Source organism: Lontra canadensis, unplaced genomic scaffold (assembly GCF_010015895.1).
Source record: "Lontra canadensis isolate GAN:19392208 unplaced genomic scaffold, GSC_riverotter_1.0 scaffold13, whole genome shotgun sequence".
Classification (NCBI taxonomy): domain Eukaryota; kingdom Metazoa; phylum Chordata; class Mammalia; order Carnivora; family Mustelidae; genus Lontra; species Lontra canadensis.
The window spans coordinates 12,553,510-12,697,688 of NW_022631007.1; the positions used below are offsets into that span (position 1 = coordinate 12,553,510).

The window sequence follows — 144,179 nt, forward strand, 5'->3', positions numbered from 1 at the left end:
CACGTGAGACGTTAACCTCCGTTCCCTAAGCTGGTGGCACGGCTGGGACACTGGTCCACGGCTGCCTTCCGTCTCCTAGCACGTGAGCACCATCTCGGCGCCGGCGGGCAGCGAGTGCGATAGGCCTGCACAGCAAGAGCTGCCACAGAGCCTCCTCTGAGGTAAGAAAGTGAAATTTGTTCCCTCCCCAGGAAGCCCGCTTCCGACCCAGCCGGAGTGTGAGGGCGTGAGGCCTCCCCATGTGCCCGTGTCCCATCGGCTGGTCTGTACCAGAGGCGGGTCCGTCATAAATGCTGACGAAGTCTTTCAAATCCGACCGCGAGCCGTGCTTCGCGAAGAGTACAGTCTCGGTTTTACGTCCTGTCCCCTCTGTTGAGGCCGCTCCGCGCTGCCGCCTCGGCACTCCCAGGCTCGTGTGCCTCAACCAGGCTTGCAGCCCCAGAGAGGTTCTGGCGGCCAGAAGGTTCGGATCGCCGCCCCCCGCACAGCTACGCCTGAGGCCTCCTCTTTCCTTTGGCTGGAAAGCAAGCTGAGGCTTCAGAATCTGTTTTAACTCAGAGCGCAGGGGGCGCGTGGGCCGTGGGGACCAGAAAACAGCGGCGGCCTGAGCCGGGCCGGCCCATCGTGTGAGCGGAGCTGTCCGAGCCTTTGTCGGCTCAGGGGCCGATACCCTCACGTGAACAGTGGAATAAGGCGGGGAAGACGGACCGTGCAGACTTCCAATGGCAGGTCGGTCCAAGGTTGGCAACGTGCCGTCGTACCCATGCCGGCGGTTCATGCAAAACCGGGGAGTGTTCTTCTACGAATGGTGGCTGGAGTCAGGTGTGGCATGAGGACAGCATGTCACCGGCTGCTGGAGGACACCGCCAGGTTTGGGCCATCCCCCGGCGCGGTGTGCAGTGCAGCGTGGCCACGTGTAAGGTGCACTTGCCCGGCCCAAGGCAGGACATCCCTGTGCTTGTAACGAGGTGGAGGATTTGGAGCGTCTGTCTGCAGAAGGCCAAAAACCGCCCCACCTGGCGAGCCGCTGCAGGAATGCGGAGGCCCCGGGGACGTTGGCGGCAGCCAGTGCTATCTGAAACTCCCGACATGGATGGAAAGAGAAGCTTCTGGTGCGCGGGACCGGCCGGGTGTCTTGGCACCGGAGAAAAGGTCACTGCTTGGCACACGAAGGGCTTCTTGGCTGCAGGAGACACAAGAGGCTGTCACTAACTCAGCCATGGACACCGGAGGCCTCACCAGGTCGAGGGATTTGGGGTGACTCCCCTCCAGTTAGAACAGGCCCCAGCAATGTGCGTGTGGACCTCTGGCAGGTATTTCCAGACTGTTCAGCTGGAGGACCTCAACTCATGCAGCCCCCTTCCACCCTGGGACAGGAGAGTGGGTTCCCACACCCTGTCCACACAGGGAGTCAGACGTTCCCAGTCCGCTGGGTCAAAATGTCTCACAGCAAAATACACCTTTACCTTGAGAGAGCGTGAGGATGGGACAGGGTCAGGGACGGGGAGAGAGAATCTCTGGCAGACTGTCCGCTGAGTGCAGAGCCCAACATGGGGCTCCATCTCCTGACCCTGAGACTATAACCTGAGCCAAAACCAAGAGGCAGATGCTCGACTGAGCCACTCAGGTGCCCCGTACCTTTTGAATCGAAATGTAGCATTCACAGAGGCACACATCTGAAACGTCCAGCCCCACGCATCAGTACAGCTGTGCTTGCCCGAGTGACACTCCCTCCCCCTCGGCCCGTTCTCGTGTGCGCTTTCCTCTGGCCCCACTGGACACTGAGGCAGCCGAGAGTGTGCGGAGGCAAGGAGGAGCCCTGTGCCCGCATCAGAAGCTGACTAAGGACCAAGATTTCAGGAGACTGGAGGCAGGGAGCAGGTAAGGAGGACGGGGCACCCCTGGAGTGGCCGGCATGGGGTAACGTGGATATAGGGGTGAAAGCCAGGTCCAGACACATGACTAGTCCAATTCAAAGGAGTGACAGAGGTAGAATGTTCTGGCAGATTCTGGGAGGTGTATGTGGCCCGCGGCCAGGGGAGACAGCTGGGCTATGTGCCGAAAAGGAAGGAGGGAGCAGAAGGATGGGGCATGAGGGGGGTGCAGAGTCCATGTGCTGAGCAGGGCAGTGGCCTGTGGAGGACCCCTGGCTGGACGAGGGCAGACAGAGGAGGGAGCGGCTGGAGCACGAGTCATCTCGAGTGCTCATTTGTTCAGGTGATGGAGGGGGCGAGGGGCTGAGAGGGTAGCAGGGAGGAAGCGGACCAGCAGGGCGAGTTCCTGAGACCGGGGTTGGGGGGTGCTTCACCCTGTGTTCTGCCCAGGTTCCCAGAAAGCCCGGTTAGGGGATGATGTAAAGAATAGGTCTGGGCAGCAGACAAGAAGCCCCCAGGCTGCATGTCTTTCCAGCGCAGTCTGGAAAGCAGCGCTCCAAGCCCCATCAAGGGCGCTCCGGTGGGGAGAGCTGGCGTCTGGGGGCCGCCAGCGGAAGCTGCCGCGGGCATGGGGGCCGGGATGGTACCTTTTCTTTCCCAGAGCGAGCTGCTTCTGTGTTTCCTTTCCCAGGTCATCTCTCACTGTACTGAAATCTTCGTCATCCTCAACCAGGAGATTCTGCATTTCAAAATAATTAATGAACAACGTTTTCAGACTCTTGAGGTGTACGTAAAAAAGACCTTAACATAAGGCCATCCGAATTCACCTAAACAGCAGACACCAAGCATCTCAGGGCTGGGGACTAGCTCAGCAAATGGCACAAAGAGCTGGCATGGGGACTGTTGTGCCAGCCCTCGGACCTCTGCCTCTGGCCACCAAAGCTCCATGGAGACCCAGCACAGGGACACGCCGGTTGGATCATGTGCACTCCAGCCCGCTAGGAGTACAGCTGCTCTTCTAGAAATACTGTCACCACGTCCCCCCACATATCTCCACAGCTGCCCTGTGAGCCTGGTCTGCTAACCCCCAGCCTCCGCAGACACGGGCTGCCCCCCACGGTCTCCTGAGGGGCTGCGGTCAGTTTCCTATACACATGTCCTTCCCCAGGAACACTGGCCACCCCCAGGCCGGCCTCATCGAGCGGCACTCTAGGAAGGACTCTGGGGCTGGCCGTCCCGGTGTGATTCAGCTTCCTGGCTCCTGACCGCCTCCCTCGGGTGCATCCGGCAGAGGTAACCCGCTCCCGCGCCATCGAACTTCCAGGCCAACAGTAGGAGTGGGTGCCATCTGGGGATGAGGAAGTCCCGTACCTGGCGTGTCTGGACCCCCGGGCCACATGCCTGCGCCGCTCTGAGGACCTGGGTGTCTGTCTCGCTACTGCTGTGCCTTTTCATACTTTGTAGTGTTTCACGGTTCTCAAAAAGCACAGCACACACAGCTACTGGAATACGAATGTACTGTCTTAGTCACCGAGCGACCGTGGGAGCATCCTGCTGCGTCCGCGTGCAGCTCTCAGGTGAGGAAAACAGAGCAGACGCAGGGACCTCTGCTCCAGTACATGGTGCTCGGGACGCATGTATCTGAATCAGCCGCTGGTCCTCCACCGCCCCTGGAGGTGAGCACTGCTGCTCCCGTCCTTGCCTGGACTTGAGCACTACCTGGGGGCATGACCCTCTGTGACCCTTAGCATTGCACAGGGTTTTCCAGTCCCTGGAAGTGACCCTGTGACTTTGTTTCAACATTTAATGATGGGCTGTCTCTCTGCGCTGACACATGGGGCTCTGATGTATTGATGTCAACCGCTGGCTTCCGTGCCACCACATCCACACTTTCGTTTTCTCTGTCCCCTTCCTGGGGGTCACTCTTCTTTCCAGTCGATGCTATTATAGCTAGTGTATATTATATTATAGTGTATATTATAGCTATTATAGCTAGTGCGCGTCCCCTCACTGCATGTGCCAGGGCTGCCCGGCTGATGGATGTGGGTACCGTCCCCGCAGCACTCCCTGCGGTCTCTGCAGAAGAACAGTCTAGGAAGGATGGCTTTAGGCCTTCCTTTCAGAATTCCCCTTATTTCTCTCTCAGTGTGTGTTCACTTCTCTTTGGCGGGGAGGAGGCACAACGCTGGACGAAGTGGGGCTTACGGGAATGCTTATTCCTTGATGTGAAAGTTATCGATTTAGCAACTTAATCCTTAAGTTAAATTAATTCTTAAGGATTAAAGTTATTAATTCTTAATACAAAAATATCACTATGTGACAAAGGAGGTTGGTTCACAGCAGGCGAGAAAGGCTCTGTCCTCTTCTGTAACAGACACCAGATTAAAGACGGGAAGCCAGCGAGCTAATTCAACAGGTGCAGAAACAGTGGGAATTTAATATGCCAACGCTCGCTCAGGATGGAAAAAAAAAAAAAAACTCAGAGCAAACTAGGCATGGAAAGAAATGTCTTACCCTGGTGTCGGGACCGACCAAACCTACAGCAACGCACTTCATGTTAAAACTTGCGCAAAAGCATTTTCATGCAAGGCCAACCCAAAATTAAGATTTTGATACTGAGGTTCTACTGGCCTCACGAAAGGAGTGGTCGGTCTGGCTTGTCCTCTTATTTCTGTTCTCTGAAACAATGTAGGGAAAAGGCACTATCTGAGCCTTGAAGATTTGATACAACTTCTCTCTCAAGTCACTGATGGGGCGCCTGGGTGGCTCAGTGGGTTAAGCCTCTGCCTTCGGCTCAGGTCATGATCTCAAGGTCCTGGGATCAAGCCCTGCATCAGGCTCTCTGTTCAGCGGGGAGCCTGCTTTCCCCCCCGCCTCTGCCTACTTGTGATCTCTGTCAAATAAATAAAATTTAAAAAAAAATCACCGATCCTGGTGTTTTACTGAAATGGCAAATTTGCTGTTAAATAACTTGCCTTAATACCAATCGTGTCTCCATCTTTCAAATAATAAGGCGCCCCCTGCAAATTATCTTGCTTTTTCTTCTTTTTCCTCTTGGTAAGTTGCTGGTTCTATAGAAAAAGCAAGCATCTTGAATAAGGAAAATTCACATTCTTACCAAAATCCCCGTCTGTGAGAAACGGCAGTTAACCTATTCACTACGCCAGGAAGGCCCAGCCTCCCGAGAAAGCCTGCAACTTTACCCAGCTTGATATCGGAAGCCACTCAAACTTTTCCGGGAAGTACTTGGCAATTTCAATTTTCTCCACGGGCAGAGAGCAGAAGTAGGCGACCCGCTGCCGCAGGGAGCTGGCCGTCCAGCCTCGGGCGGTGTCCCACACCAGGTCCGCGCATGGGGTGTAGGCCCTCTCGCCAGGGAGGCGCATCTGCGTCCTCAGCACCACGTCGTGGGGACTGCAGCAGAAGAGAAGCGGAAGGACAAGGTCGCAGGAACCATGGGGCAGGGGCAGTGACGGGCGAAGCTTCCCCTTGACCCTCTGGTTTTCAGAAGGACAGATCTTCTTTCCTCAAACCCTCTAACCCTTTCTCTGCTTTGCTTTCCTTTCACCCTGACCCTGCCTGAGCTGGGGGAAGCTCCCATCGTGGGCACCCACGGCGGTGGCGTCTTCTGGGAGGTGGCAGGGAAGGAGCCCACAATGAGGGCCGCAGCTGTGCCCCAGAAGAGGCCGATTTCTGAACCAGAAGTTGGCAGAAAAAAGCTCCATTAGCTGCAGTGGGGGGAGGGCAGCAAGGAGTGAGCGAGGGCTTAGCGATTGTGGGGGGCCCAGGGAGCGGGTCACAGGACGGGAGGCTCTGGCTGGAAGGTGGGGAGGGAGAAGGGAAAGCGTGTATGCGCGTCTAGGCGGGGGACACCGTGTGTGATTTTACATGCTGGGTTTCAGTTCTATTTTGGTTGTGGGGTGCTTTTACCAAAAGATAAAAGGAACCGCCAGAGGCAAGGGCCTGGGGAGAGAGCAGGCCTGGCGGGGCCAGGGTGGCAGAGGGCTTCCTAAGAAGGGGAGAGAGGGAGAGGAGAGAGCTCCGGAGGCTGGGCAAGGATGGGGGCGCCCCAAGCAGGTCTTCACTGCCTTCAACAAATGTGCCAGAGGGTCAATGCTGTTATTTCAGAAGGCTTCACAGATTAGACTTTTTCCTAAGACCCCTTTACAAAAACATGCAAAATACATGAACTCACACACTCACGAAACACAAATGGCTTACAGATGATAAGCCTTTGAGAAAAATGCCCGCTTTGGCAAGCGGTCAGAGCACTGAAGCAAATGAGACACGACAACCATTTCTCACTGATGAATTTAGCAAACATTTACATGAAGAAAACATTCAGTGCTGGCTTGAGGCTGAAGGGAGCCATACTCATGACCACTGCCTGTGGGAACGTACATGGGAAGGACTTACCTGGAAAGGAACTGAACGGTTTTAAGAAGTTTAAGATGTTCATACCAGTGTGATCCAGAAATCTCCCTCCAGGACACTACTCTTGGTCAATACAGTTGGCAGTGAGAATGCACTTTCATAAAAGCCACGGGGCTAAGTGAAGGTGAGACACGCTGAAGCAGAGTCCCCGCTACTATGCAGCGGCGGGAACGGTATTCCTGTCACATCACGCAGAACCACCTTGCCCTGCAGTGATGCCGACAGAAGGTCTTAAAAAAGATTTTCTTATCGTGATAAAAGAAATAGGAAAGTTTGATTCCAGACCCCGTTGGGGTATTTCTTTAGTCAATAATTAATCATTGGCTCTGACACAGGCACGGTTGTGGGTTCTGCGGGTAGAGCAGTGACCGCAAAGCTCACATCACAGTGGTGGGAGCCAAGTCACACATGAGGGTCTCCTATGTCAGGGCGTGATGATGATGAAGGAGGGCAAGGGGGTGGTGATAGGTGCTGACAAAAGACTGTCCTAGGGCACGGATGAGGGCTGGGAAGGAGCATCCTGCTCGCACTCGGAGATCACTATGGAGTCAACATGCATTTGTGACTCGCTGTTTTCATGGGAAGACGAGTTCCCAGTTCCAGACACCAGACACACAAACGCATTTGTAGAACACAGTCTGGTTTAAGTTGCCAGGCTGCTCAGCAGTGGGGAAAAACCCTTTACTATTGAACACGCTATTAAGGTTTTCAAGAAACTACCCACCATGACAAGTCAAACACGCAGAATTGGATGACTTACCCCAAATTTTCTTCTTTCTCAAGGGGCTCTAAGCAGATCTCAGTTTTCCTTCCCAGTTTGTATTCCCTGATAAAAGAAATGAAACAAAAGAAGAGTGAGTGACATACTTAATATTTTAGATTTTTTGGGGAAAAACACTAAGCTTTCTTTTTAAGCAAAAGATTACAGTGAATAAGGACATTCAAAATCTGAGAGACGACTATGAATGAGTAGATGTCGACAAGCTGGGGGAGATGGACAGACCTCGGCGTGTGCTGAGTCACAAAGAGAAAATCTGAACAGAGAGTTACAGTAAGAGAACGGAGTAAGTTACTAAGTAAGTAACCGAGTAAGTGATAAAACACCTTGAACAAAGGAAAGTCCAGGACCAGATGGCTTCACTGGTGAATTCTAACAAACATTTCAAGAATTACTACCCGTCCTTCCCCAGCTCTTCCAGAAAGCTGAAGAGCTATTATAAGGCCAGCACTACCCTGATACCAAAACCAGACAAGAATATCCTAAGAAAAGTTACAGACCAATACCCTGCTGAATACAGATGTAAAAATGCTCAACAAAATATCCGCAAACCAAATCCCAACTCCTACACCTCAATCAAGTGGGATTTGTTCCAGGGACACAAGGGTGGTTCAGTGTCTGCAAATCAACCCATGTGATACAGCAAAGTGAAGGGTAAAAACAAGTCATTATCTCAACAGATGAAGGAAAAGCATTTGACAAAATTCTACATTCTTTCATGACAACTTCACTTGACAAACCGGTAGGAGAAGAAACCTAACCGGACACCGTAAAGGCCAGACGCGAGAATCGCTGGCAGCTCATCCACCGACGGCTGCGCGTCCGCACGCCTGTCTCCGCCGCAGGGAGAAGGTGCCCGCTTGTGCCACCCTGACCCGACGCTCCACTGGAAGTCCTGGCCAGAGCCATTAGATAAGGAAAAGAAAGAAAAGGCATAAAATCAGAAAGGCAACAGTACAGCTGCCTCCTCTTACAGATGTCACGCTATCCCATGTAGAAAACCCTAAACACCAAAGGACTAAATAAATTCAGTGAAGTTGCAGGATACAAGGTCAAGATACGAGAACCACTTAGCAGTTTATACACTAATAGTGAACCACCAGAAAGACAAGAAAACAGTTCCATTTACAAGAGCATCAAAAAGAATAAAATATGCAGAAATAAATTTAACCTAGGAAGTGAAAGACCTGTATGCCGTAGGACGTTGACGAACGACACTGAAGACATACGGAAATGGAAAGATATGCCATGTTGCTGAGCTGGAATGTTGCTAAAATGTCCCCATTATCCAGAGTGATCTGCAGATTCAATGCAATCTCTATCAAAATTCCAATGGCATTCTTCACTGAAATAGGAAACCACTCTGAAAGTTTGTATGGAACCACAAGAGATCCCAAAGATCTGAAGCAATCTTGAGAAAGAAGAATAAAGCTGGAGGTATCATCTTTCTTGATTTCAGACTACAGTAATCAAAACAGTATGGCACTCGCAAAAATCAGACACAAAGATCAGTGGAAAAGAAGAGAGAGCTCAGAAATAAACCCACGCACATACGGCAAATGAATTTACAACAAAGGTGCCAAGAGGACACAACAGGGAAAGGACAGTCTTGGTCTCTTCAGTAGATGGTGCTGGATAACTGGTCAGCCATGTGCGACAGAACGCAGCTGGATGGCCATCTCACGTCATATCCCAAAATCGACTCAAATGGATTAAAAGACTAGACTGTAAGGGCCAAGCCACAAAACTCCTAGAAGAAAACACAGGAGGTAAGCTCCTTCACACTGGCCCTGGCAATGATTTTTTCATTTGAAACCAAAGGAAAAGACAAGAAAAGCAAAAATAAGCAAGTGGGACTGCATCAAATTAAAAAGCTTTTGCACAGCAAAGGAAACCATCAACAAAATGAAAATGTGACCTAGGAAATGGGTGAAGAAATTAGCAAATCATGTATGTCATAGAGGGTTAATAAAGAACCCATACAGCTCAAGAATAAAAAAAAACCCAAACCCGTAAATACTATTAAAAAATGGGCAGAGGAACTGACATTTTTCTCCAGAAGATCCACAGATGGCCCCCAGTACATGAAAAGGTGCTGACCGTCACTCATCCTCAAAGAAGTGTCTCACAAGCACAGGGAGAGACGTCCTCCCACTCGTCGCAACGGCTAGCACCGAAAAGGCGAGAACAGTGTTGGCGGGGTTGTGGAGGAAACGGGAACCCTTGTGCACTGCTGGTGGGAATGTGAACTGGTAAAGCCAATTTTTTGGAAGTTCCTCAAAAAATTAAAAATAGAACAAGCCATATGATCTGGCACTTCTGGGCTTGTATCCGAAGGAAATGAAAACAATCTCGGAAGTGATATCCTTGCTCCCACGTTCACAGCCGCACTATTCACAGCAGCCAAGATACGGAAACCACCCAAGCGTCCGTCAACGGAAGGGTGGACGGGCAGGGAGGTGGTGTACACGTGTATGCAACAGAGTATCAGGAGGACATCCTGTCACTTGTGACAACACGGATGACCTTGAGGGCATTAGGCTAATAGTGAAGTTAAGTGTGACAGTTAAGTGTGGTATCACATACATGTGGATTCTAAAAAGGCCAAACGCATAGGAACTGTACATGGCGGTTTCTAAGGGCTGCGAGGGGCTGGGGGGAAGAGATGTTGGTCAGAGATGCCCAACCTCTAGTTCAAGATCCGTAAGTTCAGACAGAGCCTCTCATGTCCAGCACCGTGCTTACAGTTCACTGTATCACAGACTGGAAAGTTCTTTAGAGCGTAGATCCTGAATGTTCTTACCACAAAAAAGAAATGCTAATTATGTGACACCTGCAGGGTTGGCTAACGCCAGGGCGACAATCATTTTCAACGTATGCAGTGCCGTGTATCAATGATATCCCAATAAAGCCTGAAAAACTCAACATTCTGTTCATGGTACCTGAAGCACAGTAAACATACAGGGAGCTACATTTATGCCTAATATGGAAAAATAAAGCCCCAGAGTGTCGATGGAAAGTGTCACCCAGCTGCCAGCAGGAAGCCTGAACCCCCAACCCCCTCGGCCCTCAGTGCGGTGGCGAGGGAAGACGGTGAGTCCACTGAGGAACCTACTTGAGCTGCTGCTGGTTGGCACGTAAAAGCCTGCTGGGGCGCTGGCCTTCCATGGTCCAGGCTCTGAGGAAGTCTGGGGAGGGGATGACCAACTCCGAGGAGGGGGACAAGGTCATGGCCTAGAAAGAAAACAGACATTTCTCCAATGGTTTGAAAAAGCGCTCCAAACAGATACATTGCTTTAGGAAGACACAGACACTACACAGTGACATCTGAGGGAAGAGTGCCTCAAGGAATGATAAACTCTATTAAAAAAAAAAAAAAATCACGGGGTATCTCTAAAATGAAATCCATCCAGTCACTTCTGTCTTCCTCTTGTGGGAAGCCAGCTTGAGGGATGAGTGAATTTTCCAATGAGCCAAAAGCTCCTTTTAAATATTTCAGGAAGTGAAACTTTGAAATTCATTTCAATGTGAGTATAACTCGCAAAAGCTCTAATGAAAGCCAGTTCTTCAAGGTTGTGAGTTCTTCAAGGTTGGCTGTCAGTGGAATGTTCCAGAATCTTTGGATGCAGCTGCTAGGCCTAAACTTCTGTACTCATTTAGCAGGCTGACAGCTATTTATAGATTGAGACCGTAATATATAAAACAGCCAGTACTCAATTTTTATCTAAAAACAGCAACTCTGTATTTCTTTCGAGAAAAAAAAGTCTCTCTTGTTCTCATGGCAGTAAGAGGAAGGTTACTTCAGATGCTGCGTGCACACAGGAAAATCCAGGACGGACGGCGGATACTCGTGTTGTGGGCCCGACAACAGCAGGAATTTCCAAAGCGTTCTGTGTTGTGCTCAGCCCAGCCTTTCCATCCGGACCCAACACTCTGTCTACAGAGTGTGAGTGTGTAAGAAAAGGATGCAGTATCTACTTACACATTCTAAGACACATGTTGTAATGGACATTTAACACAGGGACCACAATGATACAAGAACAATGTAAATAAAGGGGTAAAGTGAATGCTTCACAGATGATCCAACACATGTTTCCCTAAGAAACCAAAATGAACATAAGCCGCAAGTCACTGAGGAGAAATTCAAATGAAAGCGCACAGCATGCCCGTCCGAGTGGGGACACATGACAGCCACATGGCGAGTGGCAGAAACACACACCAGGGCCGTGTGAGCCGAGCGCGGGAGTGCCTGCTGGGTACTTACCACTGAACGTGGCCTACAACACATGCCCTATCAGAAAGACTGTAAGTGAGGGAAAAGGAAATAGAAGAAGGTATTAATATCTCACTGGAAGAAGCCGGGCCACCACTCCCGCACCACAGGAAGAAGCCTGACCTGGGACTTGAGCTCTGCCACAGTGGTGTCTTCGGAGATCTCCAGGTCCCCCAGGAAGCGGAGGGAAACCTCCCCGTGCGGGTCGCCGGGAGCACCTACAGAGGACAGAGCCAGATGTCAGAAGGGAGCCTGGACTGTGTCTACTTCCTATTTCTGAAACACACACCATGTTTTGGTATCATAGATAGCTTTAGTACAGCTCCCTTCGAGAAACGGGATGTGAGTTCCATGAATTGGGTCCCTGGTGACTTTGGAGGGGAGGAAGCCATGCCTGGGGCATCAGCCGGCAGGGAGCATGCCATGGGCACCATGTCCTGGTTTTCTTACTGTAATGGGCTCGAGGAATTTCACATTTGTGCTGTCTGCCTACATTCTTCTTCTCCACATGTTCTCCTTCCTCAGAGAGGCCTTTGCTGGTAGGATTTTCCGGCCTTGCCCTTTATTTTACCCTCCTGCTTCTTTCTCTCATACACTTATCCCAGCATGTTAGTCTTTTATCATTTTCTTGTGTGCTGTGTGTGTAGTATTCCCAATCCGTCTCCCCAAAAGAACGTCATTCTCCAGAGAGGGCAGGCTGTCTATCCTTCTTGTCTGTCCAGTGCCCGGGTGGCTGCCACACAGTGAACGGCCACTAGAGGTTTACTGACTAAAAGAATCTTTGACAGTAAGAAGGACTTTCTACATGTATTTTTAAAAAGGTGAAAACAAAATGTTCTCTTATCTGAAGTTCTAGATATAAATGGTGGTAACTCAATTTAAAATCTGGAATAACTTCCCTCGTATCTGCTCTGTTGATTGCCAGGCACACTGCTAATGCGCACTAAGACGTCGGATTAAGTAGGTCAAATGAAAGAGCTCTCTTCCTGCGTTGTTCTTCTGTCTTAAGGACACCGTGAGCCGGCATCACTAGGAAGATACTTTTAGGAAGCTCAGGAATGAAAAACTATTTCCCAGATGTTGTGATCTAGAAGGACTGTCAAAAAATGAACTGTTTCCTTTACTTTCATGGAGAAAGACACAGCTTTTTAAAGTTGTATCCAGTTCTATATGTAATTATTATTCTATTACCAAAACATTTTCAGAGTTAGTACCTACCTAATGTAACCCAAACAAAAAAACTTAATGCCGATTTCATAGGTAATTTCGGTATGAAGTATTTTATTGCTCTATACATATAACCCTAACTTCGCAGTAAGGAGATAAAAATGTGACTCACTTACGTTGATTTCAGTACTGAGGCTTAAAAGGTAAAAAGAAATATTAAGTGTGTAATACTTCAAGGCACTAAAGAAGGCTAAATAAGTAAAACCTAATAAACAGAAAAAACATATAAAGAGTTGTTCCTACCATATTCTCTTTAGTTACAAAGGAAATTAATTTGTGTGTGTGTTTTTTTTTTAAAGATTTTATTAGAGTGAGTGAGCACAAGCAGGGGGAATGGCAGGCAGAGAGAGAGAGAGGGAGAAGCAGGCTCCCTGCTGAGCAGAGAGCCCAATGTGGGGTTTGATCCCAGGACCCTGAGACTATGACCTGAGCTAAAGGCAGAGGCTTAACTGATTGAGCCACCCGGGCGCCCTGTGTTTTCTTTATAATGAAGCACAAATCTACTTTTTACAAATGGCAACTGAGACTCACTGCTAGTGACTTCTTGTTCATCCTGATGTGTGTGCGGAATTCTGTCTGTGGAGAAGCAACTAAGACTAAAACAGCACGTTTGAATCCTGTGTGTCTCCTCAGAAGTCAGAGACGAGGCGAAGCACCCCGGCAGCTGCCCCTGGGGTGTGGCAGTGGAAAGAAGCAGGGGCGGGGTGTGGACTGTGCACAGCCCCCGCCAGGGACCTGCGTCTACTATCAGGCTCAGTACCCGAGTCTGTGATGGGGGGGTGGGGGAGGGTACGCCGCGGCAGGATCTTGCAAGATGATGTGGACAAATTCGAATGTGTTGCCAGAATAATGAAGACAGTAACAGACGGCACTTGACAGGCTGCAGAGCACTGGATAAACACAGGATGGGGTTCTTCTACAGAATCAATAGGTTTTGATTTGTCAACCTTACATTTAAGATACAAACTCCATCTGCCTCCCAGAGCAGAAGCAGTCACTGTACTCTCGGGAGGACAAGCTGGTGGCTACAGTTCTATTCTCACCGTGGGTGGAAGCAGGTCTGCAGACCCCACCTGGGGAAGGGGTGCTGTTCATCCGGAACGGACTCTTCCAGTGACGCGTGGGCCCCCCAGGCTGGTACAACCAGACGGGAACCCTCAGGAAACCCTGAAGAATGGAGCATTGCCAACCGCGGTGAGGTACACGGATTAACTATGTTTCTACTTCCACACACAAAGAGAAGTATCTTGAGAACAACAAATGTTCCTGAGTTTATTATTTTTCCTTTTGGGTGTATTAACTGCCATATACTATACCTGTTAATTGTTTTTACAATCAAAAGTTTCAGATCATAAAAATTAGTCTTTGGGACGATGGGGACTCAGTGTTCTTTGCAAATACACTTACTTGTAGGATCTTACTACAATCAAAGAAAAGTCCAAATACCAAAGCACTGGACACAACAAACAATACGAGTATTTTCAGGCCTGCTAAGGGCACCACCAGCACGACGCTCCACTTAGAAGCAGTTTTCAGTCTTTAAAATTCCTACAGGAACTTTCTAAAGAAGCAAGAACCTACTGCTCCCAGTTGGATTCCTGTAAAGAAACTTCATGAAATAAACCTGATCTACTAGCTGCCCCCCCCCATAGATACACACCATTTCCGGTAGCAAAAACCATGAACCAGCTTCCAGGTCTCTCTAGACCAGTTATATTAGGGGAGGCTGGGACTTGTGACAAACTGATTTCAGCTCTAGAACTTATCCTAGAGATATATACATGCCAAATGGCATATATATGATATTTTGGGCATCGTTATTTGTATCAAGACTGGAAGCCACCTAAATCCTTGAAGACACTGGCTGAATAAATTATGGTACCTACGTACAATGGAATATTCCACAGCCACCGAACAGAGGGAAACAGCTGGATGTGTATGAACGCAACATACACATGGACATAAAATATTAATGAAAAAAAGCGAGGTACAAAGTAGGTTGTCTAGCAAATAATCTTCTGTGTAAGAAAAAAACATGCATGTGTGCAAACACGTGTGCTGTGTACACACACACACACACACACACACACACAAACACGTGTGCATTACCAAGTACAGACTTCAGAAAGGATCCAGTGGAAACGGGCTGCCTACAGAGGGAGGACCTGAGTGGCCAAGGGAGACTTACTTCTCCTGGCCCAGGCTTTCATACACTTCAAATCTTGTATTATGAATGTTACCAACTAAAAAGTTAACTTTAAAGATCACAGAATAAAATATAATTCACGAAGTGATGCAGAAACGTCCGTGTGTGTGCGGGTATGAGGAGATCCTCGAGATATAGGAAGTGAATAAAAACAAACAAAGATGTTTGTCAAACAAGGTATAGAATACGATTCCCTTTGGGTGAACTTTAAAAGGGATACGCACATATTTACATTCTGCACACAAACAGGCATAACTGTTTTCTGGGAAGGATATGCAAGGGAAAGTAAGTTAATTGTGACTCTTTCTGGAGAGGAAAAAATGGGAAAAGCTCTCTTCATTTTATAGCCTGCCACGTCTTTTGAATTTCCTAATCATAAGCCAGTGGTTATCTAAGTGCTAGAATCTGGGGTCATTTTTTAACTTCCATCTTTACATGTGTCCACCTTAAAAAGAACCTAATAAAGAATGGTCTTAGGTAGCAGCAATCCACGGTGTTTATTTCAGAGCAGTGAAATGAGTGTTCTTGTCCGTAGCTCATGGGGCTACCAGTTTGGTGCGGCTTTCTGGGAAAACAATGTGGCAACACAGAGCGAGCATCCAGTCTTAAAAAAGTTCATACCTTATGACCTGTTCATTTTGACTTTGGAACAATCCTGAGGACGGTTTCTATTTAAGTATTAGGTATAAAAATAAGACATTTACAACAAGCTAAATTTCTCACGGGGGGTGTGTGAATTAAACTGGTAAGTCACATCCTGGATACAATGACTGGTTTTGGATTCTGCATTCGGGTTAAGGACTGAAATATGAAAAGCAGGAAATAAACTGGTTTATACGACTGATTTTGCAAGAGGGAACTCTATGAAGACGTAAAACACAGCAGCTGTCTGATGAGAGAACTTACCTCAAATCCCAGCATTCTCTTCATGCCTGGCTGTGTCTCCCCACAATGAGAAACATCATCTCAGTTACCAGAAAGCAGTAACTGTTCTTACAAAATGTCAATTCAGAAGCAAGACCTTACCGGAGGAGGAAGTTTTCCTTCAATTAAAAGCAAAGTATCTCCAGAACGTATCGTAACTTCTCTCAGGGCTGCATCCTAGGGAAACAGAAATTCCTTTATGACTTCTGACAGGAGCAAACAAGACCTCTGGATCTTTTCTTGGAATCCTATGACTCTATAACCCTTTCACGAAAGAAAGAAACAATAAAGCAGGCATCGAGGAGGCAGGAAAGACACTAAGACTATAAGCAGTATCTCCTTCTGCATAAAATCATAGGGGATGGACTGGAAGCATCATAAAGGCTGTGGGGAGAGGGGACGGATGGGATGAGACACGGAAGACTGAGCTGCAGAGGATGAAATACCAGTTAGGCCCGAAGGCTGGGCTGGATATGGAAAGCTAGAGGAAATGAGAAGGAATTCTCATGAAAAGAAGAGCAGGGTTAAGGTCAAGTCCAGAATAAGGGGAAGAGCTTAGGAGACGAGACAGACTAGAGCACCAGCTAGAGAGTAACAGGACAGGAAGCTGGATTGGAAGGTCACAGATGGAAGGGCTGTGAACTAGATGTCAAGGAATTTTTAGCTGCTTTGAAAAAAAGCTGCTCAAATTTTCTGAGTTTTTTTTTTTTTTTTTTAAGATTTTATTTATTTGACAGAGAGAGAGAGACACAGCGAGAGAGGGAACACAAGCAGTGGGAGAGGGAGAAGCAGGCTTCCTGCTGAGCAGGGAGCTCGATGAGGGGCTCGACCCCAGGACCTGAGCCAAAGACAGCCGCTTAATGACTGAGCCACCCAGGCATGAGAAGGGGTTTTTTAAAGACCAGTCCAGCTGCTACATGCACGATACACTGGAGTGGGGAACACCTGACTTGGGGCAGCCACTTGGTGTAATTTAGGGAAGAGTACAAAAAAGAAAAGACGAAAACAGCTTGGCCCAACGGCCAGGCGTGGGAAGGGCCAGGGAGGAGTGGAAAAGCCGAGAGCAAAGATGAAGGACCGCAGGGCCAGCAGCATTGTGGGCCAAAAACACAAGGCCGGGAAACACAGCATCTCTGCAAAGAGGTGCAATAAGTTTGCTTTTAGGTGAATTATTTGATACTGATTTGGGAATTAAGAGAGAAGAAAATGCAGAAACCACACAACTAGACACACTCTCTGACCCCCAAACCGCATGTCCTGTGGATGGTCTGAGGTCCGCGTCTGGGCAGTCAGCTTCCCGGCCGAGCCTCAGAGGCCCCTCTCTGCACTCACTCCCTCGGCCCCAGGCAGCAGAGCGCCCCGGGGGAAGGCCCAGGCCACCTGCCTCATCACCCTTCTGCTGACGCACGAGGCCACCAGCTGTCACTGTACGGCAGGCACAGCAGGACTTGGGGGAGCACGGCTGATCCCAAGTACCCAAGCTTGCTTCTCCCTGAGATTCCTCTTGGGACTACCTCTAAGGCCACGGGTTTGACCGGCAGGTGCGACGCTCTCTAGGTCAGTAATAAGATGGTTAACCAGAGTCTGACTATCTTGTAATAAAATTGTTCCCAAGACTACCCAGAGAGTTTGGCTGGATCTAGAGATGCAGCTTCGATCAGAGCCTGAGTGACTGGCTGGTAAGATGAATTCTGCCATCATTAACTTACAGAGAAACAGAGATTAAAATATTCAGGTTTCAAAATTCAGACTGTATCTTCACATTGTTTCACAAATGTCTTCTGTTCTTGGAAGTCCTCTGCTTTCTCACGAGGACCTACTATTTCTAGGGACATACTCTCTTAAGTAAAAAGAGCACTCAGCACAGATGTTAGAAATGTTCCCACTAGGCTGAGACCTTCCCTCTGACTTTAGCAAAGACCTATACATACAGTAAGGAAGTAGACGGAGACCAGGTACAGATTTTTGTAGCCTAAAATAATGAAAGTTTTCTCTAGAATGTATACGCCAGTGGGGTGAGGGTGAGTATCCTGTACGGAACACAAACACAATCATTTCTAAGAATAAAACGTGTAACAATAATCTTACTTCTTCACATAAAGGCTCGCCAGCTTCATAACACCAATCCATTTTTCGTAAATGCCATGTGTCTCCTGTGAAGGAATCAAAATCAGCATAAAAAAACTAAGAGTATATTTTAAGAGTTTGTCAGTAATGACCCTCTGGATAAGCAAGTATCAAATGGGATTTGAGCAAATAACGGACTTCTAAATTCTCTCTTCCAGGCAGGAGAAAAATAAAGCAATTCCTTCCGTTCAGTTAATTTCCTCTCTATTCCACCAAGATCTGCATACTTGCAAACAGATTAACCCTTGCTACCGTCACACGGCACCGATGTCCTACTTTCATCAGTTACTCGTGCACTCATCACACACGAATACAGATACTGTCCATCTAGGTACAGACTCTCTTCTAAAATCATTATGAAGTTGTTTTATTTCATGGTTTTGGTTGAGAGTATAGGCCACTATCTCTTACCAACTGATAATGGGTACGACCAAACTGTTATCATCCATTTACCGGTTGATCTAACAAAAACCAATGTTTCTGAAATAGCATTTTAATGAAGTTGGTATAAACGAGAATTTATTAATGTTAAATAGTTTTTAATTAGATTTCTCTCAATATGCTTGCTGTACTGATGAAATGGGAAATTTTTTGAGGCAGAGAGGGAAGATGAATAGAGTAAAAGTTGGAAATTCTGATTAAAAAAAAAAAAGCAATGTTTTAGAAACAGTCAGCCATCCCACCCACCAGAAGCTACAGCCAAAGGAGTAAACACAGATCTAATACTGAACCTCCAGATGCCACAGGTCTTTAATTCTTACCATACTGTTCTTTGCAGATCCTCTCCTACCATTAGTTTTAGTTTTAAATATAGTAAGAATTGTACTTAATCTAAGTGTGTTTTTTTTTCAAGATTTTATTTATTTGAGAGGGAGCAGCACAAGTGGGGGAGAAGCAGTGGGAGAAGGAGGAGCAGACTCCCTGCTGAGCAGGGAGCCCAACTTGAGGCTTGATCCCAGGACCCTGAGATCACAACCTGAGCTGACGGCAGACGCTTTAGCCAACTGAGCCACCCAGGCACCCCTCTGTGTTTAAAAAACCAAACAAACCCAATAGGTTAAAAGTGAACACCATTCCTTCTTTGCACCATAATGTGGAAGGAAGAACGTGGGTTCTGAAAGCAGAGAGTCCTAGCTACTTGCCGTATGACTTTGGGTAAACCCTTAACCATTCTCAGCCTCCGTCTTGTCATCTGTGAGATGGGATGGGTGCTGGTCCCTGCACGGAGGCCCGTCAGCTCCTAGAAGGGGGCTGCAGGGCCCAGAACCTCCCTTCTGGTTAGGGTGCCAGAGGTTTCTCCTCAGCAGGTCTGAGGATGGCCAATGCCCTAACAAGAGCAACGGGATGCCCCGGGAGCCCTCTTGCATGACTCCCCCGGGGAGCTACTTCAAAGATACCCTGGATTTATTTTTTTCATTCATATTACATTCCCTAATGTACACCAAAAATACTGGCACGAAACACAAGGCACTGAAACTCTGAATCAATGAGGTTAAAAAGAAAAAAAATCAGTGAAGGGTCTGGGTGATTCCAGAGGGCATAAATCCTGGCTTTGCTCTTCTGGGCCTGTGCTGGAGCCTGTCAAGCTTCTCTGTCCTCGCAGCGGCTAAGCCACAGCTGGCTTTCTGTTAGCTTGAACAGCGGAGCCAGGAGAAGGCACTACGTGCATGACAAAGCTGGAGGAAAGCATATCTGAGGGGCTGTCATCAGGCTTACAGGTGACTTACTATGAGGACACAGATAAGTGACTTTGTCATGGTCTGAAACTTACCTGGCAGGCCAGACTTCTCCAGCATGAGCTTTAAACACTGTTCAAAAAGAGAGAAAAACCACATTCAGTTCTCTGTTTCTGAGATACAGCACTGGGAAAGACGCCCCTGTTGGACCCTGGGCATGTCTGTTTTATTATATTTAGTAATTCCTGGAGGGATGAGGATATGTACAGCTTAGATGACTTAAGGGAGCTCTGCTTCCTAAGAGCTAGGTGGGGCCAGCCAGGAGGGGAAAAAGTTGCTGGTGTCTGTAGCTGAGGCTTAGACTCTGCTCACCCCCGAGCAGGCCCGCAGCATGAGCGCCTGCTCTTGAGGACCAGCGCTGGGGTCTGGGCCGGATATGACTGATTAGGCCGATTTCATAAATACACATTGAACCCTGAATCCTATAAAAGATCAGCCTTTACAGAGCACCCAAGAGATACAACTGGTCATCTATGAACTCAAAGGAAGAGATCCGTGCAGACGGTGTGACATGATTAACAGAAGTTTAAATAACAGTAATAAAAATCAGAAACTCCCAACTTCCTTGGGCGAAAAACCTACTCTTTTGCCTACCTATAAATTCACAGCGAGAGTAAATAAAACTTGAATTATACTATGCTAGCAGAGAAGGAAGCAAGAATAAGGAGAATTACTACTGTACTGCTTGGAATAAGAAAAAGAGCAAAGGATCAAAATGTCCACGAACAGGAACTCTTAAATAAAGTACAAGAGGTCTTAAAAAAAAGGATAAAACAGATTTACACACTGGTTTTAAAAGACCTTCACAAATTCGAAGGGAAACAAAGTTCTAGTGTCATACATGCAGCGTGATCTCATTTATGATTTAAAAGAAACCGTATGAACAAGTCCAGCCCATCTGTCCCTGTGCCGGTGTGAGCCATCAACGGTCTGGAAGGACTCGCACTCGCTGGGGTGGTCAGGTCACGCCGTGCCAAGACCACGGAGACGTCTGGCTGGGCGCTAGGGTAGGCTGTGGCCAAGGAGGATTTTTATCCATACGCTACCCCCAGTGGGGTTTAAAGAATAAGCCCAGGATTACTTGTATGATTAAGAGTAAAAGAGACTTTAAAATATGCCCAAAGATTATTTAGAGAAGGACAGCAGTAAGAGCACAATCCAGTAAGACACAGGGACTGGGAGCACAGCGGCAGCCGCACCCAACTTCCGCAACTTAAGAAAAGCGAACGTTCACCTCAGCTGTGCTCTGGGACCAGAGCGCAGAGGCCGACGTGGCCCAGCGGGGCAAGGACTCAGGGCCTCTGAGAGACACAGGGAAGCACGGGAGGCCTGGGAGCACAGGGAAGGGACCGCTCAACGTCTCTGTAAGGATAGACCCTGGGGAAATGCAGGCTGGAAAGAAAAAGATCATCGGGAAGCTGCTAGAATAACCCGGAGGAGAGGTGCCCAGGCTGTAGCAGTGGAGGGAATGAGATGTGGTCAGATCCTAGACAAGTCATGACGGGAGAACCGAAAGGATTTCTTGAAAAGCTGGATGCGAAACACAAAAGCACCGAGGGTGACCCCCAGGTGTTCTGGCCTGAGCAAGCAGAGGAATGGAGGTGCCACCACCGACTGACAAGGAGGGAAACGGAGGTGCGTGTGAGAGAGGACAGGGGTCACACAGCAGGGGGATGGCTATCAGACAACCAAGTAGGTCCCACAAGCAGAGCGCCAGGCCGAGGTCCAGTCTACGGGAGAGAAGAGTGCAGAGCAAACTGTGGGAGGGCGGGCTCTGCGGCGGGGGGAGACCGGGAGGAGCTGTGGTCCTCCTAAGCCAAGAGACAGAAGCGTTTCTAGGCTCAGAGAGGCACCGATCGCCTCAGAGGCCACAGAGAGCGGGAAGAGGACAACTGAGAACTGCTCATGAGACCCAGCCACATGGAGGGGAGTGAGTGTGCCCACATTGGCTTCAGAGCAGACAGACAGACACATCACTCCTCTGAAAAGTTCTGCGGCCTCCTTTCTCTGACATGAATAGCACCAAAAAGTTAAAAGCTAAATGAAAAACTAAAAATATTTATGGCAGGTAACAAGTAAAAAACAATACTTAAAAAATGTTTTGCCGTGGACAATTGCAAACACGTGCAGAGAGGGCGGTAAATGTGAGCCGTCGGCGCCCATCACCCAACCTCCATGACCGCCGCAGCCTCACCCATTTCCTGTCCCGCCCCCTGCCCTCCAGGGCCTCTGAGGCAAGAATGTCAGCTATCACATAATTTATTAATAGTTAATACTCATCTCTAAAAGATGAACATTTTTTTAAAAAACATAAGCCTCAAACAATTATGAAAAACTCAAGAAATCCTTAATAACAAATACCCAGTTGGTGGTCACATTCCTTTTTTTCTTTTAAAGTAATCTCCATGCCGGACATGGGGCTTGAACTCACAACTCCATATCAAGTCACACGCCCTACCGACTGAACCAGCTGGGCCCCCGCAGTCCCTTAGTTCTCTTACACTGTAACTAAGGTTTTCCTGGTTTGTAACAAGAGCCGAATAAGTGCACGCACCGCACCCGCTCCTCCTGTCTCCTGAGTCCCTTCAGGACCATGCAGACGGTGGCCTGAGCTGTGATGACACGTCCCCTCTGTCCCCTATGCTTCCTAGAAACTGATCCTCAGACCTGGGAGCTCAGGTCCACTGAGCCTTGTTTTGTGTTGGCAATGGTTACTCTTTTCGGATAGTTAGCAGTCTTTCAGGATCATTGTTCAGACCCATTAATTCATTAGGAGTTAAAATAGCTGACAGCCTAAAACTCTCTCATTTATCAGCTGATATGTATCTATAAAAACACCTTCTCATTACCTATACCTGCAATATAGCTTCCAAAAGAAAGACAGGATAAATGCTTGACCGTCTCCTTTCAGTTCCCCAGCATTCACTCTGTGTAACCAATGACGATGATCTTTTTAGGATCATTTATGAACTCGTGCAAAAGCCTCTTCAAGTTGGTTCCTGGCTTTCTCTGTGGACCCCCGCAATCTTTGCTGGCTTTACTGCTTCTGTCAGGGCAAAATGTTCCAGGCTCACTGACCTGTTCCTGACCTAGATACAGACCCAGCCGCCACTCCAAGAAGCCCTGATTCCTTCCAGTAGGAAACGGTATTTAACAACCACAACCACAATCTGGGTGCTGGGGTGCTTGCTCCCACCAGGTTGGTCACTGTGTCTGAGCTGTTTCAGGGGGCAGAGCTAGAAAAAATTTTAAAAGCAAACAACCAAGTTCATTCTGCCTCTTCTGATTCAAATTCAGGAGTACAGGCTCTACTCAACTATACCACTGTGTCTCTCCATTTTCCAACACTGAAAGTCGCAGTTATCTGTGACACTAACATAACTGTTACCCCATACGCACATGTGCTCACAGACACACACACACATTTGTGCCCAGGTGTGTGATTATGCACTTATATAACCTAAAAACACCAGTAGGAGATACGCCAAAATGTTAATATTAGCAGGATACAGGATAATGAGAAGTTTTCATTTTTCCTTTTAATCCATTTCTACAGAACCCAAATTTCTGTATTACCGATAACCAGAAAGAAAAAGATAATAATCTTATTTTAAAAATTTGGGTTTGTTCAAGTTCTCCAAACTACTTTTAGTGAATGGACAGAATTCTCTAAAGTATATTGTGGGAACCCTAGCCTTAGGACCTCAAAATCCGAACAGGGTTACCATGGCTCCCCATACCAAATGCCCACAGATCTCTCCCCACACCAGGAAAGAGTAAAATTACTTACATCTCCCACAGACATTGTTTCTTCTACTATGATCTCCATCTCTGTACCAGGCTGAACATCACTTCCCACAGTGAAAAACAGGAACAGCTAAGATCAATGAATGCAATTTAATCTAAATTCTTAAAATTCTACAAATGTATTACCTGCTTCCAAAAAAGAAATGCCAATGGTCCATGAAATTTTAATAAACATCTCCTACCATAAAAAAACAAAGACGCTGGTTAATTTAATGTTGCAATTTAAACAACAATTCTGATGACCCAGAAATGTAAGATGCTTCACGCCAGTGTTCTCACTCGCACAGGTGTTACATCATTGTTCTTCTCTCACAGATATTATTTATTCCACTGTGATCTTTGCTTCTTTCTTGGTCATTCCTCAAAGGGATCTGCTACAGGCTGTGAGCACAACCTGGGTTTTTGCTCTGGGTCATCTGGCTGTGATCTTATTTTCTGTCCAGCGAATCTGATCGCTTGTGAGCTCAGCTCCCGATAGCCCTCCCTTTCCTTTCGAACTCCATCTCACCTGTTGCGTTTTCCTACCAGCTTGTCATGCACTCCTACGTGGTCAAGTTCAGGGGAAGAATAGATTAGAGAGGAGGTAGCTGGGAAACTAATGAAGCGGATCCAGGAACCACAGGGATCCTGACAGGAGTCCAGCTTCCCTTGAAACAGAGTCTTACCAGGAAGGACACCGTGACTTTTGGATGGTAACGAAACTTTATTAAATAGGCAGGGCTTGGGCTTCTGGCAGAGGTTGACCTAATACTTTATACAGAAAACGAGGACTGATTAAAAACAAAGGCAGAGAGTAATTCAGTCCAGAATCAGTATACTCTATTTCACTAACTTTAAGATGCCGCTGGTTGTTTCTCATCACTTTCCGTGCCACTGAGAGAGAGAAACCGTGCCAGCTGCAGTCACAGATGCCACAGATGAAGAGGGACACCAGCCTTGCAGACGGCAAAATGCGGGGAAAAGGGGTGCTTTTAATTTATGAAACAGGGTGGTTTAAACAGGGTGGCCACTCAACTTTAAAGGTCCCCCTTAACCACAAAATTCTCACAGGAAAAGAACCTTTTGAGTATGCTCTGACACTAGTATTTTTGATTTAAACACAAAGGACTAGATGGTTCTTTGTATGCCTAACATACAAGGTGTCATTTAAGAAAGAAAAAAAAACTTCTAAGGAAAATGATTACTGGTGCAGTAGTTAAGGTGAGAATTATGAGATTAAGGACTTCTGATTCTGGGAAGGTTGGTTTCACTTTGTCAGGTGACCCCCCATTACCTGAGATGAGGTTGGTGCTTTTCCAGGACACAGTCCCAGGGAACTCCCCATCTTCAGTTCCGCTTCCTTCAAAGTGTAACTGTCTGGCACTACAAAGAATTTGGAGAACAGGATGAATGTTATTAATTCCTACCTCCAGGAATATACTGAAAACGTACACAAAATAATCCACTGAAGTCAGCCTTCCTTTCAAAATCAAGAACGTCGAGAAAGAAAGAACAGGAGACGCGCTCCATGCAAAATGATGACCTGCATTACGGCTCTGTTTGATTTTCCATTTCCACACTCTAGAATATATTCTTCCTCTCTGTACAACAAGGCTAAGGACTAAGAGGCGGCTACGAAGGTTCGAGATTCATACTTAATAAACATCAAAGAGCCACTGTTTGCATGGATTAAAAGCTAGATATTCCGAATTGATTCATGAGCGGTGGACCCGCCTCCTGCAACCTCAAAGCTGCTGTGGTGACCATCAGTTAACTAAATCTAATGATAGGAGGCGTCACAGAGGTGAGGACAGAGTCTATTCTGCAGCTGCTATCACAATAACATAAGCAGCGCAAACACTCTGACAGTGAACCTAGAAAGACGTAACTCAATCGAAATAACTGCCTAAAATGAGAATCGGCTCATCAGAAAAGGTGTTTTCCTTTCAAACAGAAGGGTTTGAATTTCTGGTTACGATTTTCCGTAATATGTGAAGGCTGCCCTGGGATGACAGTAAGTCCAGTAAGTTAGTTTCTAAAAGGAGATTGAAGGATATTAGGTGCCGGAAGCCATCTTTGAATAAGAAAGATTGATGGTGTGAGAGTATCCGTTTTTGAAGGCTACCATGAAGATTTACCTGGACAAAGAAGCTTCCCATTTCTGCCGATAGGTCTCAAACAGCTGTTCTCAGCTACAAATAAAAAGAAGCTGGTTAGTGCACTGGAACAACTAAAGAGAGATGCTCTACCGTGTTCATTAGGAAAGCTACAATGAACGACAAAACAAAAAACCCCCAAGTACTGGCAGTCTTCAGCTCGCACAGGAGCTCAGGGCCGCGAGAAGGCCGGGGAGTCCCTGTGAGGACATTGCCGCTGTCCGCGGACCTCTCGACATTGTTGTCACAACAGTTAAATCTCCCCAGTTATACATGTACAGTGAAATTTAAAAAATAGTAAAATTAATATTTACACTGCAAGTTAAAGCACTAGAAACATTGAGAATTTTTTTTTTCTTTTGGTAAAAAACATCAAGACTCGTTTACACAGGGCTTGCTTCTTGGTGCGGAGCTCACAATTCGGAGTGAGCATCTTTTCTATCCCTGAGTGAACTGTCATCCTCTAGGTTGGCTCTGCTTCCAGAATTTCCTATTTTGTGCTTTCAATCTCATGAAGGGTCTGCAGGGGGCTCCTTCGATGGGAAGGCTCCTGGCAGCATCACTTCTTCGCAGATACCATCATCCTTTCTGTCACAACCGCTTTCCTCACATCCCTTCATGTCCTCTGGCTGCGTATGTTGTCTCTCGAGTGACAGCAGTGCCAACGTTCCCACAGCCAGTGATTTCCTCTAGCCCTCTGTAGACTTTCTTTGCTGCGCCTTCATCTTCAGGAAGCGATTCGCTTAGCCGTGACAGCGAGACATCACATGGGCTTACCATGGGAGAAAGGGGACAGACCATTCCTTCTGCTGTGCTTAAACGAATACCAGACACTTCAGAGGGTGGTAATCGGTCCCTGATCCTGATGCACACCTGCTGTTTAAGTAGTGACATGCAGAACGGAGAGCCAGTAGCAAAGTTTGCACTTCTGCAATGACTCCGTTCGCGTCCAGTGTAGTGGACATTAGAACCATTCTGTTGGCTGGCTGACGTTATGTAATGAGCCCTGGTAACTGAAATTCGTGCAGACTGCCTCTGTGTGAAATAGGTCAGGTGATTTTTATGCTTATTAAATGGATTAGGGGCAGTGGGCGCTATTCTTGCAGGTGTGAAGATGCTGGCTTTTTGGGAAGGAGCACTCTGGGTTTTGAGTCACTTGCCAAAAGGAGAATGGTTTGGAGGGGGGCAAGAGTGAAAGAAGGGAGACCCGTTCCACAGGAAGATGATAAACTGTTCATTTTAATAAACTATACGCTTTTAATCAATTTGAGGTATAAGTTGCAATACAACACATCCTAAGTGTATGGAGTCTGATCTAAACACTGAGCAACCACCAGCAAATCCGAGATGGGATTTGCATCACCCCCCAAAATTCCCTCATGCTGCTCTGCAGGCAACCTCCCCCTGCTATCCAGTCTTCCATCCCCGTAACCAAAGCACGGGTTTTCTGTTCCAAAAATTTCACATAAATGGAGTCATGAGAGTATGTGCTCCTTTGTGTCCAGCTTCTGCTCTGCGCTCTGTTTGAGTCACCTGGGTTTTGCAGGGGGCGGCAGTTCGAAGCTCGTGTTGAGGACCGGCATCCTGTTAGGATGCAACACGATTTGCTCACCCATCCACTGGCATGTGGACTTTTGGACTGTAGCCACCTTTTCATTATGAATATTTACGGAAAGTATTTGTAAGGATGTGCTTTCATTTTTCTTGGGTAAGCACCGGGATGGGTAAGTGAATGTTTAAATTCCTAACAAGCAAGCTAGCTCTTCACCAAAGCGACTGGCATCTTGCACTCACAGCGGCAGCGCATGGGGGCTGCTGTGCGTCTTCGGTAAAGCTTGGTTTTGTGGGTCCTTTAACGCTAAGCGTCCCACTAGGTATGCAGCAGTTTCAGTGGGACAGCTAATCAGTTTCATAGCTAATGACACTAAGCATCTTTCCTGTGCTTATGGGTCACCCATAGGTAGGTGTTCTTCTGTAAAGTGTCTTCCCCATTTGGGCTGGGTTGTCTTCTTACAAGTATTTCTTTTATTATTATTATTTTTTATATAATCTGGATGCACATCTGTGTCAGACATGCCGTAAATTTTTTTTTCTCCCAGTTTGAGGCTCGCCTTTTTAAATACCCTTTGAAGTACAGAAGCTTTAAATTTTGATATTGCCCAATTTATTAGTTTTTTCCTTTTATGGTTTGTGCTGGAGTCCTAACTTAAAAAAAAAATCTCTTCCTTATGATAAAAGTATCAAAGATTTTTCTCATAAGTTCTCTCTTAGAAATTTTACAGAAATGGTTTTAACACTGATGTCTATGATCCATTCTGAATTAGTATTTTACATGATGTAAAGCAAAGTGAGAGGTTCATCTTTGCCTCTATGGAGAGCTAATTGGTCCTGCACCTTATGCTGGAAATACACTACTTTTCCCCATGGGACTACCTTGGCACTTCTGTTGAAAGTCAAGGGACTTGACTGCACCTATTTATTTATCTGCACCTATTTTGGGATTCCCAATGTAGTGCCACTGTCAGTATTTTAGGTTCAAAAACCATGTATAATCTCTATTGCGGAAAAGGAGCCGTTGAAAGTGTGAAAATGGTTCTCAGCTCAGCGACGGCACAGAAACATGTTACAGGCCTAGGGAGCTTGCTTGACCCTGCTCTATGTCTGCTCCTGTGCCAGGACCCACTGTCTGATCCTACAGCTTTAGAGTAAGTCTTGAAATCAAATAGTGTAACTCTTCCCACTTTATTTTCCTCTCCCCTCAAACAGTTAGGATACTCTAGGTTCTTTGCATTTCCTTGTGAGTCAGCTTGTCAGTCTCTCTCTGACACACACACATATACACACACACACACACACATATCCCTCTAGGATTCTGAGTGAGGGTGCTCTGAATCTACAAATGGATTTTGGGAGAATTTACCTCTTAACAATGTTGTGCTTTCTGATCCAAGAGCATGGTGCATCGTTCCACTTATTTACATGTTCTCTGACTTTTCACAGGGATATTTTCTTGTTGTCAGTGTATAGGTCCTGCACATAGGTCATTAAACTTATCCCCAAGTACTTCATGATATCTTATGCTATTATAAATGTTTTCCTAATTTCATTTCCCATTTTTTTTTGTTCCTAGTAAACATACAATGGATTTCTGTGTATTAATTTTGACTTCTTGTTAAACTCCCTAGTTCTGACAGTAAACACATCAACAGTATGCACCACCACTGCATTAGGAAAATCCATTAAACACACAATGAGAGTAATTCATACCCACTAGCATGGCTATAATCAACAGGACGGATACAAACACTGCAAGGATGTGGAGGAACTGCAATGCCAGCACGCTGCGAGTGGGGATGTAAATGGTTCAGCCACTCAGCAAAGTACAATGGCAGTTTCTTATAAAGGTAAACACAAATGTGCCATGTGATCCAGCAATTACAATCCTGCAGATCTATCCGAGAGAACTGAATACATGTCCACAAATGTGTATAAGCGTTATTCATAAAATCCCCAAACCAGAAACAATTCAAATGTCGATCAAGCGATGCATGAATAAACAAACTGTGACACATCCATACAGTGGAACATGGCCAGTGATAAAAAGGAACACATTTCTAAGTCATGGACGAACCTCAAAACTGGTACTCTAAGTGAAAGGTGTCAGACAAGAGGGAGAGCATATTACATGGTTTCCATTTACTTAACATGTCCAGAAACGTCTAGAGAGACAGAAAGTAGATAAGTGGCTATCGGGGCTTGGAACGCAAAAGGGGCACAAGGAATCTTTTTGGAGAAATGGAATGTTCTGGATTGTGCTCATGGCTGTACAACTCTGTATGTTTACTAATATCACTGACTCATACTCTGAATGGGTGTGTGATGGTCTATAAATTATACCTTAATAAAGCTGTTAAGAAAACCTAAAGCTGAGGGAAGAGTGGGTTTCAGATGTTGTATTCAGTATGACAGGAATTAAATGTGAAAACAATATACAAATAGATGTACCCCGATATATGGAAACACAGTATCAACAGAACAATGTGAATGCACAGGGAAGACACTCGAATCCGATATACTGGTTCCATCTGGGGAGGGAGAGAGCATAGGTCCCAGGAGGAAAACAGAGAGAATTTTAACTTTATTTCCAATGTTTCAAACAACAACAAAATGACAAAATGTTAACACTTATCCATGTGGGGTGGTAGGTACATGAATTTTCCCTAAATTATTTTTTTGTACTCTCATAATTTTTTGAGAGGTTTTTTTTTACTTATTTGAGAGAGTGAGTGAGAGAGTGGGAGGGAACAAAAGCCAGGGGAGAGGCAGAGGAGAAGCAGACTCCCCACTGAGCAGGGAGCCCAACGTGGGGCTCGATCCCAGGACCCAGAGATTATGACCTGAGTCGAAGGCAGACACTTAACCGACTGAGCCACCCAGGCGTCCCCATACTCCCACATTTTTTCAACCAGAAATCAAACAAAACTGAATTAAACCAGAAAAACCAGAAAGCAAATGTAAATGATTACCTAGTTCCTTCATTAATTTTAATTCCTTTATGGCTTTGATTCGAATATCAAACACCACCTAAAACAGAGAAAGCAACTAGTGACTCTGTATGCGTGAGAACAACGGGAGGGGAGGGTGCGGAGGCCGCCAGTGTATGCGTACACAGCTCAGCTGACTTACCAGTTACTGGACAGAAGTTTCTGCCTACTGGAAAAAGATTTTTTTTCCATCTTGGATATTCATTTCCTCTCCTCTACCAAGTTAAAAGCAAATACTGGGACCTTAATAGTGAAGGCTTTACCAAACCGATGGTAACCAGAACAGAAAGACGGAAAGTTAAAGAAACCAGTCTAGCTAACAAAGGCAAAAAGCTGAAAACCCATATTAACCTTTCTTACAAGAGCAAACAAAAGAAAATACAGTTAATCATATTTCTTTAGGTTAAAAATGATAAAATTAAAAAAAAAAGATAAATTCAGGGCCAACGAACTTAAAAAAAAAATCAAAATGGACAATACTAATCCAAGGGAACTATTTAAAATTTTTGTTTAAATTACTTTTGGATTGCTTTCTTCCTTTTCTTTTTAGTTTAGGCTAACTGCCTCTAGGGATTGAAGCAGGAAATTTAGGGATGAAAGTGATGTCGGCCATCATGACCTAGACCCTCCCAGCAGTTCCCCACAGCACCCCAAGAAGGAACGAGGACTGGAGTAACCAGGACTTCACCAAAACCTCCCACTTAGGGTCGGGGGTGGGGGGCAAGTCTGCCAAGCTCCAGAGTGCTGGCTTTATACTGTCCCCTCTCCTGTGCCAACAGATACTAATGCACCTTAAGAAATTATAATATTTATAGAAAACATTCTAAAAGGTTTCTTTTGATCTTCTAGGAAAAAAACCCAAACTTTATGAATTGACACCACATGAATATAAAGAGACGTTTGCAGGAATGATGTTTAAGGAAACCAGGGTCAATGTCTTCAAGTGGAAAATGGAAGGACTCTATTTTTAAGAGCAGGTGGCTTTAGATAATAGTACAGAGTATGATGTAGAACAATTTCAGGTAAGCTTAAAAAAACAAGCACCAAAAAACAACACAACACAAAAACAAAACATATATGCCTGGTTTAAAAAATAAGAGACAAGACTGTGGGAAAATAGCGTTTTATATTTTTCAAAGCTAGGGGATTCCATGAACTAATTAAATAGGTAAATCCTACATTCTAATGTAGCTTTGGATGGAAAAAAGGCACATATTTTCTTGAAACATGTCAAGGGCTAATATAGGTAAATGAGTGGTAATCAAATATTAATAAAATATTGATTTCCTCCCCCAACATATTTTTTTTTTTTAAAGTTAAACTCTACGCCCAACGTGGGGCCTGAACTTATGACACTGAGATCAAGAGCTGTGTGCTCTACTGACTGAGCCAGCCAGGTGCCCCCAAAAGTTGATTTCTTAAGCTCTAGAAACCCACTGAGACAAGCGTTCTGGAAGATTTCAGGTACTGCCTTTTAAATCAAACACTGTTAAACTAGAAAACTGTCCACCAGACTTGGAACTATAATCTACTCACTGTGTTCATAGTTGCTGATATTTTTACTTGCTTCTCTTCGGATTCTAATTCGCATAGATTTTGAACCTGGAGCCAACTGATCTCACTCACACCAGTGAGCCACTTCCCTTGTGTGAGGAGCGCACTGTGGGAACAAAGACATTTAAGACACGTGTCTTTACACAGCGCTTCTACGGATCAGAAAATTAATACCGTTCCTTTGCTTCCAAAATTCTGCATGTGTCCTTTGATGTGATGAATGAAAGGTGACCAAGGTCTACGAAGCTGGCTTTAAGAAAGTTACCTCTTTAGGGCAGTGCTAGGCAGCTGGGCATGGAGTCTATTTCTATTCCAAGTATGCTCTGACTTATACAAATAATCTGTTACCATGTTTTTTTGTCTTGTTTTTTGTGTTGCCACATTTTTCAAAGAGAAGTGTTGTCGCGGAATAGTCTGCTGCTAACTTCGGCCTGCCCAGTGGACTCACGAGGCGAGCTTGCAGAGTACTGATGCCAGAAGCCTGCCCAGAGGATTTAGATCCAGCGTCATACTAACAGGACAGCCATGCAGGTGTACAGACAGACACTGCATAAAGGCCACCTTTAAGGGGTATATCATTCCCATCATACGTGCTGTATATTTTTATGTTTATTATAGTTTTATTTTATGACAGCAGATGGCCTACGAGAACAAGTAGTTCTAACAAGTCTTGTTCTAACAAAATTTTCCTACACATAGTAGGTAAAGGCTCTCGAGGAAGGCATGGCTTTCTAATTCACACGGAGGTGCTGAATCGTGGGCAGAAGTCCTCCTGGGAGTGCGTATCGGAAACACAATTCTACTCTTTATCTCAGCTGTCCCACGCTGGGGCTGCCCCTTGAGCTGGCAGTCCTAAGGTCAGCAAAGTTTTAAGCACAAAGATGTTCCCTGAAGACTACCCTGATTGTGGCGAAGGACTGGATGAGGACAGTGACAACTACACCCCACCTTTAACTATGTGCGAATGCTCCATAGGCACTGAACTCCCAACCCTCAGGCTCTGGGAAGCTAGCACTGGTTTTTACCCTCATTTTGCAGAAGAAGAAACTGAGCAGAAGGAGAGGAGGTGACTTGCACACAATCACACTGTCAGGACACGACAAAGCTGGCAACAAGTCCAGGTGGCCCAGTCCTCACCCCTGCACACACTGCCTCGTGCATCTGGAAAGCTACAATGTCAACACTGACAGCGGCACAGCCGCACAGCGAGGCTCGTGTAGAGTCTGTAGACACGGGGCGGGGGAAGCAGGCTCTAACTGCCCGTGAAATAACCATTAGTAAGCTTAAAAAGAAAAAAACCTTCAGAACAAAAAAACCAATTACTTGAGCTCAGGGCAACAGGAAGGCGGATGGTGAATGCCAGGCACGGACGTTGCTTCGGGCCTCCTGTCTTCACTTCTGTACTTCCCAAGTCCTAATACATGCGGTGCGACTTTTTTTTTTTTTTTTTTTTAATTTAATTTCGGGGGGAGCAGAGGGAGAAAGCAGAGAGAATCTTAAGCAGGCTCCAAGCCCAGCACAGAGCCTGATGTGAGGCTTGATCCCACAACTCTGAGATCACAACTGAGCCAAAATCAAGGGTCAGATGCTTAACTGAGCCATGTGGGCACCCTGTGTATTACTTCTTATAAAGGGACGTATAATAAACTTTTAAATTAAAGAGACCAAGTGCAGAAATATATGCCTGGAAAACAATCTGCCTCTGTGTCACAGCCACCGTCAGTGACAATATGGAGACTGACTGATCGAGCAGGGAACGAATTGTTATTCGCAAACTCAAGTCTTCAACATATGGAAACCGGGGGTTTACAGGGCAGTGCACACTGACTACAGAAATGCAGCATAACAGACGTGGACAACAAAACGGAGACGGGCGGCACTTCTGGGCTTCCAGTGGGACTCACAGGAACCAAGAGAGCGTGCGTCCCCACGCACCTGCCCTCTCTGGGAAGCTGGGAGGGTCTCAAGACTCAGAAAAAGGATTACAATGAAAACCTGAATTGCCTTATGGGAGTCTTGTGACAAAACAGACACACTTAGCTGGATCTTAATATCCTCCTCATGAAAAGATTCAGGAACTTTCTTTGTGAGAATGTGCCTTCAGTTTTGTAGTAAGTGCTAACTGGAATTCATTTGACAAGACCTTGCTTTACAAACAACTCATCTAGATTATATCTCATCTATATCTACGTCATTTGGTCATCTTATTTACCAACAAATAAAAATTTTGAAAAATCAACATTATAATATCACCTTCCTCCAAGCTGCCTAACTCAGAACACTCCTGTAAACAAACATATCCAGGACACAATGTTTAGAAACAAGAGGAAACTACTGAACTATTATCAGTATTAAGATAAAGCTTTCAAGTTCCAAGAGACAGAACTATCATTTAAATAACTTAAAAAGGAATTCTCTTATGTTTCAGCAGGGTACCTGTTATCATCTCTAGAATCCTGAATGAGAAGCGAGCTGTGGTTCCCGAGGCCCAGCTCTCTGAAAGTCTTCTTCAGGTCCGCCCTGGGAATGGCGACCCAGTTCTCTTCCTCGGCAGGGTCAGTGGCGTTGATGAAGAGGACACCCATGGGCACTGCCAGGGTGGTGAGCACCTCGCCCATTTGTGCATTGGACGGAAAGACATGTGGAGACTCTATCAACTGCTGACACTTGTCCCCCTCACTGCCTGTTGCTAGATGAAGAACATTTATGAGCAGAGGTTCACAGTCGTTCCCGGTTGAAATCTGGATGCCACCAACCTACAATAATACCAAGACAACCATTAGTACAGTTTCTATTTGTCAAAATCAAGTCAACATAATCACACAGTAAGACTACTCTCTCTCTCTCTTTTTTTTTTAAGATTTTATTTGTCAGAGAGAAGGAGCACGCACAAACAGGCAGAGTAGCAGGCAGAGAGAGAAACAGGCTCCCTGCTGAGCAAGGAGCCCAATGCGGGACTCCATCCCAGAACCCTGGGATCATGACCTGAGCTGAAGGCAGGCGCCTAATGACTGAGCCACCCAGGCGTCCCTAAAAGGCTACTCTTAAAAGGTGCCTGGGTGTTTGGTGGGTTAAAGTGACTGCCTTCGGCTCAGGTCATGATCCTGGAGTCCTGGGATCAAATCCCACAGCAGGCTCCCTGCTCATCAGGGAGTCTGGTTCTGCCTCTGACTGCCCCCCACCACCAATGCTCTCTCTTAATAAATAAATAAAATCTTAAAAGAAATACTCCTCTTAGAGAATTTTTTTTTTTTTTAAGTGAAAGGTCTTGTACTTTAGATTTTCCTTTGAAAGTTTCTCTTAGCCATCTTTTATTTTCTAGGAGAGCAAGGTGCAGTGGAGACAGAGACGCAGGAGTCCTCAGCAATAATAATAAAGACTTGGCGGGGGGGGGTGGGCGGAGCAGAAAGAAAAATGCTTTGGAAATATAGAGATGGACCAATGACAGACCACAGAGTGGGTAAGATGCTGCTCACTCCTTTCCTGACTTGGAGAAGCCCCTCTGCTCCTGCAGGTCACATCCCTAACTCAGGGCAGCTACCTGCCCCCTCCTGAACGCCCTCAGGGAGCAAGCACAGAACCCACTGCTGCCCGTGTTAGTGGGATTATTTACAACAGGACAGCCTGAAGGACTGACTGATTATGTGCCTTCATATGAGCACCTGGCATTGCAGAAGCGCTTGGCAAATATCTCCTTAGCAAACGACTAACACTGACTGTACCTAAAACTTGTCAGACATTTCAGATATCTTCTAGCATCTAGTTACCTTTGTAGATGCTGAAGGAAGTTTTCTTACAAGACACTTAAAAAAATCGAAAACCATCAAAGTAGCTCTTCAATCCGTGCTTACCTCCACCCCATTCCATACAAAGAGGTCTTCCCCGTCCACAATCTCCATTTCCCACAGTGTCAGGTCATCTCCTAAAACATGAGCTCATCAGTGAGACCATTTGTCACAATCACCAAAAACAATTTAAAGAAAGAGCTGAGACACTTAAATATTTGTTTGAAAAAGCATTTTCACCAAGGAAACTTAAGAAAAAGGCGGTAATTACATTTATTATCTTGGCATTATTTAGGATTATTTTTATCTTTATGCTTTTCACCATAGTCTTTAGGGTTTTTTTCCACCTTGTGTAAGCATCTCCCTATGTTGTTACAGAAGCTCTGCGAGCACGAGAGCAGTGGAGACGCTGACCGAACCCGACACTGTGTGCGGGAGGGAGGCTCGGCCAGCATGTGGCCCCAGACCCAGCACCAATCTGCTGTCTGTCCTGTGTACTGCGTCCCCATGCTTCAGTTTTCTTGTTTAGGAAATGTAGGTAAAGAATTTTGTGAAAATCAAAAGAGATAATTTATATAAAACTTATCTCTGGATTTGGTACAGTGAAGTCCCAAATATACATCACTACAGCTGCTATTATTATTGTTTTGTTCTTAATCACGGGTAGTAAATATTTTTAAAAGCTCTCCAAGAACTTCTATTTGTTTTACTACAAAATCTGAAGCTGTTGGGGCACCTGGGTGGCTCAGTTGTTAAGCGTCTGCCTTTGGCTCAGGTCGTAATCCCAGGGTCCTGGGATCGAGCCCCACATCGGGCTCCCTGCTCAGTGGGAAGCCTGCATCTCCCTCTCCCACTCCCCTGGCTTGTGTTCCCACTCTTGCTGTGTCTCTCTCTGTCAAATAGATAAATAAAATCTTAAAAAGAAACAACACAAAAACAACAACAAAAAACAAAATCTGGGGGCGCCTGGGTGGCTCAGTGGCTTAAAGCCTCTGCCTTTGGCTCAGGTCATGATCCCAGAGTCCTGGGATCAAGCCCTGCATCGGGCTCTCTGCGCGGCAGGGAGCCTGCTTCTTCCTCTCTCTCTGCCTGCCTCTCTGCCTGCTTGTAATCTCTGTCTGTTAAATAAATAAATAAATAAATAAATAATCTTAAAAAACAAAATCTGAAGCTGAGATTGGGAGAAAAAAAAAATTAAGCCATATAAACACAATGTTAATGGTTTGAACCATTTTGCTAAAAAAAAAAAAAAATCTGTGGTAATACAAACACAATTTCATAGCCTTTTATTATTTTTTATTTTTTACAAGATTTATTTGTTTGAGAGAAAAAGAGAGTTGGGGGGGGCAGGGGAGAGTCTTAAGCAGACTCCCTATTGAGCATGGAGCCTGACATGGGGCTCGATCTCACCCTCTTGAGATTATGACCAGGGCTGAAACCCAGAGTTGGATGCTTCAACCAACTGCACCACTCAGGCGATCCCACAGCCTTTTAAAAAGATTGTTTTGTTGGAGAGGTAGCCTTAATTTCAAAAAACAGAAAATATTTCTGTGTTAGCAAAATTCACACATTATAGAAATCAAATAAATTATCTGAAGACTGACCATGTGATGACAGCCTAGGTAAGAAAGTAGTAGGGAGGGGGAGAGACTGGCCAAGAGCAGAAGAGCACGGATGAGCCCACGAAATACAAATATAGGAAATGAGTCGCAGTGTTTTAATATTTATCTTACCGTCAAGCGTCTGGTAAACGTGAAGTCCTGCTGGTACAAACTTTGCCACACTAAGAACCATATCACCTTCCCAAAATTCTAACAGCTACAGAATATTAAGAAAAGAGAACAATGAGAAGGAACATAAATATCACATTTCTAGGTAAAAGAACACCACCGAACTATTTTTCATATGTTTGGATGACACGGGGAGCTAGCAAATGAGTATGCCCACCCCACCCCACACCAAAGAAGACATCACTGGTTGCTAAGATCGCCAAATCCAGAAACGGTCGATCTTAGCCACCAGTGACTGGAGAGCGCTGGTGTGCACGATGAGCAGTGAGCACTAGAACAGCTGTACTGAACTGACGGGAAGATCACTTTCATCAGAAGGCAAACTGAGCAGCACGCCAGCCCAGAGATCTTTGTCCAAAAGAGCAAAAAGCATTTGTTTAATTAGCATCGTTCAGGGAAAAGCAGCACGGATGCTAGCACACATCAAAATTTTTGCTATCTGAAAGGAATGTTTTCCACCATAAATTCAAAAAAGAGGCGTTACCGGTTTCCATATGATCATGGATTGTTTTTTTAAATTTCTAGATTAAAGACTCCGGGGACCAGTCATCTTACCAGAGGAACATCACCCATAAATTCAGTCCCATTTCGTCTCTCTCCACAACAGCACATGGTAGTTCTCTTAAAAAGGAATCTCCTGGGGCGCCTGGGTGGCTCAGCCACTCTGGGTCCTGCGATCGAGCCCCATGTGGGGCTCCCTGCTCAGCGGGGAGTCTGCTTCTCTCTCTGCCCCTACCCCTGCTCAAGTGTTCCCTCTATCTCAAATAAATAAATAAAATCTTAAAAAATAATTCCTCTTTACAAATGATTAGTTAACTGCATCAATCTTGTAGCCTCCCACCAGGCACCTACTTCTAGGATAACAGAGATGTACACTTCAAACACCAGAAAGCAGACTGGAGTGAATCTAAAACCTATGAAAATGAGTAGGTAGGTCTTTTCCATTTTAAAGGTCCCCTAGACAAGGCAGCTCCCCAAGACCACATATACTAACACTGCCGGACTGGCTCAGGGATGAACTTTTTTTTTTTTTTTTTAATTATTTATTTATTTATTTGACAGAGAGAGAGAGAGAGAGAGAGATCACAAGTAGGCAGAGAGGCAGGCAGAGGTGGCGGGGGGGAAGCAGGCTCCCTGCTTAGCAGAGAGCCCGATGCGGGGCTCGATCCCAGGACCCTAGGATCATGACCTGAGCTGAAGGCAGAGGCTTTAACCCACTGAGCCACCCAGGCGCCCCAGGGATGAACTTTTAATGCAAAAGTTCAGAAACATTAGGAAATTTCAGAAATCCTATTACCAATCCAACCCTGAAATATCATTCAAGTGAACTAAAGTTAACAAAGAAACTAGCCTGCTTTGCTTTTACAAGAGAAAAATTAAAGAAAGCTAATAATTTGGGGGCTTGATAAGTTTTCCAGAAAATTCATTTATTTCTGCAAAAATAAAAGCACCCCCCCCTTTAAAGATTTATTTTAGAGAGAAAGCCTGAGCAAACGAGCACACACTAGAGGAAGGGGTAGAGGGAGAGGGAGAGAGAAAATCTCAAGCAGATGCCCCGTTAAGCATGGAGCTTGACTCACGGCTCGATCTCACAACCCTGAGATCATGACCTGAGCTGAAATCAAGAGCCAGATGCTTAACTGAATGTGCCCCCCAAGTGCCCCTAAGACTACATTTTCTATTTCCCTTTTCCTTGATCAGGAAGTAGTGAGAAGTGAAAAAGTGTGATGAAAAGGAAGGAAAGAGTAAGGAAACCAGGGCTGAGGCCTAGTTCTACCACAACCAGAAGGCTGACTGTGGGCAAGCCACTAGATCTCTCTAAATCACAAGTTTCTCACCTTTAAAATGGGGTTAGCTTACCTTCAGGTTACCCTGAGATTAAAGAACCAAAGGACATAACTTATAGGAAGGCACTATAAGTAAAATGAATAGCACTGCTGTCCTAAAAACACAACTGGATCAATTACTTGGGAGATAAGGATTTATAACAATCCTTGTTTCACTGCACAACAGAAGGTGTTTTCCTTCCCTGAAAAATTTTAGTAATAAATGCTATCCTATACTTAGGAAAGGGAGAAACATTAGTTGCTTTTGTTTAGTTCTTGGTTTTAGGCAACATGCCTTTTTTTTTTTTTTTTTAAGATGATTTTATTTATTTGAGAGAGAGAGAAAGAGAGAGGGAAACCGTGCATGAGTGGAGGGAAGGGCAGAGGGAGAAGCAGACTCCCTGCTGAGCTGGGAGCCCGATGTGTGGCTCAATCCTGGGACCCTGGGATCATGACCTGAGCTGAAGGCAGATGCTTAAGTGACAGTGCCACCCAGTACCCCAACAACATGCTTATCTTTATCTTTTTACTCCTTTCCAAAAAAAAAAAAAAAAAAAAAGAAACAGCTTTTTACTTTTTCTCTCCCACAAATAAAATGTACCAGGCTTGATTCTCCCCTGAAAGCCTGCTGGCTGGACAGTGCGGGCCTCGCCTGTGCAGAAGGAAAAGACGTACAAGTACAGAGAGAACATCTGGCTCGACCCTCGGAAAGTGGGAGATGTAGAATTTTCTTAAGTGCTTTGCAAAATAAATAGTTGAATCCTAAATGGGATTTTTGAAAAGGAGAAACCAGCTTGAGATGGACCTTAATGTCTAAATTAAGAGGAATCAAGGCTAAATTACCTGAAATATTGACTGTCGAAGATCTCCTAAAGTTTTTCTTTTATCAAAGGTTAAATCCCACACACTTTCTGCTTGAGAGACGACTGGGTGCAGAGCCCCACTGAAGAAATGATAATGAGGGCCCAGGTGGAGATGTAACTCTAAATTATTGCTTGTAGAATCCCATTCTGCCCTTTAAAGAGGCATAAAAAAAATACATAAATGCTCTGTTTTTGTAACACAGTTTCATCCCAAACCAACTATACTTGATTTACAATAAATTCTCTGTTCTAAGTAACTATTATTAATGTCCTTTTCTTCCATGTGCCAAAATTTACACATTTTAGTTTCTCAGTGAATAGCAAAATTTCAGCTCTGCCAGCATGAATTCCAAGGAAAATAAATTTTAGTATACACCATACAGTATTACTCTAAGTATTGAAACTCGAACTCTTCTAACGCTGAGAATATAGTTCTAAATATGCTAAGAGCCTTTTCCTGTAATTGTGGCAAATGGTCTTCCGTAGGCTCTCCTGGAAAATATTCCAAGTGGGTCTCATGACCCTCCAGCCCACTGTCCCCGGTCGAGTAGACCGCAAGTGGCAGCTCGCCTCTGAATCTTCCGGGCGGCCTTGGAGCCGGTGCCCGACCCTTCTGCCCCAGGCAGTCTGGCCCAGGGAGAGCTGGATGAGGCCACCGCCTCTGCTCCAAAACTCCCGACACAATCCTGTTCGTGTGGTCAAAGACAGCACTAGCTCTTCTGAGGCCGCATTAGAAAGCTTAGTGCTGGCTGGCAGAACCCCTGCGGCTGTGGTTGTGAACACCCACTGCCGGTCCGCACCCACTCACGAAGGTTATTTTTCCTGTTTAAGATATTTTACCCTACTTCTTATATTTTTAATGTCTTAATTTCCTTTGATAGTGGTTTGCCATTCAATCTACCTGCTGCTTCTTTGGCCCAGTTTTAAGCCAATGATTAAAATACTGAACACATCCTAGCTACATAATCAGCCAGCCACATGGGTCCACAAGGAGGACTCGAGAACATGCACTTCCCTAACCGAGCACCCCCACCGACCGCGGCAGAGAGCAAATGAGGACACAGTTCTTCAGGGGCCAAGATGAGACCGCAAAAGAGAAGATGAAATCAGCGAGTCCTCACAAACCAGGCCCGTGATAACCCATTACAGGTGTCTGCTCGGACGGACACGAAGCCTGGTAGTTTGCAGAATCCATATTTCCTCCTCTCACCCGCCTCTGGTCTTCTGTCACTGAGTGCTGGGTCCCCACAACTACTTAATTTACGAGGGGTGACTTTCACTCAGGCTCTCTCTACACCTCGGGAATCACCTGACGGGCCAGGATACAATTCACTTAATGTCCTGCGTGTTCACCGATTTCTCCAGACTTCTGAGGCTTCACCCCTACTCAGCAATGGCCATTTATGTGACATCGTTTCATTCACTCTTACAGATAAAGATGATTTCAAAGTAAGATAAGTAAGATACTCTGCCTACAAAAATTCGGCAGCTACACAGACACAGGCATTGATTAGTTGGCTTTGTTTCCTTTTTAATTTTCCTGATGAAGACTTAAGACCTAAATGAGATCCTCATTCTCTAGGAAAAAACCATTCAAACTCTAAAAGTAAATTAAGATTACCTTTTTATTTGCAGTTCAATGTTGGCTGTGTCCATTTCACTCAGCAAATGACATGGAACCCTGTATCTTGGATTAGCTTGAGCTGTGAACAGAACGCTTCATTAACATGGGCTGATTAAATGGAATCTGGCGGCTGGGACTCTGGCAAGGATGCGTGGGGAGCTGGAAAGCCTCTACTAACTACCTTTGTGAATGCTAACTTCCTGTGGACCTGTCTTCTCATGTGAAACATGAAAACACTGGAACAAATGGAAGATAAACAGCTTTTTATGCCATGCTAAAAGGATTCCATTTCTTCAATTCTCTTCAAGCATACTTTTTAAAAAGAACACCCACTATTTTCTTCCAGATAACAAATGTAGTAATTGCCACCATAAAAATTCTGGAAATTACTTTTACAATATAGAAGATATCTTATAGCTATTACTGTAATCCCATTCCCAAGAGATACTGCTAAGACCTATTGTATGTACTTGTGGTCTTCCTTATAAACCTACACAATGTGTCTGTACACACACATGTACCTACACACACGTGCACACACTTAATTTAAAGTGACTGGGATCGTATTTGACAAATCTGTAACACGCTTTTCACTTCAGATTTGTGTTTCTCCAAAGTTTTAAATGATTGCATAGTAGTTCATTCTACAAATACCATAATTAATCTAGCCAATCTTTTTCTGGTAGGTATTTAAGGTGATTTCTAGTCCTTATTATAAAATAATGGGAGTAACAAACACCTTTGAACATGAATATCTATATACAGCTCTGATTATTTCAAGACAGATTTGCAGAAGAATTACTGGTTTAAGGTTTTCAAATACATATGATCAACTGGTTATAGGACTGTATGCCTACCAGCTGTAGAGGAAGTGCCAACTGATAAGAACAAGTAACAAAAAACTTTTAACTTGGTAGGGAAAAAGTGGCATCTCATTGCTGTTTCAATTCCTACATTTTAAAATTATTTTTTATTTATTTAGCTTTTTTATTAACATTTAATGTATTATTTGCCCCAGGGGTACAGGTCTGTGAATCATTAGGCTTACACGTTTCACAGCACTCACCATAGCACATACCCTCCCCAATGTCAATTCCTATTTTTTTAAATTATGATTTGGGTTGATTCTATTTATTTATTTATTTATTTATTTTGGAGAGAGAGAAACCATGAGCAGGGACTGGGAGAAGAGAAAGAGGGACAGGCAGATTCCCCACTGAGCAGGGAGCCACATGCAGGGCTCCATCCCGACCCCGGGATCATGACCTGAGCCAAAAGCAGATGTTTAGCCAGACTGAGCCACCCAGGTGCCCGATTCTTTTTTTTTCCTCCAGTTTATTGGTTGTTCCTATTTCTTCCTTTGTACATTGCTTATTTATATCATTTTCCCAATTTTCTACTAAGCACAATGGAATATATGTAAAAGCACTTGGCAGATGGGAAATAAATTTGTCATTTATTTAGCTGTTTTCCATTAGGCCTGTCATTTGCCTTTTTTATTGTTTAAGGTTTATAACACTTTTCCTTAATTTTTCTTTCTTTGCTTTTAAGCTTAGAAAGGTCTTCTCTACCTTAATATTGGAAAATATATTTTATACATTTTAAGGTTTCCTTTTAACATACACATTAAAGGAACTCAAATTTCATTCAAGCGATGATTATAGTCACTTGATTACACTGACTCCTAATTCAAGTGACTGGCTGTTAACCAGCTTCCCCTCTCTGTATCTTGAGTAATTCCCTCTCCTCCTGTTCATCTGAAAAGTCACCTTACCACAGATTAAAATCTTCGAAAGACCTGGGCGGATTTCTGGGCTGGCTCTACACCAGCGCTGTGTCCCTTTCTGTGTGAGCACTGCACTCTCTTAGCTGCTGAAGCTCTACAAGCAGGTTTTACTGATGGAGTCAATGCCCTTCAGCAGGCCCTTCTTCAGTCTTGGTGACGTTCACCTCTCTAGATGGATTTTAGAATCACTTTGCCAAGTTCTGTCCCTTTATCCCCAGGAACAGTCCATCAAGATTTCTGCCAGACCTTGATTCAATTCCTAAGCTAACTGGAAAACTACCATTCAGTGCATAGCCAAAACATAACTCATACTAAAATCCAATTCATTCTTTTTGTGTTAATATATATTTCTGTAACTGTGGATTCTGCTTTAGAATATTTTTACCAGAGCCACAACTACATTCTTCCCCTGTCAGAAAAATAAAGCCTAGAATTTCTCGTTAAACAGAATAATTATGTAACTGTTTTAGAACCAGAAAGTTAATTTCCTTTGACTCACATGCAAATTAGTAACTTCTCTCTTCTTACTTTTTATAAAAATGATTACTATTCTCATTTTCTAAGAACAATGTCCTAATTTGTAACTACAGAGATCCCTCTATCTAAGGAACTTCCCTTCTTAGGATTTTCTACTTCTGAGTAGACTTTGGGAAGTGACCAAAGTCTTACATACTGATTCATCTCAGTGGTTTCAATAAAAAAATTTATCATTGAGGGTCTCAGTGTCTAGCCTCCCTGCTATGAGCTGTGTTAGAAGGTTTAACAAAGAACGCTTTGAATTTATTTCAACTGCTCATAAAACACATTAGTTACCTTGAAGGAAAGGAAAAAAGAGTGCAATAAAAGGCCACTTACAACTTGAAGGCGACAGACACACGGCCAAATGACAGAGCCAAAACTAAGCATAGGGCAATTGTACGCAGGTTGGTCCACCCAACAAGACACCATCATGCAGTTCGAGAAAAACCAATTCTGAACACTAACTATGGTCTCATATCATTAGAGGGGGAAAAATAAAATAGAAATATATAATTATAAAATGACAGATTGTTGGATTTCTTTTGGCATAATGTATTTCTTACTATTAGCCTGAAAATATTTAAAAATGTTCCAAGAGCACATTTTCTCTTTAAAAAGGTAAAAATTAAAATAGCATTCAATATTTATCTTCTAACATCAACAACTTGAACAAATAGGAACATTTCTCTTTCCATACCTTCTGGGGGCCTCTGCAACTGGGATTTCCGATAAAACAACATGTAGGCACTTTCTTTACCCTGAAACTGCCGTTCAATATCTTTTTCCTTGATTGGTTGGACTTTGGAATCATTTATATCAAACCAGTGGGGACAGGAGGTTTTATCATTTAATCCTGGGGATTCTGAAGTAAATGTCTTGAAAATGTGTTGATCATTTCTTTGGAAATCAGACTCAGCCTGGAGAGAACCATTCTTCAATAGACTGACTGTACTTTCATCTGAACTGAGTAGAAATATCTGGGAATGAAGCTGTAAGAACTATACAGAGACAAAAAACAAATACTAGGTTAATAAAAAAATTTTTTTTTAATTGGACACAATAAAAAAACTACATCTTCCTTTCTGTGACTAGATTTTGAACTTTATTTTTGCCCTAGCCAGCTGGAAGGGAAAAAAAAATCCATCTGAGTCATGATTAAAACATTTAATAAAAATCAGGGTCCTCTCTGTTAAACAGTCACATCAAGGGAGGAAGCTGCCATGCCACAATCTAAAACATAGGTTACTTCTGCCTAGTAACACCATTCTTAAAAAGTACTTTACTAAAGCAGATTAGGTAGAACAAACACTTTTGAGATGTTTAAAGCAATCTAAACGAAGCACAAAGGCAATCCCACAGTGAAGCACTCCAGAAGAGAATTTTAAAACTAGTGACTCAGACAATCTGTTGGAATGAAGTCATAATTATAAGCCTGCATTGTCACGTAACATTAACTAAACCAAATGCTGTCTGTCCAAGGAAGTGGACAGGTTAGCTCAGGAAACCAAAGCGCAGAAAGCTTAGGTCTTAATCCAAAAGACTATTTCTCAAGTTCTAGCCAAAGGATTAGGAAGAAAAAAGCATCTTTCCTCATTGCCTACCCCCACTTTCCATCTCTACTCTTCTCTCACTCCCTGACCCCTGTGGCCTTACATCTCCTCTTCTCTCAGCATGAACTCACTTTATACAGGAAACCACTTGGGAGGCATGTGCAACATCTGCTTAGCCCATCAATCAATATGGAAAGGTGACTTTCTGATTTTCCACTTGGATGGAAATAATGTATAGTAGTACCAACACTCTAATCAAAGTATTGTTTTACCACAGACAGATGGAAACAGGTCTATGACCAAAAGAATATATTGCTAATACTGTGTATAGAAGATGGTAAAACAGTGTTGCAGCTAATTTTTTAGGTACAATCAAATAGTGATAATCAGAGAGTAGCCATTTTTTCCCTTTGTTTGAGAAGTGACAGTTAATTCTTTTTAGCCTCAAGCTTCAGCAGAGTCTGGTCCCAATAATGTCAGAGAACTTTTACTGGTCTACCTTTTCTGATAAGAAATTATAAACTCCAGACAAAATAATGAAAACAAGTGTTTGGAGAATAACCAGAAACAGGCTTAAGCAGAGGGGACATAATCCTTCAAGAGTAGACATAATCCTTCAAAACTAGGTGAGTTTTACATGAAGCCACTGGTTCCCACTTTATAGCAGTGCATGGTAGGAGAGTTCAAGCAAAGGGCAGGAGTCTTACTGAGCTGAGGAAACAGAATTTGAAAATGCCAGAGAGGCTAGAAAGCGAAAGACAAAGAGTTGCATTAAAGAGCCTAGAATCTATACCAAATCCCCCTCAAATCCTTGGCTGACTCCTGACTGGAACATGGATGGCCCAAGACACAAGAAACCCCACAGAAAGCAACAGCTGGTGGAGTCACGATTGGAACAGAGATTTTAGCAGAGATTTCTGGGTAGACAGAACACGGAATGGAAGTTCTGATGAGATAGAGACATCTGACAAATACCTGAGGCTTTCTGTTGAAATCCTAGAAGGGCCGTGCCTTAGGCCAAGAGCTGGTACGCTTGTAAAGCGCCAGATAAAAGGCAAACTTTTGAGGACCTTATGTAGGGACATATATAACTTTAAAAAAATAACCACTTAAAAGTGTGAAGCTAGTTCTCAGCTCAGGGGCAGCAGGTCATATTTGCCCTCAGGCCACCGTTTGCTAAACTCTGCCTTCAAAGGAAGAACCATGCATTTCCCACGGGACTAAGAGCTAAACTGCAGTAGATTCACCCTACAAAGCCCAAAATGAAGCTTCCACTGGATCAAGGTTTCAATAACCTGTTAGAGCATAATGCAAAACTCTTTAAAGAAAACCATTAAAAAAAAAAAAAAAAAAAAAAAAGAACCACCATATAATCCACTGTGTCCGGTAGGCAATGTAAGATTAAATGACACACAAACAGGACAGTGTGATTCAATATTCAAGAGAGGATACAGTCAATTCATAAGGGAAATAAAGTTAACAGAAAGAGCCCCAGAAATAATCCAGATATTATGACAGTGAACAGCTATTAAAAATATTTAATTTTATGACTTAATAAAGCTAATAGTATCTTCAAAAATTAATCTATAGGAAAGGATGAACAGAGTGGGTTCAGATAGGGAATTTCAGCGGAGAAATGGGATACTCTCAATTAGAGCTAAGTGGAAATTCCAAAGCTGGCAACCACAATATCTAAATGAAAAGTTCACTAGCTGGGCTTAATGGAAGACTGGATATCGCCAAAGAAAGAACCAATGAACTTGAAGATGGCGCAATGTAAACTAACCAAGCTGAAGGAGAGGTAAAAATTAGAAAAAGAAAAAAATCTCAGTTACTTAAGATCTGTGAGGAAATCCTGAATGGTCTAATTTTTTTTTTTTTAAGATTTTATTTATTTGACAGATCACAAGTAGGCAGAGAGGCAGACAGAGAGAGAAGGGGGGGAAGCAGGCTCACTGCTGAGCAGAGAGCCCGATGTGGGGCTCGATCCCAGGACCCCGGGATCATGACCTGAGCCAAAGGCAGAGGCTTAACACGCTGAGCCACCCAGGCGCCCCTGAATGGTTTAATTTACATGTAACTGTAGTCCTGGAAGGAGAAGAAATAAAGGGCAGAAAACCAAATTGGAAATATAATGGTCAAAACTGAAGAAAGACGTCAAGCTATAGACAAAAAACTTAGCAAATATAAAGCAAATAAACATAAAGAGTACCACACTGAGACACAATATTGTTAAGCTGCTAAAAAACAAAGAAAAAAGAAAAAGAATCTTAAAAGCAGGCAGAGAAAAAGATACATCATGTTCAAGTGACACTAGCCTTCTGAGCCAAAATAATGGAAGCCAAAACATAATGGAATGACATCTTTAAGGTGCTGAAAGGAAAAAATGGAAACTATTACACTAGAATTTAATATCCAGCAAAAACAACCTCTAAAAAACTGAAGGCAAAATAAAGATTTCAATCAAAATCAAAATGATACTAGATGCACAGCCGAATGTGCAAAAAGCAGCAACAAATACCAGAATGGATAAATATAAAACACTATTTTTTCACTAATTTCTTTAAAAGTTGCCTAAGTGTTTGAAGCAAAAAATAGTATTAATAAAAATAAGTAACATAGAGTAGAATTTACATGTAATGGTACAATAAAAGGCAACAGCAGACAGGACGGGAGTGGGGAAACGTAGTTATACGACTGTAAGCATCTTACACTGTTCAGGAAATGGTATACTATTAATTTGTAGTTGGTAATATTGATTTATGTACAGTATAATCCCTAGAATAAAAATATTAAAGAAATAAAGCAATATATTAGCCAACGGAGGAGATAAAGTAGAAAGACTGAAAACCACTTGAGTAACCTAAAGGGTGAGGAAGAATGAAAGAGCAAAAAACAGAAGGGGCAAATAAAAAACAAATACCTCAATGGTAAGTTTAAACTCAACCATATTCATTACTGCATTAAAACCAAATGGATTGAACATTCTCATTAAAAGAAACTATCAGACTGTCATCTGATAGAAAACAGATGAACAAACAGAGAGGGTAGAGAAGATCAACAAATACAAAGCTGCTTTTTTGAAGAGTTTAACAGATAAACCCTTAGGCAAGACTGATGGAAAAGAAAGCTAAAACGCAGAAATGATCAATAGCAGAAATGAAACAGGGAACATAAAATCTGCTCCAATGGACCTTATAAGGATAATACGGTGGTATTTCCAACAAATTTATACTATTTTTTAAAAAAGATGTTATTTATTTAGAGAGAGAGAAAGAGAGAGAGGAGAGAGTACGAGCCAGGGGACGGGCAGAGAAACAGACTCCCAGCTGAGCAGGGAGACTGATGCAGGGCTCGATCCCAGGACCCTGGGATCATGAGTGGAGCTGAAGGTAGACACTTAACCAACTGAGCCACCCAGGTGCCCCAACAAATTTTACTTTATTTTATTTTTTTTTAAGATTTTATTTGTTTATTCGACAGACAGACAGAGATCACAAGTAGGAGAGAGGCAGGCAGAGAGAGAGAGAGAGAGAGAGAGGAGGAAGCAGGCTCCCTGCTGAGCAGAGAGCCTGATGTGGGGCTCAATCCCAGGACCCTGGGATCATGACCCGAGCAGAAGGCAGAGGCTTTAACCCACTGAGCCACCCAGGCGCCCCAAATTTTACTTTAAATAAAAGAACAAATTACTTAAAAATCACAACCATGCAAAATAAATAGGAACCAACTTCATACTGTTTGCAAGAAACACACTTGTATAAAATGGCTTGCAGGGTTACACTAATACCAGATGAGGTAAATTTTAAGGCAAGGAATACTAGCAGAGATAAAGGAAGGGCAATGTACATCAGGAGGCCATAAAAATCCAAAATGTGTGTGTATCTAATAATGTAACTTCATGGTACATGATGTGAATCTTTCCAAAGTAAAAGGGGGAAGGGACAAATCCACAATTAAGGTTAGAGATTTAAACCACTCAGTAACTGATAAAACCCCAAAACAGAAAAATTAGTAAGGACAGAAAAGAAATGCTATTAACCAATTTGACATAATTGACATTTATAACACAATATACCCAATAAGTGCAGAAAATAACTTTTCTGGTGAATACAGAACTTTTAGCAACACAGAGCATATTCTAAAGTGTGAACCAAGTCTCAATAAATTCAAAAGAACTAAAATCATGGAGAGTATGTTCTCAGGGTACAATGGAATTAACTAGGAATCAACTTACAGATAAAACAAAAAGATAGAAAGAAATCCCAAATATGTGGAAATTAAGCAACACAGTTCCCCAAAAAATCATGAGGGAAATTACAAAATATTTTGAATGGAATGATAATGAAAACAGGTCAGATTTGTTTGCAGTTAAATTAGCCCTTAAAAAGAAATTTATAGCTTTAAAAGCTTGTATTAAAGGAAGGTTTAAAAACAACTGAGATACCATGCTGGAAAAAAGTTGATCTAATGAGATCCCAGAAGAAAAAGGAAGGAAATAATTAAAAATAAGATCAGAAATCAATGAGATAGAAAACAGATGAGCAGTAGAGAAAATCAACAGAGGCAAAAATTCATTTTTTAAGAAGTTTAATAAACTTGATAAACCCCAAGCAAGACTGATTAAAAAAAAAGTGAGAAAATACAGATTACTAATATTATGAATGAAAAAGAAGAAATAACTTCAGGTACTACAGACACTACAGAGAATGTGGGATACTGTGAATAACTTTATGCCAATAAATCTGATATTATGGATAATGTCAGAGAACAAATTCCTTAAAAAACACAATTTTCCAAAATAATGCAAGAACAGAATATCTAAATAACACTACAAGCAAAGAAATTTAAACTATAATTACAAAACCTTACTGAAAAAAAAAAAAAAGTCAGGTCTCAATGCAATAGGAAGCCCAGAAATAAATCCACAATTACGTGGTCAACTAATCTTTGAAAAAGGAGGCAAGAATATGCAATGGGAGAAAGTCTCTAAAACAAATAAGTTCTGGGAAAACTGGGCAGTGACATGCAAAAGAATGAAACTGGACTGCTTTCTTAGACCATACACAAAAATAAGCTCAAAATGGATTAAGGACCTGATTGTGAGACCTAAAATCATAAAAATCCTAGCAGACAGCACAAGCACAGTAATTTCTCTGACACCGATCGCAGCAACATCCTTCTAGATAGGTCTCCTGAGGGAAGGGAAACAACCAAAAATAAACTATTGGGACTACCTCGAAATAAAAAGCCAACAAAACTAAAAGGCAACCTACTGAATGGGAGAAGATATTTGCAAATGACATATCTGATAAAGGTTCAGTATCCAAAATATACAAAAAACTATACAATGCAACACCAAAAAAATCAAATAATCCAATCATAAAATGGACAGAAGACATGAACGGACATTTCCCCAAAGAAGACATTCGGATGGCCAACAGACACATGAAAAGATGCTCACCGTCACTCATCACCAGGGAAATGCAAATCAAAAGTACGATGAGACATCACCGCACACCTGTCAGAATGGCTAAAATCAAAACCACAAGAAACAACAGGTGCTGGCAAGAACGTGGAGGAAAAGGCACCCTGCTGCACTGCTGATGGGAATGCACACTGATACAGCCACTGTGGAAACGATATGGAGGGTCCTCAGAAAGTTAAAAACAGAACTACCCTATGATCCAGTAATCGCACTACAATATTTACCTAAAGAACACAAAATCACTTATGAGAAGGGATACATGCACCCCTATGTTTACTGCAGCATTACTTACAATGGCCAAGATATGGAAGCAGCCCACGTGTCCATCGACACATGAATGGATAAAGGTGTGGTATTTACATACAATGGATATTATTCAGCCAATTAAAAAAAAAACAGAAACGAAATCTTATCATTTGCAACAATATGGATGGAGTTGCTGTGTATTATGGTAAGAGAGATAAGCCACCAGAGAAGGACAAATACCATGATTTCACTCGTATGTGGAACTTAAGAAACTAAACAAACGAACAAAGGGAAAAAAAAGACAAACCAAGAAGCAGACTCTTAACTAGAGAGAACAAACTAATGGTTACTAGAGGGGAGGTGGGTAGGGGGATGGAGAAAATCGGTGAAGGGGTGAAGGGGATTAGGACACTCACCATGATGAACGCTGTGGAACATATGGTACTGCTGAGTCCCTATCCTGTACAACTGAAACTAGTAACACTATGTTAACTACACTGGCATCAAAATAAAAAAATTTTCAGGTCTCAATAGCTTCACCAAACATTTAAGAAAAAAAAAATCAGTCTTAGAGAATTCTTTCCAAGAATATAAAGGAGTGTTTCCCGACATGTGAGTCCTATCTAACCCTAACACTAAAATCTGACACTACAAAAAAAGAAAATCAAAGACTAACATCTCTCATAAATGGTGAAGCAAAAATCCTATATGAATGAGCCAAATGAATGCAGCAATACATGAAAAGCTCATGACCAAGAGGGATTTATCTCAGAAATATAAGCTTTGCTCAACATTAAAAAGGTCAGTGGAATTCACCACATTAACAGAATAAATGGTATATAATAAAAGTCAGCATTTTATAAAATCCAACCTCTATTCAAGATGAAACTATCAGTCAATGATTGAAAAAAAAGCTAACTCCCTCAAACTTATAAAGGGTATTTGCATTTTTAAAGAACCTGCACAGCTAATATCACACTTAAGAGTAAAATACCGAGACAGTGACCCAAGCATTTTATTTATTTACTTGAGAGAGAAAAAGAGAGAGAATGAGAGGGGATAGGGTCAGAGGGAGAAGCAGGCTCCCTGTTGAGCAGGGAGCCCGATGTGGGACTCGATCCCAGCATTCATTGATCCAGGACCATGACCTGAGCTGAAGGCAGTCACTTAACCAACTGAGCCATCCCAGGTGCCCGACCCAATCATTTTAAATGAAAACCTTAAAACCTATGCTATGGACTCAGTCATTAAGCCAACATCCACTTCCATAGTGTGGTCTAATTAAAAGGCGCACTTAAACACTTACTGAAGTATGGAAGCCCCTTGCTTCTATAAGGAATAGCTCCAAAATGTTTACTAAGTGTTGCTGTGTGTTTTTTCAGTCGAGTGGTTTCACTTGTGTTCAGTTTTTGCATCTAATCTCATAGTCTAGGAAAACTGATCACCAAGATTAACAGGATTATGTGTAAAAGAAAGATCAAGGGAAAACTGTGGGAACACCCTAAGACATTTCTGTAAATAAATGATGAGCTGCAGGGTATGAACTTCATGATATTTCTTGCTGTTGTATTAAAAGGCTTTCCCCTCTTCTTTTTCTGCTTACTTCTTGATTCTATAATAAATTACTTAGTAACTTGACATTTAATAAAGAACTCAACTGACCTTTAACCATTAAATAAAAATACTGATTTCATCTTCACCTAAAGTTTCGTTACAAAGGGATCATAATATAATTTCCTGGTATGGGACCTCCCATATGGATGTCATCTATTACCTTTCGCAGTGGTCCATACTGTCTTCTGTACTTCTTGTTCCAAGACATTCCTGTCTTTTTCAAGAGTTTCTGGCCCAGCTGATCAACAGGAATTACATTATTCTCCTCCTTTTGAAAGAAACAATCATTTAAGAAAATGTGATGAGATGTAACTATAACATTTATGAGTTCAAAGGCACCAACAGAATTCTATCTAATTACATGTGCCTAAGACAGCAAACATGTAAGTGGATTAACCATAACTGTTGCAAAATAAAAAAATTTTTTAAGAAGCAGACTAAGCTTCAGTTTAGAAAACTTGAATTGTGCTTTCCTACACCAAAGTTTACACATTTACTTATTTTTAAAGATTTACTTATTTATTTTAGAGAAAGAGAGAGAGAGAGTGAGAGTGCGCATGCACACACAGGAGTGGGACGAGGGGCAGAGGGAGAGAGAGAATCCTAAGGAGACTCCCTGCTGAGGGAAGAGCCTGATGTGGGGCTTGATCTCACAACCCTAAGATCATGGCCTGACCTGAACACTCAACTGAGTCGCCCAGGCGCCTCAAATTTAAACACTTAAAGAGCATCCAAAGAGTATTCTAAGATTGAGTAAATTCCTGCTATTTTGTGGGATTTTTAAAGAAATATTTAAGTGCAAAAAAGGATTATCAAGATCTCTTCTGAATGTTTCCCCAAAAAAACAAGTTCTAAAAGCTAGTAAGAAGTGACTGTTTTGGGCTGAAATGTGTCCAACCCCCCCACCACCCCAGCCAATTCATATGTTGACTCCTTAACATTCAAGATTTCAACTCTGACTTTATTTGGATAGGGTCTTTAAAGAAAAATAAGGTCATTAAGGTGGGTCCTAGGCCAATCTGCCTGGTGTCCTTATATGAAGAAGAAATATGGACTCACAGAGATCTTCAGGGTGCCCAGGCACAGAGGAAAGGCCATGTGGACCCACAAGGAGGTGGCCATGTGCCAGCCATGGAGGCCTTAGGAGAGCACAAACCTGCTGGCCCCCTGATCTTGGACTCCTGGGATCCATGACCGGGAGAAGATAAATTACTGTTGTTTAAGCCCTCCAGTCTGTGGTCCTTTGTTATGGCATCCCCAGCAGACTGATACAGTGGCCGCAGAACAAGGTGGTTAAAGGACGCAGCGTAGTCCGTGGTAAAGAGTTAAGAAAAACTCTTTGTAAGAATGGATAAACACATGCAAGGAACTTACCACCTTTACAACACAGTGCTAAGCAAACGTTAAAAAGCCATATAGCGGAGACATTATTGGTAATATCAATATTAGGAATGAAAAGGGGGACATAACCTCAGGAACTACAGAGAGTAGAAGGCTAACACAGGAAGATGGCAAATTCCAAAACAATACATACGGTAAATCCCAATTCTATTTAAAAGGACAGTAATACCCAAAACCCTATAACCCAATGCCAATATATGTATATAAACACAGAGAAGACAGAACGTAAAGAATACACACCAAAGTGTTACAATTACTGGGTACTTGGTTTAACTATACTTGTATATATTTTATACTTTTCACATATTTCCTAGGTTTTTTCCCTCAAATTTTCTACCACAAATATGAAATTTTTTATAACCAGAAAGTCTCTAAGAAATAAACTGTAACAACAGACACAGAGGAAGCCCCAAAGGAGTAAGACTCTGACTAGTACCAGTAGCAGTTCTAGCAATGAGCACATATGTGTGCATATCGGAAATACACACACACACGCAACTTAAAATCTCTCTCTACCTGTAATAAGATTGCTTTCAGAATTATCAGTGGATCATCATCAATCTCTTCTTCATTCTGGAGATCTTTTAAATTCACAACTGGTTTGCTCTCTTCCTCCTAGAAAGGAAAGTAATAAAAATTTGTTGCTTAAGAGGTAATTAACAAAATAGAAATGTTTGTGCTGTGGAAGTTTCAAGATGGAGAAATGATGATAAAAATATTGGAATAACTTATGTAGACCTTGGAATCCAGCAGACCGGGCTTTGATTTCCAGCTCTGGTTGGCTAAACCCGGCCATGTTATTTAACCTCTCTGGCATTATCTGTGAATGGGACTGCAGATAAACTCCCAGCACAACACACATGTGGCAGATCCCGACAGGTTCTCAGGAAACATCACTTCAGCTGCACCTTACGAATCCTGACATGTTGTGTGTCACTGGCTAGCACTTGCTTCTATTTCCTGATCGTCCAAACTTTGCACCCCACTCTATGAAGCTTTTCGAGAACATGTCAAAACAAGGTATTTTTCTCCATTGATTTTTTTAATACATGCCATCTTGCCCAAGTATTTTCATTTGACTTAAAACCATAAATACGAAGAGACCTAATGACACGAGACAAAAATAATAAAGAAATAGCAAAATAAAAACGGTAGACAAAATATAACCATCCTACTGAATGATTACTAAAAATGCTGGATAAGCAAACACAACAAAACAAAGGCATCTTTTTAAAACACACACTGAATTAGCAAGAGTATCAGGGAAATCCTCAGAGAACAAGTGAAATGGGAACCGGGAGGAAATCCAGAGTTGAGGCCTCCAGCTGTCCCACCTTGCTGACGCAAGTCTGGGAGACAAAGCCTAAGGACCCTCCAAAGTACGAAGCCGAATGATTAGTGTTCCAAACAACCAGTTCTCCCGTCCTCTGACACCATCTAGGGGTCACAATTCAGGTCAGTTCTGATACTAACTTCACGCAGTCCTGCAAGACTGCCCCCACTTCAGACAACAGCCACAAGTGCGGTCCCAGGCCACCTGCACTTCTGCTGGGCTGATTACAAATTCTAGGGTTCCTACAATCCCCACTTCAGGTTTGATAATTTCCTGGAACGGCTCACAGACCCAGGACCTTATACACAGGACTACAGTTTAGTACAAAGGATACAATGAACAGCCAGATGGAGAAGTGCATAGGGCAGGAAGGGTCCTGAGGGCCTCTGTTCCTCTAAGGGGTAGGGGCGGCCACCCCCCTGTGGATATGTCAACCAGTCCAGAAGCTCCCTTACTGTCCTGGCTTCAGAGTTGTTGTCGTGGGTTTTAAAAAAGATTTTATTTGTTTATTTGATAGAGAGGGAACTCAAACAGAGGGAGGAGAGGCAGAGGGAGAAGCAGACTCCCTCACTAAGCAGGGAGCCCGACATGGGGCTCAATCCTAGGACCCTGAGAACGTGACCTGAGCTGAAGGCAGATGCTTAACTGACTGAGCCACCGAGGCACCCCTTGCTTTAGAGTTTTAATCAAAGTTTCAACATGCAGGCATGACTGATTGACAGAACTCAATCATCAGCCCATCTTCCCTCCACAGGTCAGGAGCTGGGGCTAAAAACACAAACGCTCTATTCATGTGGTTGTTTGCTCTGGTGATGAGCCTTCAGTCTGAAGATGTCTAGACCCCACCAAGAGTCATTCCATTAGCATGAACTCAAGTGTGGTTGAAAGGGGTTCATTATGAACAACAAAACACATGCCTATCGCTCATGCAATTTCAAGGACTTCTATTCCAGGAACCTGGGACAAAGACCAAATATATGCTTTTCCTTCCTCCCTCCCTTCCTCCCTCCTTTCTCCCCCTCTCTCTTTCTTTCTTTTAAATATTTATTTATTTGAGACACAGAGAGAGAGAGAGTGAGAGTACACATGAGCAGGTAGAGAGGGGCAGAGGGAGATGGGGAGAGACAATCTCAAGCAGATTCCCCGCTGAGCACAGAGCCTGACTCTCAATCTCATAACCCATGACATCACGACCTGAGCTGAAATCATGAGTCGGACACTTAACCAACTTAGTAACCCAGGCACCCCAAGTATATACTTTTAAATTATACCACAAAGATAAACTTCAGCAGACAGCTAGAAAAAAAGAGCTACCTACTTTCTCAGTACAAACACGACCTAGAAAAATTTCACCCCACAATAAAGGACAACAAGGAACTGGCTTGGTTTGACCTTGATACTAGAGATGAAGGTAGAAAAATATCTGTAATGATTTGTACTCACAAGTAGGTCCCCACAGGGGTTTGTGGTCCAAATTCACACTAGCTGTATGGCTCTAAAACCACTAAGTCAGGATGTGATTTTAAAGTTAAGGGTTGGAGTGACCCCAGGCATGTGGAAGAGACAAACACTTTTTCAGAGGAAGGTGCTTTCCACTCAGCCCTCAAATTACTCCAGTAAATCACATTCTTAAAAAACCAACCACCCCAGGCTACAGTCTAAAATAATAAAATCACAAGGAAGAAGACTCAGGAGATATCTAAATCAGACTGCAATTAGCAGACCAATGAAATAGCATGTTAAATAAGTTTAAAGACATCATTAAGGAAAAAAAGATGTAAAAATGGCAGAAGGGGAGAGGCAGGCCAGCATTGCCCCCTATTTGACACACTACTGCAGGTGACAAACAGGCAAGGCCCAGTCCTCCTCCGCTTTGCCGGTGTCCAACCCTGGCCTTGTTGGGACAGTAGGACGAGTTCAGGGCTGCCTCCTGGGAGCTGTTGTGAAGCCTTCTCTGATCCACTCCCTCAAAAGTGCAAGATAATGTCAGTCAACCATCGATGAAGCAAAAGGTCTCTAAAGAAGCAGAAAGCAAAGATCAGGCTCCTTTTCGCAGCCAGATCTCGAGTCACATTTTGAATAGGAAATGGTGTCCATACTAGAAGAAAGGGAGCATCTTCTAGACAGACTAAGGGAGACAGAAATGTTGCATTTAAAAAAAACATTTTTTTTTTTTAAAGTAAACTCTACACCCAACATGAGGCTCAAACTTACGACCCCGAGATGAGGAGTCGTATGTTCTACTGCTTGAGCCAGCCAGGTGCCCCTGAAATGTTGCCTTAAAACCAGGGAAAATTACGTCTGATGGGTCATGAAAGTTATTTCTTTGCAGACGGTACCTGCTAAAGAACTCCATGAATGCAGGGAACAGCTCCTTGAAAGGAAAGAAGAAACTGCCAAACTGTAAGCAGAAAGAACAATACCAGGCTGTGATTAGAATATATGGAATTCTATGTCTCTGGGCACAAGCAATCTCCCAGGATAATGGTAACAGAAAGACAAGCAGGGCCTAGCAGGTATACATACTGAAGTTGAAATTATTTTTTTTTTTTAAGATTTTATATATTTATTTGACAGACAGAGATCACAAGTAGGCAGAGAGGCAGGCAGAGAGAAAAGGGGGGAAGCAGACTCACTACTGAGCAGAGAGCCCGATGTGGGGCTAGATCGCAGGACTCTGAGATCATGACCTGAGCCAAAGGCAGAGGCTTAATCCAATGAGCCACCCAGGCACCCCTGAAGTTGAAATTCTTAAAGCACTACTCATTATTTGAGCACCATAGAGCTCTGGATGAAAAAGCAGTGATCCTGGAAGAACGGAATAGGGAAAAAAACTGGACAAATGGGATGCTTCACAGGAGGCATGAAGAAGGAAATATACTAAGCGCAAATGGAAAGCAATCTTCTGACTGCTCTAATGTAACAAAGCTTCAGGAACAGCGGAGCAGCGTGGAGAGCAAAACCAAATGACAGAGAACCTGTCTGCCCTCTCGAGTCACACTGCAGACCCAGAAGGGGAGCCTGACGATGCCAGAAAAGAGCAGAGTGATTCTGAGGAAGTGAACACGTGCAGATCCGTCCAAGGAAGCACAACCCAGAATGGAGACATGAAGAGAGAATCACCGCTTGAGACAGGAGACCTCACCACTGTACGAGGCTACCTCTGTGCGTGATCTCCACCACAGACTTGAAAGTGAAACTGCAAACAAATATTTAAGTGTTAAAGATTGACACTAAATCTCAGCACCTCTAAAAGTGGTGCAAAGCAGCGAAGACAGGCGGCATGATGGGAATCTGCTCGACCTAAGCACAGAGACCTCAAGAGCTGAATTAGACCAGACGAGGGAGGAGACCTTCCCTTTGTCTGACTGGGAATGTGTCCCAGAAACCAGCGTCTTGGCCCAACCGTGGCACAAGCATTTGGGAGAGATGCTTGTATGATGTTCTCGGCCAAACAAAATGGAAGGTAAAGGGCTGGAAAGGGTGAAACAAAGCAGCATTTCTCCAAAGATGTCTGAAACTAAGATGGTTTAGCAAGATGGCTGGTTTATAAAGTCAACAAACCAATGGTAACTGCATTTCAAACACTACTACACAGAGTCTAGAAAATACAAAGTTGAGACACGGCCCCACAGAACACCTTCCTGGTAAATATCAAGCAAAAAGTTTGACTTTTTAAACATCCAAATACTTTTTAATATCCAAGTACAACAGATGGAGCACAAGAAATGCAGACGGATGTTCTGAAAAGCCAACAACGCCATCAAAGAGAACGTGCACCCAGAACACTGTTGTCACCCCAAGAAGCTGTATTATTTTATGGGCTACAACTGCTGGTTAACACCACCACCTATCTGATAATCGGGAAGATGTTGTAAGCATTCTACATCCTACCATGATGGTCTGTAACTTATGGACATTTCACTGTGTTTTAGGTACTTGTTAGAAAACTGGTTGCGAGTTCAGGCTTGGTGTGTAACACACTTTGATTCTTCCCATTGCAAATAATCGGAACTAGACTTCCAGGAGGCACTTTCCCTCAGGACATCTGCAAATTCTTAAGAAAATTACAAAACTTTTTAAAGAAGCTCTAAAATATGAAAAGATATATCTGACTTATACATGCTGGTTCAAAACTCTACTACTGCTGAGAATGGGTGTTGTGTATGTGTAGATACTGACAAGCTGATCCTAGAAACGGTCACAGAAGAATAAAAGGCCAAGACACTACTGAAGAATGACATGACACAGGGAAATCTGCCCTACCAGATACCACAACTCATTATAATGCTACCGAAATTAACAGTGTTACTATTGGCCTAGGAATAGAAAAAAGAACAATGGAAGAGAACAGAGGGGCCCAAAAAGACTCATACATAAATAAACAATTGATATAACACAACTGGCACTGTTGATTGGTGGGGAAAGAATGCATTATTCAATAAATGGTAATGGGCAACTGGGTAAAAAAAAAAAAAATCACACACCATTCATAGGAAACCATTCCAGAAGGACTAAGAAGTTTTAAATGTAAAAGGCAAAACTATAAAACTTTTGGAAGATATTATAGGAGGAAAATCTTTATCATCTTTGGCTGGTGTCATGAGAGGCAGAGGAGCCTGGAACAGCTGTTGATTATAGGAGACCTAAGAGATATATTAACTAAATATAATGCAGGACTCTGAATTTGACACTACATTGGGGAAGAAAATGCTGTAAAGGATCTGGATGAGACAACTGGTGGAATCTGAATGTGAACTCTTCATTAGAGAGCACTATCATTTCAATGCGCAAGCTTCTGATTCTGATCTAGGCTTATGTAAGGGAACACCCTTGTTCTCAGGAGACAAACACGGAGTATTTAGGGGTAAAGGCACCTAATTTCAGATGGGTCAGCACTCATAATGTTAACTGTGTGTGTTTGCACAAATCTGGCAAATTGTTAACAACTGAAGGACGCAGGTGAAGAGGATCTATAGGTGTTTCTATGATGCTGGTTATTTTTCTCTAAGTATGAAACTATTTATAAATAAAAATTTAAAACTTCTAACTATATTAACTTCCCAAGCCTATAAACATTTCCTAGGGCAAATATATATAAGTGGCAAAAGATGATCCTCACCAAAACAGTAGGACTAGAACTAATTTCTATGCTTACTTGAAATTGCCAGTTTCCCAGATGATCAACATCTTTAATATAGACGTGGTAATGTCCTCCATAGCAACCACCTTTATGTATAATAACTGAGAAGAGGTCATAGACATACTCCAAGTCATCCGAGTCACTCTATGAGAAACAGAGCATAAACAGTATTAGTTTGCATAAAATGGGAAGACACATGACCAAAGAGAAGAATTTCTTTCTATTAAAATAAGAAACCTGTTTATTATTGTTATTTAGGGGTAAATTATGTAAATTTGAGTAATTGGCTTTAAATTTAAATATTTTTAATTCTGAGACTGAAAACTGTCATTCATCTAATACCACATAACAACCAAGCAAATTCTGCCTCTTACAGAGGAAAACGCACAAAATGTTACTTTAAGGAACTTTGGCTAAGATCATGTACTCTAAAGTGCTAATAAAACATGCTCCCCAATGCGTCTGCAATAGTTTTAGCAAGAGAAAACCATCTTTGTGTTATACCTATTATTACACTGCTTTAGAAATGTATTCTTTAGCTGTTGAATTTGTCCTGTTTTCCAACTATATGGTCATGGGTCTCAGAGTCAGAGCCATATCCACTATCACCCTCCTGACACTCAGTGCTCTGCATCACAAGAATTAAGCAGTTATGAATACTATCTGTTTGTTTAGAGACAGTTTAGTGGGATGAACAGGTTCTTTCTTCTATGATCAATCTTTTCTATAATTAATGTGCTCTGTAATTATGACTGACCCAACTGATGAAGGCTTATATCGGTGTTAAAAAAAAAAACAAAACCTACTTTAGGTTAAGAGATACTTTGCATGTGAATACACCACTTCAAGGGTGCCAATTATTAAGAAACTTATTTCCCTGAAACACTGTACTTCTAAAGTAGAATTTTTTAAATGTCTGGTTCAGGCAAAAGATGAGAGAGATAAACATAGAGGCAATGTGACAATTTTTTTCGTGAATACCGTAATCAAAAAGTGAAACTACGGTCAATTTCTTAGCTAGTGCTCAATGGTTCACCTATTTCAATTTTGTTATTTCAAAGTATGTTAAAATAATGTGACAAACTACTTTGAGAAGAGCTAAAATTTTTCTGTATGAGATGATACACATGAACTAAATCTAGAGTGGTCATTTCGTAAGATATGTAAATCAGACGAACATCCTGTACACCTTAAATGTACATAGTGATGTCTGTCAATTATTTCTCAACAAAACTGGAAAATTATAGAAGAATAACTCAGTTATGCTGAAAAAAAATTATTGTTGTTGTTGCTGTTTTTAAGTAGGTTTCACGCCCAGCAGGGAGCCCAGTGCAAGGCTTGAAGTCACAACCCTGAGATCAAGACCTGGGCTAAGATCAAGAGTTGGATGCTTAAACGACTGAGCCACCCAGGCGCCCCCAAGAACTGTTTTATTCAGGCAATAAATGGGGGAGTGTATTGACTTACTCTGGAAAAACTGTTCATTCTGTATGTGCCACACAAACAAAACCCAAAAAGTTCAGCTACCAGGCTTGAAGTAGAGGAAGGCCCATCCAAATTGAAGAATAAAGAAAATATAATTTTTATACAAAAAAACTTAATAGCTACTTAATAAATGCTCTTTCTGGTCTCAATAAACATACAAATGACTTGTAAGAAGAAATGCAGCAGTCTCATGGCTCTGATCTTGGCACGTACAGCAATTATCAAGAAAATATTTTGAAACGGCTTATGAAGTACATTGTATAATTAATGTTTTCAAAACTTTCCTTCCTGTATCTCAAAGATTATAAATTCTAGTGAAATTCCAATTATCTATTCACTTTCTAGATGTGTAATTCATTATTCCATCTCATGTAAACTAAATCCAAATCAAATAACAAAATACTAATTAATAGTCATCAATTAGTCATGTAGGGTCATTTCTCATTCTGTTCTTAAGTTTTCTTCGCAAAGATTTTTCAAGGAGAGTTTACTAAAAAGAACTGGGGACAAATCCATACTTTGGAAATCAAAAGGACTATAAGAAACCAGTAGTCCTTGGCTGGGACTGATTTCATCCACACTCTCCCCCAGGAGACACAGGACACTTGGTAAGATCTGGATATTTTGTCACTACTGGGGGTGGGATGCTACTGTCCCAGAGCAGACAGAGGCCAGGGATGTGGCTTAAAATCCTATAATACGTGGGATACAGCCCACAACAAAGAATTACCCAACTCAAAAATATTAACTGTGCCAGGCTGAAAGATTCTGCAATAAGTCAACCGAAAATCAGGCCAAAAAAAGATTCAGTCTTGAGAGGAGGAAAGAAAGAATTTCACAATAAAACAGTCCAAACCTGTTCACAAAAAGGCTTGAGATTGATCCGGAGAGGAAACGTGTAACAGCTAGTTTCCTTGTATCGTTCACGCTTCACAAAATCAAAATTAAATCTTAATAATGAAACAGTAAGAAAGGGAGGCAGCTTACGTAATTTGGCTGACTGTTGAAAGAAAAAAAATTTACAGTTGTTTTAACAGCAGAGTTATAGAAAAGAATACATAATGTTTCTTAAGATATAAAAAAGCAACCCATGATGCAGTTTAAAGAGAAATGCATCCTTCAAGCACATTAATTCATCAACCTGGATTTAAGTCAGTACTTGATGTGAATTCATTTCTTTTATGGGACCAAAGGTGATGTGACTCATTTATGTTAACAACTAAAAGTTTACAACCCAAGTTTATGTTTTTAGTGTTGATATCCTATAATCAAAGCTATCTGATGAGCGTGTTGTAACTAGTGTTCCCCCTTCTAACACTGCTCCTTCCCTGTGTGAATCCTGGCCTCCTTGGTGCCTCCACTTTGTCTGGCATGCACACGGTCCTTTTATTTCTGAAGGACTGGAGCTCCTCACCTGACCTACGGACCTATTTCAGTGGATCTGAATTGTTGAAATTACATGGTCTGCGTACTTGAATTTTTATGGGGAGAAGATTCACAGTTTTCATTAGACTTTCAAAACATGCTCACTCCCCTAATGTTAAGACCCACTGATTGGAGTTTTACAATGACTGTCCTTGAAAGCAAGTAAAAAGGCATTTTAAATTTCCTTGCTTTAAAACAAAACACTAGATGAAGCTGCTTTTTATTTAAAAGTCATCAGCTTTCCCCAACCCCTTAGTACTAATGGTATGTTGGGTAGGGGGTGGCAAAAAAATCCTTTCCATCTATAAAATCATCCTTAATTATAATATTTTCCTTACATATAAGTATCTAACATTCCTAAAGAGAAATTTAAAACAATTCCACAAATTGGGGATTAAAAAACAGCAATGTAACTCCAACACGTTAAAAAAAATACATCTAAAAAACCTGAGCTCATCTATACTATAGCTGAGAAAAGTCTGCTCAGAATAAGAAAACCTACTTTAGGTGTCACAACCAAATGGAAATTAAGGATGCAATTTTAAAGGTATTGAGATGAAAAAATTTCCACTGAAACAGAATTAAACCAGTAACCTAAAAAGTACATGCCAAAAACTGCTTTTGTTGAGCTAATGGTTCTTATTTTACTAAAGTGCAAATTAAGTTCAACCAAAATTAAGAATGTGTTTAAGTATCCTTCTAATACTTTTCATCTCCTGAATTTCATGTTTATTAGATTGTAGTTTTAACACCAAACGTGAAATACAAAATAGATAAGCAGAAGATAAACGTCTCCATTTGCGTGTCACAACAAGGCAAAGCCTGGATGGAGATACACATTAAACAATGTAAAATTACCCTGGTTTCCCAATCCTACTGTGAAAGCTACAGGCATGGAGTTTTTTGTTTGTCTGTTTTTTACTACATTCTCACTTACAACCTCCAGGATCTAAATCAACACTGTATGTTATGTGAATCGGCCCTCATTCTGTTTCACGGAAAATTCCGTAACTGTCAGCTCTAGGAATGGTGCTCTGTTACAGATGATTGCAAAGACCCATCTTTTGTGGTAGCTCTATAAGTGGGTGCTCACTATCCACGGACTGGAGAGCCCATCACATCATCTGGCAGCAGTGGAATAGTTTCTAACAGTTGTCCCCCTCGCATCCTTTAGTAAGAAACCCAGTGGTACCCTGTCAAGCCCTTTAACTGGCAAGATGAGTATTTCCCACTGAGGGAGGCAGAAGGGGCATACTAGACTAGCTAGTTGGGAAGCGTGTATCTATCCAGTCAAGTAACTCCGTGTACAGAAAACAAAGCTGTCTGTTTTCATGGTAGTAAGCAAAGAAAGCAAAGCTCGATGAGCTCCTTGGCAGCAATAAAAACCCTATCACCTTCTTCCTAATGTTACTCTGCAAAAAGCCAGGATACAGGGGGTTTATTTAAAAAAGATATATTTAAGAAACACTGAGGTAAAAAACAAAACAAAACACTGAGGTACACATAAATTTTTTCCTGGGACAAAAAGAAATTGAGAGAACTGTTGGGTTGAAACCTTAAAAAAAATTCTTGATCGCAAAAAATAAAAATACAGATTTATGCAGAATATAAATGTCTTTTCAATCCTTAGTTCCAATGAAGAGGTTCACGTGTATCTTCCAGACTTTCTCATACAAGCGGACTTCACTTGGCAAACCTTCATGCTACCAGGTACTAAGTGGCCCCCTAGGAGAAGGCAGGTAGCTGTCTTACCTTTGTGGCTTTAACCAGTCTGTCACAAGTCCCACAGTGGTATAAGTTGTCACAGTCAAACACTTCCTCTTCTACAAACATGGTCCAGAGGGCATCTTCCAAACCTGACACGTTTTTGACTGCTACTGTTAAATCTAAGAAGTCTTCCTGAAATATACACGAACATAATATGAAAAAACAATTTTGCAGTGGTTCGCGAACACATCACCAACTCCTACATAGACTGGGAATAACATAACTTTTCCCTAAAACACTGTATTGTATGAAGATACAGACCTCCCGATAAGATACGGTGAAATTCACCACACAAAATTATCCTAAATCAAATTATAATTTGGCTTAAAATACGTCCAGGTTTCCTTAAGTTCGGTGTAGCTATAATAAAACCTATTTTAGCAGGAACTAAAACCACTGAACACACATCTGAACCGAGAAGTGTGCAGTGTTTATCAGTTCTGTCTTAGCCGTGGACAGGGCTAGCGTCCCTAGTGTAAACCCCACTTCCTCCTCCTCTTTTGCTGCAGCTGATGTACCAAGAAGTCGTAAGAAAAAAATTTTTTGAGCCAGGATAAAAAGGTATTTTTTTTTTAAAGATTTTATTTATTTATTTATAGATAGAGATCACAAGTAGGCAGAGAGGCAGGCAGAGAGAGAGGGGGAAGCAGGCTCCCTGCTGAGCAGAGAGCCTGATATGGGGCTCTATCCCAGGACCCTGAGATCATGACCTGAGCCGAAGGCAGCGGCTTAACCCACTGAGCCACCCAGGTGCCCCTAAAGAGGTATTTTTATGAAAATTAAGAGGACAGTATTTTGCAAACAGGAGTCCATCGAATCTACTACAACTGCAATTGAATTGTAATTTACTTATAGTAATAAACACTTAAAATCTGGAATGCTTAAATCATTCAGTTTTGTGTGTGTGTGTGCACTAGCATTACTGTAAGGGGTTATTACAGGGACTGGAAACTAATGAGTTCTAACTGATTCATGGTGGAAATCTAAAGTAATACAAACAACACTTATATGCAATTTATAATACGTATATATGAAAAGTTAATGTTGATAATTTACTATGTGCCTTCATACATTTCTTTCTCAAAATTTCTTTGTGAATTATTATAGAATGGTTAAGTTAATCATATGGTAATCCAGACACACATTGTCTTAATATTTCCAAACTAGGCTGACCAAACCCTCTAGGAGCACAGGCAAAAAGAACCAAAAAGTATTTTTTATCCCCAACTCTTTCATAAAAAGCAGAAAAAGAATACATATATGTATCCAAAAAAGTAATTAATGCAAAATTTAGAAAATGGTATTTAATTTTTTACTCATACAAACACAGCAATTTTCTTTAACTCTTGCCATAACAAAAAAGGAGATTTTTATTAAGGGACAACTGTTCAGTGATGTAATCATGTGCTGCACAAGATTTATAGAGCAAGTGGAGATTATTCCATCTCATGAGCAAATTTCTAATTTCCAATGAGATTAAATGGACAACATAAGCTCACACATATAAATGAACTTTCTGAAGGACATTCATAAATGAAATCCAGTATTTAATTATACATGTTTGTTACTGTAAACATTCCTTACTGTTCTCTATTTTCATTACTTCCCTTTTGTCCCCACCAACCACGATATTGGCTTTCTCATGAGGACACAGACCTCTACCTGTAAACATCCCCCAAATTTATTTTCTAAATATCTGAAGCTATGCTTTAAGACATTTGCTTCTTTCAGTTTATACGAAGAAATGTGGATTACAAATTTAGGACTGAGGTATAGTTAGAGTAAAAGAAAAAAAACATGATAAGGTCATTTCTAGTAATAAACACTTTGCTCCTCCTGTGGTATTACAGATCACAAATTTAATTACGTGCATCAGAACTTATGACTTATTATTACAACACGCTTGCATATTCACCTGCTTTTCACTGACATTCTTACACTCTTTACAAACAACCTGGTTAACAACGGTTCCATGATACAGACGATTGATGAGGTCATGGCCGGAGGTCCCGACTAAAGAGGTTTCCAAAGCACTAAAGAGAATTCGATTCAGTTCCTGCACATCATGTTGCCTCATTTCCTATAAAACAGGTAACTTTTAAATGGAATTTTGTGCTTCAGATTTTTCAAAACAGATTTTTAAAGAGGTATTAGTTAAAAAACACAAGATTTATTTAGAAATCCAAAGGTAAGTCTTGATCAAATATTAAGGATGACTAAGCTAAACAAACGGGGACCAGGGGACGAGATCACCACTACTTTTACTTTCACTCCAAAATGAAAGATGAACAGGGGCTGTTCAGTGTGTACATACAACTCAGCTCACTTCAAACAGGAAAGTGCTTTTATTCTTGTGGGAAACCACACCCGCGGCCGCGCCACAGGAGGAGAAGAGGGAAGAACACAATAGGCACAGAGCAGTCTCTAAGAGCTGGCCGAGTATGCACGGCACAATCTCACTTCTATCAGGGGATCCGAATTACCAGCATTTGAAAAGAACCAGAACTTACTGCTTGCATGTACGGACCAAGTAACACATTGATGAGAAAAATTCTGGTGGCACTCGCTTCACCCCACGAGTCCGGCAACTATGTGGGAACAGACCAAACGCTTTAAGAACAACGGACACACCGGAGCCAAGGGGGCCACCAACACTCAGAAGCAGAGCAGAGGAGGAAGAGCGGGGGTGGGGAGGACCAGGAGATGAGGTCACGGGAACCAGTGGGAGCTGGAGCTTTGATGGGGGTGGGGTGAGTGCTCCTGAGAGCCCGCTGAGAGCAGAGAAGAGTCTCCTAGAACCTGGCACATGGATGTCACGAGTGACTTTGACCAGAAAGGCAGAAAGAAGGCAGAGAACAAATGAAAGGTGAAGTAGAGACCACGAAGGAGGACAATTTTGAAGAAAGTGTCGCATGAAAAGCAGCTGATAAAGTGGAGGGAAGCTGGAGCGAGAAGTGGGCCTCAGGATCTTTCTTCTTGGTTTTCAACTCATGATCACTGCCTCTGAAGGGAACCGGTGCACGTTTTCACGCTGTTCCTGAACAATTCTAAGTTTGGCAAAGGCACCTAGGCGCCTCTGAGTTCCTCTCTACTAGTCCTAGCGGGTTTCCTGAGAGATTTTATTTAGAGATTAATAAATAAGGGTTTCACTGCTTTAAGGGTGTGAAATCAGCATCTCAGTAGATGCTCAGGATCAAAAAGGAAAAAGCATCAGCTGATGAGGAGATTAAAAAAAACAACACGGCCCATCCCTCCAGCAGGGTATTACTTGGCAATAAAAAGGGATGGAGTGCTGATACATACTATAACATGCCTGAATCTTGGAAACACGATTTTAAGGGAAAGAAACTAGTTTCAGAAGATTTCATATCACATGATTTCATTTCTGTGAAATACCCAGAATAGGCAAATCTGGGAAGGTAGAAAGGAGGTGGTGGTTGCCAGGGTCTGGTGGGGAGGGTGACTGCTACTGGGTATGGGGTTTCTTTTTGGGGTGATGAAAATGTTCTGAAAGGGACTGCTGTGACGGCTGTACAACTCTATGAGTATCCACACAAGTGCGACTTGTACCCTCAAGAGTGAATCTTCCAGCCTGTGAATTGTAGCTCAGCAGAGCGGCCATTTTTAAAACAAGGAAGGAACAAGGAATTAACCCTAAGCACCTGCCCTACACCAGAAATTTAATTACATGATACCCCATTTTCTTCAAAGCCTAAGCCCTACCTCTTCAATCTCACAGCATCATCTGGTTTAGGTGTGTTCCTCATTAGAAGACCAGAGTGGAAAGTTTATTTTGAAGGCAATATAACGTTATCTGGTCACTGCCTCTTTAAATTCTGTGATAGTCCCCACACCTCTCTGTTGCAAGAATACGTCTAGTCCGGCAGCTCATCAATATTGACGAAAAGCACCTTTATTTACTGCTGACATGTTTAGTGTTTGCATATAGTGAAGTACCCTTTAGAAATGCCAACAGAAATTCATAAAATGTCCACATACAGGAGGAAAAGGAGGAGAGACTGGAGAAAAGCGGGACAGGGAAAATAAAAAGACCTGCCAAGAACATGTTCACCCTTTTGCTTCAAGCGAGTGTTCCAATGAGAATACCCAGACCCAAACACAGAAACACATCACAAAGGCAGTCACAGAATTATTGCCAGTCAGGTTTTCGAGCTGATCAGCAGTTTTACACAAATGGCAATTTCCGTGTAGTAGATGTTGTATCCCAACTAGACTATACGAAGGGTAGAAACTGTAAAAGCCAGTTCTACTTCTCCCTCTATCCACAACCCTCTCTCCCATGTCAAATCATACCCATTCACAGCACAAGTGTCTAGAAATATATCTCTAGCTTGTAGTTACTGAACATGAGAAATAAGAATTTGAACTATTTCTTCAGACTCTAAGACAAAATTAAAGGAAGTTAGGTAATGTCATTAAACCAGTGTTTACTCTTTATTGTTGGTAACTTGGTTCCGTGGAGGAGCTGACCTTCGTACCTCATTGCTGGTCCACCCGAAGCTGTCAGTGAGGTCTGCTGTGGAAGCTGCGTCCTGGTCCAAGACAAGAAGCTGGGCAAACAACCGCTGTAACTGTAAGGGTATGATCCGAACCTGATCGAGAAGCAAACGCATTTCTAAATGAAATCTGTTCACGTCAGCTGGGGCGTTTTAAAAGAACTGCAAATGAGTTTTCTCTTCTTTCCTAGTTCATTCAGTTCAATCCAGAGGAAGTTTAAAACTATCACATAGGGGGAAGTAAGATTCTCTTTTCTTTTAAAATTCTAACCCAATCCAAAAAGTTTCTACCTCTCTGGAGTTTTCTACCTCTACACAGTACGATCAGTATGAACACCCACACAGCCCTTAAGAAACCACCCAACTGATTGCTGCCAATCATTTCAGTGTCTGCTCGTTCACTCCTCTGAAAGCTCTCAGATAGAGACCCATTCCCTGTAAGGAAAATTCTGGTCACGACTCCCACCCGCCATGGAGTCTGCACCTGCCTCATCGTCTTCCTTCTTTATTTGGTGTGGGGAGGGTTAGGGCAGGAGAGAAGGTTGTTCAGAGCCTTGTGGGGAGACTGGATGTTCCTATCTAAAGCAAGAATAAGACTTTCGACACTTTTATGGCAATTTGACGTTGTCACCACATGTATGATCTGCAAGAGACTGGGAATAAAAGGAAATAGACAAAAATTGGCTCTTTGCATCACAGGTAGTTTGAGAAGAGCTGGGCCAGATCACAGAAGACTCCTATTAAGAAGCACAGATTTTAGCCCGAAAGCAATAAACTTCTGAATGGTATTTAGAGCCAGAAAGAACAAGATTAGATACGCACTCATAATAAATTCCTCACTCTGCTTATTTCCAGAATATCAAACTGGAAGAACACCAGTCTTTATTTTTCTGTTGCTGTTATAAATCTGCTCATTAAGTAGATTTTCCGGTAGGCTAGTGTGGGCTAGTTGCAAATATCTTCTTGACCAAGCAAGGTTTATAAAGCAGTAGCAGCACTATATTTGAGGTAATTATTTTTTGGAAGGAAGATTCCATTCATTTGGGCACACAGGCCAAGTCACTTCTTGAAAATAAAGATTAATATTTGGTAATTAATAAAATTATGAATCTCTATGAATAAGGAATTAATTCCTTCCTTAAAAAAACATTTCTTTAATACTCCAAAAAGACCCTATAAATCACAGATTTTTTTTTTTTTAAAGATTTTATTTATTTATTTGACAGAGGGAGATCACAAGTAGGCAGAGAGGCAGGCAGAGAGAGAGGGGGAAGCAGGCTCCCTGCTGAGCAAAGAGCCCGATGCGGGGCTCAATCCCCGGACCCTGAGATCATGACCCGAGCTGAAGGCAGAGGGTTTAACCCACTGAGCCACCCAGGCGCCCCTAAATCACAGATTTAATACCTTTGCATCAGGTTTGTCCTTATCCTCGAATGAACCAAGTTCTTCTGGGCCAAGGGAAAATAAAGCTTCTAAACAAAATGTAGAAACAGAGATATAAATGATGTTATTTCATTTTAAAAAACGGTTTTAGAAAGCCAAAGTCTCCAGTAAATAAAATCAGTTAAAGATTCAGAAGTATGACTGTGGCAGTATTTATACTGTTACTCTACACATTTTACTTCCTGATAACATTACCTTTAACCACTGACTCTATATGAAGAGGCATGCTAAGGTTTCAGTACAGAAGATCAATAAAAGGAAAACTATGCTTATAAAAGTAAAAATAGTAATATCAGAAATCTTTGATGGCTTCCTACTGCCTATGGCAGTGGGTCCCAAAAACCACATGAGGAAATATACAATATATAATAGTGTCATGTGTGTTCATCCACAAGCCACATTTGAGGCTTCCAACCACCCTTTTGGCCACCTTTAACTCTCAATGCCCTTACTTTTTTGGGTATAAGAATGCCTTTTCTGTGTTAAGGGTAGTAACAGATGGTAGTGACCTTACCTGGAGAAGTAAGTTGGTAACCCAGAGCCAGTCTTCACAACTGTTTTATACTCTTAAGTCTAGGCATGCCACCCACTGGGGTATATCAGAATCTTAATGGGAAGTCTGTATTCCAACTAGATGGGAACCCCTACCAGGAAACTTTGATCTACTCTAGGAAGACAAAGGATGGCATGGATACTGTCTCTCTCTGGAAACCACTGCTGCCTTGGTTATGAATGTTATATTCCTCCCTTCTGGCAGGAACTGGGAAGAAAATGAACTATAAATATAAAAGTTAAAGCATAAAACCATACAAGGACTTTTACAATTATTTCCCACTATCTCAGCCACCATTAACTACACCATTAACTAGTACAGTAGAACCCAATCCAGCCCTACACAAGAAACTGTCCCAAAAAGTTCCAGAATTATTCTCCCTGCCAGCACTCTGCCAATTCTTACCCCTTCAATAAGCATCAGGATTCCTTCAAAGCCTTATAGGGAATGCATCAGGCCATGCGAAGATACAAGCCCATGTGCTTGGCCAGCGACCTCCTTTGCTGAGAATAAGATGGCCTGGGCTCTTGCTTGATGGCCTTCTCCATTCAGCCCTATCCTTGCTCAGTGGCCCTCTCTATGACCTGGATCACTTGCCCACCAATCACCTTTCTTAGTCCCTTGTTAAAGCTATTTTTCTACTTTAACTATATTAAAACTTGGAAAACTTTAACTCTCAGTAATCTATCGAAACGTGTGTTGAAAATTTCTAATGGTGGAATAACTGAATACATTAGGGAGATATTTTTATGGAGAGAATGGAGTCAAGGACAAATGTCACCACTCTGAAATTCCGCATGCAGCTTAATCCATTAGAATGGCCCTGGGAAGGGGATAATGGTAAATATTTACCAAATCTCTGGAGGCAGGAAGGCTTTCTAAGCTTAGAAGCAACAGAAAATGTCAAAAATTTGCTAAATTTGGTAGCGACGGGAAGAGGGATGAGATATTGGATACAGGATGAGCCAGGTTGTTTGTCCTCAGTATAAGCAGACGCTGTGGAGAGCTGAGCCACTCATGCAGCTCTGTGGCTGAAGGCCCCAGTCAGGACCACGGGAAGGTTATGTTTATACTGAAATAAAGGGATCAGAAAGACTAAGACCCTCGTGGAGGAAGCTAGTTTGCAGAGACGGGAATGGGACAAACAGAGAGAAAAACAGGGGCAAGAAATCAAGGCTCCAACGAGGTCAGGCTGGCTTCCTGTAGTGGTTAGTAAATCCCCCTTTTAATTGAGCTAACATGAATGGGTTTCTGTTTCTTATACACAGTCCCTTATCTAACATCTTGGGTCTCTGGAATTTCCAGATTTTAGAAAGGTACTAAGAAAGGGTCATAGTACATTAACATTTTATCCCCAGCAGGGTTTGGGATAAACAGTATCCATTAATCAAGGAGTTAATACTCCTGTAATAAATGTATGAATAACCACCAAAGTGAGATAACTAAGACTCACATTAGGTCAGGTTCTGACCCCAAACCAGTTCAAACCAGGCTGCTGGAACATTCTGGATTTCAGAATTGCAGATAAATGACTGTGGACTATATAAATAACGTGATGCCCCGTCGCCATTCTAAAAGGCAGGACAGAATTGTTTTGGATAACTCTGGCAGGAATGTTTATTACTTTAGAGAAATTTTAAAACTCAAAAATACAAATAGCATAACAGTAATGAAGGCTGGCAAAACTGTCTGTATGTTGTATTTTAAATTAGAATTAGAAAAGAAATCCACTGCCTTATTTTTTGTTACTAAAAATTACTGTGCTTGCACAGAATGTATTTAAGATAATTTAAGTTTCACATTTCCCTACAGAGAGGATGAACATTTCTTACCTTAGCCACAATAAACGCATACTGGGGAATGCACATTTGAGGTAATTTGTAATCTTGCATAATTGATTACACGTAAAGACAAAGGTACATGTTATTAATCAAAAGCATGTAACACAGCATACCTCTGAATTCAGGTGTGAAATGAAGAGTCTGAAGGAGGGAATTGAGGTAACAGGTTCCACCCTGATTTCTTATTCCGCTTAAATTTGTGAATTCCCTAGGAGCTGGTGGCTCCAAGGTTTTGGTCTTTAATTTCTTTTCTTTTCCATCCTGATAATTTGACACACTGGAATAATCTTCTTCAAATAGATCCCCAAACATTGTGAAACTAGATCCTACCTTTAAAAAAATATGACATGTTATACAAATGCTTTTATTTATAAAACAAGTTTTCCACACATCTCCCAATCTTATACTTCCATCAGAAAGTTTATCCAGTAGTTTGGGCTTTGGAGACTGCAAGACCTGGATTTTCTCATCCTTGCTCCAACACTACCTGGGGAACCACAGACAAGTTAACTAATCCGTGTTCTCTTATGTCAAATGGAATACCCACTACCATGCAGGGTCCCTTAAACCAAATGAGAGACTTAAGAAAGGCACATGGTGCACAGGGTTTGGCTCACAATAAAGAATAGCTGCTTTTAAAAAAAGGCATGGTGAAAAAACAAAGAAAACCCCTCATTACACCTCATCTACTGCTGGGGTGGCAAAGCCAATCCTAGAGTCTGAGAGTTGGCAAGGGCCTGGGGGCCATCAACCGCTTCCTGAAATCTCAGCTTCTCACACTTCTTGTACCAGATTGTGACACTCAGAGGAAGCAAAGGGAACAAACTAATCTTTACAGCAGTTTAGTACATGGTCCCAAAGCTAAAGAGCCGGAAGGAGGTTCACTGGGAAAAAAAGACTGCCATGAAAACCAACGAGCCCAAAGGCCCGCCACTCTGTGTCCAGTGATGCTAACCTTAGCTGTGGGGACCTGCAGGACCCGCTCAAGGTCTCACCTCGAGTGTGGAGGAGGGTCACTTGGAGATGAGACACGCAAAGCGCCTAGCACAGTTCCTAAGGAGCAGGAAGCGCTGAAACGCAATATATTCCTTTTCAACCCGTTCCGCAAAAAAAAAAAAAAAAAAAAAAAGCACAAAAAATGGAGCTTGAAGGTCTGGCCTCGAGAATGTGGTCTAGATGCCGGTCTGCCCCACGCCGCGGCGGAGGCCAGGCCTCCAGCCCTCTAAGCCACCACGGGGCCCAGGGGCGCAAAAAGCAGACGGTCCCCGCGGCCGCGTACAGCTGACCCGACGCCCGACGAGCGCGGCGTCCGGCGGACGCCGAGGCAGCCCCTCGCCTCGCCGGCCTCAGGCGTGCAGCCCACAGCGTCCCTGCGCCTCCCACGTCCCCATCCTGAGAACCCCAGCTGCCAGCCCCACTTACTGCCTAAATCCCAGCCCCACGAGCCGGCTCAGACCCACATTCGAAACAACCATACGCGTCCCAAATGGGCGCAGCCATGCTGGTGCGGGGAGGTCTCCCGCGGCCTGGAGCGTGGGCCATTTAAGGAACGCGCGAACTACGTTTCCCAGGATGCCCCGCGGGAGCGCCGGCCCGCCGCGCGGGACCTTATGGGCAATGTGGTTCTTTTGCCTCAGAGTTCGGGAGTCTCGCGGGGGGAGGTCTATGTTGGCATCCCTGTGTGTTCGCGGGTGCTCGGGTCCACGGGTTCACTCGGTCAGACGGCGATGCATTCATTCACAATTTAGAGTTTATATTTACTGCTGTTCGCACTCCAAAAGAGTCTTTTGGCATGGTTAATTTACAAGTTACCCAAACATTGGAAACTGCAGGGCTTCAAGTTCGTCACGCTCTTCCGAAACCTCAAAATTGTCCTCTTGCCCCTTTGGACACCTTTAGTGGACTATTTCAATGAGCTAGATGTTCAGGCTCTGCTTCAAGCATCTCCCTCGTCTAATCCAGCCTCCATCCTGGAACGAATGAGCAAGACAGGGAGAACATCGTTTCTACCTCAGCGAAAGGTTTGAGAGATGAAGAACAGCTGTAGTGATGGATGAAATTGTAAGGCAGGTGTCAACGTGAACCCTCAGCGATTTGTACTTGGAACATTTTAGGGAGATTCGTGTGACCGCGCTGCTCAGGAAATGCTGATAGGGAAAGAAGTGGAAACAGAGGACCGGCTGCGAGGCTAAGGTTTAGATTAGGAAACCGCAGAGGGAATGGCTGTTCACAGGTACCAGTTATCACTCGGCAGCCTTGGCAGCCTCCTCTTCACGATGCTCCGTGGCATTCTATCCTGCCCTTCGAATGCTTCTCCCTTGCCCGTGGTGCTTCATATCCCCCCCTGCTAAAAGTAGATATTCCTCAAACCTCCATTCCCTGACTAAGAATGAATGCTGGAAGGTTAGCTCCAGGAAGACACAGGCTCTCCGTTCTGCAGAGTTGTATCCCAGCCACTTCAACAGCTCCTGGCATTTAATAGGGACACCGGCATGGCTCAGTAGACTGAGCGGCTGCCTTCAGCTTAGGTCATGACCCCAGGGTCCTGGGATTGAGTCCTGCGTCAGGCTCCTTGCTCAGTGGAGAGCCTGCTTCTCCTTCTGCCTGCTGTGCCTGTCGCTCTCTCTCTCTCTCTCTCTCTGATAAGTAAATAAAGTCTTTTAAAAAAGGCTTTTAATAAATATTTGTTAAACGAATGGCCTATTAAAACCATCATCGTTCTTCTCATAGGCATCAAAGTCTTGCAGCTGTATTTGAAATTTCATCTTTTGTCCATAAAGTCAACCATTTGTGACTCAAAGTATCGCCTGGACGACGCTTCTTTCATTTCTACAGCTCCCACTCTGCCCATCAGACTCTCACTGAGAGTCATGTGCATTAGGCCAACAGCCTTTTCAGTGGACTCCCATCTTATCCAATCCATCCTACCTGTCACTCACAAAAGATCTACCCTGAGGTCACAATTTTTACCAAGAAGCTTCAGTGTTTCCCCAGTGTCTTCTGTAGAAACTCCTCATTTGATGTTCTTAGTCCACTGTGGTCCCAACACTCTTCCTGCTGTATTTCTCACTACTCACCTGTTTTCTAGTTAAAGTGTTTTCAAGAGTGCCATCTGACTTCCTGCTTCTGTGACCGATTCATGTTGTCCTCTCTGTGCAGGATATCTGTCCTCCCAGAGCCTCCCTTCACTGCCTTCCATGAAAGCCCATTGCAGACTCTAAATCATCCATAAAAGTTTTCCAGAGCTCTAAACAAATCTGTCCTTTTCTTTTATTGAGCCTTCAGGATTATGTGTAACTCTCTTGTAACCCATGAATCTGGCAAAGTCACATCTGATCATTTTGTTAGTATCTCCAAGTCAGGGATCATACCTTATCTGTCCTGTTGCCCCTACAGCAGTTAACACTAAATATATTAGTTGCATTATCATTAATAACACCGATATGTGGCTTTGTAGTTTATGGTGAAGTTTTAGGATTTTTTTAAAAAAAGATACCTTTAATTATTTTAGAGAGAGAGAGAAAGAGAGAGAGAGAGATGCACATGTGAGTGGAAGGAGGGGCAGAGGGAGAGGAAGAGAATTTTCAAGGAGATTCCCTACAGAGCTGGAAGCCTGACACTGGGCTTGATCCCAGGATCCTGAGATCATGATGTGAACTGAAATCAAGATTGGATGCTTAACTGACTGAGCAACCCAGGCGCCCCTTTATGGTGAAAATTTAAATCCTTATTTGCTTCCATGAAAATTTGACCAGACTCTGGGCTCATGAAACTTCTGCCCTGTACGTCGACCATGTGAGGTCCTGCACAAGAAAGGTTTAGTGACGCTTTAAAAACGTTGTGAGCATTTATATTGCAGATGGTTTCTTTTTATTTTATTTATTTAAGAGAGAGAGAGAGAGAGAGCATGAGAAGGGAGAGGTCAGAGGGAGAAACAGACTCCCCACTGAGCAGGGACCCTGATGTGGGCCTCAATCCCACAACTCCAGGATCATGACCTGAGCCAAAGGCAGTTGCTTAACCAACTGAGCCACCCAGACACCCTGCAGATGGTTTCTAGGCACTATCTCATTTAATTCCCATAACAATGTCCCATGGTGGGAACTGATATCATTCCCATTCTGTAGATGAGGAGACTGAGATCCTGGGAGGCATATAATTCCTACAAAGTTACACAGAAAATCTGCAACCAAGACTTGAGTCCTGGCTCTAGGGCTTGCCCTTTTAATCACGGATACTACACTGCCTCTCTAAGTCAGTCACCTGCTTGCTGGGTTGGTCATCCTCTCTCCCTCCTTCTTTCTCTTCTGCAGCACTGCTAGCTCTCCTTCTACTAACAGACCCTCATTCTTACAGGGGACGCGACTTCTCTCTCTGAGCAGTCATGTGACACAGTTCTAGCCAATAAGTAACAGTGCTAGCTAACACATTGCGCTGACAGCAGGCCAGTACGTGTGTTACATATTGTTAAGCTTCAAGATAAAAACTCTCAGTTATTTTACCACCAAAAATGGATTTATTTGGGAATAGCAGAAAATTATATTCTATGCTGGACATGGAAGCTATGGCAAAACCATAGGCAAGTTCAGAGAACAAAAGAAAGGAACAGTGCTTTCATAGAGGGAAGGGGGTTGTTGGAATGGGCTGTTATAAACAAAAAGTCCACTAGAATAAATTGGAGGTTCAAAGCTGAATAAAATCCCTAACTAGGACACAAGCCTACATAAGCCTTCAGGAGGGCAAAGCATGTTCAGAGCAGAGCAAGAGATTAAAAAGTATACATGTTCTCATCAGAGTGATATTCTATCCTTGTGTGTGTAACCTGTACATAAGATATGCAGCACAAATCCAGTGATGCAGGAAATTTTAATCTTTCAGAGATGTGGGTGATGTTTACTAAGCCCCCATCTCTGAGTAATGGGGAGCAACTCAGCAGGCAATACTCGCCAGGATCTAATTCTCTCCTTATTAAAATTCAGGGTCAGGGCGCCTGGGTGGCTCAGTGGGTTAGCACCTATCTTTGGCTCAGGTCATGATCTCTGGGTCCTGGGATAGAGCCCCACGTTAGGCATCACCCTGCTCAGTGGGGAGTCTGCTTTTCTCTCTCTCTCTCTCTCTCCCTCTGCCCCTCCCCACTGCTCATTCTTTCTCTCTCTCTCAAATAAACAAATAAAATCTTAAAATAAAATAAAATTCAGGGCCAAAAAACCAAATGTGCATTGATGGATCAACAGAAAAACAAATTGGATAAATACATGTAAAGGAATATTATCCAGCCTTTAAGACACTGATACATGCTACCAAATGGACACAAAAGGACAAATACTGTATGATCCACTTATATAAATTACCTATATTAGGCAGGTTGGCAGAGGCAGGAAATAGAATATTGGTTTCCAGGGATTAGGGGGAAGGGAGAATGGAGAGTTAATGTTTAATGGGTTGCACAATGTGAATGTACTTAATATCATTGGATTGAACACTTAAAAACAATTAAAATGTTAACTCTTATGTAATGTACATTTTACCACACTAAATCAAAAAATTTTTAAGTATTTTTAAATCAAATGTAATGTATTTTGTGCAACCATAACTACTATCCATCTCTAGAACTCTTTTCATCTTGCCAAACTGAAACTCTATACCCATTAAATAATAATTAACCATGACCCCCTACCCCCAGCCCTTGGCAATCACCATTCTACTTTTTAAAAAATTATCCCCTTTACTCCAACACTCATGCTTACCATAACCATTATTTTTGTTACTATGAGTTCTCAACAAAATACAGATCTTCCTCAACTTACAATGGAGTTATGTCCTGATAAATATTATAAGTCAAAAATGCATTTAATACCCCTAACCTATTGAGCATCATAGGTTAGCCTTGCCCAACTGAAATGTACTCAGAGCACATCCATTAGCCTGTAGTTGGGTAAAATCGTCTTGCACAAGGCATATTTTATTTAAAAAATGTTGAATATCTCATGTGATTTACTGAATACTGTACTGAAAGTGTGAAACAGAGTGGTTATATGGTTGCAGAATGGTTATCAGTGTACCAGTTGTTTATCTTGTGTTCGTGGGGCTGTCTGGGAGCTATGGCTCTCTCTCACTGCCCAGCATCAGGAGAAAGGATTATGCTGCACATTGCTAGCCTTGGAAGAGATCTAAACTCAAAACTGAAAGTAAGGTTTCTACCAGAGGCATATCATTTTCATACCATCATATAGTAAAAAAATCAGAAGTCGAACCGTCATTAATTCAGGGACCATTTGCATATATATTCTATATATCAATAAGATCAGGCAATATTTGTCCTTCTGTATTTGGCTTATTTCACTTATCATAATGTCTTCCAGGTCTATCCGTGTTGCAAATGGCAGGATATCCTTCTTTTTTATAGCTGAATAATATTTCATTGTATATGTATACACACACACATATATATATACACACCTCATCTTTTTTTTTTTTAAGATTTTATTTATTTGACAGAAAGAAACTCAGCCAGAGAGGGAACACAAGCAGAGGGAATGGGAGAAGGAGAAGCAGGCTTCCCGCCAAGCAGGGAGCCCGATGCAGGGCTCAAACCCAGGACCCTGGGATCATGACCTGAGCCAAAAGTAGACACTTAACAACTGAGCCACCCAGGCATCCCTACACACCTCATCTTTATTCATTCATCCATCAATGGGTATTTAGGTTATTTTCATACCCTGGCTAGTGTGAATGATGCTACAATAAACATGGGAGTGAAGATACATTTTCAAAATCCTGGTTTCATTTCCTTTAGGTGTATACCCAGAAGTGAGAATGCTGGCATATGGTTATTCATTTTTAAGTTTTTGAGGAACTTCCATACTATGTTCTTTAATGGTTATAACAATTTATATCCCACCAATGGTGTACAAAGTTTCACTTTTTTCTACATCTAACACTTGTTATATTTCGGCTTTGTGATAGTACATCTGAAGTGATATGTGATTTTCGTTTTGATTTGCATTTCCCTGATAATTAGTGATATTGAACACTTGTCATGTACTTACTGGCCATTTGTATGTCTCCTTTGGAAAATTTAAAAATTTATTTAAATAAAGTAAAATTTAATTTTATTTATTTATATTTAAATAGTATTTAAATATAAATAAAAATACAAAAAATATTAAAAATAAAATTTTAAAATTTTATTTACTTTTTATTGTAAAAGTCCCTTAGATATTTTGGATATTAACTCTCTCAGATTTATAGTTTGCAAATATTTTCTTTTATTCCATAGGTTGCCTTTTCATTTTGTTGATTTTGCTGTGCAAATCCTTTTTAGTTTAATGTAAACTATTTGTTTAATTTTGTTTTTGTTGTCTTTCCTTTCAGTGTCAAATCCAAAAAATTATTACCAAGACCAATGTTCAGAAGCTTTCCCCATGTTTCTTCTAGGAGTTTTACTTGTAGGACTTACGTTTCAATCTTTAATCTATTTTGAGTTGATTTTTGTGTATGGTGTAAGATAAAGGTCTAATTTCTTTTTCTTTCTTTCTTTTTAAAAATATTTTATTTATTTATTTATAAATAAATAAAGAGAGAGACGGAGAGAGAGAGCAAGCACGCAGAGGCAGAGAGAGAAGCAGGCTCCCCGATGAGCAAAGAGCCCGATGTGGGACTTGATCCCAGAACCCTGGGATCATGACCTGAGCCAAAGGCAGTGGCTTAACTGACTGAGCCACCAGGTATCCCTTCTTTCTCTCTCTCTCTCTCTCTCTTTCTTTTTTTTTTTTGAAGTGTAGACATCCAATTTTCCCAACACCATTTATTGAAAAAACTATCCTTTCCCCATTGTGTATTCTTGACAGCTTTGGTGAAAACTAGTTGGCCATATATGCATGGATTTATATTTGGGGTTTCTATTCCTTTTAGCTGATTTCTGTGTCTGTTTTTACGCCAACACCATGTTGTTTTGATTATCATCACTTTGTAATATAGTTCGAAGTAATGAAGTGTGATGCTTCCAGCTTTGTTCTTCTTGTTCAAGGCTGCTTTAGCTATTGGGGGTCTTTTGTGGTTCCATGCAAATTTTAGAATTGTTATTTCTTTTTTTTTTTTAAAATATTTTATTTATTTATTTGACAGACCGAGATCATAGGTAGGCAGAGAGAGAGGAAGGGAAGCAGGCTTCCCGCTGAGCAGAGAGCCCGATGCGGGGCTCGATCCCAGGACCCTGGGATCACTACCCGAGCCAAAGGCAGAGGCTTTAACCCACTGAGCCACCCAGGCACACCTAGAATTGTTATTTCTATTTCTGTGAAAAAATTCTGTGCCACTAGAATTTTAATAGAGATTGCACTGAATCTTTCAGTGGTATGAACATCTTAATAATGACTTCTTACACTCCATGAACACTGAATATTTTTCCATTTATTTAAATATCTTCAAATTCTTTCATTAATGTCTAATAGTTTTTGGTGTACAGATCTTTCACACCCCCCTTTGGTTAAATTTATTCTTAAATATTATATTTTTCTTTTTGATGTTATGTAAATGAGATGGTTTCCTCAACTTTTTTGAACACTTCATTGTTAGTGTGTAAAAACACAAATGATTTTTGTGTATTGATTTTGTATCCTGCAAGCTTACTGAATTTGTTTATCAGTGCTAATAGTTTTTTGGTGGAATCGTTGGGTTTGCTCTATGTAAGATCATGTAATCTGCAAATAGAGATAATTTTATTTCTTATTTTCCGATCTGAATGCTTTTATTTCTTTTTCTTGCCGGCTAGGACTTCTACTGTAATGTTGGATGAAAGTGGTGAGAGTGGGTCCCTTTCCCTTGTTTCTGATCTTAGAGGAAAAGCTTTCAGTCTTTCATCATTAAGTATGAAGTTAGCTGTGGAATTTTCATATATGGCCTTTATCATGTTGAGTTACATCCCTTCTAAACTGAATTTGTTGAGAGTTTTTACCAAGGAGATATTGAATTTTGTCAAATGCTTTTACTGCATCTATTGAGACAATCCTGTGATTTTTAAAAAAAGATTTTATTTATTTATTTGACAGACAGAGATCACAAGTAGACAGAGAGGAAGGCAGAGAGAGAGGAGGAAGCAGGGTCCATGCTGAGCAGAGAGCCTGATGTGGGGCTTGATCCCAGGACCCTGAGATCATGACCTGAGCCAAAGGCAGAGGCTTGAACCCACTGAGCCACCCAGGCGCCCCAATCCTGTGATTTTTATCCTTCATTTTGTTTATGTATTACATTTGTTGATTTGTAAATGTTGAACATTTCTTACAGTCCAGAGATAAGTCCCACTTGATCATGGTATATTATCCTTTTAAAAAAAAAAAGATTTATTTATTGATTTATTTGAGAGAGAGAGAGAGAGAGAGAGAGAGCAGGGGAGGGGCAAAGGGAGAAGGAAAGAGAATGTTAAGCAGTCTCTTCATTGAGAGCAGAGCCTGAGTTGGGGTTCATTCTTAAGACCCTGAAATCACGACCTGACTCAAAGCCAAGAGTTGGATGCCCAAACACCACCCAGGCACCCAGATATATGATCTTTCTAAACTTTCTTTTTATTAAGTAAGCTTTACACCCAATGTGGGTGTAAAGCCAGCCAGGCACCCCAAAAAAGATATATGGTCTTTTTAATATGGTGTTGAATTTGGTTTGCTATAGTAGATACACAAAAGAAAAAGAGAAAGGGCTCAAAGAAGAACATCATCAAATCACAAAAGAAGACAGCAAAAGAGGAAGGAAGGAACAAAGGATTTATAAAACATTCAGAAAACAATAAAAAAGTGACAGCAGTACGCCCTTACCTATCAATAAAACTTTAAATGTAAATGGACTAAATCTCTAATCAAAAGACATAGAGTAGCTGGATGGATATAAAAATAAGATGTAAGTATATGTTGCTTGCAAGAGACTCTCTTCATCTTAAGGACACACACAGATGGAAGGTGAAGAGATGAACAAGATAGCCATGCAAATGGCAGCCAAAAGAGAGCATGGGTAGCTATACTTATATCAGACAAGATGGACTGTAAGCCTAAAACTATAACAAGATATAAAAAAGGTCATTATATAATTATAATTATATAATTATAAAAAGATATAAAAAGGTCATCATATAATTATAAAGGGGTCAGTTCAACAAGAGGATATGACAATTGCAAATACATGCACACTCAACATTAGAATGTCTGAATATACAAAGCAGATATTAACAGATCTGTAGGAAGAAATAAACAGAAGTACGGGACTCCAATACATCAGACCATAAAACAAGGTTTAACAAGTATAAGAAGATTGAAATCATACCAAGAATCTTTTCTGAACTCAATGGTATGAATCTAGAATTCAAGAACAGGAGCAAAACTGGAAAATCCACAAATGTTCAGAGGTTAAAGAAACAAACAAAAAAACCCTGAACAACCATATGGACAAAGAAGAAATAAAAAGAGAAATCAAAAAGTGTCAGAGAGGGGCATCTGGGTGGCTCAATTAAGTGTCCAACTCTAGATTTCGGCTCAGGTCATGATCTCAGGGCTGTGAGATTGAGCCCCATGTTGGGCTCTGCTCTAGGTCTGGAATCTGCTTGACTCTCTGCCCCTCTAACTGCTCTCTCTCTATATAAAATAAATAAATAAATAAATAAATAAATAAATAAATAAATATCTTTAAAGAAAGTATCAGAGACAAATGAGAATGGAAGTGCAAACTGCCTAAATATAGGCAGTTGGGTAGGCAACGGGTTGCAGGAAAGGCTGTCTTGAGAGGGAAGTTCATAGCAATACACACCTACATTAAGAAAATAGAAAGTTTTAGATAAACAATTTAACTTACACCTCAAGGAACTAGGAGGAAAGCAAACTGAGCCCAAAATTAGTAGAAGGAAGGAAATAACAAAGATCAGACCAGAAATAGGGGAAATAGAGACTAGAGAGACAATTGAAAAGATCAATGAAACTGGAGTTGCTTTTTTTTTTTTTTAAAGATAAACAAAATTGATAAGCTTTCACCTGGACTAAGGAAAAAAAAAAGCAGAGAAGGCTCAAATGAACAAAATAAAATATGAAAGAGGAGATATTGCATTTGATATCACAGAAGTACAGCAGACTGTAAGAGACTACTATGGACAAGTACATACCAACACCTTGAACAACCTAGAAGAAATTGATAAATTCCTAGGAGCATGCAACCTGTCACAACTGAGTTATGAAGGAATAGAAAATCTAAACAAACCAGTAATGAGTAAGGATACTGAATCATTAACCAAAAATTTCCTAACACCTGGATGACAGCTTGTTGAACGCCCGACTCCTGATCTCAGCTCAAGTTTTGATCTCGGGGTGAGTTCCAGCCCAGTGCAGGGCTTCATGCTGGGCATGGGGCCTACTTGAAAAATCTCCTAACAGAGAAAAGCCCAGGACTAAACAGTTTCACTGACAAATTCTACCAAATATTGAAAGAACAATTAATACTGATCCTTCTCAAACTCTTCCAAAAAATAGAGGAGGAAGGAACACTTCCAAACCCATTTTATGAGGTTAGAATTAAATACCAAAGCCAGATACAAAAGCCAGACAAAAGAGTGCTGAAAGAAAAAAAAATTACAAGCTAATATGCCTGATGAATACTGATGCAAAAATCCTCAACAAAACTCATTTTTAAAAAAATTCAGAGAAGTCTATAAAACCTTCCCACTGCAGCATTCCTGCATCCTAATTGGTCTCAGAGGCATTCACAGGATGTCGATATGCAGAGTCAGGAACAGTTGCTCTTGCAGATTTCACAGGATTTCAACTGGTATTGGAAGAAAGAAGAGCTAGAGCAAAAGTAATAAAGCAGGGAAAGGTTTATGTTAAAAATAGGACTGCTGGCATGGAGAATGAGATGGGTGCAGCAGCCCTGGTTAATGCCTGGTTAATGATCATGGAATGGATCACAACAGGCTAGATGGGTCAGTGAGTGATGCTGAACCTGCTCCTTAGAGTAAGAAGACCTGGAGAAAAGTTGGAGCAGTCACCTGGGCTTGGGTTTGGTAGTGTTCTGGCAAGGAGAGATGAGTTGTACTTTTTTCCCTCCTTCCTTCCTTTTTTTTTTTTTTCTCCTTCCTTCCTTCCTTCCTTCCTTCCTTCCTTCCTTCCTTCCTTCTTTCCTTCATTTATTCACTTATTCTTTAATGAATATTTGCTAAGCATCAACTATATTTAAGAAGCATCTAATAAGGGGCAGGCCCAGGTCTAGATGTCTAAGATACACTATTAATAAAATTGATGTACTGAGGTGCCTAAATTCACGGAACTCACTTTCTTTTTTTTAAAGATTTTACTGAATCTTGGAACACTGAAAAAATAAAATAATATTTAAAAAATAATAAAAGTTAGCTAAGGGGAAAAAAGATTTTATTTATTTATTTATTTATTTATTTATTTATTTATTTATGAGAGCTAGAGGAAAGGGGGGAGGAGCAGAGGGAGAGGGACAAGCAGACTCCCCACTGAGTGCAGAGCCCTATGCGGGACTCCATCTCACAACCCCGAGATCGTGACCTGAGCTGAAATCAAGAGCCGGACGCTTAATCCACTGAGTCACCCAGGCAACCCTGCAGCTCACTTTCTAGGGGAGGAAACTAAGAAGTGGCTATTCGATAGGTGTACATAGTGATAAGTGGCTCAAGGGAAAGAATAGAGGGATGTGACAGACTAAGTAGCTGGGGGAGGGTGGGGGCTGTTTCTGATGTCGCCCTCAGAGCAGACTTCTTGGAGGAGAGCTAACAAATGAGAGGGTACATGAAGAGCCCAGGAAAGACCACTCCAGGCAGAGAAGACAACAAATACTAAGGTCCTCAGGTGGCCAGGAAATTGTCATGTTCCCAATGCAGGAAGGAGGCTGGGTGGAGGAAGCAAGCAGAGTTGGTTAAAAGGTGGAAGGGAGCTGGACTCATGCAGGACCTTTTGGCCAAGACAGGTTGGCGTATTTTCTAAGTGCAATGGGAAAGCATTCAATGGTGTTATGCAAGACATAGCCTAGTGATTTACGTTTACGTCTTTCTGGAAGCCAGAAAGACCCCTCTGGCTTCCGTCTACAGGGCAAGAATGAGAGCAGCAATTTCAGTTAGGAGGCTGCTTCTGGAATCCAAGCAGGAGATGGTGATGGGATGGTGTCAGTGGAGGTTGCTAGAGGGCAGATTGGAGAGCTCTTCTGGATGGTATCAGTGGAGGTTGCCAGAGGGCAGGATGTGGGAATGGGTTGTGCGGTGGCTTTATAATGTGTCAGGTAGATGAGGGTGGATTTCTTTTCCCAGAATTCCTTTCTGTGGATGTTTCTAATTAGGGTAGGTCTCAGATAGTTTTGTCTGACATGATAGCTGGATATGAAGCATGAGCCATTAGTGTTTTCTTACATGCAGATGTTCGGAACAGGCGCTTTTGTGGCTCACATGCATTGTCACCTATCTGTGGGCTCGCGTCATTTGCATGAAGTAGAAGCTAGATCTGCAACTGCTCTGCCTTTCTCTGGCTCCTCCTTCAGCTTTTTCCACAGGTATGTTTAGCTCTGTGAGGAAGAGCACCAGCTTCCCCTTCAGGACACCCACATCATCAAGGTTGGAGGCACTGAGCCCACTGCATGGTTCTAGTCCCTTCTCATGGGTTTCAGCTCGTCCTTGTGGGTCCCAGCTTGTCCTTTCTCTCCCCCACTTCACACCCATCCACACTTTCTGAAGACTCACTCTGTTGTCCTTAGGCTCCAGCAACAGACTGTTTACGGGAATCGTTCAATCAGCTCCCACATAGTGTAGGATCAAATCCCTGTAACGAATACTTGACCATATGTATCTTTGGTGGCTTCATTTGTATGATTGAACCCTGAATGGTGAATGGTGGGGCTGTGGGAGAGTGATGCCTTGTACCCTCTGTGACCTGAAATACTAGGTAGATAAAAATATCTTTACCATCCAGAAGACTGGAAGAGAAGGAAGAGCTCATGGAGGGAAATCAAAGATGTGTTCAAGATATACCAAATTTTAGAAGCTAGTGAGGTAGGTTCTGAATGCCATTAGAGTCCACTCTTTATGGTCACAATAAATAAATCAGGACCAGGGAGAAGTTGTTGAGTTGTTTATATAAGAAAGAGCTTTCCCGGGGCGCCTGGGTGGCTCAGTGGGTTAAAGCCTCTGCCTTCGGCTCAGGTCATGATCCCAGGGTTCTGGGATCAAACTCCGCATCGGGCTCTCTCCTCAGCGGGCTCTCTCCTCAGCGGGGAGCCTGCTTCCCCCCACCGCCTGCCTCTCTGCCTACTTGTGATCTCTATCAAATAAATAAATAAAATATAAAAAAAAAAAAAAAGAAAGAGCTTTCCCAAAGTCTGGGATGACTACAGATGGCATAGGCTGCCTCCAGGGTGGGTTGAAGAGTGCGTGTGTTGGCTGGAGGTCCAAGCGATAGATGGGGCTACAGAGCCATGTACTTGTTTTCAAGTAGTCATCTAAAATCTTTTTTTCACTAAGGGTTTAAATAGTTGCAGAGGATTTTTTAAAAAATAATTTTAAAAAATTTTTTATAAACATATAATGTACTATTAGCCCCAGGGATACAGGTCTGTGAATCGCCAGGTTTACACACTTCACAGCACTCACCATAGCACATACCCTCCCCAATGTCCATAACCCCACCTCCCTCTCCCTACCCCTCTTCCCCCCGGCCACCCTCAGTTTGTTTTGTGAAATTAAGAGTCTCTTATGGTTTGTCTCCCTCCCGACCCCATCTTGTTTCATTTATTCTTTTCCTACCCCTAAACCCCCAATGTTGCATCTCCACTTCCTCATATCAGGGAGATCATATGATAGTTGTCCTTCTCCGATCGACTTATTTCGCTAAGCATAATACCCTCTGGTTCCATCCACGTCGTTGCAAATGGCAAGATTTCATTTCTTTTGATGGCTGCATAGTATTTGCAAGGGATGTTTTAAAAGGTAATCTTTTCAGGGGCGCCTGGGTGATTCTGTTGGTTAAGTGTCCAATAAGAGGAGACACAGGAGAGGCTCAAGAAAACAAATTTTATTACACTCATAAGTCCTAGAGGAAGGCACATGCCATTCAGGGCTACATGGAGAAGCGTCAGGCTTGGTCAGGAGGCCGAAGAAGAAGAGCCAGGTGAAGACCTTGGCCACTGACTTTTTTGTGTTTTCATGGAATGGCAAGGCAGGGAAGGCAAACAGCATAGAACTGGCTGGTTGGAATAATTTTGGTAGGCTCTAAGCTATAGGGGCGTCCTTATAGGGGGGACCTACACTGGGATGATTAAGACAGAGGAGTAGTGTCTCCTAGGGCTCTGGATTGGTTAGTCTGCATATCAAAGACATGTCCTGGACTGGACCCTTCCGCTAGCTCCAAGAATTAAGGCTAGGAAAGGAGTGAGTGTAGTCTCCCAGCCAGAGGGTGTTTTTAAAGATGTCCAAACTGCACAAGAAAATGAAAAATAGCAGTTCAGGAAGGATACTTCCTTGTCTCATGGTTAAATACCTAGGAATGGAAAGCCTTGATCTTTGACTTGTTCTGTGATGGGAGGAGGCTTACCTTTTAATTAATTAACTAGTTAATTAGTTTAATTAATTAAACTATATATATAATTAATTAGTTTAATTAATTAACTAGTTGATTAATTAAAAGATTTTTAAAAAATTTATTTATTTAACAGAGAGAGACACAGCGAGAGAGGAAACACAAGCAGGGAGAGTAAGAGAGGGAGGAGCAGACTTCCCGCTGAGCAGGGAGCTGGATTCGGAGGTCTATCTAAGCACCTAGGGATCCTGACCTGAGCTGAAGACAGCTGCTTAACTACTGAGCCATCCAGACGCCCCTAGGCTTATCTTTCTAAGAAACTGCCAAACCATTGTAGGGTCTCACCAGCAGCATATGACAGGTCCAGCTCTTCCACAGAGTTACCAACAACTGAAGTAGTCAGTCTTCCACATTTCAGCCATTCTAAGAGGCATGAAAATTAAATTGTAGGTTTTTTAAAAAAGATTTTATTTATTTATTTGGGAGACTGGGAGAGAGCATGAGCTGGCTAAAGGGCAGAGAGAGAAGCAGACTCCCCGCTGAGCAGGGCTCCCAAGGGGCTCTATTCCAGAAGTCCAGGGTCATGGCCAGAGTGGAAAGGAAATACTTCAGCAACTGAGCCACCCAGGAGCCCCATTAAGTTGTAGTTTTTTTTAACTTGACTTCTGTAATGACTGATGATGTGGAGCATCTTTTCATGTGCCTCTTTCCCTTCTGTATATCTTTGATTGGAATGTCTGTTCAAGTCTTTGCTTATTTAAAAGTATTTTCCCCCCTATTAGAGCATTTCAAGAGTTCTTTATATATTTTGTACATAAATTCTCTACCAGGTCTAATCTCTGCAAATATTTTCTCCCAGTCTATGATGCTCCTTCTGGCTTATCTATTTATTTATAAGATTTTATTCATTTATTTAATTTAAAAATTTTTTTTAAATTTTTTGAGAGACAGGGGAAGTGGTAGAGATCAGAGAGAGAGAGAGAGAGAGAGAAACAGGCTCCCTGCTGAGTGGAGAGCCCGACATGGGGCTCCAGCCCAGGACCCTGAGATCATGACCTGAGTCGGAGGCAGGTGCTTAACTGACTAAGCCACCCAGGTGCCCCTATTCTTTTTTTTTCTATTTTAAAAATCTATTTCTTTTTATTTACTTGTTTGCTTGTTTATAAGATTCTATTTATTTATTTTAGAGAGAGCGGGAGCAAGCGGGAATGGGAAGAGGGACAGAGGAAGAGCAAGAATCCTGAAGCCAACTCCCCACTGAGCACAGAGCCTGACTGGGGGCTAGATCCCAGGACACTGAGATCATGACTTGAGCAGAAATCAAGACCTGACCACCTAACTGAATGAGCCTCCCAGGTGCTCCAAAGTACAACTGATTTTTTAAAACTTTTTAAAAACATTTTTATTTTATTTTATTTTATTTTAATTCATTTTATTTTCTTCAGTGTTCCAAGATTCATTGTTTATGCACCACAGCCTGTGCTCCATGCAATATGTGCCCTCCTTAATACCCACCACCAGGGGGCGCCTGGGTGGCTCAGTGGGTTAAGCCTCTGCCTTTGGCTCGGGTCATGATCTCAGGGTGCTGGGATCCAGCCCCTCATCAGGCTCTCTGCTCAGCAGGGAGCCTGCTTCCCCTTCTCTCTCTACCTGCCTCTCTGCCTACTTGTGGTCTCTCTCTGTCAAATAAATAAATAAAATCTTAAAAAAAAAAAAAGAAAATAATACCCACCACCAGGCTCACCCATCTCCCCCACACCCCTGCCCTCCAAAACCCTCAGTTTGTTTCTCAGAGTCCACAGTCTCTCATGGTTCATCTCCCCCACTGACTTCCCCCAATTCACTTCTCCTCTCCATCTCCCAATGTCCTCTATGTTATTCGCTATGCTCCACAAGTAAGTGAAACCATATGATAACTGACTCTTGCGACTTATTTCACTCAGTATAATCTCCTTCAGTCCCGTCCATGTTGATACAAAAGTTGGGTATTCATCCTTTCTGATGGCTGCATAATATTCCATTGTATATATGCACCACATCTTCTTTGTCCACTCGTCTGCTGAAGGACAACTGATTTTTGAGTATTGATCTTGTATCCTGCAACTGTGCTAAACTTACTTAATTGCTCTAGTGTGTTCTAAAGATTCCATTGGAATTTCTTTAGAGATGGTCTTGTTGTCTGTGAATAAGGCAGTTAGACTTTTTCTTTCTAACCTGGATGTCTTTTATTTTTCTTGACTGGCTGGAACACTATAGAATAGAAGTGGTAAGACAGTCATCCTTGACTTGTGTCTGATTAGGAGTAAAGCATTCAGTCATTCACCACTAAGTATGATGTTAGTTAAGGGTTTTTCATAGATGTTCTTTATTAGGTAGGGAACCTTCCCTTCTTGTCCTAGTTTTGTGATTATTTTTATCAGGAATGATTGTTGGATTTTGTCAAATACCTGTTCTGTACCTATGGAGATGATGATATGGTTGTATTTTTTTCAGTTTATTTATATGGTGAATTACCTTGATAGATTTTCTAATGTTAAAACAGTTTTGTCTTCCCGCAGTAAGTCCCCCAATCATTTTGCATATTACTATTATGTATCTTTTATATTTTTATATACATGTATATTATTTAATTTGATTTGCTGAAATTTTGTTTAGAATTTTTCCATTGTACTTATGAGGAGTATGTTCTATACATTTTTCTTTAAATTAATTAATTTTTTATTATTATGTTCAATTAGTCAGCATATAGGACAACAGTAATTTTCGATGTAGCGTTCAACCATTCATTAGTTGCATATAACACCCAGTGCTCATCATAACCCGTGCCCTCCTTAATACGAATCATCTGATAACCCCTTCCCCCCACCCCTTCTTGGTCTATACATTTTCCTTTCTTATGATGTCTATCTAGTTTTCATATGTGACAGTGCTCATAGGCCAATTCTGTGGTCTCTAAGAAAGATTAGGAAGTTTTCTGTGCATCTGTTCTCTAGAATATATCTTCCCTCATTTCAGAATATATTCTGGAATAATTGGTTTTATTTCTTCTCCAATGTTTGGTAGCTTTTATAGGTGAAGCCATCTGGGCTTGAAGTTTTCTTTGTGGGAAAGTTTGAATTCAAACTTAATTCAACTTAAAACATACAGGTATTTTTATTCAACTTATTTATTTCTTCTTGATTAAACTCTAGTAGTTTGCATCTTTTAAGGAATTTTCCCATTTCATCTAAGTTGTAGAATATATTTGCATACGTTTGTTCTTGATATTATTATTATTCTTTCAACATTTGTGGAGTGCATAGTGATGCCACCTTTCTTATTCTTGATATTGGTAATTTTTTCTTCTCTCTCTCTCTCTTTTTTAATCATTTTGGTTAGAGCTTTATCAGGTTAATTCATCTTCTCAAACAACCAGCTTTTGGGTTCACTGATTATCTCTATTGTTCTTCTATTTTCTATTTTATTGATATCTATTCTGAAGTAAGCTTCACGGGAAGGTAGACCATTTGCCCCATTTTTATTTTTCAGATATTCATCTGAAAGTCCCCCAGTCACCGAGGTAAACGATGACTAAGCAAATGTCTGATCATAGTTCAGGGCATCTCAGAAGGAGCCATGTTGGGTTCCAACAATGATTATGCCCCCAGGTTGGCTCTATAATCCCTCACTAAATGTTTCTCAGGGTCTTATCTGATGTACGCCCCTGAGCTCACCCACAAAGGTGTCTAGAGACCTTGCATAGTGCCATTCAGTCCAATGCAACAAATATCCTTGTGTGCTTTCTCTGTGTGAGGCACAGTATGGGTCCCATGGGAGGAGGGTGCAAATATGGAGAGGGTACATCCTCTGGCCTCAGCGAGTGTTTGTAAAGTGTAGGAAACAGATACAGAGACTCCTGAAGTAGGGTAGCAGGCCAGTTGGGGCCAGCCCACAGCAGAGAGGTCTGGACAGAGGAATGCAGAAGCAGAGAGGAAACAGAGTGGTCACTTAGCAGAGTGCTTCTGGCAAGCATAGGGCAGGTGACCACCCATGGCATGTGACGGATCTAGGGAAAGTGATGTAAAATAGATGACATTGTCTCCCATCAGTCACATCCCTGGAATAGTCCATCGGGCAGAATTGTCCCTCTTAACATTTTGGAGGCTCAGAGGGTTTGGATATGGAACAAACAAGTGGCAATGGCCAGCGTTTCAGAGACTCTTGTGAACACAGTTCCACTGCCCATGAGGAAGGTAGTGCGAAGTGACTTCGAGTCTTTCCTTGGAAACTGGGATGCCAATCTCTTTCTGACCCAATTGTCTTACGGAGTCCGAGGATGCAGCCAAACCTTCTTTAGAACTGATTGCAAAAGTATAAGTTGGGGTGCCTGGGTGGCTCAGTGTTTAAGTCTCTGCCTTTGGCTCAGGTCATGATCTCAGAGTCCTGGGATCGAGCCCCACATTGGGCTTCCTGCTCAGCAGGGGAGCCTGCTTCCCTGCCTCTCTCTCTGCCTGCCTCTCTGCCTACTTGTGATCCCTCTCTCTCTCTCTGTCAAGTAAATAAATAAATAAAAATCTTTTTAAAAAAAGTTATCATGTTTATTGACATTACATTCCTTTTTGTCACTCTGAGTCCTCAAAAGCATTGCTTAATAATTCTGTTTCCAAACGAGCGTTGCGTGCGATACAGCCCATGAACTCTGACAAGGCAAAGATCAAAAGGTATCCTTATCTGGAAAACATAGAAGCACATGTCTCAGCAAATGAGACTCGTTCTTATTGTTCTGATGAGTGCACCGTGGGCAATGAGTGTAATTTTTTTTTTTTTTTATGAACATACAAATACACACCCTTTCCTGGGGCGGGCTTTGTGCCTGTATTTCTTCCTCGGACTGTATTATGCCCCCTCAGAATCCAAGCAGCTGGATAGCTCTGGGCTACAGCTTCCCAAATGGCTCCCGCGATTTTAACTGGCTTCCCTCCTCTCTGTGTGTGTCTCCTGCTGACTTCTGGCTTTGCCGAGGCAGGCAAGCTGCTGGTGGTACCCATGGATGGTAGCCACTGGTTTACCATGCAGTTGGTGGTGAAGGAACTTGTCCACAGGGGGCATGAGGTGGTTTTAATCGTGCCAGAGGTGAGCTGGCAACTGGGAAAATCCTCTAATTTTACAGTGAAGACTTATTCCACAGATTACACTCTGGAGGAGCTGAATCAGCACTTCAAGATTTTCTCTGACTTTCAATGGAAAGCTCGGCAACAAAATTTACTTTCCGCGGTAATGAGTCCATCCAATGACATTTTTGGACATCTTTTTTTACATTGTAGGAATTTGTTTAAAGACACAAAATTAATAGAGTACATAAAGGAGAGTTCTTTTGATGCAGTATTTCTGGATCCTTTTGATATGTGCGGCTTAATTGTAGCCAAGTATTTTTCACTCCCATCGGTGGTCTTCACCAGGGGAGTATTTTGTCATTATCTTGAAGAAGGCACACAGTGCCCCAGTCCCCTTTCTTATGTTCCTAGATTTTTCTTAGCATTCTCGGATGCCATGACTTTCAGAGAGAGAGTGTGGAATCACATCTTCCACTTGGAGGAACATTTATTTTGTTCGCATTTTTTTAAAAATGCTGTAGAAGTTGCATCTGAGATTCTCCAAACGACTGTCACACCCTATGATCTCTACAGCCAAACATCAATTTGGTTGTTAAGAACTGACTTTGTTTTGGAATATCCCAGACCCGTGATGCCCAACATGGTCTTCATTGGAGGCATCAACTGCCATGAGAGAAAGCCATTGCCAAAGGTAAGTGACCTCTTCTTTTGCATAGTAAGAATAACCTGGCTTCAGACATTAAACAAATAAACAAACAAAACGTTCCTTACTGAACTGTGGTTTGTCATTTACATTCGTCACATTTGGAAATCTTTTCTTGGTTGAATGAATTGTTTTGTGCTAATTCACTGAACTGTGCATTAACAAATTTTTATAAAGCTGCTGTCTTTGATATGCATACATATGTAATTGATATAATTGTATACAATTTCCAGGCTGCGTTTTGTAATACTGTCCTTGGGAAACTACTAGAAAACACAGTAAGAAATGAAACTTCCTTTTTTTTCTTTTAAGATTTTATTTATTTATTTGACAGAGAGAGATCACAAGCAGGCAGAGAGGCAGGCAGAGAGAGAAGGGGGGAAGCAGGATCCCTGCTGAGCAGAGAGACTGATTCGGGGCTCAATACCAGGACCCTTGGGATCATGACCCCAAGCCGAAGGCAGAGGCTTAACCCACTGAGCCACCCAGCTGCCCCGAAACTTCCTTTTTTGTTAATCTAATCCCAACCGTTATAGGAAAATGCTCTTAGCAGTTTTGTATGCTGTTTTCCAATTTTTCTGAAATTATTTTATATATGTACAGATATATCTAATGTAAATTCTCATACCTGTTTTACTAAAAGAAAAATCTAGTAATGGATTGGACATATTGTTCTTTACCTTTCTTTTTTCACTTACTAATAAATCATTAACATCTTTACAGTCAATCCCTACAGATAGTCACATTCTTTGTAATAGTTATATAAAACTCTTTACTTTGGATGTACCATAGTGCATTCAACTAAACAATACTAATAGATATTTAAGATTTTCCCACTGTTTTTGTTATAAACAAGACTGTACTAACCATTTTTTTTTTTTGTACTAACCATTCTTAAGTAATTTCTTTGCTTTCCCACATTTCCATTTTCCTGTTCTTATCTCTGTAGGCTGGATGTCCTTAGGAGTAGGGCACACATTGCTATGCACATATTTTATTTTATTCTTTTGTGATTTTTATTCATGTGTAAGAGAGAGAGAGAGAGAGAGAGCATCAGCAGAGGGAGAAGCAGGCAGAGGGAGAAACAAGCTACTCGCCAAGGAAGGAGCCAGATGCGGGACTCGATTCTAGAACCCCTGGGATCATGACCTGAAGGCAGATGCTTAACCATCTGAACCCCCCAGGTGCCCCCCACACATTGCATTTTAATACATTTGACAGGTTGCTTTCAAAAGATTGAACAATCTCACACTTCGGTCAACAGTATGTGAATGCTCCAGGGTTTCCATACCTTCTCCATCTTCAGATGTTGTCAAAATTCTAAAACTCTTTTGGCAAAAATAAATAAGTAAAAATTCTAATAGCTGCTTCAATTTTCATAGATATGTTGGCCACTTGATTTCAACTTTTGGGAAGTATGCATTCAGACTCTTTAACTATTTTTCTAGGGTCATTTGTCTTTTTATAGCTAATGACTCTAAGTCTTTTGAGTATTAGGAATATTAATACTTTTTATGAAATGCTAGTATTTTTTCCCTTGGCTATTCTTTATCTTTTGTCATAGAGGGTTTTCATTTTGGATAGTCAAACGTCTTAACTTTTTTCTAGTGGTTTCTGGATTTCAATTTGTTTAGGTCTTTCCAAGCCTGAGATACCGAAACCTTTTTTCCATACTATGTCCTAATATTTTTAATTCCTCTGGTGTTAACAGTTACATTGTTACAGTGAAGGCTTTACATGGTGTAAGGATCTACCTTTTAGTATTTTTCTAAATGGATAGTCTGTTGTATCAACCTCATTTAATAAAACAATTCATTCTTTGTTGAATTGAAATGAGTCTTTATCAAATTTAAATTTCCATATTTATTTACTCTTTTGAATTCTACTTTTGAATTCTCTACTTTTGAACTCTCAGTTATGTTCCATGGATTTATTTATTTACTCACATACCAGTATCATATTGATTGATTGTAGTAGCTTTGTAGTAAGTTTTAGTATGTGGTAAGGCAAACCCCATACTCAGTATTTTTCTAAATTTTCTTGGTGATTCTTGTTATTTACTCTCCTTCACAAAATTAAAAATTCTCTTGTCTAGTTGCAAATGGAGAAGTAAAATATTAATGTTCTGTTTATATGACATAAAATGATTTTATGAATTTGAGAACAGGAGTCACAGTCTGAATCTCATCTGATAGAAGAAAACATAGTCTGACGACAATGTGGGTCATGCATGTGTGTCTTTGGGTGAGTGCACGTGTTTGTTTGTGTGCCGTGTCTCAAGTGCCATGGAGGGGATTTTCCTGAGAGTCTCCTATAACAAAATCTCCCTTAGTCTGTCCAGGGGAATTATATTAAAGGATGTAATTAAATACTTTAACAAGGACAGCAGATCATCATTCAGGAGAACACTAAAATAGTTTTAATGGGAAAAGAAATGACTTCTAGTGTTTTTCAATTTTTCATGAGTTCCAACAGAATGATTATGGGGTCCAGCTGGAAAGAATACAATTCAGGGCAGTCATTTCAACTCTGGAGAACTGGAAACAGGATGAATTTACACAACTATAAAAGATCTATGCTTCCTCATTTCCCTCACCTTCCAGCTCGATTCCAAAATTCAAATTCAAATTCACATTTATCTGTTAGCAGGGAAACCCAGCACCTCTCCCCAAGATTATTTATTTCAACTTTTTATTATCAAAGTTTTTCAAACCTGTGCAAAAGGAAAGACTGTTGAGTAATTAACACCCATATATCCATCCTTAGGTTAAATAACTTTCAATATTTTTCTGTACTGTTTCATCTATCCCCTTTTTTCTCTCTTAAAAACCTTTTGACTTTTATTATTTAAAAAATTCTTTTTTATTTTTTAAAGATCTGTTTATTTATTTGAAAGAGAGAGAGAGGGAGAAAGGGGCTAGTAGAGGGAGATAGAGAGATAATCTCAAGCAGACTCCTTTTTGAGGGTGAACCCTGAGATCATGGGCTGAGCCAAAATCAAGAGTTGGACACCTAACCGACTGAGCCACCCAGGGGCCGCTCCCTGACTGTTATTTTTTAAAGAAGTTCTTCCATTCCCAAAGACTTCACTAATTATAAAAAATAAGGAGAATTTGTTATTACATAACTCCAGTATCATTATCATACCTAACAAAATCAATACTTCTTTAATATTATCTAATTTCTAGGTTATAATTAAATTTCCTTAATTATCTGAGAAATGTCTTTTAAATACAGATGAAAGGAATAGAACTACAAATTTAGAAATAAACCTGTATATCTATGGCCAATCGATTTTTTTTAATTTTTTTTAAGATTTTATTTATTTATTTGACAGACAGAGATCACAAGTAGGCAGAGAGGCAGGCAGAGAGAGAGAGGAGGAAGCAGGCTCCCTGGTGAAGCAGAGAGCCCGATGCGGGGCTGGATCCCAGGACCCTGGGGTCATGACCTGAGTCGAAGGCAGAGGCTTTAACCCACTGAGCCACCCAGGCATCCCTGGCCAATCGATTTTTGAGAAAGTGTCAAAACTGTGCAACAGTGGAAGAATATTCTGTTCAACAAATGGCTCTGGGACAAGTGGATATCCACATATAAAAAGAACGAAATTGGGCACTTACCTCACACCATGTATAAAAATTAAAATGGATCAAAGACCTAAATATAAAAGTAAAACTATCAAACTTTTAGAGGAAAATATTGGACTAAATCTTCCCTGACCTTAGATTTGACAATGGTTTCTTAAGTATAACACCAAAAGTACAAGAAACAAACAAGGAAATTGATAAACTGAACTTCATTAGGATGAGAAACTTTCATGCATTAAAGGACACTATTAAGAGCATAAAAAGACAACCTGAAGAATGGGAGAAAATATTTGTAAATCATGTATTTTGTAAGATTCTGGTATCCAAAATATATAAAGAACTCAAACGACCCCATTAAAAATGGGAAAAGAATTGGAACAGACATAAATGGCCAACAAGCACATAAAAAGATGCTCACCATTAGGTACTAGAGAAATGCAAGTCAGTATCACAATGAGATACCAATTCACACCTGATATGATGACTATACTTAAAAAAACAAAAGGCAAATAAGTATTGGTAAGAATGTGGAGAAACTGGAACCCTTGTCCATTGCTGGTGTAGCCAGTGTGGAAAGCATTCTGGCAGTTCCTGCGTAAGTGAAACATAGAATTGCCATACGATTCGGCAATTCTGCTCCTGGTTATGTATCTAAGGAATTGAAAACAAATCCTGAAACCAACGTTTCTATAGGCATGTTCATAGCAGCATGTTCATAAGAGCCAAAAGGTAGGAACAACCCAAGTGTCTTTCAGCTGGTGAATGGATGAACATAATGTGGTCTCTTCATACAGTGGAATATTATTCAGCCATAACAATGATAAAGACCTGACACCTGCTGTATAATGTGGATAAGCACTGAAAAGGTAATGCTGAGTGAAGGAACCCAGACGCAAAAGGCCATAATGTGCTGTGATTCCATTTTTGTGAAATATCCAGAATAGGTAGATCTATAGAGATAAAAAAACAGGTGAGGGGTTGCCAAAGGCTCAGGGGAGGAGGGAGTTGGGAACGGCTGCTTAATGGGGAAGAGGTTTCCTTTTGGGATGATGAAAATGTCTTGGAACTAGATGGTGGTGATGGAGGCATGGCACCGTGACTGTGCTAAATGCTACCAAATTGCCCTCTTTTAGAAAGGATTATGATGAATTTCACATCATGTGAATTTGACCAAAATCTTCTTAAAAAGAGAAACCACATCTTTCAACAGCTGGTTTGTTTGAGCAGGACACAAATGCACTTTCCATGTTGCATCATTTCTTCTAACACACTATAAATCTGTAACACTTCCTTTCCTTTTCAAAACAGCTGTGACTTTTTGTAGTAACTGGGTCAGTTATTCTGACCTCTTCCGGTCTCCTTGCTTTCTGGTGGTGGAGTGTAAGCTGTTCCTGGAAACTGGAAGTTGGTGTGGGCTTGATCGACCCGGGTTCCACTGTTCCACAGGCATACGTCATCCACACCATTCAATCACACCAGACGGCACCCCGTACCAGGCTATCTGAGTGGAGAGTTACATTGTCCTGTGCCTGCTTTGGCTCCCCACAGTCCTGAGGGACCCAAGACTCAGTGACCAAGCCTGGGTTAGATTGGGCAAGTGTTAGTCAATGATCTTTTGGGATGGACTGCTCTAGTAAAAATAGGCAAGTGGAAATCCTACTGTCTGTGTCCTCTAAGTAGTCCCTTGGTCAGGGCTAATTAGTGGCCTGTGCCCCTCCCCACTGCTCCCAGCTTCTGGGACCACCACCCATGTCAGTGCAAACCTCCCTGGGTAGTGATAGACACAGCTCTTACAGTAGGACAAGTGCCCAGTGGGAGCTGTCTGGCCAGACAAGCCACACTTCTCTGGACTGCCCCGTCCCAGCCATGGGTGATTCAGACTTGACCATTTTGGACCCGCACCAAGACCTGGACCCAGAATGCTAATTTTTGCAGCCCACACCCCATGGCCTAGCCAATGGATTAAGCTGCCCCAGGATCCCACATCTCATACACTGTCCACGTTACTCGATGCGCTAAACCACAGCAGACTGTTCACACACAGGCATACTTCTGTAGTTATTTAATAAAACATTTATTCATTTGATTTTGCATTTTTGTGCTCTGCAGTTAGCAAATGCCTTTTTCTCATGTCTCGAGCACTTTGCAGGTGCTTTTAAATCTTGTAGGTCCAGGCTCCGTTACTCATAGGTTGTGGGTGATTTGAGGGTCAACTTCTCTGAGGTTGTCATCACCTCCATGCACACCTTTACGACTCCCCTCTATGCCAAATGACAGGTGTCCTCCTCTGACTTTTTGGGAACTCCCAGGATCTACCTCCTTCTCCCCACTGATACATGTCCTAAGCTTAGTTGTTGGATCTGTAAGAATCCCTAAGAAAACACTGGCCTTCTCCCAGACACTCCATGATGCCTGAAAACGTGTCGAGCTCTACAGCACTGCCCAGGGTGGGTCTGGCCTTTGGGGTAGATCACCTTTAGGGTCTCCACAACCACTGGGATTGGCACACATGCTAGATCCTTCTTCCTGTTGCCCTGTGTGTGCACACGCACCATTCTTAGAAACAGTCAAATCTCAGGAGGAGGAAGAGAACTGTTTTCTAAATCTTTCTTAATTTGCAAGACATGTCTTTGGTGATGTTTTGCAAAGTGGGATTGGTTCCTTTCCTTTATCTCCTATCTCCAGTGTGTAAGTTTGGATCTGCTAGGAATGAGAATGGGGCCCCCAGCCAAGTCATGTGCTTTCCCCAGACTTCTTGTTGAACAACAAGATCAGAGCCAGGCTCTCCTAGGAAGGGCCCAGGCCAAGGTCCTCAGCAGAATGGGGGTCTGGTGTGAAGCAGCTGAGGTCTGTAGGCGCTCTTGTTTCTCCTCCCCCCACATACTCGCTTAAGCCTTTCTGCCTCCCGATGTACTGCTCTCAGAAAGGATCGGCTTAGCTCCTGCCTGCACTGGAGGGGTGGACCTGCACTGTGCTCACTCTGTAAACATCTTGGGGTCTTACTGCTGTCTAGAAGGACCCAAGCCAGGATGTTACCCCCCTCCAGGCTCTGATGATTGTAAATGGAAAATCCTGCTGGCATCACTCCCTGGAGGAGGTTGCAATGAATTTGCATCTTGGCTGCATTCCTGGGACCAGCCCTGTGCTTGGAATGGTGATTCCGTGCCATTCCGTGCCATTCCGTGCCATTCCTCTGGCTTCTTCTCCTTTCCTAGGTCTCAGCATGCCTCATGAGCCCACAGGCATGGATTATGACAAGACCTTGTGTGAGAGTTCGGTTGTGCCTGAGTAGCTGTGGGCGAGTCTGTTCTAGTCACGCCAGGAACTACCTTTCATTTAGCCTGGTTTCAACCCTCATCCTCTTGGACCTCCCTTGGTCATGTGGTAGGTATATATAGCAGGATAATCATGACCCTCTCACTCTGAGTCTCAGTTGAGAAACCCAACAATCAGGAGATGGGTCATGCCCCAGGCAGACGGGGGGCGAGTGGGGATACAGGGCTGGAAGTGAGCTCAATGCCGTCCAACTCCTGCTCCAGGGCCCTCACCACCTGCTGGCTACACTCAGACTTTTCAAGTCTCAGTTTCCTAAAAGGCAAGTGACCCATCACATGCTTATAATGCCATTTACCAGTTTATTCTAAAAAAAAAAAGAGCACGCCGTTCTTTAAATTTCATATATAAATTCTCACAACTTGGAAAGAGACAAGAAAATGAAATGTAGGTTGGGGGGGTGCCTGGGTGGCTCAGTCGGTTAAGTGTTCGACTCTCGGTTTCAGCTCAGGTCTTGATCTCAGGTGGCAAGTTCAAGCCCCATGATGGGCTCCATGAAGAAAAAGGAAATGTAGGAATAAAACAGACAAACCAAAGTGTCGTTCTTTAATCAGCAAACATTAATGGAGAGCTTACTGTATGCTCGGCATTCTTCTAGATATTGGGCATAAAGCAGAGAACAAAACAAATATTGTTCCTGCCCTCAGGGTTTCCCCATTCTAGTCAGGGGGAGACACATAAATGAGCAATAGGTTGGGTAGTGATGAATGAAACAGAGAAATATAAGGAGTTTGAAGGCTTCCCAGTGATGGGCTGGGTTATTTAATAATGAGCTCACCAGAGAAGTCTCTTGGACATGACATTGACCGAAGCAGGCAGGAAGGGAGGGGGCGAGCCATGTGGACATGGGGGGTGGGGAAGAGGTGACATCTTGGCTTGTATCAGTATCTAGGCCAATGGCTTATAAAAATTCAAATATGTACGATTTAGGCCTTTCCAGAAAAAAAAAATTGCCATCCTCTGATCTAGAACAGTGATTCTCAAAGTACAGAAACTGAGGGATCCCTGAGACCCTTCCCGGGAGTCCCTGAGGTCAAATGATTTCATAATAATGTTAAGACGTTACTTGCTTTTTCCACTTCATCTTCTCAGCATGGTACCGTGGAGTTTTCCATAGGCTCCGCGACATGTGGTATTGCCTAGGCTGAGTGCAGAGGCGGGTGGCAGAGTCCCACCATTGTCTACCAAGTCAGACAGACGTTCATATCACAGGGACTTGCTTGCAGAACGTGTAAAACAACGTCGTGCTCAATTTTTTGCTTCTTTGGGGAAACAGAGTATTTTTTTCATAAAAGTTGTCAGTCATGCTAACTTCTCTTGGGCTTATTCTTGGTATCATAAATGAGTGAGGAAGTTTCTTTTATACACGCCAGTTTTAGTTTCTAAAATGGTTTATCTGGATAGACATGACCCACATAAACAAAAGTTTGGGGGGGTTGTCTCCCATTGTTACTAAGAGTGTAAAGGAATCCTGAGATGGAAAGGTTTGAGAATGGTGGATCTAGAGGGGGCCAGTTCTGTATTCCCTTCTGAGGTGCAGGAGTTCCCCAAAACTGCCCCTTCTTAAAGTGGCAAGCCTCAGTTTTCTCAGACCTGGACTTTGGAGTTTGAATTGTGTGAGATGATAGATGAGCGCTATTGGCTAACTTGTGTCCCCGGAAAGATATGTTGAAGTCCTAATACCCAGTACCTCAGAATGGGACCCTTTTTGGAAATATGTTAGTTAAGAAGAGATCATTGGTGGTGGGCGCTAATCCAGGATGACTGGTGTCCTAATGAAAAGGGGAGATTCGGACACAGACATACACAGGGAGAAGGGCGAACAGGAAGGTAGAGATGAAGTGATGCCTGCATCTGCCTAGTACTGCCAAAGATTGCCAGCAATCCACCTAGCTCACCAGGAGCTGGGAGAGAGAAACAGGTTCTGTCTCAAAGCTTCCAGAAGGACTCAAGCCCACAGATGTTTTGGTCTCAGACTTCTGGACTCCAGAACTATGGGAATACATTTCTGTTGTTTGGGCCAGCCACTGTGTGATACTTTGTTGCAGAGACCCTTGGACGCTAAGACCCTGGGAAACTGTCTTGCAAGCCAGAAAGTGTTCTGCAGACATCAGGGGTCCCGATGCTAGCGCTTTTTTTTTTGTTTGTTTGTTTTGTTTGTTTCGACTGCTGGCTGGTCAGTTGTTGCCGTCAAATGTCTTGTCACCTGATGCCTTCCCATTGTTTTATACGTCTACATTTTCTTCCCTTTTAATCTTCCCACCTCCTCTTCTGTCTCCTTTAATTCCTCCCGTACTCTGGGGTTGACAGAAGGCAAAGCTGGATCTTTCCCTTGCTGAGACGTTTTAGGTGTTACTTTCTGACCACTGGGGTGCTCCTTAGTTCATATCACATAGGACCCAGCTGCCTGATGACAACCAGAGGGAGCCCCTCCATGGGATCTGTCCTGGGCACCCACAGATTATAGATTGACTTATTAATTTTCATGGCTCTTCCCCCCTACCCCAGGAGGTGGTACAGAGCCACTCCCTTTCGAGGGACGGGGAATTCAGGCACAGAACAGTGGGGCTGCACAGCTTGGAAGAGATAGGTTGACTCCAGAATTTTTGCTTTTAACCACAAAGTGGGAATTCTGGTTTTAGAGCATGTATCTTAAGGATTAGATTCTGTCTTCTGATAGAACAGGAAACTTGCAATAATAGTGGTTTACCCCAAAGAACCCAAGGGGTGGGGAGGGGCCTAGATCAGACTCCTCTGTGTCCCTTCAGCTTCCAGCAGCCCACTTTTAAATCCAGTGATGGCTGTGGTCGCAAGGTCACCAGGAGGTGGAATGGGCAGCTCCACTGTGTTGTTTCAAATCTTGAATCTGGCATCTGTTGACCCTTCCTTTCTGAACAACATTGAGGATAGAGGAGAAGCACTAAGAGCTGTTTGTCTATGAACATCATCACCATGCGGGGGAATCCAGAAAACTCAGGACAGAGGACCACCACCAGCCTCCAGGAGCCTCCCAAGCTGTGCTCCAAGCATGACTAAGCTCGGGAAGGAGAGGCAGAATGGAGAGAAAGAGAAAAATAAACCTAGAAGCTCAGGTGAAAGCCGATAAGAAACCTCACTGGGTCAAGTTTGCTGTGTGCATAAAAATGGTTAAATATTAATTTACGTTCTTTTAAAACGGGGCAAAATTCAGAGCAAAGAGAGGTAGGTAGGGATTGTAAAGAGCACTGGTTCTCTCAGGGGAAAAGAGCCAGGGAGCCCTGAGGTTTAGAGAACGTGAACTGTTTATTCTTGTCGCTACCTGTCCTCTCCCCCAGATGACCTGCCTCTTCCAGTTGTTTCGGAAAGTTTTCTTCTTAGTGCTCTGGAGGGAGGTTGTAGGTGACAGGCTGCTGGTGGTCCCTCAGGATGGAAGCCACTGGCTCAGTATGAAGGACATAGTTGAGCTCCTCAGTGAGAAGGGGCATGACATTGTGGTGCTGGTGCCAGAAGTCAATTTGCTTTTGAAGGAGTCCAAGCACTACACAAGAAAAATCTATCCAGTGCCATTCAACCAGGAGGAGCTGGAGAATCGGTACCGCTCTTTCGGAAACAATCACTTTGCTGAGAGATGGCTCCTGAACGCTGCTCAGATGGAATACAGGAATAGCATGATCGTTATTGACATGTATTTCACCAACTGCCAGAGCCTCCTGGAGAACTCGGCCACCCTGAGTGTCCTCAGGGAGAGCAAGTTCGATGCCCTTTTCACAGACCCAGCCCTACCCTGCGGGGTCATCCTGGCTGAGTACCTGGGCCTGCCCTCCGTGTACCTCTTCAGGGGCTTCCCATGCTCCCTGGAGCATACCATGAGCAGGAGCCCAAACCCTGTGTCCCACATTCCCAGATGCTACACTCAGTTCTCAGACCAGATGACGTTCCCCCAACGGGTGGCCAACTACCTCGCTAATTACTTGGAGACATATCTGTTCCACTGTCTGTACTCGAAGTACGAAGACCTCGCCTCCAATATCCTCAAGAGGGATGTGCACCTACCCACCTTGTATCAGAAGGGATCCATCTGGCTCTTAAGATATGACTTTGTCTTTGAATATCCCAGACCGGTCATGCCTAACATGGTTTTCGTTGGAGGGACCAATTGCAAGAAGGGGTATGGATGGAGTCTGATGCTGAGGTTCTGAATGATGCTGAGGCTTTAGATGAGGTAAACAATAGGAGGGATCCTTAGCTAGGTCATTTGGGGACAGTCACAGAACATAGAATAAGCCTTGGAAATTTTCAGTCTAAATCCTACACCCACCTGTTGAGGAAACAGGGGAAGGCCTGACCAAGTGGATGCATTGCTGAGAGGACAATCTATGTGGAAATCCATGCTTTTTTTTTTTCCCTGGGACTCCAAAGCAGAGATCATCAAATAGCAGCCAGTTGACCAAATCTGCCCAGAGGCTCATTTTTTATATGACCCAGAGCTAAGAATGGTTTTTATATGTTGATCTTATTTTTAAAATTTTTATTTTATTTGAGAGAGAGGGAGAGAGAGAGAGAGGGAGAGAGCAGGTGTTGGGGTGGGGAGTGGGAAGTGGCAGAGGGAGATGGAGAAACAGGCTCCCTGGTGAGCAGGGAACCCAACGTGGGGCTTGATATCAGGAATCTGGGAACATGACCTGAGCCAAAGACAGACACTTAACCAACTGAGACACCCAGGTGCTCAGTTTTTATGTTTTTATTTTATTTTATTTTTAAGATTTTATTTATTTATTTGACAGACAGAGATCACAAGTAGGCAGAGAGGCAGGCAGAGAGAGAGGAGGAAGCAGGCTCCCCACTGAGCAGACAGCCCGATGCGGGGCTCGATCCCAGGACCCTGGGACCATGACCTGAGCCGAAGGCAGAGGCTTTAACCCACTGAGCCACCCAGGTGCCCCTATGTTTTTAAAAGGATGTTAAAAACAGCAACCACAAAGAATACATGGCAGAGATGTATGTGGCCCGCTAAGCCTACATATTTACTACCTGACCCTTGGCAGAAAAAGTACTTTGAACTTTGACCTAAGGCAAATGTTCTTAGAAGCCTTCCTGACATATGCGGAGAGAGCCCAGAGCCACTTTGGAAAGTTAAAAACTTACGAGTTCTTTGTTTTTGTTTTAATATTTATATCTTTGAAAGTCTTCAGATCACTTTTTTCCCAGCAGAATCCTCTTTCTCAAAGAATTTTTCATCCGAAAGAAAGCCTCAGATAGGTCCCAGAGACTCTCATCCCTCTTCTTTCACATATGACAATTTCTTGGTTGGTACGCCGGACAGTTGGCCATACCTCTGAGAATGGGTGGGATCAGGGCCCATGAGCATAATCGGACTGGTTCCAGGAAGCATGCAGCATGGAATACAAATCCTACATGCCCGGAAAATTTAACCAAGTAATTAATAAGCGAAAGTGTCATAAGAAACATTTGGCATTAAGAAGGAAAAAAACACATTTTGGTACCTTTCATCCCCACCCTCTTATTTTTGCAAAAAGAATTTGATTTAGTCATATTGCAAAACAGACGGTGGTAAATGTGGGTTTTTTGGAGCACCGTGAACTTACATTGGCATCTCAGCTGTAACCCAAATGTCCACCATAGAGAACCTTCTGCATCACACAATATGTAATTATCAATTTGTATTTCAAATCAGAGTTTTTTTGTTAGATGATCAAACCATTTCAACACTCGGGAGAAAAATGTGTCCTTGGCAGTGATGGCAATGTTCTGGAATCCTACAGAGGTGGTCGTTGCAAACGTGATGAAGGTACTCAATGCTTCTGAACTGGTCCCTTTAAAATTGTTAATTGTGTTATGTGACTTCACCTAAAAATATTACTTAAAAAAGAAGATACATCATAAATCAGGAAAACTAAAGACCCGATTCATAGCTGGAAACAAACCAACAACAACAACAACAAAAAACCCCACAAATACTCCTCAGTAGGCAAATAACTTGATCAGTCAACACACAGCCACCATAGAAGGGGCCACTGAAAGTTTGGAAACATATGTGGCTTCAGAAATAATCCAAGAAACTCAAATTAATAAACAAGGAAATTCAATTTTGCTCATCAAATCAGCAAGCGTGTTTTATAGGTAACTGTTGGCCTACCTACAAAACAAATATAATTAAGTTTCTTATTATGCATTGGCTAATGTGCAGAGCCTTTTGAAAACCAGAGCTTGGTGAGCACTCCTTGCAGTAATGCTCTGATTCACACTCTGGCCCAATAACTGGGTGCTGGTAGGCTTGCGTGTCTAACGAAGGATGAGATCACTCTGCAACACCCACCGTAGCGTGACTGACTATAGCTCTTCCTGCCTCCTTGACCCTGGGCGGGACTCAACCACCTCAGAAGGCTTCCTCATTGGTTTCGCTCAAGATGCTCCCAGAGAAGCTGCTCAGGCATCTGGCCGGTAGTTCCCACTGGGAGACCCCAGATGTCCTGAAGCCGCTTATCCCTGTCCCCACTAAGGGCCTCCTCTCCAACCCCGTGCGCCCTGTCACCTGGCCCCTCTGCCTTTCCCTCTGCCCACACGGGCTTCAGTCCAGGCCAGATGCTGGCACACTGTCTCTACTGTCCCTGATTTTTAGTTGAGACCCATCTGTCCCATGGCTAATCTCTTTTCCTTAGGTTTCCAATATCTCCATTTTTAAGAGTTTTATTTATTTGAGCGATCTCCACACCCATCGAGGAGCTTGAACTCACAACCCTGAGATCAAGAGTCAGATACTCTACCAACTGAGCCATTTTAGGAGAGAGTTTGACATTACATTTCAGAATTAGAAGGGTCCTTGAAGCATTTTTCTTAGAATAAAGAATTCAGAGATAAATTCTAGTCTCTTCCAGTTGCAAAGCAGAGAACTGCTCAGAGGTTCAGGGACAGGTTTTTACTCTCCCTTTTAGGGGCCATACAGACATGGGGAGCTCAGGCTTCCAGACCTGCACATCCTCTCTGCCTAGCCTGCTGTGGGAGGGAATGCACCAGAGCCCAGCCCTAGCTTGAGCCTGGGTGGGAAAGGACCAGGTTTCCCTCCCCTGCTGGCTCCAGGGATCCCTCCTTTGTCCCCATTACATTAAAAGAGTAAGAACTATAAGACCTGGATTCAAGTCCAGCTGTGTGGTCAGGGCGGGTGGTTTATCTCTAGTGTTCATTCCTCCATCTGTGAAATGGGAACACTCTAGAGGTCAGGGCTGGGGGCAGAGAAGATAGAGTTCATGGGAGAACTTTGAAGACTGTAAATGCAATACACGCAGGACAGGCTGCTTTAGGTTGGAGTGACAGGATGGAGGCCCCTCAGACAGGAAACAGTCCAGTTCTCCCATACACGAGCAAACCCATTTCCAGGCAAGCCAAGTGAGCTGCTTTAGGGCACCATCTGCAGCAAGGGGCAGAGGCAGGGTAAGAACCCACCCCCTTATCACTCTCCCACCTGGAGACCCCACGTTTGCCTGGTACTCTTTCTCCAACTATACAAGACCTGGAGGGTAGCAGCCCCATGAAGGGAAGAAAGGAGGCGGAAGGATGACTCAGCAGATCTGAGGCATTTCCTCCTGGCCTCCTGGCCTTGGGCTTGGGTCTTCTCATCTCAGAATGGGGCTGATAGCATGTGCCTCACTCCTCACAGGGCTGTTTGAGGGTCACATGGGCAGTGTGTGAAGGGGCTTGGAAGACTATCAGGGGAAGCCATGGCCTCGTCCCTCTCTTCTCTGGACCTTCACTTAGGAGGCTGGAACATTCTCTCTATGAGGTGATCCAAACAACATGGCTTTCTTGCATTGTTCTTTGGGGAGCATTTTCTCAGAAAACCAGATCCCAGCTCCTCAGGACTAGCTCTTCTATCCCAGCTTGTCTTGCATTCTGGAGTCATCTAGATAGTGGTTCTCAAACAGGGGTAATTTTGCAACCCTTGGAGGCAACATCTGGAGACATGTTAGGTATCGCAGTTAGGGGATGATACGGTCTAATTTTAGAGGCCAGGGATGCTGTTAAAAATCCTTTATAAAGCACAAGAAATACCCACCCACCCACTCCCAACAAAGAATTATCTGTTCCCCAATAGTGCTGAAGCTGAGAAATGCTGACCTAAATCAATGCCATGTGACTGTCAGTGACTTCTACCAGCAGGGCCCCAGCTGGGTGGTGAGGGGCCACAGAGATCCTTTATTCACTCCCTGAGCCATCTGGTCTCCCTTCAGGGGTCTCTACAAGTCATAGTCATGCAGGTTCCAGCCTCTACATTTGTTGGTTGAGCTGGGGATTGAATTCGAGGCAAGTCAGGGGCACAAAACCCCAAAATGCCAAGTCATTCTTACTAGGTACTTTTTCAAGTACATGACTTGGGCCAATGTCTGCAATGCCTTTTGTGGTTTGCTTTTCTTTCAAAAAGGGTTTTGAAATGTGTTTATTTTTATGACTGATCGGGCATGCAGGACATTTTGACAGTATTGTTTCTGTTTATTAAGTAATTATCCAGAGTAGCTAAATGCTAGTAGGAGTCAGCATTAAAAAAAAAAAAAGTATTCAACATGAGTATCTGAAAAACTTGAACCTTGGTTGATTAATAATTGACATAATTCTAAGAGGATGAGATCAAATGGGTTTAAACAAACAAACAAATAACTTTCCTGAGATACAAGTTATAGATCATACAATTCATTCACGGAAAGTTTGTAGTTTGGTGGTTTCTAGTGTATTTCTAGCAACCATCACCACAATTGGTTTTGGAATTTTGCAATTACCCCTAAAATAAATTCCTACCCTATTAGCCGTTACTCTTCAGCTCCTGGTAACCACTGATCTACTCTTCTGTCTCTATGGATTTGCCTATTCTGATCATCTCATATAAAGGGGATCGCAGAGTATGTGATTGGCTTTTTTAACGTGACATGTTTTCTGGGTTCATTCATGTTGTAGCATTACTTTTTATTGCTGAATAATAATTCCTTCTTTGGATATACCACACTCCATGTAACCACCCATCAGCTGATGGACTTTGGGTTGTTTCTCCTTCTTGGCCATTATGAATACACGAACATTCATATACAAGTTTGGTGTGGACTATGTTTTGGGTATGTACTGAGGAGTAGAATTGCTGGGTTGTGTGGTAACTCTATGTTTTATCTTTGAGGAACTGCCAGATTGATTTTCAAAGTGCCTGCTCCATTTGCTTTTTTGTGGCAAGATATACATAAAATAAAAGTGTGCAGTACACCTGGGATGTACACTATCACCACTACCTAGTTCCAGAATATTCTTGTCACCCCAAAAGGACACACACCTATCTTTTAAGTACTCACTCTGCATTCTGCCCTCCCCAAACCCTGGTGATCACCAATCCACTTTATGTCTGTAGATTTGCCTATTCTGGATGTTTTATAGAAATGAAATCATATGATAGGTGGCCTTTTGTATCTGGCTTCTTTACTTAGCTTAATGTTTCAAGGCTTATCCATTTGTAGCATGTGTTGGTACTCCATTCCTTTTTTTTTTTTTTAAGATTATATATTTATTTGGGGGGAGGGGCAGAGAAAGACAGAGAGAAGGAGGGAGAGAGAGAATCCTTGAGCATACTCCCTGATGAGTGTGGAGCCTGACGTGGGGCTCCATTCTAGGACTTGAGACCATGACTTGAACCAAAACCAAGAGTTGGACACATAATGGACTGAGTCACCAAAGTGCCCTGGCACTTCATTTCTTTTTATGGCTGAATAATATTCCACTGTGTGGATGGACCACTGTTTGTACATTTATCAATTGATGGGCATTTTTTAAAAAGTTTTATTTATTTAAGTAATCTCTGCACCATACGTGGAACTTTGAACTCACCATCCTGAAATCAAGAGTCACATGCTTGCCAGGTGCCTCTGCTGTTGGACATTTATGTCATCAGTTGATGGGTTTCTACTCTTTACCACTGTCAATAGTGCTGCTATGAGCATTCATGGACAAGTTTTTAACAGTTGTTTTCAGTTCTTTTGAGTAAAAACCCAGGAGTAGGATTGCTGGGTCAGATGGTAATCCTATGTGTAATTTATGGAGGAACTGACAAACTATATTCCACAGTGGCTACACCATTTTATATTCCTACCAGTAATGTATGGATATTCCAGTTTCTCTACATCTTTGCCAACACTTATTATTTTGCATGTAAAAATTTTTTATTATAGCTAACCTAGTAGGCAAGAGGTAAAATCTCATTTTTATTGGCATTTCCCTAATGACTATTGATGTTGAGCATATTTTCCTACGCTTGTTGAGTGTTCTCATATCCTGTTTGGACAATAATCTATTTAAATCCTTTGTGTAGTAGGAATTTTGTTTTTGTTAGTGTTGTTGAGTGTTGGAAGGAGTCATTGGGAGGATGCTCATGCTGGTTTACCTGGGGGCTGGGCTCAGGCAATTGGAGGCTTCTCGGCTCCTTCACTGTCCTTGGGATGTGTGTTCTGCCTACCATTCTCCAGTGGGAGCGGTTTCCAAGGATGTAGCCTTGAGAGAGTCAGTGTTGTTGATGGTATACTATCTGAATTGTACAGATGACTGAACCCAGTTAAGGCCTCTGTGTAAACTTTCAAGGTTTGGCAGGCAGGGGCAGAGATCTACTGGTCTTGGGCCACCCAAGACAAGCCTTGTGAGTGAGTTCTCTTGCTTATTACCCTGCCACCCACCCTCTGGAGGAGTGGCCTGCCTCTTTCTTCAGTCTCTCCTTGCCCTCCATGTAGGGTGGTCAGCTCGTGAGCCAACAGTTGGAGAAACAGCCAGGAAACTGAAGAAATGGGCCTTGAGAAAGAGTATCATGGGGGAAATCCTGAGTAGGCTGTTGACCTTTTTGCGGGAAGAGTGGCACGTATGTCAGATGCTATTGGACTGCCATGTGAGTATGGGGACACATGAAAACACTGGCTGGTTCAATGTACGTGCTGGAGGCAGTGCCCAGAGTGCACACTGGAGGAGGGGGAAATGGATGGCGATCCGCTGGGCGGGCTGCTACCGTGGGCATGTTGGTGGGCCACTGAAGCTCAGCTAGAGGCTGAAGATGCTGAAGCTTGAGTCAGAAGGTTGGAAGGGCTGAGATTGGAGAAGAACGTGTGGTGCCCACTGCTCTGCTGGCTTCAGGGCTGGCAGACAAGTGTTGGGCACTGTGACAGAGACAACAGAAAGGGAGTACTCCTAGAGCTTGGTCTGAGCTCTGGAAGGGGGCAGAAACCCCATGATGGGTAGTGGGCTGACTGAGGTGCTGGCCATTTTCTGGCTGTGTGGGTACAAATGGCATTAAGACAATCTTCCTGTTAACAGGGAGGAGCCGTACAGTGGTTGAGGGCAGAAGGATGAGAGGTGGGTGTTAAGAAGAGTAAGGAACGTTTACCCTGGCACTTGGCCACTCTCGGGCTCCTGTGCCATCCTGTCTTCATCTTCCCCTTAAGTTTCTGCTTGCTTTTGTTTGCTTCCCAGTGCCTTCAGACAGCATTAAAAAAAACCAAACAGACCAGGGGCGCCTGGGTGGCTCAGTTGGTTAAGCGGCTGCCTTCAGCTCAGGTCATGATCCCAGGGTTCTGGGATCGAGTCCCACATCAGGTTCCCTGCTCAGCGGAGAGCCTGTTTCTCCCTCTCCCTCTGCCTGCCTCTCTGCCTACTTGTGTTCTACCTATCTGTCAATTAAATAAATAAAATCTTTAAAAAAAAACAAAAACAAACAGACCATTTTGCAAGAGTTTATAATCATTATCTGTGGGACCATCGGTCTGATAAGAGCTACTCCTCTATCACCCTAAGCCAGTAATACTTCCAGGTGAATTTAAAAATATTGTTTGGTCATGTTAAAAATCCCAGTGAGATTTAGTTTGGGTTTGCATTAAATCTATAGCTTAACTGGGGACAAAATCAGGAACATTACCATGTTCAATCTTCCCATCCATCATGTTGTATGTCTCTTTATTTTATCTAGATTTATATCTTAGAGTCGTTAAAGAATAAAAATCTGAGTAAATTTGCAGATCTAATTGTCTTAAGGATTCGTGAATCACTCATCATCCCATCTAGGAAGTATAGGGGAGCTCTGAGGCATTGTATGAAATGGGTGGTTTTCATGGAAGGAGGGTGTGGCAAGGAAGTTATCGGTGAAAGACCCCAGTCCCTAAACAGAGAAGACTGGAGAAGAGGAGTGGAGTTAGAGGCTGATCTGAGACTGGGTGACCACTACCTCCTGTTCAGAGGAACGCAGGCCCTGGGGGGCGGGGGGGCTCTCTGGTCCCACCATGTCATTGATAAGGGTTGTTGTCTTGCCCATTTATGCTTTAGGTAACAGCAACTCGCATTCTGCGGAGTAAATATAAAATGCTCAACAAACCCTTAGGCTGTCCTCGCATCTCCAGTGCAGGATTCTTTGAGATATTTCCATATTTGACAGCTGCTTCAAGATTTTTCTTCCCTGACCATTGCAAGAGATGTCCTGGTGTGGAAAAGGAACAAAACCAAAGAGCTAGTACCCCCTTCCCTGTTCAGAGAAAGCTGTCTTAGCAATGTTATATATTCGTTTGTGCTCCATGGTCCCCACCAATGGGAGGAGAGAGCTTTGAGAGATTTCAGCTGAGGTCACATCCAACAGAGAGGTTATGCTTCGAGACCTGGGCATCGGTGACTCTTCAGAGCCCAGTCACAGCGCTTTAGGACACAGTTAACAGAGAAATAGGAGGAGATCAAATGAAACGGGCATCCACAGGTCTGTTTTGGGAATTGGATAAAAAGCAACAGAATGAATTAGCGTGTTCCCTGGAGAGAGCCGTCAAGGTAGATGAGTTTTTCCGTGATAAGAGAGATTGATCTTTCCCTGCGTGGAAGGAGAAGGGAGGGGGGCGATGGTGAAAGCGAGGGATAGATCTAGTCTGTAATGATTAACACAAGGAGGACATGCTGCCTGCCAGTTACCCGCTATTCTAAGTGGCTCAATGATAAGATAAAGACAAAGGAAATAAAGGTAGGAGGCAGAGCCTGATCTGAAAAGTCAGCTGCTTTGGGCATCTACCGACATGGCTGCCGGATTCCTGGTTCCCCTGCCCGCCCTCACGGGGCTGTTGCTCTTCGTGTGTGTCGGACCCTGGGCTGAAGGCGGGAAGGTGCTGGTGGTGCCCATGGATGGCAGCCACTGGCTCAGCATGAAGGAAGCCGTGCAGGAGCTCCATGCCAGAGGCCACCAAATGGTGGTGGTTTCGCCAGAGTTGAACCTGCATATCAAAGAGGAGGACTTTTTCAACATGACGACCTATGCAGTTCCGTACACCCAGGATGAGTTTAATTACCTCCTGCTGGGCCAGAGTTACCTGATTTTTAAAAGAATGCCTTTTCTAACGATGTTTTTGGAAACTATGAAAAGTTTGAAAAGCGCTGCTTTGGTTTTTCAAAGGTCTTGTGAGGTCCTGCTGCGTAACAAGGACCTGGTCAGGCACCTGAATGCCAGTTCCTTTGATGTGGTTTTAACTGATCCCGTTTACCCCTGTGGGGCGGTACTGGCTAAACACCTGTCACTTCCGGCTGTGTTTTTTTTGCGTTCCATTCCATGTGACTTAGATTTTGAGGGTACACAGTGCCCAAACCCTTCCTCTTATATTCCCAGGTTGTTAACAATGAATTCAGACCACATGACGTTCTTGCAAAGGGTCAAGAACATGCTCTATCCTCTGGCCCTGAAGTACATTTGCCACATTTCTTTCACCCCTTATGCAAGCCTTGCTTCTGAGCTTCTTCAGAGAGAGGTGTCGGTGGTGGACATTTTCAGCTCTGCATCTGTGTGGCTCTTCAGAGGAGACTTCGTCCTGGACTACCCCAGGCCAGTCATGCCCAACATGGTCTTCATTGGGGGCATAAACTGTGGCCACAGGAAGCCATTGTCTCAGGTCTGTATTGGTGCTTATGTCCAATCAACGTTCCAGGTGGAACACTTTTGTTGTCGTCGTTTGTTTTTTGTTTTTAATTTATTTCCAGGTGCTTACTTATCTACCAGTTTTTCTAAGACTTCTATCTCTCATTCTCCTAAAAGTTCAGGGAGATAAATGTTGAAGCAACTCCACTGGTGTAGTAAAGGTTTGCAGTGGTCACCAAAAGAAATGAGAGGCAGGGGCGTGGGTCTGTGAGAGGATTGACAAGCACCGGTGTGAGTCAACTAGGACCATCCTTTTGCAAAGGCACCATCTTCGTGGGGCTGTGCAATTTTCTCCAACTGTATAGGAGCAGAGACGCTGAGTTGTGAGCTGATCCATCAGGAGTCTTTGCTTGTGGGTGTTTGCTTGTTCGGTGGAAGGACAAAGGAGCCAGCAAATTGTGTTTGTTGACATGATTTTTTTTAGTGGCCCTGTCTTAGAAGGGGCTAGAGTGTGATCTGATCACAAGAGACCTAAACAAAAAGGAAGCAGCAGTGTCAGGAAACTTGAATAAATTAAGTGGAAGGGAGACAAGGTGCAAGAGACAAACAGGGGTCTGTGTGATCCAAGACAGAAGTAAATGAGTTCAACTTTTCAGAGATGGAGCTGTGCTGGGAAGGTTTCTGACCAGGAGTTATGACTGGGGTATGACATGGGGACGATCAGAGTTGGATTGTAGGTTGGACAGGTCTCCTACTTGGGATGTTGAAGTCCTCAAAGGACACAGTGGGAGGGAGGTCAGACTATGAGCCTATGAACCCAGTGAAGGAGGGGTGAAGTGATGAATAGGATCTAAAAGGGAAGGGGATGTTAGGAGAAATCAAGAGTTGGACACTTGACCTACTGAGCCACCCAGGTGCCCCTATACCACGTCTTTATCCACTCACCTATTTTTATTTTTTTTATCATCCATCTTACTGATGGACATTTGGGCTTTTTCCATAATTTGGCTATTGTAGATGCTGCTGCTGTAAATATTAGGGTGCATGTATCCCTTCAGCTTAGTACTTTTGTATTCTTTAGGTAATTACCTAGTAGTGTGATTGCTGGATTGTAAGGTAGTAAGGTAGTTCTATTTTTAAATTTTGAGGAAACTCCATACTGTTTTCCGGAGTGGCTGCATCTTTTAGTTTTCCTTTGTGAAAATATTCTCTGGAGTTAACTGCACTGGTTCAAATTCTCACTCCCATTTTTCTGGCTGAATGGGCAGGTGGGCAGGTATTACCTAAATATTCTGACCTCACTATTGTCACAATGAGTACACAATAAATATTTTCTATTACCATTATTTAGAAAGTGCCCGGCAGGACAAGGTATGTCATCTGAAGATCTTTAGATACGTTTGTGCTAATTTACTGGGTACATGAGGGATCATTTATACCGAAATTCTCAAGTATTATATGTGATAGGCACACCATTATCACTTTTGTTCCACTAAATTTTTTTACTTTGAGACCTTGTTACTCTTACTTATTTGGTTTAGTTTACCCTTAAATGTTACTTCTTTAAGTAGTCATGGAAATTTTCTCCAAGTATGAAAGATCAGAGTCGAAGTCTTTCATATTTTTGCCCCTTTTCTTAAGATTTATGATGGGTGAGGGGCATCTGGGAGGCTCAGTCAGTTAAGCATCTGACTCTTGATCTCAGCTAAGGTCTTGATCTCAGGGTCATGGGTTCAAGCCTCACACTAGGCTCCAGCTAGGCATGGAGTCTACTTAATAAAAAAAAAATTATGATGGGTGGAATTGTTTTATTGGTTTTCTCAAAGAAATCATTTTGGGAATTGCTTATTCTTTTTACTAGTTTTGTTTTCTATTTCATTAATCCCAGCTTGCTTTTTAGTAATGATTGTCATTCTTGTGTCCTTTGGTTTATTTTATAGTTATTTTTCTAATTTTCCTTAGCTAAGCATTAAGTTCCTTTCTGTTAGAGTTTTCTTAACAATGAAGCGTTGAAGTTCATAGAACATTTTTTATGTCTCCGAGGTTTTGGCATAAATTGTTCATATTTTCTTTTTCTTTCCTTTGTTCTGTTTTTGGTCATTTAATTTTCTGATTTCCTAAGTCCACGGCTGTATTCAAAGTTGTTTATTCCCTCCCATAGCTATCTCTTATTTTTTTCTAATTATTTTAGATTTTAATCAGAGAATGTTTCTTTTGAAGTCCCTACATTAAATAATTTGGTAGGTTTTCTTTGTGGTCTAGTATAGAATTGCCCAATTGAACTATAATGCAGGCCATATGTATAATTTATTAAAAATTAGTAGACATGTTACCAAAAAAGGCAAAAGAGGGCTAAAATTAATTATATCTTATTTAATCAAATATATCTAAAATGTTAAACTTTCAACACATACTCAATATAAAATTTTAATGAGCTATTTTACATTCTTTTGCTTCCATACTAAGTCTTCAAAATCTGGTATTTATTTTACACTTACAGCATATCTCAATTTGGACTGGTCACATTTCAAGTGCTCAGTAGTCAAGTGTAGCTAGTGGCTACTATATTGCATAAGATACGATTAACATTTGTAAATGTTCCATAGATACACCTAAAAACATGCTTATTTAAAATTTTTATTTAGGGTGCCTGGGTGGCTCAGTGGGGTAAGCCTCTGCCTTCGGCTCAGGTCATGATACCAGGGTACTGGGATCAAGCCCTGCATGGGCTCTCTGCTCAGCAGGGAGCCTGCTTCCCCCTCACTCTCTGCCTGCCCCTCTCCCTACTTGTGATCTCTCTCTGTGTCAAATAAATAAGAATCTTAAAAAAAAAAAGCTTTAAAGAATTTTATTTAAAAAACTTCAATATGCCCAATTCTTAAAATGATGTCTTAAACTACTTCCTTATTAACTGGTGCACTCCATGGGAAAGTGCTCTCTCTTCCTGGAGGGAGTCCACTGCGGGGTCCTGCAGATGCTCATCTTTGCACCAGAGGAAGTGTTTTCTCTACTCTGAAAGCCTACTCAAGCCTTTCCATAAACAAGGAATACTGATATACAGGACTGTGATTTTAGAGCTATTTTTAAAAAGCGGTTTTCAGTTTTGAAAATTCTTTAGATAAAATGCTTTCTATTCTGCAAAAGGGAAACTCTCCACCAGATCTCTAACTGAATGCTGTTTGCTGCAACAAATGCTGTTAAAACCCCTGGCATCCCCCAATCTACTTTCTGTCTTTACTAACTTGACCACTCTAGGTACCTTATATAAATGGAATCATAGAGTATTTGCCTTTTTTTGACTTATTTCACTTAGCTTATGTCCTTAAGACTTACTCATGTTGCAGCGTATGTCAGTTTCCTTACCTTTTAAGGCTGAATAATATCCCATTGTATGGATTGACCACATTTGCTTATATATTCATCCATTGACTTGTGTGTTGCTTTCACTAGAGCCTTTAAGATCCATGACCTCTGAGGCGCTGGGTAGCTCAGTCTTTAAGGGTCTGCCTTAGACTCAGGCCATGATCCCAGGGTCCTGGGATTGAACCCCACATCAGGGTTGTGCTCAGCAGGAGGAGAGCTGCTCCCTCTCCCACTCCCCCTACTTGGGTTCCCTCTTCACTGTGTCTCTGTCAAGTAAATAAACAAATTCTTAAAAAAAAAACAAACAAAACCATGACCTCTGAATGACCCCCCTGCCCCCATGCCAGTCTTACTGGACCCAACTGAAGACTTTCCTGACCAATGGAGACTTATGTTAACCAACTGTATAGACACAAATGCACTTATTCTGTCCTATACAGAGTGGTGATTTTTCATTTCTATCACTTCAAAACTCGACATCACTTCCCTCCTTGCTCCTCCTCCCCTCCCCACCAACAACTATGAATATCTTCACTGGTGTGTTGTTCCCTAGCCTGGCAAGCAAATAAAGTTATTTTTTTTAAAAGCCCCAGTAGTCTGTTTTATTCTGATAGTTCTTGTACAATTAGTGGGTCAGAAGCACTGCCTGGGTACCTCAGTGACCATTTGAGGTAGTTTTAACAGACTCTGTGCCCTCGTGGGACAGTAGTGGCTGAATCCTATGTTTCTGCTGCATATTGTTCACATGCCATTCCACAGGGATTGGCTTTTACAGATATTAAATTCAATTTCATATATTCCTAGTTAAACAGTGTGCTCAAGTCACATGACCTTCCTGTAAGGAAGGAATAGGCTGCATTTTTAGTCTGTCTAGTTCAGTTGCCTTTTTGCTCCAATACCTTATGCAAACTTTCCCTTAGTCATGACCAAAGGGGATGGCACACTTTGTGATGGACAATCCCAACGCAACCATGCCCAAAGTGGTTTCCACTGGGGGTATAAACTGTGCCAACAGAAATGTACTCTCAGATGTATGCTGCCTCACCCAGTTACTACTCCAAGCTTTCCAATAGTCTTGGCTTTTGTCAACCTAATTTGAAACAAGATACATCCTGCACACAGCAATAGGGTAGTTTTGTGTAGCCTTAGAGAAATAATTTTCCACATTTCCATCAATCATAGTTGTAGAACCAAGTTGGGTGGGTAGAGGCTAGCAATCAGATTTCTATTAAGGTTTTGAGTCATCACTACCAGTTGTTTTTAATTGCTTAAGTGACCTGAATAAAGTCCATTTGATGCTATTAAATAATCATGTAACTGTGAGGAATTCACCTATGTATTTTGCTCAAGCCTTTGGAGGGAACACGTTCCTGCTTACACTGACTTCAGTCTCCTGAAATGGATTTCAGACTTCTGATCTCCATATCTATAAGAGAATAAATCTGCATTGTTTTAAGCTACCAAATCTGTGGTAATTTGTTACAGTAGCCATAGGAAATGAATATACCCATTTTGCCAGGTTTACCTGTTTCTTAAAAAGCCTAGGTTTATTATATTTAAACGGAAAGCTCTTACTAGTCATCAGCGTCTATGTGGGACTAAAAACCATCCTTAAGCCAGAAGTATTAGTGTGTACACATCTTTTACTATTATGTGGTGAAAAAAATGGAAGTAAAACGATTTATCTTGGCAAGGTTAACTTCAGATAAAACTACCTGGCTCACATTTCAAACAAAATGGAAAGGCAAGGTTCAAGGTGCTGTAACACTGTGTCCTAGTACTAGGAAATAATCACTGTCTGCCTCGGGATTATGTTTAATAAATAGCAAAGTGCATACAGATATTTACAAGTTTTAAAGAGAAACAGAGGTCCTATTCATGTGGTCCCAACAATAACAACAAATAGGCATTGGCATGACTGTTTATAAATTCTTCAGTACAGTTGTTCTGAAAGTAGAGTTCCCTTGCAATCTTAAAAAAAAAAAAAAAAAAAAAGTCCTGCTATTCCTCACCATGTGCTCTAAATTGAACGTGGACTGGAATTACTTGGTGTCAATGCGCAGCAGCTGCTCTTTGCCATTTATTATCAGGGACTTTAACTCTCCGTCTTCTTCCACCTCCACCCTTTCTTGGCCATTCTCAATGATTCTCTTGGTGGTGATTTTTTTGCCATTAACGATTTCGGTGGAAGTCGACATGGATTTGAAGTTGCCAGTCCCACCACTACCACAACACATGGAGAAGGAAGAAAGGCCTCCGTTCCCCAGGGAACCAAAGGAACTAAATCCCGTATCAAAAGAAGAAAAACCACCCCCAAAGGCTGGAAATTCACTGAAGGCGGAGAAGAAGGGAGCGGTTCCTCTGCTTCTGCTTCCCCGGGAGCTCCTCCGACCGCCCACGATGTTCTCTAGTGGGTCTCCGAAGAAGTCGAACGAAAATGGGTCGTGGCCCCCAAAAAACTCCCTGAAGACCTCGGCCGGGTCGCGGAAGGTGAAGACATACTCGAAGGGGTCGCGGCAGGGCCTGCTGCCCCCGCCGCCGCCACCGCCGCCCTCTACTCCAGCCTGGCCATACCGGTCGTACACGTCCCTCTTCTTGGTGTCTGACAAGACCTCGTAGGCCTGGGCCACTTGCTTGAACCGCCTCTCCGCCTCCTCCTTGTTCTCAGGGTTTTTGTCGGGGTGCCACTTGAGCGCCAGCTTGCGGTATGCCTTCTTGATGGCCTCTGACGACGCCTGGCGGGGCACGCCCAGCACCTCGTAGTAGTCCACCATGTCGGAAGGCCCGGCACAGCCCACGGGCCACCGGCACGACAAGTGGTGCGGGTGGCTGCCCCCGGGGCACGGGCCCGAGTGCCCTGCGAGCCCAGGCCGCCCGGAAAGGGCGCACTTGTGACGTAGGCCGCATCTCATTGGTGGAGACCGCATCCCAGAATGCACTGCGGGGGCCTTGCCACGCTTCCGACGAGGGTCTCTGTGGCGTGTTTCGCACGGGGTGGGGGTGGGGGGTGGAAGCCCCGCCCACAGAGGCTCCGCCCACCCCTGGCCCCGCCCTCTCCGAAGGAAAAAGAGGAAGTTAGTGGGAGTAAGGGGGTCTGGGGCTATGGCTTTGCTAGAATAGGCCTTCTGTCAGGCTCTCCCTCCGCCCATGGGGTTAGAGTGAGGGGTGTGTGTTTTGTCTGACCCTGTGCTCAAGGATAGCCATATCACTGGTCCAGAACAGGAGTTCTCCAGTTTTCTGTTTCTAGGACCCTTTTGCTCTTTTAATGTAGGTTATATCTATCAATACTTACTCCATTAGAAGTTAAAGCAATGAAAAAAATTTGTTAGCCAATTTAATAGCAATGAAGCCATTACATGCTAACATAAATCATATTTTTATTATTTATTTGAGAGAGCGAGACAGAGAGTGACAGTGCTCCCAGATGCGCGCGAGCGAGTGTGGGGGAGGGGCAGAGGGAGAGGAAGAGGGAAAGAATCCCAGGCTGACTCCACAGTTTCATCCCAGAGCCTACATGTGGTTGGATCTCAGCACCTGGAGATCATGACCCCCAGCCTAAATCAAGAGTCCTGTTCTTAACTGACTGAGTCATCCAGGAGCCCCAAAATAACTTCTTCAAAGCAAAAAAATTAGTGAAGAGGGCACATCCTACATTTTCCACATCTCTCTGGTTTAAAAGAAGAGAATGGGATTCTTCTGCCTGCTTCTGCAGGTAATCTATTGCTATACCACAGGTTATGTGGCCACTGAGAAACCACTGTACCCTTAAGAGAGCATGTGAGTGAAAAAGCCAAATATCATTATGAAAATAGTTTGACTTTGCAAAATTCCCCTAAAAAATTCTTGGGTATCCCCAGAGTGTATTGGCCCATAGCTTGAGAACTCCTAGTCTAGTGTATTAAAACGATTAAAACTTGCTGGTCATGCTTGTGGTGGTGTGGGTCAATCTTGGTACCGTAATTATTTCCAGTAAAACTGCTATACAATGACCATAACTTTCTTTTTGACATTTTTGGACATCTGACCTCTCTCTGCCTTCTTATTCTCTGATACTTTATTTTTTGCTTTGATAAATGGCAAGGCAATACCAATAAAGGTCACTTAGTTCTAAGAGGAAAATGATTAACCAGTGAACTCTAATATTTCATCATAAAAAGGGTAGTAGATCCAATGAGGCACCCTATGTCACTAGGACAAACTTCATGTCACCCTGAGGGGCCGAGTACAATCCTGGAGCTGGCACTTTGTAATCATGCAATAAACAGTAGTAGAAAGTAGATTCAGAGTAGAGTCTAGTGTGAACAAAGCCACATGGGAAAAGTCTGTTTGGGGAAGGTCAAGTGATCCAGAATGAGTGGAGGGAAAGGGGCAGAAGGTGAGGGGTCCGGTGAAAGGAGTGGAGAGGAGTAACGAGCTTGGACAGGTAGGCTGAAGGCCCATTCCAGGAAATTTTGAGGGAAAGGCTGAAGTCTAAATTTTATTCTGGGTCCTAGGAAGCTGTTGATCAAGGTTTCAGGGATGGTGGTGCAGTGCAGGGGCAGTGCAGGGGGCAGCTGATGCTGGGACCAGAATGAGTAGATATGGGTTGGGGGCCCTGGGGGACTGTGGAAGCTGGGTCTCAGAGAGCATTCAGCACTTGCTTGCTTGGATATGGGGCCTAGAGCAAAGGAGAAGGGATGAGTCACATCTATACAAAAACATTTACTGAGTGCTTACTGTCCGCAAAGCCATGGACTGGCACCCGAGCGAGTGATTCCAAAGCTGAAACCCTGCTTATAAGGGCAGAGTCATGTCCCCAAAGCATCCAGGAACACAGAAGCCTCAAAAAGTCCTGAGGCTCTGCGTGATGTAGGAAAGTCATAAAATCATCACAGTGGTGACTGTGTGTGTTTACAGCCCTTTTGCTCTGGGTAATTTATGAATGAATTCTTTTTTTTTTTTTAAAGATTTTATTTATTTATTTGACAGACAAAGATCACAAGCAGGCAGAGAGAGAGAGGAGGAGGCAGGCTTCCCACTAAGCAGAGAGCCCGATGCGGGGCTCAATTCCAGGACCCTGGGATCATGACCCGAGCCGAAGGCAGAAGCTTTAACCCACTGAGCCACCCAGGCGCCCCTTATGAATGAATTCTTATGATACTGAGAGTTCAGATGAATTATTGCTCTTAATATTTAAACTGGACTGTGAATTTCAGAATTGCAGATAGGGGCACACCAGTGGGTTGAATAGCGTTGCTGCCCCTTCGCTACCCACCCAGAACCTTAGCCCAGGAGAACAGAAAGTGCTTGGGGTGGGGTGGGCTGTGTGTGAGTAGGAAGCTTTTGAGTACATGTATGTTTAAGCATGTGTGTATGTGTGCACCCATGTATAAGCACATGTGGCACTGGAGGTCTGTGGAGGAAGGATAGTGGTACAGGGAAGGAGGGACTCTAAGTACCTGTTCTAAGTACCAGAATGAAGGGGGCCCTGTGAATATGCCCCACAGAACATCAAAACTTTAGACTTATAAGTTTCTCCATGACCTTCTTATCAAGTCCCCGAATATGGGTGGCCAGTGACGTCCATGGTCAAATTATTGAGATCTGTGCTCCCATCCTGGGACTGTAGTGTACAGCAATGGATCCCCAAAGAACAGGGTGGGATGATCAGTTCTGTCTGCACTCAGATTTGCCTTTTCTTCAGGAGGGGAATTTCTGTTTGGGACTACCATACCTGCTCCCTGACCCTTCCCTTGCTCTTTTGGAGGCACGAGCTAGTGCTGGGTATTACTGTGTGAGCACATCTGCCTTCTCCCCATTTATTTTGATTGAGTAGTGACTGTGGGGATCACAGCTTTGCTTCTGGCTCCTAACCTGCTGTAAATTTCAAACCTGGCCCTAAGATCCGGATAGCGCTAGAGGCCATGGGGAGTTGTGGTTAAGAGCGGGGTCTCCATGCTCTGACACTCAGGGCCTGCATCTCAGCTCTGTCGCTTACTAAGTGGCAGCCCATATTCTCTCTCTGAGCCTCAGCGTCTTCCTTCCTAAAGTGGGAACAATACTATCTGCCTTTAAGGGATATTTTAGGGGATTATGTAAGATGCGTTGTGACATGCTTACATCATATTTGATATCTGATACATACTCCACACATCCATGTTCTTATTGGTTTTGTTCACCTTTCCCCTTTGCTGCAACCTGGTCATCAGATTTTCTCAGTGTCTGCCCTCGCGGCTGTCTGTCCCAGCGAACACGCATCCGTCCTGAGAGAGGCCTTCTGCGCATGTGCACTCGAGTGGGCCTCCCTCCCGCCATTCACTAGCCGTCAACGTTCATCTCCTTCTTGACGTGCTTCACAGCCCCTGACGCGCCTGTTTATCTGCTCATATTGCCCGTCTGTCTCTTCTGATGGAGCCCGAGTTCTGGGGAGGCAGGACACTCGTCTGTGGTGGTCTCTGCCGGCACCCCGAGGCTCGGTGCCAGGTAGGACGAAATAAGCATTTTTTCGGATGAATGCATCAAAATGGTACCGTGTTGGGCAAGACCCTGAGTGACCCATGGGGAAGGACATCCCGCAAGGCTGCGAAGGGCCAAAAGCAGGCTTGCAGCGTGATGTCTTTCTAAAAGGCACATTCTGCTTTCTATTTCATTCCTGAAAAGGAAGTCTAATTTGTCACCACATAGCCTTTTATCTATCCCTCTTGATCCATGGAAATACTCGTTTAATGCATTCAACGATGCTGGGGCTGCTTTCCTTTCTCTGGCCCCTCAAGAATGTGATTTGAGTGGTTGGTAAAGAATTCCAGCTGGTGAAACTGTTGTTGCCGACCAAGAAAGCTAGTTTGCTGGCTGGGATGGGCATTGGGTGATGTACGGAAGCGCTGAACCACTATATTGTACACCTGAAACTAATATGACACTGTAGGTTAACCTAACTGTAATTAAAATAAAAACTTAAAAGAGCAGGGACGCCTGGGTGGCTCAGTTGGTTAAGCAGCTGCCTTCGGCTCAGGTCATGATCCCAGCGTCCTGGGATTGAGTCCCACATCGGGCTCCTTGCTCAGCGGGGAGCCTGCTTCTCCCTCTGCCTCTGCCTGCCATTCTGTCTGCCTGTGCTCTCTCTCTCTCTGACAAATAAATAAATAAAATCTTAAAAAAAAACAACAACAACTTAAGAGCAAATAAATAAAAAATAAGAATACTTGGAAAAAAGAAAAAAGAAACCCGGTAAAGTCTGTCCTTGTTACCTCTAAAGGTGAATTTCCTGTTATTTTCAGCAGACTGACCAGCTATAGTCATGTGATACAATCAACCATTAACTCCAAGTATAGATTGGTTCTTGTGACAGGAAAGTAGGAGAGGGCAAACTTTTGGCAAGACAGAGTCTTGGTAGCAAAGGCAGGGGAACCATGGCAGCAAGGTCCCACGATCCACCTCCGCTTGTCCTGGGCCTGCTGCTGTGTGCACTGAACCCCACTGTGTCCCAGGCTGGGAAGCTGTTGCTGGTCCCCGTGGACGGCAGCCACTGGCTGAGTGTGCTTGGGGTCGTGGGGCAGCTGCACCAGAGGGGACATGACATGGTGGTCCTAGCTTCCGAGGCTGCCATGCACATCAAAGAAGGAGCGTTCTACACCTTGAAGAGGTACCCTGTGCCATTCCGAAGGGAGGATGTGGAAGAAGCTTTTATCAAACTCGGGCACGGTGTCTTTGAGAATGAGCCTTTGCTGCAGCGTGTGGTCAAAACGTACAAGAAAGTCAAGGAGGACTCTGCCCTGATTTTTTCTGCCTGCTCCCACTTACTGCACAACAAGGAACTTATGGCCTCCCTGGTGGAAAGCCGCTTTGATGCCGTGTTGGCAGACCCTTTCCTCCCTTGTGGCCCCATTGTGGCACTGTACCTGGGTCTGCCTGCTGTGTTCTTCTTGAACGCACTGCCGTGTGGCCTAGATTTTCAAGGTACTCAGTGCCCCAACCCACCATCTTATGTGCCCAGGATTCTGTCCCTTAACTCAGATCACATGACCTTTTTACCACGGGTGAAGAACATGCTCATTTTCTTGTCGGAGAGCTTTCTGTGCAATGTGGTTTATTCCCCGTATGGAGCACTTGCCTCAGAAGTCCTTCAGAAAGATGTGACTGTCCAGGACCTGATGAGCTCCGCATCTGTCTGGATTTTCAGAAGTGACTTTGTCAAGGACTACTCCAGGCCCATCATGCCCAACATGGTTTTTGTTGGTGGGATCAACTGTGCCGCCAAAAACCCACTGTCCAAGGTGTGTATTTGAGGGGGAACTTTACAAGTCTATATCCTTGCAAGTACTTTGGATGGATGAACTTGGCCCTGATATATCCCCAACGAGCGTGCCGACATAGTCTCAAATGCCCTCTTCTGTTAGTTTCTGCCTTACAAATCTCCCATGTCTGGCTTGTAATTTATATCTGTCTTAGGCATCCTCTTCTGGGTTGTTTCTTTGTATAGGACAATTGAGAAAAGTATACTTTGGGCGTTTTCTCCTTTGTGCTCCAATGAACGGTAATCAATTAGATGTGACAAAGGTTAATCGATATAAGCACAGAACAATGGGTGTAGGGCTCTTACAGAGAAAACAAATATGCAGTGTGCACCTTGCCCTTGATTGGGTCAGACACACAAGGGTTGAGACTGCTGAAATAATTCTTTGAAATCAATGGATCCTCACGGCAAAAGTTGCCTTTTTGTTTCTGGTTAAAGATCCAGTTGCTAGGTATTCTGATAGAAAGCTGGCTTCTGTGATCCCTTCCCTTCTAATGAGTAAATATCAGACAATCAGATTCTGGCACTGGGCAGAAAGGTCCTGAGTTTCATTCTCTGCAATGCTGATGATTAATTTTTTCCCATGCAGAATTTGAGGTATGCAAAAAAGTAGCATTTACATCCTCTTCCAAATCTCAATGGAGGTGACACAGAATAACAGGAGAATCTCTGTCAGATGAGGGATTGGGAAGGATTCTCCAAGGAGGTGACATTTCAGTGGGCATTCATTTATTTTTCAAGTATTGGTTGAGGATTCACTGGTAGCCTAGGTATTTTGCAGGTGCTAAGTCTGGTTCCTACCAAGGGACTATTATCACCAATGGAGAGCACTGAATCTTATTCCCAGAGTGACTCCGACGTGACTCACCTCTTAAATGATCATGTCATTGTCACGGTAAGGAGAAACTTTGGATAGCAGAAAAAACACCACTTGAGAAATCTGGAGCCTCCAGCCCATTGCTGCATGACCAGATCCCCTCTGTGGGGCTCTGATTCCTCCCCCATAATGTGAAGAGAGATCTGGTGACCCCTCTCAGATCTCCCACCAGTAAGATTCTGACACCCCGAGGCCTGTTGGAGAAGTATATGTCTGATGGGGTGGTCTGGTAAAGAAAAAAGGAGATGTCGTTGATTTTTTGGAAAGGAAAATGAGAAAACCTCATGTTATAAAAAATCAGTAATAATTCTCTTCATATATAGGAAAAGGTGAAATATTACCAAACCTGTGGTCACATCGTAGATCAAAGAAAAGAGACCTAGTCAGCATGTCTAAGTTACAGTGGAATTAAAGAGGAATATTTTTTGCATCATTATATAGGATCCAAGTGGAAACAATTGTGTTTCACATTTACTTTGAAATGTAAAACTTTGGAGATATGCATGCATAATAGAAATTCCACTCCAAATGGAAGGACTTTCTTGTAAATCTGCATGGGTATCCTCGGTTACACTGGCCTTCTTTCTATTTCTGGGACATTCCAAAATCTTTCCCAGCTCAGGACCCTTGAGCATGATGTCCTGTCCTTATAGGTTGCTTTCAGCTCAGCTGTAATGTCACTTCTTCAGGGAGTCCTTCTCTCTAAGATAGGATCCGATGCTCTTTCCTTCATAGCACATCCAAGTACCGTGATCATCTCATTTAGATATTTGCTTATTGACTGTCTCTTCCATATATGTGGGGACAGGGACCACTGCTGCCCATTTCTGTACCCACAACACCTGGCAATGGGTCTGCACATGATTGGCGTTGGGTAAATATCAGCATATAATTGGGCATATAATTAGCACTTGCCAAATGTTTGTTAAAGGAATGAATGAAAACCACAAAAGGTTGTGAACTGAGGACTAGTCACCAGATAGGCAGTAACCTCCCCCAGTTCTTTATACTCCTACTATTACATACAAACATATGTGTTTTTTTCCCTTTTTCCTTGGGTGATTTTTTTAAATTTAAATCCAATTAGCCAGCATATAGTACATCATTACTTTTTGAGGTAGTGTTCAATGATTCGTGTATAACACCCAGTGCTCATCAGATCATGTGCCCTCCTTAATGCCCATCACCCTGTTACCCCACCCTCCCACCCTTCTCCCTTTCACAACCCTCAGTTTGTTTCCCGTGGTCCATAGTCTTTGATGGTTTGTCTCCCTCTGTGGTTTCTTCCCATTTAATTTTCCCTCCCTTCCCCTATGATCCTGCATTATTTCTTATGTTCCACATATGAATGAAACCATATGACAAATGTTTTTCTCTGCCTGACTTATTTCACTCAACATAATCCCCTCTAGTTCCATCCATGTCTATGTAAATGGTGGGTATTCATCCTTTCTGATGGCTGAGTTATATTCCATTATATATATGGACCACATCTTTATCCATTCATCTGTTGAAAGATATCTCTGTTCCTTCCACAGATTGGTTATTGTGGACATTGCTGCTATGAACATTGGAGTGCAGGTGCCCCTTCTTTTCACTACATCTGTATTTTGGGGGTAAATACACTGTAGGGCAATTGCCGGGTCATAAGGTAGCTCTGTTTTCAACTTCTTGAGGAGCCTCCATACTGTTTTCCAGAGTGGCTGCACCAGCTTGCATTCCCACCAGTAGTGCAAGAGGGTTTCCCTTTCTCCACATCCTCGCCAACATTTGTTGTTCTCTGTCTTATTGATTTTAGCCATTCTAACTATTGTGAAGTGGTGTCTCACTGTGGTTTTGATTTGTATTTCCCTGATGGCAAGTTGTCTGGAGCATTTTTTCATGTGTCTGTTGGCCATATTACAAAGCTGTGATCACCAAGACAGCATGGTACTGGCACAAAAACAGATACAAAGATCTATGGAACAGAATAGAGCCCAGAAATGGACCTTCAACTCTATGGTCAAATAATCTTCAACAAATCAGGAAAGAATATCCAATGGAAAAAGCAGACCCTTCAACAAATGGTGTTGGGAGAATTGGACAGCCACGTGCAGAAGAATGAAACTGGACCATTCTCTTATAGAATACACAAAGAGAAACATGTGTTTGTGTTGATGTTTTTTTGTTTGTTTTACGAAAAGGGTAATAATATACCCCCATGGCTCCCTTATAAATATGTCATGGGTATCATTTCGGTTCTAAATATTCTATCTATTTTTTTTTAACTGCGCCATGTTTCATGGTATTTACGTGCCACAGGTTATTCTGTTAACCATGTAATCTTGTTTCCTAGGAAGAAAACTGAAGTTTATACTCCAGGGCCTTGCCCTTCTTGTTGTTCCTTCTAATGTTACCTTATCAAAGATCAAGGACACTTTGTAGTTTCCTTCATATTTTTGTGTTCCTTTCTTGTTCAGTTTTCCTTAAGTATTTTACACTTCTTTTTGGTCACTCTTGTGAATATGATAGTTTTTCCATTTCTGTTTGTACCTGGTTATCTACTCACTGATCAGGCCCAAATCAAAATTCAGCCTAATCAAAATATTGATTTCATCGTTAAAAAAAACCAGTATGTGGACTTTCATCAATCAAGAAAATATGGATTCTTATGTTGTGAATTCTATGCCCGGCATTGATCTTACTGAATTCACTAGAATCCTTAAAAACAATTGAATAACTTTGACAATCACAAGGATTCTTATCTTGCTCCTGATTGTAATGAAGATTGATTTTCATTTCATCATTTTGTGTCACGTTTGCCATTGTTTTTTGGCAAATAGTCTTTATTTATTTAAATGATCTCCTTCTTTTCTTTAGGATGTGTACTAAGAGGGGCTACAGAACTTTGTCTACTGTCTTTCTCAATATCACAGCTTTGGCATCATTTATCAATATATTTTCTTTGTCAGAAATTTGTCTAAGTGCTGAGTTGTTATGACTGTCTTGGTTGCTTCCTCATTTGGTGCAAGCAAGCCTTGGTGTGAGAATGTCTTTGTAACCCGTACTGGACAGCAACACTCTCTGTCCTACTTAATATTTGTAATTCGAAATTCCACTTTTTTGATGTTAATATTACCATTCCTTCACTATCTTGTTTACATTTCCTTAGTGCCTCTTTTGTACCCTTTGTCTTCAAGCTTTTTTTTTTTCTTTCTTCTTCTTCTTTTTAAACACAGAGCTGATATTTGTAACCTGGTCAGGAGACTTTTGCCTGTTTGCACTTAATTTAACAATTGCTAGATTTGATTCTAACTATACCAGTTTATTTTTATTTTACTTGGTCATTTTCCCTTTTCCTGATTTTTGGTGGGTTAACAAGTTGTTATTTATTTTCTTTTCTCCCCTTGGGTGATTAAAGAATGCTTTTCTATGCTTCCATTACTCATGTGGAGATTGTCCCTGTCCCAGTGCTCTTGGTCAAAGTCCTGAACTTCAAGAATAGAGATACAATCTTTAGCTGGTAAAGAGAGTCCAAATGGAAGGCATACCTGGTGTTGGGCATATCTGGGATACCTGGCAGATAAAAGATAGTAGGACAACATTGAGAGCAAAGCTCAAGGATTCCAAGATGTCTTTCCCCGCTCAGGGTGAGAGACCGTCTTTATGAATGTGTGGGGATTCAGAGATGATATCCATCCAGATATTTTGAGTCTGCGGGAAACAGCCAAACAGAAGGTCAGTGAGAACAGAGACTTGATGATGGCGAGGAGAAGGACTGGTGAGCCCGGAAGCCAGCAGTCTTTGTCCATGGTTCTGAATGCATAGTGATAAAGCAAGTTTTCCAACATGCTAAGTACTTACCAAGGATTTGGAGAAACAGATGACATATGGAAAGAGAAAATCTAATAAAAGCCTGGAACTCAAAATACTAAACTCTCAGCAAAAGTTAGAACCTGTGTTAAAGCCTTCAACAGTAGGCAAGTGCTCTCACTTCAGAGGGAGTCTCGTCCTTTTTGGAAGGGATAACAGGTGGGGGAATTGAGGGTTATTTTCATTAACCTGTCGCTTCACTCTTTGGCCATTCTACAGTCTGTGAAGTCAGGGCCATGTTTGGGGAAGTTTTGCCAAGCAGGGTGTGGACCTCACCATGGCTGAATTCTGGAAGACCTGGCCCAGGCAAGGCTTTGGGTGTGACAACACAATCTCTGCAGTTTGCCCTTCTATGATCTGTACATGAACTTCCGAGACATTTAAACTTTAGTCTTGCTGTGTACCTTTGGGTGTTTATGGACCTGTGGGTTCCATTTTATGACAATCACACCCCCACTGGGTGCTGAGTGGGTGTGGGACAGTGTACAAGGAGGGGAAACCAGATGTGGATCTTTGTAGTTAGGCTTAAAGTAAGAATGGGTTTCACGGAAGAGGGAAGGTCCCAGGAAGTGAGGTGAGCTGCTTACTTTCACTCAGAAGAAAGAGTTCAAAAGGTACTTGGAGATGAGCTGTCTTTCTGAGGAAAGAAGGATGTGGTGTAATCCTGGGGAGGAAGGACTTCAGGAAAAGCATCTTTAGGATGTTTTTGTCATAGGCCAGAAATGCAACATGGTGGTGGAGGGGATGATGCTGGCCTCCTTGACCTTTCAGATGAGCCCAGTGGAGAAGGCTAGGACACAGCCGCTAGGAGCCAGAGGCCTCAGAGAGAGCTGGAGGGGGTGGACCAATCTGGGGCTCACACTTGAGGAGGGCTTGGCAGTGTTTGGGCTTTATTGGTCATGCTCTGAACCAAACCTGAAAGAAATCTCTTAAAATCATGTGTGCTGAGCCTTGTGGGAAGTCCTCTCCATGTCACACCCAGAGTGCCCAGCATTCTGGCTTGAACAGGGCTGAAAGTCCCATATCTCAGGAAACCCCTCAGTTCTGAGCAAAACCCAGCACATCACACAGTCTCATTAATGTCCTTGGCATTCTTGGGAAACATATAAAACCATTTGGAAGACTCTAGGGGAGTTCATTAGATGATGAATAACCTACAGTTGGGGGGAAATTGCCACACTCACACCTCCTCTATTTCCTCTACGTGGAATTGCCACTCTGTGTGTGTGTCCCCACAGATGTGTGCATGCAGGATTATGCCTAAGTATGTATGTGTTTTCTGAAGACCACAATACCCTGGAGTTGGCTTTGAAGTTTGGGGCCAGATCAGGCTGGGCTGAAATTATTGCTGAGGGTTGAGTCTGGGTACATCCTTCCTCTCTTCCTGGGGACACAGCCACCACTCTTGACTCCAGGTTCCCCTGTTTCCACACTGAAGGTAATGCTGCTGTTCTGGTTGGATCATCTTTTTGTTGCTTCCTCTCAGAGCTTCTGTCTGACATCCATCTCTATAGTCTATTGACTTTAGGGGCAGAGGCTTGATAGGTTATAATCTGTGAACTGTGCTTACTAGTGGGGTCCCAGCCATCACAGTCTCTCACCCTTATACATGCAGACATTTCCGAAGATCCTATCCCCCTGCTTCATCCAAAAGAACCGTGGGTTGTCCGCTTTCGAGTAGTTGTAAGGTTCATTATTGACTAGAAAACCACTCACAGTTCATTCCTTATTCCTTGAGTCATCTGGCCCAGAAGTTTCTTCAGAAACAAGACCCATTGCTTTGTCTTGAGTTTTGTCCTTACATGGCCAAGACTGAAATGCACAATGGTGATCTTGTTTGGAAGCATCAGAACAGCCTTACTTGCAATCTTCCTTAAATGATGGGGATAGATATATTGCTAGAAGGGATCAGTTTCTGGAATGGGACAGGAACACTCTGTGGGGGTCACGTGCTGGGTGGGTTCTTGTTTATCCTTCCCACAGGTGATTTTGGTACTCAGGGTTTGCTCGCATGCCCGTGACCCTCTCTGAACTCTGCAGAAGGGGCTCAGATCCTGGTGCAAGGTTTTCTGTCCTATTTTGTATCTCTCATACCTAAGGAGAAATATTTTGCTTTTTACTGTCCATTATGAATCTGGCAAAGAAAGATTCAGGTATCCTTCTGTATGTTCTTGCTGAGGCAGGAAAGTTGACTAACACTCTTCAGAAAGCTCTTCTCCAGGAAAGGTGGGAAATTGCCAGGTTGATTGGTTAAGTTTCAGCACTGAGATGACATGAGTATAATCCCTAACCACCCCAGCGTATTGGCTGGCATGTGGAAGACTCTGCTGTGGGCTGTGGGGAAGCATGTATTGGTACAGGCTGTCTTGGCTATTTGAGGTTTTTCTTAACCATGAGCCTTATCTTCAACACTATTTGCCTTTCTGCTTGGGCTCCATTCATTCCTTCAACATAAAAGGAATATTGCAGAAGCCTCGGAAAATAATACACATCTTTACCGTAGCTTTTCTTAAAGGGGTGGTACAGGACTTTTAGAGTCTGCAGAAAGCTTTCTGAAACCCTCCTTGGACAGCTTTCCTCTCTCCCAAGATCTCCCTTCACTGATCTGCTAAACAGCTCTCTCCCTTCTCTGAGATGCGCATTTACCTTTCCCTCCTTCCTATTGCCTTCTGCTCTTTCCTTTAGTCCCCTTCCTGAAAGCCTGCTTTCTTCCAAGACCCTCCCAGCTGCTTGAAGGCCCTGGGAAGTGGATCTGGTCTAATCTGTGGTTGCTTTTCCTTTGGAAAATTAGCATACTGGGGTGCCTGGGTGGCTCAGTGGGTTAAAGCCTCTGCCTTCTGCTCAGGTCATGATCCCAGGGTCCTGGGATCGAGCCCCGCATTGGGCTCTCTGCTCCGCGGGGAGCCTGCTTCCTCCTCTCTCTCTGCCTGCCTCTCTGCCTACTTGTGATCTCTGTCTGTCAAATAAATAAATAAAATCTTAAAAAAAAAAAAAGAAAATTAGTATACTACCCGGATTCTGCAACTCAAAGAAGAAGAGGAGAACCCAGGAGACAACCCGATCTGCAAGAAGTCTTCCACCTTTGGAAGGGAGTAGGTGGGGGAGGGAAGGCTGTAACATGCACTAATACTTTGTATCTCTAACACACACACACAAACACACACACACATACACACACACAGACACACTTTAATCACATTCTTTTTTTTTTAAAGATATTTTATTTTATTTATTTGACAGGCAGAGATCACAGGTAGGCAGAGAGGCAGCCAGAGAGAGAGGAAGGGAAGCAGGCTCCCTGCTGAGCAGAGAGCCCGATGCGGGGCTCAATCCCACGAGCCTGAGATCATGACCTGAGCCGAAGGCAGAGGCTTAAACCACTGAGCCACCCAGGTGCCCCCTTTAATCACATTCTTAAGATGAAGACATCTGATTCATAGTTGAATGTATGCAGTTCCCAAAGAAGGTGAGAAAAAAATTAACTGGAAATTTCTCTTATGGTTCTAGGAATTTGAAGCCTATGTTAATGCTTCCGGAGAACATGGAATTGTGGTTTTCTCTTTGGGCTCCATGGTCTCAGAGATTCCCGAGAAGAAAGCTATGGAACTTGCTGATGCCTTGGGCAAAATACCTCAGACAGTAAGAAGATTCCATACAATTCTATTTTCCCAAAGGTTGGAACCCCAGACTTCTAAGTATCGATGTTAATCCTATCAGTTGGACTTCCGGTTTGGGCTTCCCTGCCACTTCTCAATTATTAACCCCAAGTTCTTTTTGCCATGTCACTCTCAACTATTCTTAAACCGTGGTCTACTTCACTTGGAGGTCTCATTTTCTCTAAGAAACTCAAAAGTGTACTAAGGAGAATTTATTTTATTTTATTAACTAATTAATTTGTAAAGATTTTATTTTTTAAAGTAATCTCTATATCCAACCTGGGGATCAAACTCACAACCCCAAGATCAAGTGTTGCATGCTCCAAGGAGAATTTATTTTAAAGATAAAGTAAACAGGATAATGTACGGGATAGTGTTTCTTCATATTATGTAGGAGTATTTCCACAAAAAGCTGCTGGATTCATTTCTTATATTTTTGCTTCTCTAATTCTACATTCATTCACTTTGTTAAGTAAACTTCCCCTTGAAGTGCAGAAAAGTGCAAAAATCATAACTGTACAGCTTGATGAATTTGCACAAATACATAGAGTGTTACCAGTCCCCAAAGCCTTCCTAACCTCGACAGTCCCACCCTCGCCAAGGTTATGTTCATTCAGAGGACGCCGCCTTCCAGCTACTACTACACGGATGTTTTTGAATCCTTGTGTTCCTTAAACTCTATTCTTGTCTCTGCAAGGTCCTGTGGCGGTATACTGGCACTCCACCACCAAATCTTGCGAAGAATACAATACTTGTCAAGTGGCTGCCCCAAAATGATCTACTTGGTATGTGGGCAATGCAAGGGCCTATTGAGCCAGAGCAATTCCATCCGGTTAAACTATGACCTTGAATGACTTTGTTGTTTATATAGTAAAACTTAAACTGTCTCTGTCCCCCCCTCCCCCCAGGGGACTTACTTAGAAACAAGTCCGGAAACCAGTCCCAGGTAACAAAGCCCAAATACAAGGGCGGGTCAGGCCAGGTGGAGGTATCCAATCAGTGGGGGGGTGTACTGTCTCCCTAGCTACCAAGGAGTGTGGGTCCTGCCTTTTGGGCGCCAATTCTGACCAAGGTGATAGGCTAGTTCAAATATCTACTATAGGGTACATTGTAATTCAGTTGATTCGGTTGGTCACTTATGTGTGACCTAGCAGGACTGTGCAACTTCCTCTGTGTTACAATCTCATTGGCCACCTGTGTGTGGCCAGGCCCAACCACATGGCCTTTGCCCTTAAAAGCTAGTCTTTAAGGCAGAGAGAGGTCGCCTCTTTGTAAGGGGCAGCCCCGGCCGGTCGGTTTGGTTCTCGATGCTTGGCGTGAAATAAAGCTTTGCTTGACCTTCGCTTTATATCAGTCTCGCTCCTTTGACCATGGACCCAACAGGCAGGATGTGGTGTGTAGGTCAAACCCAAGTGAAATTAACAAAGTGGCTTGTGCATGGCTGTTCTAAAGGATTATTTAGCTGGAAAATATTATGGCCAGAGTATTCCACATTGCCTTTTATCCAGTGGGGTGTCTCAACCCACATTTTCCTCAGCAGACTTCTGCAGGAGACCCATGTGGATGGCACTGAGCCCTTAGAGGGCTTTCAGAACCTAGACAGTGTTAGACTGAGAAACTCGCTGACTTGACTCCTAACATCCCTCCCTGCTTTGCCTCTCAGGTCACCCGAAGACTCGTGCCTTTATCACACATTCTGGCTCCCATGGCATATATGAGGGAATCTGCAACGGAGTTCCAATGGTGATGCTTCCCTTGTTTGGTGATCAAATGGACAATGCAAAGCGCATGGAGACCCGGAGGGCTGGAGTGACCTTGAATGTCCTGGAAATGACTTCCGAAGATTTAGCAAATGCCCTGAAAACTGTCATCAGTGACAAAAGGTAAGAGAAAAGGTACAGAGGGATACTATCTGTATTTTGGCCATCTCATTCACAGCAATATTCAAATGTGAAAACAAACACATAAAAACTCAATTTATAAGTAAGATGATTTGGGGATTATTATCATTCATTTTATAAAAGAATGCTTTAATTCCTATTTAATTCCTATTATTTAATTCCTATTATTTCAAAGATAATTCCATTATCTTTGAAATGATTTTAAATATTATTTCCCTCAGTAGGATTAAAACTTCAATTTATTAAAAAATACAGTCACCAAGTAGACATCTAATCTGTGAGTTCCCGCAGAGAGAAATATTCCATTACAAGAAGCACAGTGTCCATAAGATAAAAATAAACCAGGACAGCTGTCCTTAGAAGGACATTTCTCTCTAGCACTGAAGCCCGGGAGAAACTTTGCTCATGGGGATTTATAAATGGAATGGGGTCATGTGATATCACAGACAAAGGTTTATAATTTATAAGAGCAAAGATAAGTCTCTTTAAATGTGGCTCTGAAAACAATTTGAGAGGCAAAAGCTATCAGATCAAATGATCCCTGCATGAAATTTATGTATTGCTGTCACATTCCCTAGTAACAGGCTGGCCAAAACCTTATGGGAAGAAGTGACGGCCAGGGGTGGACTTGGTCCAACAATTAACGTGTGTGTGTGAGTGCCTGTACGTGCGTGCGTGTGTGTGTGTGTGTGTGTGTGTGTGAGAATGTCAGGAGTCTTGACCCATAGTTGCTTCATTTTGAAAGAGATGTCAGTTGGAGGGACAGATGTGAAAAGACTGGAATGTGTTCAGATAGGATGGGACATGGCTCAGGGTGACACGGTGAGCCTGGGCAAGGAGAAAGGGAGAAATGGGGCGCTCCCATGTGTGGTGCCGATGGATGAAAAAGAAAAGTCAACGAAACCCGCCCCCCCCATGGGTAAATGCCCAGCACGCCCAGACCAGCAGGTGGCATCCCTCCATTCTGATGGGCCTCTTCTGACAGCCCAGTTGCCGGGTTACTGCCACATCGAATGCAGTGAAAACCTGACTTCTCTCCCCGTGTTGACAAAACTTGTTCCTGAGATGTGCATTAGTAGTGCAATTTTGATCTTCCGTTGAGTGGTACAGAAAACTACCTGGAACCTACAAATGACTTGGTAGAAGTTCTCTTATTTATTTTAAATCCTTCATCAATAAGCTTGAGTTACCAGCAAACTTCATCTATTTGCTTGGGAGTCATCTCTGCCTAATTGTGAATCTCCATGTTCCCACCATGCCAAGCTGGGACATAAAATAAAGACAAATGGAAACATTTTGAACATCAGATGATGCAACCAGGCCATAACAGGCACTCAATAAATGGTGGATGAATGAAGGAAAGTTCTAGAAAATCTATCTTTTTAAGAAAAGATACATATAAAAGGAAGATGTTTAACAAGACTTATGGCCAAATATGATTACACAGTACAATAATGTGTCCAAATATAATGACAGGTCTGTTATCATAATTGCTCCAGAGTGTCTTACTCTGGTCTTTCTTCTCCTTTTCCTTTCCCCCCTCCCTCCTCCTCAGTCTCTTTCTTCTTCTAGAGCAGCCACACTAAGGGTTGAAGCATTGAACCCAGTTTGGATTTAGATGTTCTGATTCAGCTATCCACACTGCCCAAAATCAACAAAAATCTGTTTTGTTGAGCAGGCTGCATAGATGCAGCCTCGTGCTAATGCTAGACTTGGATGGTGTAGTGTGTTACCAATGCGGAAGTACACCACCCCCTTGCAGAAGGCACTTCCAAACCGCTTCTGCTTTGACTAGATGGGATTGTTTAACTCTGTGAAAAGGAAAACTGCTCATAATTTCTGACACGCACTTTTATTTCTTTCTCTTATTGTAAAAAAGTATCTAATTTCCTACAAAAATACCAAGAAAAAGAAAAAAAGAAAGCAGGAAGCAAGATTCAAATAATTTCGTATCATACTTTTGGCCTCCAGTTTTCTTTCTACATTTTTTTTTTTAATTTCAGAGATAAAGACCATTGTGTGTGTGTGTGTGTGTGTGTGTGTGTGTGTTTGCATTTTCTGTCTATAATGGAAACTCATTTCCTCTGCCAAGGTTAGCTTTCCAAAACACAGCGAGTCTCAAGGGAGGATGGTTCATTGAGGCCAATGTTCCAGACACTCACATAACTGTCTCTATGTTTAGCTATAAGGAGAACATCATGCGTCTCTCCAGGCTGCACAAGGACCGCCCCATCGAGCCCCTGGATCTGGCTGTGTTCTGGGTGGAGTTCGTGATGAGGCACAAGGGGGCCCCACACCTGCGCCCAGCAGCCCACGATCTCACCTGGTACCAGTACCACTCATTGGACGTGATCGGCTTCCTCCTGGCCATCGTGCTGGGGGTTGTCTTCATTGCTTATAAATGTTGCGCCTTGGGCTGCCGGAAGTGCTTTGGGAGAAAAGGACGAGTTAAGAAATCTCACAAATCCAAGGCACACTGAGAAGGGGGTAGGGAATGAGATGATCCGAAGTTGCAACCAGACACAACGTTAAATTCATATTCTGCTTATTAAACAAATGCTTAGCCCGGAGTGAGATACCCCTGAATGGTTTTTCAAAATAAAAACAATCTAATTGGTAGTCACACCTACAGGTAGAGATCTTGAAAGGTTTCTGCCCCCTTTAGTATTTTTAATCTGGACTACCCTTGTCCCCATTCAAATGACTTGCCAGAGGGTCGGACAGGTCCTTCCTGCCCCTTGCATTAATTTTCTTACTTAGGAGTAAGGACTGTTTGTGGGGCAACAGGTTTGAGAGGTTCCCGCACCCCCAACCTGCAACCCGGGAAGACGGTTCTAACATTATCGTCTGGCTTCTGGAAATTTTGTGAACGTTGCCATCCTAACTTAAGGTCTTAATTTAAGCTTGTGCTTCGCAGACAGCACTTGGTGTATTTAAAGAAGGATACATTTGTTTATTCCCGGGAAATAGGGCCTAGCACTTGAAATAAATGAATGACCTAGGATCTTTTGAGAACCATGTCTGATTTCTCACTTTAGGGAAAAGAATGATGTGTGAAATTGATGAATGGTGTGTCCAAGAGGTGAATCAATGCTTGTGGCAAATGGATCTCATTTGAGAAAAACCCGAAGCAGAGTGTCTCACAAGTGTATTTTCTCTGATGTTTTGAATAATTGAAATTAGTAATAAATTCTTATAAATTATATCTCTTAGGTGTTCTTCTCTTCATTTTTGTTGCATTTCTCGGTGAGCTACATGTGCTGATTGTAAAAATAAACCGTGATTATGACAGAAATTAGGAAAACAGAGGTGCACACATACACAAGAAAATGAAAGTCTGGTAATCGTGTTCACCAGAAATAACTTCAGTTACTATTTTGGCAAATGTGTTTACTTATAAAATACTGCAGCTACACCAAGCATATCTAGCACTTTCCAACCCTCTTTCTCACTTCACTCTACTGGGAATGCCCTCCCCACACTTTTCTATAACATTTATTGCATTTTTCATGGCCAAGAAGTTAATTATTGCATGCATATGGCAGGATTTATTTAACCAAGACTTCTGTGTGGATTCACTTGTATTTTCTGCTATAAAAGAGCCCTCTTTGAACAGCCCAGTGATTAGGTCTTTGTACATTTTCATGACTGTCTCCATCAAGTTGATGGTTATGGTATGCCTGGGTTCCCTTGAGGCAAGGATTCCAGAGCAAGTAGATTATTTGGTAAGTAAAGGAAGCCCTGATATGGGAGTGGGGAGTGGGACCAGGAGTGAGGGACTCCAAGAAGCTGATCTGCTATGGGTGGCTGGAGCTGAATCCCTCTGTTGATGCTGGGGGCCAATGTAAGACATCAGACTAATCCCACCTTAGCAAGAAGCCAAGTCCTGGGCTCTCTGAGCATTCGTCGAGTCTGTGACCGGCTGCTCCCAGGTTGTGTTAATTTCCCTTCACTTCCAGTCGGCCCCAAGTGTGGGCAAGGGGACCCTTAAAGCCAGAAAGAGCCCCTAGGAGAGAAAGTGAGGTGTGGAGTTGGAGGCGGCCCCTTGGGCCCTAAGGCAGAAGGACACAGGGATCTGGGTGGGGCACTGCAGCCTTGCTGCCCTGAGCAGATAGATGGCTTGAGTTATTTGCAAACTGCAAGCAGAGAGGGACTATCCGTGTGTGGGAGAGCCAGTTTCCTGCACCCTCCTTGGTGTAAAGTAATATATCGAAGGAAAGTATCAGTTGGGAGATGAGCCATGGGATCTGGTTTTAAATTAAAAAAAAAAAAAGATTTATTTATTTGGGGGGGGAGGAAAGAGAGAGAAAGAGGGCCTGCTGAAGTAGGGGGCGAGGGAGCAGGAGAGAGAATCTCCAATGGACTCCCCACTGAGCACAGAGCACAGAGCACAGAGCCCAACACGGGACTTGATCTCACAACCCTGAGATCATGACCTGAGCCAAAACCTAGAGCTGGACACTCAATTGACTATGCCACCCAGGCACCCTGGGGTCTTGTTTTAAATGTGCTTTTATTACTATTATTACGTCAAAGTTTTTTATTTTTTGTTTTTTTTAATTTTAGGAGTCATTTGTGTTTCTTTTTTGGAGACTGTACTTGGCCTGTCTTCCTATGGGCTGTATTACCCCAAGGGTTTGTTCAGAGAGTTTACTGCATTAATGAGAATATCGTTCCGACTTGTACCGTATTTTCTCCACTTGTTCTGTGCCTTTAATTTTGCTCACACTTCTGTGTGTTTGTTGCTTTGTGGTTTGTGTCACACGTAACAGTTTTAAATGTGCAGACTTCAAACTGGAGCTGTGGTCCCTTGGATAGTCAGTTTCTCCTGAACCCAGACCCATTTATTCCCTCCCTTGGCTGCTTTTGAGAAGCTGTTCTTGCCAGATCCCTCCCCACACCTTTGAGCCCTACCGGGACTCACAGACTACGTCCACCGTCCCACAAGACCCTTCTTGGTCCACCCAGGCACCAGCTCCCAGGCTCCCTGCCGCCCCCACCTCTCTGGACTTGAGCTGCTCGGGGCTCCACCAGCCTGTGCTTCTTCACACTTTGATTTCTCTGGCCCCTATGTCTTCTTTTTGGAATATCCTAAGCAAAAAGGGGGACTTTTTGTAATGAGGCAGACTTCCTAAGGACGTGGGGCTCATGGCCGGGCCTCAATGGTGCCAAGTACCTCTCTTGCCTGGTCCGGTCCCCCTACACTCTGGGTGCCTGCCCTACTCTTCCTTCTCCTCTTGGTCTTGTTTGTTCCTCAGTCCCCAGGATCGCACAGGACCATGGAGGACTGACAGAGTCTCTCTTACCCGGAAGGGAAGAATCTGATTGGTCCAGATCAGGCATCTACTCCCAGTCATCCAATCAGGAATGTTGAGGGAGGGATTACACAAGGAAAACATGGCCATGGGGAGCCCTAACTGACCCCAAGGGTCAGGGAAGAGGGAGCTTAGTGAGCTGGGGAGATGTTCCCAAATGTGTCCACTATACACGTACATTGCGTCCATTTTTTTTTTTTTTTCACTTCCTGCCTTGGCGCTCTCATGCATTTAAACCCACGGGTTTTTACAATTCAGTTTTTTCCAATTTTCAAGGTAGCTCCCCTAGAAGGTGGGAAGCTCAGTTGAGTGACAAAAGGTTCGAGTGACTGATTTCGTGGATCGCTTATATGGGAGTCAAATATTACTGTCCTAATCTGAAGAAAAAAAAAAAAAACCCTGAAAAGTGTTTTTATTCCCAAAAACCAAGCAGAACCCAATTCTTCTCCTTGATCTTGTGGTCTCAGTGTCTTCTCTGGATACTGTGTTGGGGGCTTCTCACTTTTTGCCATGGCTTACACACTCCTTAGATATGCAACAAAAAATGGCTCCTTTCTCCACCCTTCCTGATGGCCATACCCTTCCCTATGCAGCTGGGCATGGGAGGGATCCATTTCCCCACTCCATCGGGACCTAGCTGGCCTGCGACCTGCATTTGGCTAGCAGCATTCGGTAGAAGGGGCAGGGGCCAGTCCCAAGTGGAGGCCCCAGGAGGCCTTTGTGTTCCTGCTCACTCTTTTGGAAGCCCACCTCCTTGCTATGAGAACAGCCTGGGCTAGCCCTGCTGTGGGATAGACATGGGATCCAATCACCCTAGCCACTTCAGCCAACAGCTAGCCAATTGCTGGCCTGCCAACCTTGGGAGGCCATCCATCACCAACCAGCCCTCACCCAGCCCACCAGCTGACTGCAGGTGCATGAGTGAATCCATGGATGGATATGCCCCAGATCAACAGAACTGGCTGGTAGATTTATGAACAATAATTAAGAGTTGTTTTTAGTCATTAAGCTCTGAGGTGGTTTTTTACACAGCAATAGCTAACTGATACATTTAGTCCTATCTCTTAATCTACAGTCTTTAATGTGTTGGGTCTTTAGCTTATCAGAGGACACAGGTGTCCTACCCACCTCCATATTCACCACTACATGGAGAGCCATGTCAGCTGCACACAA

General features: G+C 43.0%; 3 protein-coding genes across 12 annotated transcripts; 1 reads left to right on the forward strand and 2 right to left on the reverse strand.

The window, feature by feature from the left end:
* Positions 1–607: 607 nt before the first annotated feature.
* Positions 608–75,160, reverse strand: USP40 (ubiquitin specific peptidase 40). 8 transcript variants are annotated; one of them, XM_032857530.1, is made up of 33 exons: positions 75,038–75,160; positions 74,611–74,685; positions 73,729–73,946; positions 71,183–71,250; positions 69,761–69,874; positions 67,177–67,341; positions 65,247–65,393; positions 62,926–63,069; positions 60,600–60,728; positions 54,625–54,723; positions 52,868–52,975; positions 44,510–44,810; positions 41,505–41,586; positions 39,864–40,035; positions 37,138–37,222; positions 35,471–35,541; positions 34,056–34,375; positions 31,602–31,725; positions 30,048–30,105; positions 25,504–25,557; positions 24,660–24,748; positions 23,370–23,456; positions 19,615–19,651; positions 17,805–17,869; positions 15,819–15,893; positions 13,630–13,753; positions 11,483–11,577; positions 10,202–10,320; positions 7,069–7,134; positions 5,078–5,288; positions 4,850–4,945; positions 2,522–2,613; positions 608–1,183 (listed from the first exon to the last, which is right to left on the reverse strand). In XM_032857530.1, the coding sequence occupies exons 1-33, from the start codon at positions 75,088–75,090 to the stop codon at positions 1,072–1,074; spliced, it is 3,855 nt and encodes a 1,284-aa protein (XP_032713421.1). In that variant the 5' UTR covers positions 75,091–75,160; the 3' UTR covers positions 608–1,071. The 8 variants fall into 8 exon arrangements, with proteins under 8 accessions (XP_032713421.1, XP_032713420.1, XP_032713419.1 ...); XM_032857529.1 differs by having other exon boundaries at positions 13,660–13,753; positions 74,611–74,718; XM_032857528.1 differs by having other exon boundaries at positions 74,611–74,718.
* Positions 75,161–105,100: 29,940 nt separating this feature from the next.
* On the forward strand, positions 105,101–140,612 carry LOC116867772 (UDP-glucuronosyltransferase 1-6-like). 3 transcript variants are annotated; one of them, XM_032857538.1, is made up of 6 exons: positions 105,101–106,035; positions 115,789–115,804; positions 135,642–135,773; positions 136,488–136,575; positions 137,454–137,673; positions 139,874–140,612. In XM_032857538.1, exons 1-6 carry the CDS (start codon positions 105,203–105,205, stop codon positions 140,169–140,171), a joined length of 1,587 nt encoding a protein of 528 aa, XP_032713429.1. In that variant the 5' UTR covers positions 105,101–105,202; the 3' UTR covers positions 140,172–140,612. The 3 variants fall into 3 exon arrangements, with proteins under 3 accessions (XP_032713429.1, XP_032713428.1, XP_032713427.1); XM_032857537.1 differs by lacking the exon at positions 105,101–106,035 and having other exon boundaries at positions 114,886–115,804; positions 139,874–140,171; XM_032857536.1 differs by lacking the exons at positions 105,101–106,035; positions 115,789–115,804 and adding an exon at positions 126,468–127,385 and having other exon boundaries at positions 139,874–140,171.
* DNAJB3 (DnaJ heat shock protein family (Hsp40) member B3) lies at positions 114,185–121,969 on the reverse strand. Its single transcript, XM_032857539.1, has 2 exons — positions 121,146–121,969; positions 114,185–114,363 (listed from the first exon to the last, which is right to left on the reverse strand). The coding sequence occupies exon 1, from the start codon at positions 121,905–121,907 to the stop codon at positions 121,176–121,178; it is 732 nt and encodes a 243-aa protein (XP_032713430.1). The 5' UTR covers positions 121,908–121,969; the 3' UTR covers positions 114,185–114,363; positions 121,146–121,175.
* Positions 140,613–144,179: the final 3,567 nt, after the last annotated feature.

Bases quoted from the DNA above. Each gene is read 5' to 3' on its own strand.
- USP40 (XM_032857528.1), bottom strand. From the start codon at position 75,090: ATGGTTGTTTCGAATGTGGGTCTGAGCCGGCTCGTGGGGCTGGGATTT. The intron at 71,251-73,728 runs GTATGCTGTGTT...CATTTTGTTTAG, and splicing joins TTTCACACCTGAATTCAGAG to AAGCTTTATTTTCCCTTGGC. The intron at 5,289-7,068 runs GTAAGTCATCCA...CTTCTGCTGCAG, and splicing joins GAGAAAGAAGAAAATTTGGG to TCCCCACGACGTGGTGCTGA.
- LOC116867772 (XM_032857537.1), top strand. From the start codon at position 114,941: ATGGCTGCCGGATTCCTGGTTCCCCTGCCCGCCCTCACGGGGCTGTTG. The intron at 115,805-135,641 runs GTCTGTATTGGT...TTATGGTTCTAG, and splicing joins ACAGGAAGCCATTGTCTCAG to GAATTTGAAGCCTATGTTAA. The intron at 136,576-137,453 runs GTATGTGGGCAA...TTTGCCTCTCAG, and splicing joins GCCCCAAAATGATCTACTTG to GTCACCCGAAGACTCGTGCC.
- DNAJB3 (XM_032857539.1), bottom strand. From the start codon at position 121,907: ATGGTGGACTACTACGAGGTGCTGGGCGTGCCCCGCCAGGCGTCGTCA.